This window comes from Myotis myotis, unplaced genomic scaffold (assembly GCF_014108235.1).
Source record: "Myotis myotis isolate mMyoMyo1 unplaced genomic scaffold, mMyoMyo1.p scaffold_m19_p_7, whole genome shotgun sequence".
Taxonomy (NCBI): Eukaryota; Metazoa; Chordata; class Mammalia; order Chiroptera; family Vespertilionidae; genus Myotis; species Myotis myotis.
The window spans coordinates 92195767-92339945 of record NW_023416379.1 but is presented as its reverse complement, the minus strand read 5'-3'; the positions used below and the strand labels follow the sequence as shown (position 1 = coordinate 92339945).

At 42.2% G+C, this 144179-nt stretch overlaps 3 protein-coding genes and 1 non-coding gene across 6 annotated transcripts in view; 2 read left to right on the top strand and 2 right to left on the bottom strand.

The window, feature by feature from the left end:
• The window catches only part of SLC26A8 (solute carrier family 26 member 8), an 81874-nt gene extending 19810 nt beyond the window's left edge, over nucleotides 1-62064 (bottom strand). Inside the window, exons 1-10 of the mRNA XM_036318436.1 lie at nucleotides 61998-62064; nucleotides 60499-60685; nucleotides 48212-48351; nucleotides 39003-39119; nucleotides 37085-37266; nucleotides 27584-27748; nucleotides 26083-26232; nucleotides 21688-21770; nucleotides 1301-1448; nucleotides 111-224 (exon numbers count right to left, since the gene is read on the bottom strand). Of these exons, the coding sequence (XP_036174329.1) occupies nucleotides 111-224; nucleotides 1301-1448; nucleotides 21688-21770; nucleotides 26083-26232; nucleotides 27584-27748; nucleotides 37085-37266; nucleotides 39003-39119; nucleotides 48212-48351; nucleotides 60499-60685; nucleotides 61998-62064 (1353 nt within the window). The remainder of the gene's footprint in view (nucleotides 1-110; nucleotides 225-1300; nucleotides 1449-21687; nucleotides 21771-26082; nucleotides 26233-27583; nucleotides 27749-37084; nucleotides 37267-39002; nucleotides 39120-48211; nucleotides 48352-60498; nucleotides 60686-61997) is intronic.
• LOC118660124 (60S ribosomal protein L34-like) lies at nucleotides 36212-36657 on the top strand. The gene has a single exon (XM_036317224.1). The coding sequence runs from the start codon at nucleotides 36212-36214 to the stop codon at nucleotides 36623-36625; it is 414 nt and encodes a 137-aa protein (XP_036173117.1). The 3' UTR covers nucleotides 36626-36657.
• Nucleotides 62065-73689: 11625 nt separating the features above from the next.
• On the top strand, nucleotides 73690-143954 carry MAPK14 (mitogen-activated protein kinase 14). Of its 3 annotated transcripts, none has more exons than XM_036317450.1 (12): nucleotides 73690-74212; nucleotides 99578-99707; nucleotides 107107-107165; nucleotides 115174-115285; nucleotides 116041-116070; nucleotides 116359-116406; nucleotides 117863-117977; nucleotides 118546-118617; nucleotides 133255-133334; nucleotides 136788-136866; nucleotides 140856-141029; nucleotides 141784-143954. In XM_036317450.1, exons 1-12 carry the CDS (start codon nucleotides 74097-74099, stop codon nucleotides 141849-141851), a joined length of 1083 nt encoding a protein of 360 aa, XP_036173343.1. In that variant the 5' UTR covers nucleotides 73690-74096; the 3' UTR covers nucleotides 141852-143954. The 3 variants fall into 3 exon arrangements, with proteins under 3 accessions (XP_036173343.1, XP_036173342.1, XP_036173344.1); XM_036317449.1 differs by lacking the exon at nucleotides 133255-133334 and adding an exon at nucleotides 129303-129382 and having other exon boundaries at nucleotides 73692-74212; XM_036317451.1 differs by lacking the exons at nucleotides 73690-74212; nucleotides 133255-133334 and adding exons at nucleotides 97479-97597; nucleotides 129303-129382.
• On the bottom strand, nucleotides 123484-123620 carry LOC118660874. The gene has a single exon (XR_004969068.1). It is a non-coding gene; the product is annotated as a small nucleolar RNA SNORA2/SNORA34 family (small nucleolar RNA).
• Nucleotides 143955-144179: the final 225 nt, after the last annotated feature.

Sequence of the window (144179 nt, the reverse complement as noted above, 5' to 3'; positions counted from 1 at the left end):
TAACATTAAAATAGCAATGTGATTAAACTAATGTAACCCCTTTCTATGAAAACATATGAATAGACATCAATATTTTTAAATGCTAGAGATCAAATTCTATTTCAGCATACCTGTTGTCTTCCTCCAGATTTATCCTGGATCATTGTCCTAATAATAGCACCAGTAAACACACAAGATCTGAAAAATGAGCTGACGACATTGCAAATGCCAATGACTATTAAATCCTATAAAGAAATAGCAAACAATTTAGGCCCACTATTTGTTGAAGAATGCTGATTTAAGTTTGAACTGAAGGTATACTGTCTGTTTCTGGTGCATGCGAATAGGCTGTTTATATCATTTCAAATAACACGGATGTGTTCTTAGAAGAACAAAAGGATGGCACATCTGATTTCTGGATTAGGTTGAAACTTCATTTTAGTTAGTGATCACAAGGAAAGCACTTTTTCAAAGTGAGGAAATGAGACTTTTGCCTTATTCTCTCTCTCATGATCACTAGGACTTAGAATGATGGAGAGAACATAGTCCTATTTTTCTCTCTTCCTTCTAAACTATCCTAAAAGTAAAAGTGGGACACTTCATGCATCCATATTTCCTTTTTGGGTACTAGGGAAAGTACTGAACTCAGAATAGTTGGAGCTATTAAAAAAAAAAAAAGACAGCCCTAACTGGTTTGGCTCAATGGATAGGGCATCGGCCTACGGACTGAGGGGTCCCAGGTTTGATTCAGAAGGTCAAGGGCATGTACCTTGGTTGCGGGCACATCCCCAGTGGGAGGTGTGCAGGAGGCAGCTGATCGATGTTCCTCTCTTATCGATGTTATTAACTCTCTATCCCTCTCCCTTCCTCTCTGTAAAAAACCAATAAAATATATTAAAAAAAAAAAGACAAAAACTATTTCTGGGAGATTGACTTAATTATATTAGTAGCCTGGTTTTGCTATTCCATATCATTTCTTATTGCACCGCAGAATGTGGTTGACTTCTAAAGACTTGGTGGAAAGGAAGATAAAATTAAAAGGAGAGGAATTCTACTAGCTCAACAACATGATGCCACACGCTATCGTCTTGCATCCCTGCACCGTATCTGTTCTAGGGAAATATCACTCGTGCTAATTCAGATGGGTTCAGAACTAAGTGTGCCACACTTCTCAAAAGTCTTTTGGTAGTTACAGTTCAAATTATATTCTAAAAGATTCTCTGGTTACAGAAGAATCCAGCCTTCATGTTAGCAGGAGGCTCAGATTAGAGTACAAAGACTTAAGGGTCAGAGAAAGTAATAGAAAGGCCTGTCTGCTCACCTGGTTGGAATTGACATTATAGTTATGGAAATTGGCAATCTTCTTGCCCAGAAATACAAGCAGTGAGGAGCTCACTATAGCTAAGGAAAAGGCATCTAAAACAATGTCCCGAAGATTATCCAAATTTGGCATTACAGGAAACAGGAATCTGGAAAAAAATGGCAGAATTATTCCTGGAGAGCAGGAGTCATTCACTGGTACCTCCCCCACTTCATCCTTATTATACAGAGCAGGCCTCATGCTTAAACACAAACAAACAAACAAACAAAACCAGTAAGATATAAAAATAATTGAGGTAAGAGCTTGCCAAAACTTCCAGCAAACTAAGCCAAACTACCAAAGCCAGTAGGAGAACATGCTTTGCTATGTTCTAGGTTCAAGGATTCTGCCATGTAGTAAAGAGAATAGAACAGGTAAAACCAAAACAGATGGACAAGAATTAGTTTATTTATACTATTGGAGATCATTAGTAAACAATAGGCAGATATCACGTCTAAGATGGTTTATAACTGAACAGCTCAGCGAATTCCCTTCTATTCACGTGCAAATCTTTTAGATTTGCAAATATTTTCTCCGATTCTATGGGTTACCTTTTTACTGTGTTTAAAAGTAAAAAGGTCTTTTGATGCACGCAAGTTTTTAATTTTCATGAAGTCTAATTTGTCTATTTTCTTTTGTTGCCTATGCCTTTGGTAACATATCCAAGAAAACACTGCCAAATCCGATGTCATGAAGCTTTTGTCCTGTTTTCTTCTAACAGTTTTATAGTTTAGGCCTTACATTCAGGTGTTTGATGGATTTTGAGGTAAGTTCTGTATATGGTATTAGGTAAGAATCCCACTTCATTCTTTTGCATGAATATCCAGTTTCCCCAGAACCGTTCATTGACAAGATTGTCCTCTCCCTATTGAATGGTCTTGGCATCCTTGTCATTTGACCACGTATGCAAGGGTTTATTTCTGAGCTCTCCATTTCATTCCATTGGTCTGAATATCTGTCTTTATGCTGGTACCACACTGGTTTTAATTATGGTAGCTTTGTGATAAATTTTGAAATTTGAGTTCTCCAACTTTTCAGGATTAATCATTTTCAGGATTGCTTTGGCTATTTGGGGCACCTTGTGATTCCATATGAATTTTAGGATTTATTAAAGTTTCTGCAATAAACCTCATTGGGATTTTGATAGGGATTAAATTGAATCTGCAGATAGCTTTGGGTAGCACTGACATCTTAATAACATCCTAACAACATCTGAACATGGGATGTATTTCCATTTATGTATGTATTCTTTGTTTCATCGATGTTTTGTAGCTTTCACTGTGTAAGACTTTCATCTCCTTGGCTAATTCCTAAGTATTTTATTAATTTTATTAGGAATTTATTGAGCTTCTTAGATGTTTATATTCATGTATTTCATCAAATTTCATTTTTTTCAGCTATTATTTCTTCAATATTCTCTCTACCCCATTCTCTTTCTCTTTTGCTTTTGAGACCATGATGTGCATGTTGGTTTCTTGATGGTCTCCCACAGGCCCCTTAGACTCTGTTCATTTCCCTCCCTGTTCCTCAGACTCAATAATTTCCATTGTCTTATCTTCAAGTTCATTGATTCTTTTGACTGCTCAAGTTTGCCTATCTCTACAACCATGTCTTGCTTAATGATGGGGATACATCTGAGAATGTGTCATTAGGTGATTTCATCATTGTGCAAACATCATAGAGTGCACTTACATAAATGTAGATGGTACACACCTGGGCTATACGGTGTAGCCTATTGCTCCCAGGCTACAAATCTGTACAGCATATTACTGTACTGAAGACTATAGGCAATTGAAATGGTATTTGTGTATCTAAATATATCTAAATATAGAAAAGGTACAGTAAGACTATGATATAAAAGATAAAATATGGTATACCGGTATAGGGCATTTACTATGAATTGAGCTTGCAGGACTGAAAGTTGCTCTAGGTGAGTCAGTGAGTGAGTGGTAAGTGAATACAAAGGCCTAGGACAGTGGTCGGCAAACTCATTAGTCAACAGAGCCAAATATCAACAGTACAACGATTGAAATTTCTTTTGAGAGCCAAATTTTTTAAACTTAAACTATATAGGTAGGTACATTGTTATTAACTTAATTAGGGTACTCCTAAGCTGGCCTTTGCTAAAATTGTCCTCAATCTGATTGAGGTACGTTCGCTGAGGTCGACCCCTTCCAACTCTCCCATCCACACTCGTCTTGTGTACTTGTTTCGTCGATCTCCTTTCGTTCATCCTCTCTATATGTCCAAACCATCTCAACATACCTTTCTCAGTCCTCGACACTACATCTTCTTTCACTCCACAACGTTCCCTGAAATTAACTTAATAAACTTTACTTAAAGTTTTAAGTCTTAAACTATAGGTATGTTGAATAAAACTTGATATCATACTTAATAACGATATTATTTATTGATAAAATTAAATTCCTTACAATTTACCTTACAATATCCATAAAATTAAATCATGACAATGACTGACAAACACTAATGTGAACAATGGCCTTGCATCTCCTTGGAAAGTTTGGGTAAGTCCGGTTTGTATGTTGTTGTTTTTAATTTTAGGCACAATTCCAGGTTCTCATCAATAAGACGACTTCTCAATTTACTCTTGATAAGGTTCATGCTTGAAAGTGATTGTTTGCATAAATATGTAGACCCGAATAAGGAAAGAACAGCAAACGCTAGTTTTTTCAGTTGATTATATGAGTCAGGAATACTATTCCAGGTGTTAAAAATCAACATATCTTCCTTCTCCAGGTCTTTCAAAGCAGACCACTTGTGCTGTGAACTAAGTTCACATTTGTTTTTCTCCAATATTTCTATATCAGCACAAAGACGTTCAAATTTCAAGCTCCACAGTTCTTTGTTTTTTAAATCCAGCAATTGCATTTCAAAGTTGCCAATGTCAATATTAAAGGGAGAAAATTTTAATTCTGTTACAGTAGCATTGAGAGATTTTTTAACAAAGGCTAACGTCGCTTTGCTGTTTCTGAATTCCTGAAACCTGTTGAGAAAAGCTTCCCTCATATTTAAAAGTGTTGTTTTGAAATAGCAAATGTCAATATCAGAATTATTTTCTTGGTGATGTTTCAACAGGCTTGGAAAGTGAACCAAAGTTTCTCTTTCAAAATCTTGAACAAAAAGAGATAATTTGTTTTCAAATGAAATAACTTCCTCTAACATCAAAAAAATTGTGTTTCCTTTCCCCTGTAGTTTACGATTAAGCTGATTTAGATGAGACGTAATGTCTACCATGAAATAAAATTTTTGGATCTACTGATCGTTCGTTAGTTCTGGAGAGTGAACACCCTTCTCAAGGAGAAATGCTTTAATTTCTGTTAATCAGGAAGCGAAACGTTTCAAAACATTTCCTCTTGATAACCAACGCACCTTGTTATGCAGCTGAAGATCTGCACACTCACTCTCCATTTCAACTAAAAATTCTCTAAAGTTTCAATCGCACTGTATGTGCGCGCCCACATGTGGTATTTTGTGGAAGAGCCACACTCAAGGGGCCAAAGAGCCGCATGTGGCTCGCGAGCCGCAGTTTGCCGACTACTGGCCTAGGACATTAGTGTACACTACCGTATACTTTATAAACCCTGTACACTTAGGTTACATTAAATTTATAAAAAAATCATTTTTCTTCAATAACAAATTAACCTTAACTTACTGTAACCTTTTTACTTAATAAACTTAACAATTTTTAACTTTTTTACTCTTTTGTAATAACACATCTTAAAATACAAACTCATTGTATAGCTATAAAAATATTTTCTTTCTTTATATTATTATTCTATAATGTTTCTGTAATTTTTTAAAATAGTCACCTGAGGAAATGTTTTATTGATTTTAGAGAGCGCGGATGGGGGAGAGAGAGGAGGAGGAAAGAGAAACATAGATGTGAGAAACACTGATCCGTCATCTCTCACAAGCACCCCAACTGGGGATCAAACCTGCAACTTTTTGGTGTATGGAACTATGCTCCAACCAACTGAGCCATCTGGCCAGGGCTATAACATTTTTATTTTTAGGTTTTTAAAATTTTTGTAAACGTTTTAGTGAAAAACTAAGACACAAACACACATTAGCCTAGGCCTACATAACGTAAGATCATCAATATCACTGTTTTCCACCTTTACATCTTGTTCCACTGGAAAGTCTTCAGGGCAATAAGGAGCATGGAGCTGTCCTCTCTTATGATGACAATGCCTTCTTCTGGAACACTTCCTGAAGGACCTGCCTGAGGCTCTTCTTAAGGAGGTATTACTCTCTTCAGAAATATGTCCATGGTGGTTCGCTTGGTTTATTTCTTTTTCATCATAGTTTGACTGTAAGCAGATAATGCACCATGGATATTTCTCTCTATTAATGAAAACCTTTTGGTGTTGAGTCTAGGTCAAGCATGTCAAACTCAAAGGCTAACATGGGCCAAATAAAAAAGGTTTAAGTTTATGTGGGCTGCAAAAAAAGAAAAGCTTCAATTTTCATAGAAACGTAGGTTTATTTTGATAGGGACATGCTGAATACAAAGGGCTGAAATAAATGAGTCATCGTTAACGTAAAATAATAGAACATTTTAATAAAAATTAATATTTTGTCTTGAACATTAACTTACCAGACACTGAATAACTGCACAAATTAATAAGCATAACACAAATAAGCCTATTTTTCTTGTTCTCTGAAAGTGAAATATTTCCTGTTGTGCACACCAAACAAGTCAGTCCAAGACTAATGACATGGCAATCAGCTGCTAAAATATTCGCTGCTAGTATTAGTGGAGAGAAATGGTGCACCAGCATGTAAAGTGTGTAAGGGAAATGAATGAAACACAATTATAGTAATCAGTTATTAGAGAACATAGTAGTTTGTTATAATCGACACTAATAAAAGACAGACATGCAAATTGACCATACCTTTGCTATGCCTTAAACCACTCCCACCAGTCAATTAGAGCGACTATGCAAATTAACCCAACCAAGATGGCGGCTGGCAGCCACGGAGCTGGAGCAAGCAGGAAGTTTGGTTGCCCCAATGATGGAGGAAGCCAAGCTTCCCGCCTGCCGGGGCCGGCTCTGAACTCCACTCAAGGCAACAAAGTTTCAATTATAAAAGATAAATAAACCCCAGATACCTGCTTTCAGCCAGCCATGGCCATGGAACTGGAGCAAGCAGGAGGCTTGGGTTGCCCCTGGTGATGGAGGAAGCCAAGCTTCCCTCCCGCCCACCCTGGCCGGCTCTGAGCTCCACTCAAGGCTACAAAGTTTCAATTATAGAAGGTAAATAAACCCCAGAATTAAAAAAAGCAAAAGAAAAGGAGAGGCTGGGAGCTTCCATTGCTGGGGGGGCTTGGCCAGCCTGAAAACGACCCTTAGCCCCTCACCCAGACTGGCCAGGTACCCCAGTGGTGACCCCCCACCCTAAAGGGGGTGTGGCCAGCCTGAAAACAGCCATCAGCCCCTCACCCAGGCTGGCCAAACCTCCATGGGGTGAGGGGCCCCACTATGGGGGGGGGGCCTTGACCAGCCTGCAAACAGCCATCAGCCCCTCACCCAGGCTGGCCAGGCATCCCAGTGGGGACCCCCACCCTGATCTGGGACACCCTTCAGGGCAAACCAGCTGGCCCCCACCCATGCACCAGGCCTCTATCCTATATAATAAAAGGGTAATATGCAAATTGACCCTAACAGCAGAACAACTGGGAATGACTGGTCACTATGACACACACTGAGCACTAGGGGCCAGACGTTCAATGCAGGAGCTGCCCCTTGGTGGTCAGTGCATTCCCACAGAGGGAGTTCTGCTCAGCCACAAGCCAGGCTGATGGCTGCCAGTACAGCAGTGGTGCTGGGAGCCTCTCCCGCCTCCTCAGCAGCGCTAAGGATGTCTGACTGCAGCTTAGGCCTGCTCCCCGCTGGCAAGTAGACATCCCCTGAGGGCTCCCGGGCTGCCAGAGGGATATCTGACTGCCATCTTGGGCCCAATCCCCTGGGGAGTAGACCTAAGCCAGCAGGTGGTCATCCCCTGAGGGGTCCCAGACTGGGAGAGGGCACAGGCCAGGCTGAGGGACCCCCCCCCCCAAGTGCACAAATTTTTGTGCACTGGGCCTCTAGTTATGTATAACAGGATATTGTAAAAATTAAGTTTTATTAAAATTTTTATTAAAACATTTCTTACATACCATTATATTGGCTGGGCCACAAAAATATTCGTTGTGGGCTGCGAGTTTGACATGCTTGGTCTAGGTTTTCAAACTTTTTAAGGATCTTGTTGAGGTCTGCAAAAGCTTCTTTTAAACTTTTCATTGTTAATTTTGTTGGGGGTCCTTCTTTTCTCCTGCAGTTTCTTTTACTCTTGCCTATTCTTCCTGTTTCAGTTCCACCAATTCCTCATTAGCCAATTCCTCAGGAATTGCTTCTGCAAGTTCCTCAATGTCACCCTCACCCACACCCAGGTTAAAATTGTTTGTCACCTCAACCACAGCCTTGTTGATTTTTACAACCTCCTTATCCTTGGCAAATACTTTGAAATCATGGAAAAAACTCTTCCCCCTGCCCCTATTACTTTATTTATTTTGTTTGTTTGTTTGATTTAAATTTGGAAAAAACTCTGGAGTGTCTTCTTCCAGATGCCATTCATACACTCCTCAGTGACATCACCCCATACCCACGCAAGGCTCTTGATGCAGTCATAGATGTTGTGATCTTTCCAGAATTGTATCAGTGTCTTCTCAGTATCTCTGTTAGTTGCAGCAATAGCCTGGGCCAAGGTCCTCCTCAGGTAGTAGGCCTTAAATGCTGCTATAACTCCTTGATCCATTGGAAGAAAGAGGTGATGTTTGGAGGGAGAGACACCACTCTGATATTGGGATGAGGATCATCAATAAAAGGAGAATATTTGGGAGCATTACCAGCAACAAGGAAACTCTTGAAAGGTACATTATTCTCCAAACAGTACTTCCTCATTGTGCTGGCAAAGCCATTCAAGTGGGCATCTTAGAAGAGGAGCTGGGCCATCCGTGGGGTATTGCTCCTGCAGTATACACAGTGTGTGCTTATGATATGCTTGAAGGCCCTGGGGTTCTCACTGTACCTGACCACAAAGGATTTTAACTTCTAGCCTTCAACATTGCCCCCAAGCAAGACTGTGATCCTGTCCTGAAAGGCCTTGAAACCCGGAACTGCTTTGCCTCCTTATGGATGGAAGTCCTTTCAGGAATCCATTTCCAGAATAGGGAGATTTCATCCACATTGAATATTTGTTCTCTCAAGTAATTTTCCTCCACTATCAGCTTATCTAGAATTTCTATAAGTTCATCAGTTGCCTTTACATCAGCACTCACAGATTCACTGCTTACTTTCACATTATGTAATGAATCCTGAATCATTTGAACCACACAGAGCTAGTAGTAAATGCAAAACTAGAGTTGGGCCCAGTCTTTTCTTTCAACATCACAAACGAACTTTTTGCTGTGGCTGTGATCGTCATGGTGCTGAGAGGGACACACTTCTGTGTCTGGTCTTCAATCCAGGTCATTAGAAGTTTCTCTATGTTGGATATAGCCCTTCTCGAGTTTTTGTTAGTCTTACTGCCTTCAGTGAAGTAGATCCTTTAACAGCTTCCATCATTTTGTTCTTGCTTTTCAAGATCATAGCTGTGGTGTAATGGGTCATGTCTGACTTGCGAGCAATAACCACTACTGATTTTCCACCTTCACAGTCCTTAATTCACTTTTAATTTTGTTTCCAGGTCAATCATTCAACATGGCCTCTTACTGACAACCTTAACAGTGGATTTTATATGCTTGGTGGCCACAATCAATGAAAACAACACAAGATTAAGTCAAGCACAGAAGAAAATTATGCAATTAGAGATGTGGTAAACACAAGATGTATAGCACAGCATTCTTTTTTACAGCAAATGTTTTTTATAAGTAGAAAGAGTATACTCTAAAATAACAATAAAACATATAGAATAGAAAATACGTAAATGAGAAACAGTCGTTTATAATCATTATCAAATTTTATGTACTGTACTTAATTGTATGTGCTATCCTATATAATAAAAGGCTAATATGCAAATCGACCGAATGGCAGAACCACAGGTTGCTATGATACACACTGATCACCAGGGGGCAGATGCTCAATGAAAGAGCTGCCCCCCGGTGATCATTACGCTCCCACAGGGGGAGCGCTGCTTAGCCAGAAGCTGGGCTCAAGGCTGGTGAGCACAGTGGTGGTGGTGGCGGGAGCCTCTCCAACCTCCACAGCAGTTGGACATCCCTCAAAGGCTCCCGGACTTGGAGAGGGCACAGGCTGGGCTGAGGGACCTCCCCCACCCTGAGTACATGAGTTTCGTGCATCGGGCCTCTAGTACTTTCATATGACTGGCAGTGCAGTAGGTTTGTTTATACCAGTGTCACCACAAACACATGAGTAATGCATTGCATTATGATGTTAGGATGGCTATGATGTCATTAGGTGATAGGAATTTTCAGCTCCATTAGAACCTTATGGGACCACTGCCATATATGCAGTCTGTTGTTAAAATGTCATTATGTGACATATGATTAGTGAATTTTTTATTTCAGTTATTGTGCTTCACAGCCCCAGAACTACCTCTTCTTTCTTTTTTTCTATCTCTATTTTGATATTTTCATTTTATTCATCATTTTCTTGACTTTCTCCACTTTTTCCTTTAGTTCTTTGAGGATCTTTAAGACAATTATTTTAAAGTCTTTGTCTGGTAGATCTGTCATTGGGTCTTTTTCAGAATAGTTTCTGTTGATTTACTTTTTCCACTGAATGGGGCATACTTCCTATTTCTTTGTATGCCTTGTGATTTTTGTTGAACACTGGATATTTGAATATAATAATGTGGCAACTGTGGAAATCAGATTCTCCCCTGTCCCATGGTTTGCTGTTTTTGTTATTGTTTTGTTGTTGTTGTTATTGTAGGCTGTTGCTGTGCCAAGGATTAGCTTGAGTTATAAATTTAAGGTCTTGCTTGGTCTTTTCTGAGTCATTTTCTGGGCATGTATAATTTTCTAATTTTTCCTGAATATGTGGGTTTGTGAGTGGGTTTTTTTATGTCCTAATTTTTCATGTCTGACTTCCAAAAGGGGGCACAAAAAGAGGAAAAGGAAAAGGAAAAAAGGGAGTTCTGGCCCTTTAGATCCCATGGAAGTCACTTCAGCCAGAGGGGGAGGGGCTTGCAACAATGCAATTTACCATCCAAGCCTTTTTCTGGAAATTGTAAGCCTTCAATAGGCTCTGGAGTTCCAAAATATAACTTAGGTGCTTCCTAAACACATAATTAATATTCAAAACCTCCCAAATGTCAGACAGATTCTGCCAGTGCAGTGGTTTAGGTGGAGGGATGGATTCCTGGTGCTTCCTACTTCATCTCCCAGAATCCTCTCTACCATTCTATTGTTTTGAAGTCACCAGAATTTTCAGACTAATTCATTTTGCGGGTAGTCCTAGTCACCTAATTCTACTAAGTCAATACATTGTTTCTATTAAGATCATATCATTAAAAAACATTGCCAAACACACATAACCATGAGATCAGAACTTTTCCCCAGGTATATCTCCTACCATATTGTTAACTAGAAAACTCTCCTTGAGACAACAAGCTTTCTTCTTTGCCAGTACTATCATCATATTACTGACTAGAGAATGAATGAACATCCTAATTTTTATAAGAACAGATGCTTGTCTGTTTGTGTACAGGCTTAGTAATGTTGCCCAGATCATCTGTTAAGTCAGCTTCTTTGTGGCAAATTTTGGGCTATGATTTCTTAGGGGGTCAGAGTCTATGTTTGGGTTCCTTTTATATGTAAGCAGTATAATACCACTCACAAATGTTTGATCTTTTATTTTAAAAGTGTAAAATTTTCAAACATTTTCAAAAGAAAGGATAGTATAATGAACCCTGGCATACCCATCACTCACTTTCAACACAACAATTTATAACCAATCTTATTTTATTTTGAAGCAAATCCCAGGTATTATATAGGTTTAATTGTAAATATTTCAACATATCTCTCTAAAAGATGTACCCCCAAAATTGTTACAAATTTCTTAATATTATCAAACATATAATTAATATTCAAAATTTCCCAAATGTCTCATAAATATCTATTTTACATGTTCAAATTAGAATCCAAATAAGGTCTATACACTAAAATTGGTTGCTAAGTCTCAAATCTCTTTAAGTTATAGATTCCTTCTTCATATCTTTATTTTTCTTCCCTGCAAATTTTTCGTTAAAGAAACCTAGATGAACAAAATAGGTCCAGAGATGGAAGCATGGAACACACTGACAGATCTCAGAGGAAAGGAGACGGGGATGGGGAAGAGATTAACCAAATAACTTATATGCATACTAGTGGTCCAGTGCATGAAATTCGTGCACATTAAAAGGGAATTAGAGGAAATATTTTAATATTGCTCTTTGCCCTTTCTCTATAATAGAAGTGTCAGAGATGAAAGAAAATTAGTAAAATGTATATGAAAATCTCCCTCCAGTCAGAGTCTGAGGTGCACCGCAGTACCCAGAGTCACGTCCCCGCCCACCTGCACACGCCTTGAGAGACCCAGACCCGGCTGGCCCCACCCCTGTCAAGCCCCATAGGGCGGGGGGCGCAGCCTCAGGTCCCCTGTCAAGCTGCACCGGGCAAGGGGTGCAGCCTCAGGTCCCCCGTCAAGCCCCGCTGGGTGGGGGATGCAGCCTCAGGTCCCCCGGCCCCAGCGCAAGGGCATGAGGGCATGATGACCATTTGCATATTAGCTCTTTATTATATAGGATATGCATAGCCCATAGTCATAGACAACATTACTGTGAAGGCCTGAGGTGAGGCAGGAGCCAGATAGAGGCGGGCAAAGTGGGGATATCTGTAATACTCTCAACAATAAAAAGAATTATATTTTAAAGAAAGAAACCTGGCCATTGGTCCTATTAGATTTCCCCACAATCTAGATTTTGCTGATTGTATTCTTGTGTTGTCATTTAACATATTCCTCTCTTCCTTATATTTCCTGTAAATTGGTAGTTAGCCCTTCAGGTTTGGTCAAATGTGGGATTTTTGGTGGGGGCAAAAATGCTTCACAGGAGAAACACAATGTCTACTTGTCATTTTAAAGATATTTGACATATAACATTTTATTAGTTTCAGGTGTACAACATAATGATTTGATATTTGTAAATATTGTGAAATGATCACAATAAATCTAGTTAACATCTGTCACCACACATAGTTACAGTTTTTTTCTTGGGATGAGAACTTTTAAAATGAACTCTCTTAGCAACTTTCAAATATATAATACAGTGTTATTAACTACTAGGGGCCCGGTGCATGAAGATTCGTGCACTGGGAGGGGGCGGGGTAGAGGGGGGGTGTCCCTCAGCCCAACCTGCACCCTCTTCAATCTGGAGCCCTCAGGGGAGCCCTCTCAAATCCAGGAGTTTCTGTCTGCTTTGCAATCATATGAGTGAATTGTCTGAGACCCCCAACCCAGTTTGGTTTGTTTCTCACAGAATAAGAGAGGCTTTTTTATTTTCTTTGCTCCATTGGTGGAGACTTGCTGGAAGTTTTAGGATATCTTCCCTTTAATTTTTCATAGACACTCTGACTTTACTTATGTCTCTCACCTTTGCTTTCCCTCCATCCCAACCACAACAGTAACTTGCTCCAGGCTCACTTTGCTCTAGGGCAGGGGTTCTCAACCTGTGGGTCATGGCCCCTTTGGGGGTCGAACGACCCTTTCACAGGGGTCGCCTAAATACATCCTGCATATCAGATATTTACATTACGATTCATAACAGTTGCAAAATTACAGTTATGAAGTAGCAATGAAAATAATTTTATGGTTGGGGGTCACCACAACATGAGGAACTGTATTAAAGGGTCGCAGCATTAGGAAGGTTGAGAACCACTGCTCTAGGGTCTAGACAGTGATGGCGAACCTTTTGAGCTCAGCGTGTCAGCATTTTGAAAAACCCTAACTTAACTCTGGTGCCGTGTCACATAGAGAAATTTTTTGATATTTGCAACCATAGTAAAACAAAGACTTATATTTTTGATATTTATTTTATATATTTCAATGCCATTTAACAAAGAAAAATCAACCAAAAAAATGAGTCCGCGTGTCACCTCTGACACACATGTCATAGGTTTGCCACCACTGGTCTAGGAGATCTGTTTGCCACCAGAACTACAATTCCCAGCATTCCTGGTGCTCCCTGCACTCTGGGCTTCTGCTCTGGGCTTCCGCTTCTGGTCCTGGGGCTGCCACCAAAACTACGATTCCCAGAATTCCTGGTGCTCCCCACGCTCTAGGTTTTCACCAATCTAAGGAGGCACGTCCCCCAGAGCTTCCAGCTCTCCTGCTCTCCTCTGTGTATGCAAATTACCTGCCATCTTTGTCAGGTTAATTTGCATACTCACTCCTCATTGGCTGGTGGGCGTGGCTTGTGAGCATAACGGAGGGACAGTTAATTTGCATGTTTCTATTTTATTACCTACTAGAGGCCCGGTGCACAAAAATTTGTGCACTCGGGGGGGAGGGGGGGGGGGTCCCTCAGCCCGGCCTGTGCCCTCTCGCAGTCTGGGACCCCTCGGGAGATAACGACCTGCTGCCTTAGGCCTGCTCCCAAGTGGCAGAGGGCAGGCCCAATCCCTAGGTGCAGCCCCTGGTCGGGCTCAGAGCAGGGCCGATGGGGGAGTTGGGGCGCCACCCCGTCATGCACAGAGCAGGGCAGATTGGGAGGTTGTGATGCCACCCTCAGTCACGCTCAGGGTAGGGCCAATTGGGGGGTTGGGGCACCGTCCCCTGTCACACTCAAGGCAGGGTTGATGGGGAGGTTGCGGCGCCACCCCCTGTCACGCACAGAGCAGGGTCAGTCAGGGGGTTGGGGCACCGCCCTCTATCACCCACAGAGCAGGGCCAATCAGGGGGTTGGGGCCCCGCCCCCTGTCACACACAGAACCACAGGGCGATCAGGGGGTTTGGGCGCTGCCCCCTGTCATGCTGATCCCGCTGCCGGGAGGCATATTACCCTTTTACTATATAGGGTAGAGGCCTGGTGCATGGGTGGGGCCGGCTGGTTTGCCCTGAAGGGTGTCCTGGATCAGGGTGGGGGTCCCTACTGGGGTGCCTGGCCAGTCTGGGTGAGGGGCTGAGGGCTGTTTTCAGGCTGGGAGTGACTGAAGTTCCCAACCGCTCCTTTTTTTCTTTTTTTTTTTTAATTCTGGGCCAGCTTTACCTTGAGGCTTGGCTCCAGCTCTTAGGCCTCCACTGCTGAAAGTAGGTTTCTGGCCTTTGCTTACAATGTTGTGAATCTGCTGGCTGAAGTCCGGCAGTATTTGTTACAATGTTTCTTAAACTGCCCGCTCAGAGGCCTGCAGCCGCAGGCGGGGAATGTTGGTTTCCTCCAACGATCCTCCGTCACTGAGGCAACCAAGCCTCATGTTAGTTTCAAGCTGCCTGGCTGCCGGCCGCCATCTTGGCTGACAGTTAATTTGCATATCTTGCTGATTAGCCAATGAAAAGGGTAGCGGTCGTACGCCAATTACCATGTTTCTCTTTTATTAGTGTAGACTAGAGGCCCGGTGCACAAAAATTTGTGCACTTAGGTGGGGGGGGGGGGTCCCTTAGCCCAGCCTGTGCCCTCTCACAGGCTGGGACCCCTTGGGGGATGTCCACCTGCTGGCTTAGGCCCGCTCCCCAGGGGATCGGGCCTAAGCTGGCAGTCAGACATCCTTCTGGCAGTCTGGGAGCCCTTGGGGGATGTCCACTTGCCAGCAGGGAGCAGGCCTAAGCTGCAGTCGGACATCCTTAGCACTGCTGAGGAGGCAAGAGAGGCTCCCACCACCACCGCTGTGCTGGAAGCCATCAGCCTGGCTTGTGGCTGAGCAGAGCTCCCTCTGTGGGAGCACACTGACCACCGGGGGCAGCTCCTGCATTGAGCATCTGCCCCCTGGTGGTCAGTGTGTGTCATAGTGACCAGACATTCCCAGTCTTCCTGCTGTTAGGGTCAATTTGCATATTACCCTTTTATTATATAGGATAGAGGCCTGGTGCATAGGTGTGGGGCTGGCTGGTTTGCCCTGAAGGGTGTCCTGGATCAGAGTGGGGGTCCCCCTGGGGTGCCTGGCCAGCCTGGGTGAGGGGCTGAGGGCCATTTTCAGGCTGCCCACAGCCCTTCAGGGTGGATGTCCCCGCTGGGGTGCCTGGCCAGCCTGGGTGAGGGGCTGATGACCGTTTTCAGGCTGGCCATGGCTACGGGCCAGAAGCAGGTATCTGGGATTTATTTATCTTCTATAATTGAAACTTTGTAGCTTTGAATGGAGCTCAGGGCCAGCAGGGTAGCCGGGAAGCTTGGCTTCCTCCATTGCTGGGGGCAACCCAAGCCTCCTGCTCACTCCAGCTCTGTGGCCGCCACCATCTTAGTTGGTTTAATTTGCATATTTGCTCCTGATTGGCTTGTGGGCGTGGCTTGTGGGTGCAGCAGAGGTATGGTCAATTTGCATGTTTCTCTTTTATTCTATTAGACATAATAAATATAGGATAATCACCATGCTGTATATCTCCAGGACTTATTTATTGTATAACAAGTTTGTACCTTTTGACTGCTTTCACCCATTTCACCACTCCTCACCCCTCACTACCAGCAACTACCAATCTGTTCTCTGTATCTGTGTGCTTAGTTGATTTTTTTTTTTTTAGATTCCACATATAAGTGAGATCATACAGTACAGTGGGGCCTTGACTTACGAGTGTCCTGACTAACGAGTTTTTCGAGATACGAGCTGTCTCTCGGCTGATTTTTTGCTTTGAGTTGCGAGCTAAAATTCGGGTTACAAGCCAGCTTCAGATACCCCACCGCTATTTGGCACAGCGAACGTCACAGTGAACACCACAACATCAGCCCAGCATCATGTGTCTCACTCGTTCACTTTAATGATTTGACATACGAGTAATTTGAGTTACAAGCTCCGTCACGGAACGAATTAAACTCATAAGTCAAGGCCCCACCGTATTTGTCTTTCTCAGACTTATTTCACTTAGCATAACGTTCTTAAGGTCTATCCATGTTGCAAATGGCAAGATTTCCTTCTTTTTATGGCTGAATAATATTCCATTATGTATATACTATAGGCCCAATGCATGAAATTCGTGCAAGAGTAGGCCTTCCTTCCCTGGCTGCTGGCACTGGCTTCCCTCTGGCACCCAGGACCCAGGCTTCCCTCACAGCCCAGCTTCGTCCAGAAGGTCGTCCGGAAGGATGTCCAGTCTAATTAGCATAGTACTCTTTTATCATTATAGACTAGAAGCCTGGTGCATGAAATTCGTGCATGGGAGGGTGGGTCCCTCAGCCTGGCCTGCACCCTCTTGCAATTCGGGACCACTGGCATCTAACCGCTAACCTACCTGCCTGCCTGATCACCCCTAACCACTCTGCCTGCCTGCCTGATGCCCCTAACTGCTCGCCTGCCTGCCTGATCACCCCAACCACTCTGCCTGCCTGCCTGATGCCCCTAACCACTCATCTGCCTGCCTCATTGCCCTTAACTGCTCGCCTGCCTGCCTGATCACCCCTAACTGCTCATCTGTGAGCATGATCACCCCTAACCACCTCTGCCTCAGCCCTCACTACCCTGGCTTCATCCAGAAGGACATCTGGAAGTCGTTTGGCTGTCTGGTCTAATGAGCATATCACACTTTTTTTATTATAAATACCACATTTTCTTTATCCATTCATCTATCAGTGGACACTTAGGTTGTTTCCATGTCTTGGCTATTGTAAATAATGCTGTAATGAACAGTGGTTTCATTTCGTTTGAATAAATACCCAGAGGTGGAATTTCATGATCATATAGTAATTCTATTTTTAATTTTTTTGAGAAACCTCCATTTCTACCATCAGTACAAAAGGGTTCCCTTTTCTCCACATCTTCACCAATACTTGTGATTTCTTATCTTTTTTATAATAGCCATTCTAACAGGCGTCAATGATATTTCATTGTGGTTTTGATTCTCATCTCCCTAATGATTAATGATATTGAGTACCCTTTCATGTATCTATTTGCCATCTGTATGTCTTCTTCTCCTTTTTTTTTTTTTTTGTACGTCTTCATAGGACAAATGTCTATTCAGATCCTCTGCCCACTTTTAAATAAAATTGATTTTTTTTTTTTTTTTTTTTTTTGCTATTGAGTTGCATGAGCTCTTTATATATTTAGGATATTAACCCCTTATCAGGTATATGACTTGCAAATATTTTTTCACATCTGATAGGCTGACTTTTTATTGTTTTGATGGCTTCATTTCCTGTGCAGAGGTTTTTAGTTTGATGTAACCCCACTTGTTTATTTTTTCTTCTTTTGCCTTTCTTTTAAGAGTCAGATCCAAAAACATCATCACCAAGATCAATGTCAAGGAGCTTATTGCTTATGTTTCCTTCCAGGAGTTTTATGGTGTTAAATCTTAAGTTTAAGTCTTGATTCCACTTTGAGTTAATAGTTGTGGTCCAGTTTCATTCTTTTGCAGGTGGTTGTCAAGTGTTTCCAATATTATTTATTGAAGAGGCTGTCATTTCCCCATTGTACATTCTTAGATCTCTGTTGTAAATTAGTTGCTCATATATGCATAAGTTTATTTCTGAGCTCATTCTATTGCTTTGATCTATGTCTGTTTTTATTCTGATACCATACTGTTTTGATTACTATAACTTTGCAATATAGTTTGAAAGCAGGATGTGTGATGCCTCCAGCTCCAGCTTTGTCTTCTTTCTCAAGATTGCTTTGGCTATTTGTGGGTCTTTTGAAATTCCATACAAATTTTAGGATTGTTTATTCTATTTCTGTGAAATATGGCATTGGAATTTTAATAAGGATTGCATTGAATCTGTAGATTGCTTTGGGTATATAGACATTTTAATAATATTAATTCTTCTAATCCATGAACATGGAATTTCTTTTCATTTATTTGTGTCTTCTTCAATTTTTTTTGTCAGTGTCTTATAGTAGTTGTCAGTGTACAAGTCTTTCACCTCTTTGGTTAAATTTATTCTTAGTTATTTTATTCTTTTTGATGCAATTATAAATGGGATTGTTTTCTTAATTTCTCTGATAGGTTGGTTTTTAATTGTCTCTTTTTGTGATGTTAACAGATGATATGCTAGTATCCTTTAATGATGTTATTCTAATTCTGTAATTCCTTCTTCCTTTATTGGATACTAGTAGCCCTGTGCACGAATCAGTGCACCAGTAGCCCTCTATGGGGCTTGGCCACTCCACATCTGCTGCCCAGAGGCTTTCTGTGGCCCAGGGGCCCATCTGCAGCCGGGTGCGGAATGCTTGCCTAGTCACCAGGGCAACGATGCAAGTGTTCCCCTTCCACCGGCCACTTTGTGCCTGCTGTCCAGACCCTCTGTGGTGGGGTGGAATGCTTGCCTCGTCACCACGGCGACAAAGCGAGCATTCTGCCAGGCCGCTCACACTGCCCACTCTCAGCAGCTGCCCCCCCGGGACTGGGGGATGCCGGTGGGGCTAAGAGGACTGGGCGCTGCCATCTTTGTGACTGAGTGATGGTTAGTTTGCATATTACCCTTTTATTAGATAGGATAATTCTTCTAAAAGTGAAATGTTGCCCAGCTGGTGTGGCTCAGTGTTTGAGCATCAACCTGTGAACCAGGAGGTCATGATTTGATTCCCGGTCAGGCACATGCCCAGGTTGCAGACTCAATCCCCAGTGTGGGGCATGCAGGAGGAAGCCAGTCAGTGATTCTCTCTTATCATTGATGTTTCTATCTCTCTCTCCCTCTCCCTTCCTCTCTGAAATCAATAAAAGTATATTTTAAATAAATTAATTAATTAAATAAAAGTGAAATGTCTTGTTATCAACTATTTGGACACCCAAAAGAGCAGTTCTTACAGGAAAAGCATGGTAAGTTTCCTTTATTTAACAATTTCAAAATAACAAGTTGGTTCCATAGCATTTTCAAATGGTGAAGCAAACAAGTTTATTCTTTTAGAATTTTTATGCATTTGTGAATTTAAGCATATTTTATGTATTTGGCCAGTTAAAGAGCATCAAAGCAATATGTAGATTCTATGCAATTCCTATCAAAATCCCAGTGACCAAACCAGGGAAGATTACAGCCCTACCATATCCATGAGCGACCCACTCAAGGGTCAGACTTGGTGAGCACCAAGGCCCCACTGATTTAAGGGTGTCTCATGCACAGCATCTCTTCCACTGTAGTCTCAGCTGGTCTGAACAGCCAATTAGCCTGGGGGTCAATTCTTTCTAGTGATGCCAAAAGGAATCAATACTCAACTGAAACAGGATAGTGCTCACAGCCCACCTAGAGTGCCCAGCTCAGGCCACTGGGCCATACAGGACATCTGCTACACAAGGCCACTCTACCAATTCCAGGAGACACAGCAGCTCTACCTAATACATACAAACAAACAGGGAAACAGCCAAACTGTGGAGATAAAGAAACATGTTGCAAATTAAAGAACAGAAGAAATCTCCAGAAAAGAGCTAAATGAAATGGAAGCAAACAAACTACTAGATACTAAGTTCAAAACAATGGTTACAAGGATGCTCAAGGAACTTTATGAGGACTTCAAGGAACTTAGTGAGAACATCAACAACATAAAAAAGGACCAGTCAGAAATGAAAGACACACTCTTGTTGTGCAGGAGGTTTTTAGTTTGATGTAGTCCCACTTGTTTATTTTTTCTAAGAATAATTTACAGGGAATCAAGAGTAGGGTAGAGGACACTGGGAATCAAATCAGCAATTTGGAATATGAGGAAGCAAAAAATACCCAATTAGAGGAGCAAAAAGAAAAGAGAATGAAAAATATGAAGACAGTGTAAAGAGTCTCTGGGACAATTTCAAGCATACCAACATTTATGTCATGGGGGTACTGGAAGGAGAAGAGAGGGAACAAGAAATTGAAAACTTGTTTGAAAAAATAATGACAGAAAACTTCCCCTACCTGGTGAAAGAAATAGACTTACAAGTCCAGGAAGCACAGAGTGTCCCAAACAAGAGGAACTCAAAGAGGCCCACATCAAGACACATCATAATTAAAATGCCAAAGGTTAAAGACAAAGAGAACCTTAAAAGTAGCAAGAGAAAAGCAACTAGTTACTTACACGGGAGCACCTATAAGACTGTCAGCTGATTTTTCAACAGAAACTTTGCAGGCCAGACGAAAGTGGCAAGAAATATTCAAAGTGATAAAAAGCAAGGACCTACAACCAAGATTACTCTACCCAGCAAAGCTCTCATTTAGGATTGAGGGTCAGATAAAGAGCATCACAAACTAGAAAAAGCCAAAGGAGTTCAACACCACCAAACCAGTATTTAATGAAATGTTGAAGGGTATTATTTAAGAAGAGGAATGAGAAGGAGGAGGAGGAGGAGGAGGAGGAGGAGGAGGAGGAGGAGGAGGAGGAGAAGAAGAAAAATATGAACAATAAAATGGCAGCAAATACATATTTATCAACAATTGAATCTGAAAATCAAAATAAACAAGAAATCTAATGAACAAAATAAACTGGCAAATAAAACAGAATCAGAGGCATGGAAGCATGGCACAGACTGAGGAATCTCAGAGGGAAGCGGGAGGGGGGCAGGAAGAGATTAACCAAAGATCTTACCTATGGACACAGACAATAGGGTGGTGAAGGCATGGGGTGGGGTGGGAACCAGGTAGAGTCGGGTGGGGGGGAAAAGGGGGACATCTGTAATACTCTCAACAATATAGTTTGTTTGTTTGTTTAAAGAAAAACTAAAATAAAAAAGATTGAAGAAATTATAATTTCCTAACAGAAGCAAGAGTGATACCCCATAGTCACTGGTAGGAATTATAATGCAAATTAATTGTGAGCCCATAAGAAACCTATCTGCCAGACTATTTGAGGAGAGCTTTCTACTCAGAGTAATACCATAAAGTTGCTCAAGGCACCGATTCAGTCCAAGTGGCTGAAGACAGAAGGAATGCTAATCAAGTGAGCACTGAGCCCCAGGAGGGAGGCAAGGAAAGTGGAGGCATCTCTTGTCTCCTCCTTGAGAGGCAATCAGATAGGTGTAGAGGTTGAGAGGGGTCATAATGCATTAGGGAAAAAATATGTGAGTCTCTAGTATTCTATGTATCCAACAATTTACTTGGGTATGGAGATCAGTTCAACTATGGGAAGAGAGTCGAATGTGGCTGTGGCTAGAGACTACTAGCGGAGAATATCAATCAATTGTATGGTCAGCAGTGAAGAGAAGGTAACAGAAAGGGCAGAATTAGTCTTGAAAAGTGGAATTACCAACCTGTAAGGAATCATATCCATGAATGTCTTGCCGGTATCTGTGGCAATGCTTATCTTGCTAGCAAGTGCACTGAAGCCAAGGACCTGTAGGGGTTAAAAAAGGGCAAACAATCATCTAAATATTATGTTATGTATTGCTTCCAGGAGTAGAGGTGCCCTTAGCCGCTGGCAGGACAGGGGGTGATATATGTTGGTCCTTGGAAGGTTGGATAGAGGGGTTCAGTGCAGCAAGGAAGGCAGAAGTCCGCCCTGACTTAGTTCCCGAAGCTGGTTTTAGCACTGGAGCCAGAATGAAAGCAACTCCAGCCTTGCTCTCTGCCACATAATGGGAACGAATGGATGCCCTGGGCTTGTTTTTCCTCACCACCTTTAAACACCCAGAGCAAATACAAACTTGTTTTCAGGGAATACCTGTATCAAGGCGTCAGTTTTACAAGATTTTAGATCTAGGTACGTTGTGCCAATATGAATAGATCTGTTGGGGGATTGTTGAGGTATATTGAGAATCATATTAATGACTAATCCTTAATAGTATGGAACAACAGTTGATAGCAGGTCTTCAGCAAGGCAATTACTTGCTGTTTCTCCTCCTCATTCATTGATTTCTAAAATGGCAAGTCTCCCTTGCATTTCAACTAGAAGGAAAACAGATAACCTAGCAATTGTTATACCTCATAAAGATCTCACAGCAAAGCAAATTAAACCAGAGACAATAAAACTTAATGCATAGGTTAAATTTTTTTTTAACATTGATTTGAAAGTGAGGGGGAGGGGGGGGAAGAGAGAGAGGGAGAGAGGGAGAGAGAGAGAGAGAGAGAGAGAGAGAGAGAGAGAGAGAGAGATCTGCTATTCCACTCATGTATGCACTCACTGGTTGACTGCTGTATGTGCCCTGACCCAGGATCGAACCCGCAATGGACTTTGTGCAGGCAAAGATAACTTTTATCTGTTAAGATCTCATGGCTTGTACGTTGCTACAGCATAACTAGCATATTATAGGTTTCAATAACCTTTGAGTATAAATTAAGTCACAACAAAGTTTACTACCTAAATTGCAATAATTCTAAGTCTTCAACTCCTTGTATTGCTGGACCTCAGATTCATCTGTCGCTGCACTTCATGGTGCATCCTACTTATTTGCAGCATTCCCCACAGGAATGTCTTAACTGTGGCCCACAAACCAATCTGTCAGCCATAGTCAACCCACAGAATTCTCTATGCTCTTACTTCCCTGTCTTAACACACTTCGTACCGCTCAGGAGTTTTCTCGTGTTTCGCGCGCCATCTGTTAGGACCTCTCACAAGTGTTCTCGTTTTTCACGCCCGTGGAAAAAGGAGCGAATCTAGATACTTATGTAAATTTTGTTTGGTCCCTCTTCATAGAGGAAAATGTTTTACGCAGTACCACACGTTAAAAATGTACTAGGAACTTTAATTGTTTAATTGTTTTTGTAAATAAAAATGATATAATTATTGAAAAACAACACCTAAAGTGCATTATGATGATTTAAATAATGTGCAGTTTGCCCAAAAACGTGCGGTCCCTGGCGTATGTCTTAGAGATTTCTATGTGGTACGCAATGTATTTTAATAACCCTGGTTAATGTTCACTGTCTTTGAGCTGCTTGAAGAAATAGCACTATGATTCCTGTTGCTGATGTCTCTTAAGAGAGGGTTGATTTGTGACAACATGGATGGGTTTTGAAGATATTACGATAAGTGAAATAAGCCAGACAGAGTAAAACAAATACTACATGATATCACTTACAGTATGGAACCTAAAAACAAAACCAGTCACATTCATAGAAACAAAGTGCAGAAAAGCAGTTGCCAGGAGCTGTGAGGTGGGGAAAATAGGAAAAAGTTGATAAAATGGTATAAACTTTCAGCTATAAGATGAATAAGGTCTGAGGAACTAATGTATAACATGGTGACTATAGTTGAGAACTCTGTTGTATAATTGAAATTTGATAAGAGAGCAGAATTTAAATTTTATAAGAATAGTGCTTAAAGTATTCTCATCTCCCACCCCCAAAAAGATAAACATGTGAGGTGATGGATGTGTTAATAACTAGATAGGAGAATCCTTTTGCAATGTACATATATGTCAAATCACAGTGATGCACACTTTAAATATCTTGCAATTTTATGTCAATTACACACTAATAAAGCTGAAATGAGAGAGGGGAGGGAGGGAGGGAGGGAGGGAGAGAGAGAGAGAGAGAGAGAGAGAGAGAGAGAGAGAGAGAGAGAGAGAATGTCTTTGTCACAGATGCCATCTGCTGGTGGCCCCAAAGCCTCGGTTTGCGAAGGTGCCAGAACAGGGCGGGATCCATGAAAAGGAGAGGTTGACCCTGACTCCACTCCTGGCGCCAGGGCACCGCTATTTGTGTACAGTGTTTTGGAAAGTCTTTTGTAAAAGCAGCCTTTCAGCTTCTGCCCTTTATAAATTAATAGCTTTTCAACTATTCCAAGGAAGAAAGCATATGCACCTCTGTAAGAGGTGGACAATAGTGATGAGAGTTTGAATTTCCAGCAGTTCCCATAGTCTTCCAATCATGAACACCATAGACCTGAATTAGAGCGTATAGGCTAGGTATGCTGTGGCAACCAACATACAAGCCATGAGACCTTAACACATAAAAGTTATTTTTGCCTGCACAAAGTCCACTGTCTCTCTAGGGCAGCTTCTTTGCAAAGGGTACCACAGGGATCCAAACTAATTCCATCTACTAACTCTATCATCTCAACAGACAACCCTATGATTATTACAGCAGGGGAAGCAAGTACATGGGGACTCAAACCTAGTCTCCTATGGTTTAGCTCCAAAGCCACATGGTCTTGCCTAACTACAGGGGTGTCTGGGAAATATAGGGGGACACATGGATATTTGGTGAGCTTTAAGTATCTCTGCAACAGAACACTTCTTAAAGGGAAAAGAGTTTTCAAAGACATCCAAGGATTCAGCAATCCCAATATGAGAAATGCTGACTTTCAAAAACCCGAAGCTGTATTTATGAGCACATCTTTATCATTATAAAAATGTTAGTTATAACTGCAAAAGATAAATTTTATCAGTGGATTTTGAAAAGAAACAAGAAGTGTTATTATTAGACAGTAGTGAGTCCAGCTCTACCACTTACTAGTGACATGGGTTAGGCCAGTGGTCAGCAAACTGCAGCTCGCGAGCCACATGCGGCTCTTTGGCCTCTTGAGTGTGGCTCTTCCACAAAATACCGACTTCTGCACATGGGCCACGAAGTTTCAATCGCACTGTACGTGCGCGCCCGCACGTGGTATTTTGTGGAAGAGCCACACTCGGGGCCAAAGAGCCGCATGTGGCTCACGAGCCGCAGTTTGCCGACCACTGGGTTAGGCAATGCATTTCACAACTCATCTCCCTCAGTGTCTTCACTGCAGCATAGTGAAAATGAAAGAGGCTGAATAACAGTATGAGTGCAACCATACTAAAGTAGAAACGACTTCTGCATAGAAGGTGGAAATTCACCAACACCGAGCATAGGTAGGCCTCTCAAGTATTTGCTTGGAAGAGAGAGGGAATAACTAACAATCTAAAAGTATCCACTGTAGTTGACTTTGGGTGGGTGCAACTATAGGAATTTCTTCTCTTCCTTTTATTTTTTCTTCTTTATGTTTTGCAAAATTGTTAGGCTGAGCCTGTATTACTTTCATAAGAGGGGAAAACTTTATTTTTAATGGAATTTATTGGGGTGAAATTGGTTAATAAAATTATACAGGTTTAATTCTATAATACATCATCTGTAATTATTTTTAAATAGAATGAAAAAGAGGCAATAGATGAAAATCCTTTGAGAATAAGTATGTTTTTGCTAAGTGAAATAAGTCAGTCAGATAAAGACAAGTATCACATGATCTCCTTCATATGTGGAATCTAATTAACAAAACAAACTGATGAACAGAGTGGATCCAGAAACATGGAAGCATGGAATAGACTGTGGAATTTCAGAGGGAAAATGGGGGCGGGTGGGTGGGTGGGAGGTAATCAATCAAAGACCTTGTGATCGTACATACATAGCCCATGGACACAGACAATAGGGTGGTGAAGGTCTGGGTGGGGAGGAGGGCAAGGGCAGGCTGGCGGAGGTCAATGGGGGAGGAAAGGGCGACATATGTAATGCTTTCAACAATACAGAGAAAAAACAATAAAGATTTATTTTAAAAAAGAAAAGTATGTTTTACAAATATAAGCTAGTACTTAAAACTAAATACATTTAAAGCTCTGTCACAATTCAACGTGTTTTTAAAAAATCATTGTTTTTACAGTGTTTTCTTTCCTAGTTGCTTATTTATATATTTTAAAAGATAGGTATTTTAAATGATCCGATTCATGAATTTGGGACATCAGAACACCTACCAGGAAAGCCTCCATGGGAAACTCAAGGGGGTATTGATTGAAGGAGATTCTGATACATTTGTTGGTTCTCAGAATGACAACAGCAGTTAGAAATAGCAGGATGCTGGTGGAATTAGCTTTTGGGAGAGATATACAGTAGTTAACTATGTTCTGAAAGAAAACAAAATTACAGAGGCTTAGAAAGGGATATATAATTGTCTAAGTCTAGAAAATGACACTCTTTCTAGATTAGTTCAAAAAGAAGTTCTTGGCCCTGGCCATTGTGGCTCAGTGATTAGAGCATCGGTCTGTGAACCAAAGGATGGGGGTTTGATTCCCAGTCAAGGGCAAGTATGTATCTAGATCCCTGGCCCCAGATGGGCCATGCAGGAGGAAACCAAATGATGTGTCTCTCTCACATCGATGTTTCTCTCTCTCTCTCTCTCTCTCTCTCTCTCTCTCTCTCTCTCTCTTTCTCCCTCTCTCCCTCCCTCCTTCCCTCTCTCCCTTCCTCCTTCCCTCTTTCCCTCCCTACCTCCCTCTCTCCCTCCCTCCTTCCCTCTCTCCCTCCCTCCCTCCCTCTCTTCCTTCCATTCTCTCTCTTTAAAAAAGAAAAACATCAATGGAAAAAATATCCTCCGCTGAGGATTAATAACAACAAAAAAAAGTCCCTAGCCCTGGCCAGTGTTTCTCAGTGGTTAGAGTGTTGGCCTGCACACCGAAGGGCCAGAGGTTCGATTCCTGGTGAAGGGCACTTACCTGGGTTATAGGTTTGACACAACCAATTGATGTGTGTCTCTCTCTCTTCCCTTCCCTCCCTCCCTTCTACTCTCTCTAAAAATCAATGAAAAAAATGTCCTCAGGTAAGGATTAACAAAACAAACAAAAAGAAAGAAAGAAAGAAAGAAAGAAAGAAAGAAAGAAAGAAAGAAAGAAAGAAAGGAAGGAAGAAAGAAAAAGGAAGTCCTTATGCAGTGTTGCTAGACACAAAGTCTTGACCAAGTGGGTAGATATGTATTTTTTAAGTTGAAATTGATAGTAATGTCCAATAAAGAAAGACCAGACTTCATACATTTCAGTATAACACAAAGGACCCAGGAGTTCTGTTTGTTAGCCTATTCTTTATTAATTTTCCTAGACCATATGTGTACTTTAGCTTGGCTCCTGTGCCATTTTTGCATTTGGGGACTACTTAGCAATTTACATTTTTTAGATGTCTTAGGGATACACGTCTGTTATGAGGCATGTGATGGGAAGAATTATGATAGATATTGTATCTTAAAGATCCAATTTTTTTGGTAAGTCATGTAAGTTTAAAAAGCAGGGCAACATGGTTAATGAAACAGAAAAATAGTCCACCTGGCACCTGCAATTAATTAAGACTAAATCTAGGGAGAGAAGATTATTTCCAGGGCCCTCCTGACCTGGCTGCCTGTGCAGGAGTCTCCCCGCTTGGGTCCGAGTCTGTTGGGGGACAGGGGGTGGGACATCGGTAATTTGGGTGAGAGTAGAAATTACTCACATAGAAGAAGGCGGTAGGACCAGCGTGGAAGCTAATCATAATCCCGAGGATGGAAGTCATCTGGGACACTATGATGTGTAGTGCCACGGCAGTCAGGTAGGCATTGATTGCCGCCTCCGGAAGGTAGGTTGCTATGAAGCCAAAACCTAACATGCCCATTAATAGCTGCAGGGGGTTCAGATGAAAAAGAAAAACAGAAGCAGAAAGTCATCAGACCAGCAATGGCACCGGTTAAGTTCTCTCCAAGGAGTTTCCAACAAGAAAGTTAGTTAGGCCCCTTTGATAACTGCAGTGTCTCTTTCCCTAATCAGCTGAAATTGGTCTTTGGTGTTCATTCATTCGGGGCTCCCTAGGGCACTAGACCACACTTCCCTTTTTAAAATATATTTTATTGATTTTAGAGAGAGAGAGAAACATCAATAATGACAATCATCCATCGGCTGCCTCCTGCATGCCCCCTACTGGGGATCGAGCCCGCAACCCAGGCACGTGCCCTGACTGGAATCAGAGTGTGACCGCTGGGCTCATAAGTGGACACTCAACCACTGAGCCACACCAGCCGGGTCTTCTTTCTTTCTTTGCAAGCACTTAAGCTTAATATCTTGCCCTAGAATCTACTGACCTTGTTGACTTAAGGTTAACAGTCACAGACTAATCAGAATAAGCCATTGCCTTTTTATTTATTTTTTCTTCCCAGGGCAGAAATGCCAGATGGCAGAATTTTATGATTTTATTAACAAAGTACAATGTGTACACAATCTGTCTATTCAGTTTCTTAGCTGCGCAGCCTGGCATTGGGACTGGTGACCTGATGGCAGGTGGGCTGCTCTTTCCACAATAGCTTGCGGTTCTTCGAGGAGACGCTGTGAGCAGTCTCAGCACGGTGAGATTTATTGCACATCAGCAGCACTTCAAGCTCCTTGATGTTAGGGACCAGAAGCTTCCGAAAGCCACTGGGCAGCATGTGCTTTGTTTTCTTGTTGCGCCCATAACCAATGCTGGGCATCAGGATCTGGCCCTGAATCTTCTACGCACCCTATTGTCAATGCCTCTGAGCTTCCGCCAGTTCCGCTTCATTTTGACATATGGGTCTGACTGGTGCCAGATGAACTTCTGGGTCCTCTTTTTGACAATCTTGGGTTTCACGAGGGGTCTGATGGCCGCCACCTCCGTAGGTAGCGCCGAGGAAGAGAGGGGCAAGCCATTGCCTTCTTAAAGAGGCCTTTCATTAGTCACTCTGAGAAGCCTTCCCTGTGAGGAAAGCAGCTTTTTACAAAGGAAAAGACAATTAAAAAAACCCAAGTTCCAGCTCACACTTGGCCTTTCACTCTTATCTTTACTAAGAATGATTCAAATGAATTTCTGTCTTCAGGATTCTATCTATATACTGCATATATGTATAAAACATTGCATTTTACATACACATATGTATATATAATATAGAGATACAAATTTTAAATGTTATGTAACATATTATAAAATAAATTATATATATGTATATTTCTAAATATGCAAAGGGTCTAAACTAGCGACATCTAAGTATTCACAGAAGTTACCTTTGGGGAATGGGATGAAAAGTTGGTGGCAACACTTTATCATTTATACTTGGTTATTGGAGCTTTTTGCAGTATACGTGTCCATCTTTTAGAATAAAAAACACAGCTGGAAAATTGATGGATAAAGCGTGGGCCCCAATGCCCTTGAGAGGGTAGGTTAAGAAAACTAGCACAGCCCAGTGAAGAGAAGGAAAAGGAAAACAAAAGTCTTGAAGCCCACTGTTGTCACCACCTCACCTTCCACTTGACTACAAGGGCTCAGAAAACAAACTTGGGAGAGTAAACCTTTTACCTTTAAAAGCTTTTTGTTTCAAAGCTTCCTGTCAGTTGGGGCTGTGTCTCCCCCTTAATCTCCTGTCATTACAACTCAATACTCTCCTCTACTCTAGTCAGGCCTATCTGCCTCTTGTCTTTTGTGTGAATGTCTGATTTCTACTTCTGTGCTTATGCACGAACCCCTCCTTTTTTCGCCATCTCTGCCAATCTGTCCATCACCTCTTTCAAGAGTGTAGTGAAACTCCCCTTCTTTAGGAGGTGTGATGAAAAGAGCAAGATTCCTAGAGATGGAGAATGTGACTTCAATCCTGTTCTGACACTCACTGGCTGTGTGAGTTTGGACAAGTTAACTAAATTCTCATGAGCTTCAGTTTCCTAGCCTGTAAATTGGGAATAGCACTCAGCACAGTGTTCTGTATGGATTACATTACACAACACATGGAAAACACTTGGCTCAAATCTGAAAATAGTGACAGATGCAAATATGTATCACTCATCTTCATGCCATCTTTCCTCCCACCTTGTAAATGGCAAGTATCTATACTTAACCATAGAGCTCTTTCATGCCCAGCTGCTATGTGGTATCAGAGTCTGTGTTAACATAGTTCTCTAGGCAATCAGAGTTGTCCTGTGACATTAAGACTATCTGCCATTCTTATAGAAAACAAGTACTAAATGTTCAGTGAATGAAAGAACGTCTCAATAAACGGTTATTTCCTTCCCAGACAACTCCACAATCCAACTAAAGATTATTTCTTCGTTTCATCTTCTTTTGATACTAAACCCTTCACTTTTATTATTAGTTTTCACTTTAATTATCTAGAGCGCAAATTCTTGAGGCAGAGCATTCTGAGTCTGAGTCCCAGTTTGGGATCTTACCAGCTATGTGACCTTGGGCAATTTATTCAATCCCATTATACCTTGTTTCCTTCAAATGAGTGATATCCACCCTCACAAAGGGGCTCTTATGAGAATCAAAAGACATAACACATGTAAAGCAGGGGTCCTCAAACTACGGCCTGTGGGCCACATGCAAATACAAATATTGTATTTGTTCCCGTTTTGTTTTTTTACTTCAAAATAAGAGATGTGCAGTGTGCATAGGAATTTGTTCATAGTTTTTTTTTAAACTATAGTCCGGCCCTCCAACGGTCTGAGGGACAGTGAACTGGCCCCCTGTTTAAAAAGTTTGAGGACCCTGATGTAAAGTGTTGAACAGTAACTAACACAGCAATAAATGTTAGTTTTATCATCTGGTTCAGAGTTCTTTAAATGTATACTTTTTATTTTTGATAATGTAGATTGATAGGTAATTGTCATAAACAAAGCAGAGAGATCTGATGTATTCTTTATCCCATTTCCCCCAATAGTAACATCTTGAAAAACTTTAGTACAAACCACAATGAGAATATTGATGTTGATGCAGCCGGGATACAACAGAATTCCATCACCACAAGGATCTCTCCTTTGACCTGTCATCATAGCCAACACCCACTTGCCTCTCACCTCCCATTCCTACTCCCAATCTCCATACTCTTACCTCCACTCTCATCCGTAACCCCTGCTCTCCATTTCTGTAATTTTGTCACTTCAGGCATTTTACATAGGAATCATGAGTATATAAGCTTTCCTATTTTCATTTTCATTCATTTTCTTCTTCCTTCTGCTTATTTTGGATCTAATTTGCACTTGTTTTTCTAGGTATTTGAGGTGGGAGTTTAGACTATTAATTTGAGACCCTTTCTTCCACTGTATGCATTTTAGTGCTATAAATTTCCCTCTCAGCACTGCTTTAGCTGTGTCCTGCAATTTTTGGTATGATTTCTTTTCATTTACCCTAATGTATTTATTTTATTTTATTTCTCTTGAGACTTACTCTTTGACCTATGGATTATTTAGAAGTGTGCTGTTTAGTAACGAACTATTTGGAGATTTTCCTATTAATTTTCTGTTATTGAGTTCTATTTTGATTCCACTGTGGCCAGAGAACATGTTATTTGATATTAATTCATTTAAATTTATGAAAGTTAGTTTTGTGGCTTAGGTTCTGGCTTATTTTGGTATATGTTTCATGAGTAATTGAAAAGAATTTCTGTTCTTCTGTTATTAGATGGCCTATTTTGTAAATATCTCTTAACTCCTGTTAGTCAATAGTGGTATTGAGTTTTATTATTTCCTTGCTGGTTTTCTGACTAGTTATTTTATCAATTATTGAGAGAGGAGTGTTGAAGTCTCCAACTGTAATAGTGTATTTGTCTATTTCTCCTTTCACTTTTATTAGTTTTGCTTCATATATTTTATAGCTCTGTTGTTTGGTGTACACATACTTATAATTGCTATGTCTTCTTGGTAGAGTGATTCTTTTATCATTATATAATGTCCCTCCCTACCTCTGGTAATTTTATTAACTCTGAAGTCTACTTTATCTGGTATTAATATAGTCAATTCTACTTTCCTTTATTCATATTTGCATGCTATATTTCTTCATTCTTTTATTTGCAACCTGTTTATATCATCATATTTGATATTTCTTGTAGACAGCATATTTTAAAATATATCAATCTCTATCTTTAGTGTAAATGTTGCACTGTTTGTTCTGACTGTTTTCATTTGTCTTTTTCCTTTTCCTGACTTCTGTGGGTTATGTGAACATTTCTAAAATTCCATTTTTATTTAGCTACTAGAGGCCCAGTGCACAACATTTGTGCACTGGTGGGTGGGGGTGGGGGTGGGTGGTGTCCCCAGCCTGGCCTGAGCCCTCTCACAGTCCAGGACCCCTAAACTGGCAGTCAGTCATCCCTCTCACAATCCAGGACTGCTGGCTCCTAATCGCTCACCTGCCTGCCTGCCTCATCACCTCTAACCCCTCTGCCTGCCTGCCTGATCACCTCTAACCACTCTGCCTGCCTGATCACCCCTAACCACTCTGCCTGTCTGATCACCCCTAACCACTCTGCCTACCTACCTGATCACCCCTAATCACTCACCTGCCTGCCTGCCTGATTGCCCCTAACCACTCTGCATGCCTGCCTGATCACCCCTAACAGTTCACCTGCCTCCTGATTGCCCCTAACTGCCTCTGCCTTGACCTGCCACCACAGCTTCATCCAGAAGGATGTCCAGAATGACGTCGGAAGGTCGTTTGGCTGTCTGGTGTAATTAGCATATTACACTCTTATTATTATAGAGGATATTGCTTTTTGAGTGTATCTCTTTGTATAGCTTATTTAGTGCTTGCCTTAGGACCTAGGTACTACATTATATATACATAACTTATTACAGTCTACTGATGTCAACACTTTACCAGTTCAAGCAAAGTATAGAAACCTTACTTGTTTATAAGACAATTGCTGTAAATATTTCTATATACATAATTTTTTTCTACATACATTTTTAACTACATCAGATAGTGTTATAATTTTGCTTCAACCATCAAACATAATTTAGAAATCCCAAGAGAACAAGAAAAATCTGTCATATTTATCCATATTTTTACTCTTTCCATTGTTCTTTTTTCTTGATGTTTCAAGACTCCTTATTTTACCATTTTCTTTCTTTTTATGAAATTTCCTTTAGTTATTTTTTTAGGGTATGCTTGTGACAAATTCTCTTATTTTTCCTTCATCTGAAAATGTCTTGGCTTCTCCTTCTTTCTTCTTTCTTTTCTTATATTTTCTTTTTCTCTCTTGCTCTGAATTCCAGAGAATAAGATGAATTCAGAGAACATTGTGTGTTATTTTTTAAAATATATTTTTATTGATTTCAGAGAGGAAGGGAGAGGGAGAGAGAGATAGAAACATGGAAGATGAAAAAGAATCATTGATCAGCTACCTCCTACATGCCCCTCAATAGGAATTGAACCTGCAACCCGGGCATGTGCCCTGACTCAGAATTGAACCACAACCTCCTGATTCATAGGTTGACACTCAACCACTGAGCCATGCTGGCTGTGTGTCCCTTCATTCCTGAATGGTATTGTCATTGAGTATATGATTTTGTATTGACAGTTCTTTTCTTTCGGTGAACAAGAAATATTGTGCCACTTCCTTCTGGTTTTGATAAGAAATCTGCTGTCATTTGAGTTGTTTACCCCTGTAGGTTAAGGGTTTCACTGCTTTCAAGATTTTTTTCACTGTTTTTTAGTTTTCAGAAGTTTGACTATGATTTGTGTTGGTGTGGATTTCTATGGATTTATTTTCTTGGGGATTTTCTCAGCTTCTTCAACCTATAGGATTACATATTTTGCCAAATTTGGGAAGTTTTAGGATGACTGCTTTGAAATCTTTCCAGTTCTAGAATCTCTGTCAACTCAGTGTTGGAATCTTTTTTTGTTTTTATTGTTTTTGTTAATCTTCACCTGAGGATATTGTTCACATTGATTTTTTAGAGAGAATGGGAGGGAGAGAGATGGGGAGAGAGAGAAAGAGAAACATCAATTGGTTGCCTTCCCACACGCCCCAGCCAGGCCAGGGATCAAGCCTGCAACTGAGGTACATGCCCTTGACCAGAATTGAACCTGGGACCATTCAGTCCCCAGGCTGATGCTCTTTTCACTGAGCCAAACCCGCTAGAGCTTTTTATTGTCTTTTAAAATTCAAGTTGAGACTTTCCTTGTTTTTGGTATGACAAGTGATTTTCAATTCAATCACACATTTGGGGTACTATGTTATAAGACTCTGGATCTTATTTAAACCTTCTGTTTTAGTTAGCTTATTTTGACCAAGTGCTGGCAGGGGAAGGAGAGGTGCCACCTTGTTATTGCCCGGTAGAGGTAGAAGTCCAGGTTCTCCTCCCAACCTCCACTAACACCTGTGGCACTAGGGACTCTCCAATTTTGCTGGGCAGGAGTGGGTGTTCTGGCTCCCCACTAGGCCTCCACTGATACTCTCCTGCTTGGGATAGACAGGGATGCCTTTCCTTCTCCCCACGTGGACATCACAGCAGAAGGGGTTCTCCTCATGGTGAAAGACCTGACTCTTCACTAGGCCTTCTCCGGCGTCTCCCCAGCATGGCGTGGGAAGGTTGTCTCATTACTTCCCAGTGGCTATGAAAGTTCTGACTCTCTATTTGGCCTTCTCTGACAACACCCCAGTTGGGACTGAGTGGGCACCTCGTTACAGCTAAGTGAGGGTGGAAATCTAGGCTCCCCGCTTTGCCTTTGCTGATATGAATGGTGGTGATATCATAATTCTGTTTGTTCTTGGTGTTTGTCTGGAGTAGATCAGTTATTGTATAAACGTTTTCAGTCTTTTTTTTTTTTTTTTTTTTTTTGTCCGCACCTGTTGGTACTGTGGGTTTTGGCCTCTTCGGCACCAAGATTAAAATACATGAGCTGGAAAGAAAACCCAGGGAACACACTTCTGTGTGGGTCCTATGTCCTGAGGTTCTGGGCCTGTTCGCCTTCTCTCTACCTTCCAGAGTCTTCTTACATTTGTTTTATATGTAATGTTCCAAGATATTCTGTTGTACTTAGCTGGGGGAATAGGGAAAAGTACATCTATTCCATCCTCCTGAAAATGAAATGTCTCCTCCTTTATTAAATGAAAAAAACTAAAGCTTTAAGGAGGGGACAGAACATGCCCAAGGCCACTTAGATAATTAACACGTTACTGACTTATTGCCTGTTATTTTGCCTTCTCCTACAACATTAATTTTGTTTTTTTTTACTACAGGAATTATATCTTCTTTTAAAGTTTTGGTTTCTGTTCAAGTACCAAATTTACTTCTTTGTATCCAGTAATTATAATTTAGTGATACTAAGTGACAGGCTCTGGGCTGAGTATTTTAACATGCATTTTCTCACTTAATCTTCATAAGAACTCCACAAAACAAATGTTATTATTCCCATTATATGCATGAGAAAACTAAGGCCCACAAAGGTAAGATAATGTATGTTCAGACAGCTGGCAAATATCAAGGCCTGGGTCAACCCACCGTAATAACTTGCTTTTGCAGGCTCCCAATATATCCTTACCTAATGAAAGATGGTTCCAGGGTAGATGAGTGAAAATTAGCTAGAGAGTGAGTAGTTGAGAAGAAAGAGAAATAAATCTGGACTATGTGATTTTAATTAGGTGGATTTAGCTTTAGATAGTAGACTCTCTGAGGGAAATGAAAGACATTGCCAAAAATAAATTCTGATATTTTAATGTCATTGATATTATTGTGCTTTAGCTGTGGTCCTGTCATTGCAGAAAAAGGATTTCAGGTTTGACTCTAATGCTTACTAACCCAAGATATAGCATTTGAGCCTATCAGGGCTATTCTTAAGAAATTTTTTAAAAATATGTTTTTATTGATTTCAGAGAGGAAGGGAGAGGGAGAGAGTGATAGAAACATCAGTGACCTGCTGCCTCCCGAAACCTAGCATATACCCTGACTGGGAATCAAACTGTGACCTCCTGGTCCATAGGTCAGCGCTCAGCCCCTGAGCCACGCCAGCTGGGCTAAGGGAATTTTTAAAACAGGAAATAATGACTAGAACTCTAGCCCATAGTTCCTAGGACCCCCCTTTTTTTATCATTTTGATTTCTTAGAGTTTTATTTTTTATTTTACTTTTTAATTGTTTTATTGCTTAAAGTATTACAAAGAGTATTACATATGTCTCTTCCCCCCCCCCGCCCTTGACAATCCCCTGGCCTCCCCTACCCCCCAGTGTCTTATGTCCATTGGTTATGCTTATATGCATGCATACAAGTCCTTCGGTTGATCTCTTACCCCCCCCCCCACTCCGGCCCCCCCACCCTCCCCGGCCATCCCTAGGACCCTTTTGTCTCAGAGAAGGGACTGGTGAGAATGTTTAGTGTCTCATCCAAAATCAGTGGTGGATGGCTTTTTCCTCTTCCGGGGACGGTGACTTCAGGCGCTCAGGATGTCCAGCATTTGTCATATCAGTGGAGGCTGTCCTACCATACAGCCTCTAACAAAACCAGGCTGTCCCAGGCCCCTGGTAATAGAACTGTTTCCCTTTACACCAAGAAGGTTGGAGAGGCGCCAAAATCTGCATGTGGCACGTGCCTAGGCCGACTTCGAACAGTTTGTGCTGTGAGACCTAAAGTTCTAGTGAGGTTATCTAAAATGAAAAAACATGTCAGCAGGGCCTGGCATGAATCCATGTGTGCTAAACGTGTGGCCATCGAGAGTGACAGTATCAGGAAAATTGTTGTGAAAGTATTGAAGGTACAAGCACAGAGTCAGAAAGCTAAATAAAAAAATAAAGCCGTTTTGCTGGCCGGAGTGCCTCAATGGTTGAGCAGTGACCTATGAACCAGGAGGTAACCAGTTGATTCCCAGTCAGGGCATGTATCCTCCAGGTTGCAGGCTCGATCCTCAGTGTGGGGTGTGCAGGAGGCAGCCGATCAATGATTCTCTCTCATCATTGATGTTTCTAGCTCTCTCTCCCTCTCCCTTTCTCTCTGAAATCAATAAAAATATATTTAAAAAATAAAGCTGTTTTGAATAATAAAAACAAAAGAAAAACCCCCCAAATCAATGGTTGATGATTTCTGATAAGGGAGTTTTGTCACAGTCTATCCACAGATCCCACAAGTTTTCCAGAAAGAAATCACTGGGGTATCTTAATGGATAGCGGGAGCAATGAAAGGAAGGGGTCTATTTGTGGCCCCTTTATTTAGTTCTTCTTCAGAGGTTTGGAGACTCGTATCCTACCTGAATAATCCCAGTCAAGAATGTTGTGGATGCCACCACACTCAGGGACTGGTTGTAGGCCGTGAAGAAGAGGGGGTTAGAGAAGTCCTCTTTGAGGAAAGTTCCCAGGATCAGGTGGCCATTGTTGAATGGGTACAGCGTCAGGACATTGATCGTCAGAGCGCTCACAAGAAAGAAGGCACCTATGAAGAAGATGTTTAGGCAGAAGGTGAGCGTTTAAGTCCAGGTAAACTGAAGCTATTGACAAAGTCAAGGCATGAGCTTATGTTGTGTTTGTCCTTTTCTTATTTGAAAGTGGCCATCGAGAGTAAGAAAGAGCAGGGAAGGAACTCTGGCCTCACAAACTGTGACCCAGTACAGAATTTAGATCTTGGTGGCCCAGGTATAAACCTCTATCATTATGGGCACACAGTGTGGGTCGCAGAGAGAAATTGACTGGAAATGTGTATCAGGTTCAGCTGCCGTGCCTGCTCTTAGAGTGATGAAAAGTGAGGTGGTGGTGAATATATCAGAAAACAAAGCTAACAGTAATAATAATAAGAAAAATAATACCTAACACTTAGGAAGGATTTATTTACTAGGTGCAAAATGACACTGAGCTAAACCTGTTTCAAACATAACTTCATTTAGTGTTCACATCAACCTACAACGGGAGCAAAGGCAAACCTTACTTTTAAATTACCTGATAGCCCTGGATGGTGTGCTCAATAGTTAGAGCGTTGGCCTGCACACTGAAGGGTTGTGGGTTTGATTCCCTGTCAAGGGCACATACCTAGGTTGCGGGTTCACTCCCTGCCTCTGGTAGGGTGCATGTGGGAGGCAATGAGTTGATGTGTCTCTCTCACATCAATATTTCTCTCTCTCTCTCTCTCTCTCTCTCTCTCTCTCTCTCTCCCTGTCCCCCCGCCCCCTTCCTTCTACTTTCTCTGAAAATGGAAAAAATATCCTCAGGTGAGGATTTTAAAAAAAAGAAAAAGAAAACAACACATTACCCGATAGACACAAAACCCTAATAGCTCTTATTACCAGTCTTTGGAAGTCATTGTAATGTGCCTTGGGGATGTGGGAATGAAATTGCTCTCTAATGTTTAAAAGTAAAATCGACACAATGAATTTTAGAAAAATATGTGCTATTGTCCTTTGAAAAGGCAGAGTAGCACTCCACAGCTAGAAGAATGGGATGGTCCCAGATTGAACAAACATCTGGAGAAAGTATGTCAGTCAGAATTATCAGCCTTGGTTGATAATTCGTGGGGAAGGCCAGGAAAAGGCGCTTCACTGGGTGAAGATTGACAATGCCCTTCCTAGACTGGTGGGGCATTTCGTAGTTTGATTTCTATGCAGGTTCACCTAGTAAATTTGCTGATTATCTGACCTTTAACTAGCTTGGTTCCTGTAACAGGTATTTCTGACTATAAAAGGGTAGATGGGTTTGACTCTGAGAAAGAAAGTGCTCCTCCTATGGATTTAAGTACTTTGATTACCATGGTGGCATTTTCTCATTGTAAATCAATACAGTGAGAAAATGATCATTATGAATTGGGCCCATGGCGTTTGGTTATCCTGGGCCCAATAGAAAGATGGATCCACACAAAGTATTGGCGGAATCGTTCCTGGACCTTTCTGGTGGAGGCATTCAGATCCCAGTGCCAGGTAATTTCACCAAGGAAAGTGCTTCTGTCCTTTAATTCCTTTGGGAAATAGCTTTCTGGCCTTTTTGCCTGGTGGCGACATTGATAATGACATACTAGAAGTGTTCCATTTCTAAAATCTAAACACTAATCCTGTGGCTAGAATGCCCATCCTCTGTCCCCTTTCTTCCTACCTTGCACATAGCTTTTACTTGGGTTCCTTAGCAATAGGTAAATAATTGAGGTGGGGACTTCACCACCTCCTGCGGTTCCAGAACTGAACTCACCAATAGACATTTGATGACATGATCCAAAAATTACATAAATTACTGAAGAAGTGAAAGCTGCATATGAGATATTGAGAGGAGGGATCAGTTGCCTTGACAGCAAACTAAACGTCAGGACTGAAAAGCAAGATAATTTAGGTAAGAAAAGGTAGCCTGGCTTTTAAAAGTCACGTTAAATAAAAACTGTAAAGAATGTTTAAAATGAAAATGATCTATGTATATGGCTGGCTGAGCATGGGGTTAGTATCCCTTGACATACAGCCTTTAATTAGTATCTTTCATTGTCTCCTTTGATTCCTAGCTTCTCTTCCTGTTGTACCACATGGTTTTATACCTCAATTCTAAATCATAGGCTTAAACACCTTTCCCTGTGAGGTCTTCATGCTAATCATGGAAAGCAAACATCACAGCAACTAGACCTCAACCTCCAACAGCTCAGAAGCAGCCCCCTGGCACCCCAGCCTCGTCCAGAGGCCCTGGTAATTCTCCAGGACGGAAGGCACAGCTGGAGAGCAAGGCAAGAATCCCACTGAACTGACTTGACTCCAAGTTGGTATGTGTTGTCTCTCTTCCATATGCTCATTACTCTCATCTCTTCTTTTAGCTCCTTCCTCAATACTTTCTTTTCTAAAAAGCACCATGAAAATCAGGAAATTTGAATCTGAGGCACTCAACTTAGATCATTCCAGTGAGCCCACTGAGCTGATTTATTGTCTTGGACAAGCAAGGCTCTTTTTTTTTTAATGGAAAAGTTAAAACATATACAAAAATAGAGTATAATGAAAACCATGTATCCACCAAACCTTCAACAATGGTCAATTCTTGGCCAATCTTGTTTTACCCATGCACCAACTCCCCTCCCACTCTATGTTATTTTGAAGCAAATCCAAAGACATGATCATTTCATCAGTAGATATTTCAGAATGTATCTTTAAAAGAAGACCCTATTTTAATGTAACTACAATATCATCATCATGCGTAAGAAATAATGGTTCTTTAACAGTATCAAATATCCAGCCAGTATTCACGTTTCCCTGCTTATCTCATGAACGGTTGTTGTGGTGGAGGGCCTCTCAGATGATCTGCAATGGCTAATTGGTTTTCATGCCCTTGTGTGATCCCCACCCCTTAAGTGTGGGATGGATCTTATAAGTTGCTTCTGATAAGTAGAATACAACAAAAAATGATAGGATATCACTTTTGATTTAGGTTGCAAGAAGACTGTGGCTTCTGTCTTGGTCTCTCTCTCTCTCTCTCTCTGTCTCTGTCTCTGTCTCTCTCATTCAGGTCACCAGCGATCAGAGTTGACTTCAAGGGTGTGACTGATGCAATCATATAGAGCCCTGGGCTTAGAAGCTTCCACACTTGGCTTCATGCCTTACTCTGACCATCTTGAAATTCTGAGTAATTTTTGAATGAGGGGCTCTGCATTTCATTTCACATTGGGTCCCATACAAGTAGTTGGTCCTGCCAGCTGTCATCTTGTGAGGACACTCAAGCAGCCACATGGCAAGAAAACCAGGCCTGTCAGCAAACACGTTGGTGGAAACTGACCCTCCAGCCTCAGTAGAGCCTTGAGGTGACTGACACCTTGACTGGAACCTCATGAGAGACCTTGAGCCAGAAGTACACTGGGTTTGGGGTTTGGGGGTGATCTTAAAGAAATCATTTGCTATTATATGTTGTGCTTTCTTTTACAATCTTTGTGTTTACATTGGGGCTCAAATACGAACTTCACATTGATTGATATATTTCTGAAGTCTCCTGTAATTTATAGGTTGCCCTTCCACATTTTTTTCTAAGCAAGGCTCTATTGATTGCAGAAACAGTAAACCTGCTCAGGTTAGCTTAAGCAAAACAGAAAATTTATTAAAAGAGTACAAAGGCAGCTGAGCCACATGAGAGACTGGAACCAGAACTAAAAAGCCACCAGGACTCAAGGAAGCTACTTTCCCCTTCTCCTTGTCTCCAGGTTTGCCTGGTCTCCTGCCTTGGTTTCCAGTTTGGGGCTATAGTGGACTATACTGCTATGAATATTTTTATACACAGGTCTCCTGGTACATAGATGTATAAGTTCCTTGAGAGAATATATCCTGCAGCATAACTGCAGGGGCATTTACCAGAAAATGCCAAACTGTTTTCTAAATGGTTGCACATTGCACTCCCACCAGCATTGAATGACAGTTCCCATTGTCTGCCTCTGTATTAGCACATGATACTGTCAGATTTTTAATTTTTAATGTGTATGAGCTAGTGTGTAATTTATTTTAATTTCAATGTTCACTTCATTGACTGCCAATAATGTTGATTAATTTCATTGTTCCTTACAGATTTGTAGGAGTATATATGTTACAGATTGTCATTTGTTGGGTATATTGTTACAAATCTCTCTCCCATTCTGTGGTTTGCTTTTCAATCTTCATGGTGTCTTGGAATGAACAGTTCTTAACTTTTACTTAATTCAACCTTTTATTTAACTCAGTTTGTCTTTTCCTTTTAGGCTAGTGAAAATTTGTTGTTGTGTTTACAAGACTGCTTTTATTCTTTTTTTTAATCCTCACCCAAGGATATTTTTCCATTGATTTTTAAGGAGAGTGTGAGATAGAGGGAAAGACAGAGAGAAACATCGATGTGAGAGAAACACATTGATTGGTTGCCTCCTGCATGAGCCCAGACCAGGGCCCATATCGGGGAGGAACCTGCAACCAAGGTATGTGCCCTTGACCAGAATAGAACCCGGGACACTTTGGCCAACACTCTATCCACTGAGCCAAACTGGCAGGGGCCAAAAAATGTTTATTGCTTTACCTTTAACAGTTAGACCTTTAATCTTCCAGGTATAGATTTTTGTGTATGGTGGAGGATAGAATTCTGTCTTTTCACACAAGAGTCCAATTGTTTCACACAATTTATGAAAAAGTCTGTTTCTATTGTGACACATATGATATAAACCATGCAACTTATATATGTGTAACTCTTTTCTGTTCCATTGGCCTAATTGTCTATCTCTGCAAAACCACACTGTCTTAATTACTTTTTTAGTAATTAATTTAGTAATAGTTTTGATAATTTAGTAATCCCCATTTTTATTGTCAAATATAATATACACATAGAAAGTGCATTAAAATAGGTGTTGAGCTTAATAAATATTTATAAAACAAACACCCATGTTACCACCATCCAGGTCTTTGATCACAACTCCATTTCTTCCCACACAGGTATTTGTTATTTTGCCTTTTGTGATAATAGTCTCTTAGCTTTCTTTATGGTTTTAGCACCAGTGTACATATTTCTTAACAATGTAGTTTAGTAAAATAGTGAATGCTTTCCTCCTAAGGTCAGGAACAAGGCAAGAATTCCTAGTCTCACCACTCCTATTCAACATAGTACTGGAAGTTTTAACCAGCACCATAAACAAGTAAAAAACAACAACACCCATTTGGAATAGAAAGAGAGAAACACAACTGTTCATATTCACAGACAACATGATTGTCAATGTAGTCAATTCTAGGAAATCTACAAAAGATTCTTAGAACTGTCCAGCTGGCGTGGCTCAGTTGTTGAGCATCAACATATGAACCAGGAGGTCACAGTTCGATTCTCTGTCAGGGCACATGCCTGATGTTATAGGCTCGATCCCCGGTGTGGGGTGTGCAGGAGGCAGCCAATCGATGATTCTCTCTCATCATTAATGTTTCTCTCTTTCCTTCTCCCTACCTCTCTGAAATCAATAAAAAGATATTTAAAAAAAGAGATTCTTAGAACTACTAAGTGAATTGCAGGATACAAGGTGAACACATAAATACCAACTACATTTCTATATACAAACAATGAACAATTGGAAACCAAAATTGTTTTTAATTATCATATACAATATTTCCTCAAAAATGAAATAGGTATAAATCTAACAAAATATGTATAAGATCTGTATGCTGAAAACTATAAATGCTAATGAAAGAAGTCAAAGAAGACCTAAATAAATGAAGAGACATACTGTGGTCATGGATTGGAAACTCACATAATTATCTGCAAAGTGATCTATGAATTTAATGCAACAGCTATCAAAATCTCTCAGTAGAATTTTTTGTGTGGATATAGACAAAATGTTTATATGGAAGAATAGCTAAAACAATTTTGAAAAAAGAACAAAGTTAGAGGAATCATTCTATCCAATTGTAAGACTAACTATAAAGACACAATAATTAAGATATGACATTGGCAAAGGATAGACACATAGATCAATAGAACAGAATAGAGAGTCCAGAAATATACCCACAAAAACATGGCTATTTGATCTTTGACAAAAGTGAAAAAACAATTCAATGGAGAATAGTCTTCTTTAAAAATAATGCTGAAAATGCAACAAAAAATAATCTTGACCTATGTTTCTCATGTTATACAAAGATCAACTAAAGATGGATCATAGATCTTAATGTAAAACATAAAACTATAAGACTTAGAAGAAAACATAGGAGAAACATTTTGTGACCTCGATTTAGGTGAACAGTTCCAATATATGATAGAAAAAGCACAATCTGTAAAAGAAAAAAATTGGACTTTATCAAAATTAAAACCTTTTGCTCTGTGAAATAAACTGTCAAGAATGAAAAGATAAGCTACAGACTGAAAGTATTTGCAAATCACATATCTAGAAAGAACTTGAATCCAGAATATATAAAGAATTCTCAAAAATTAACAATAAGAAAACCAAAATTCCAATTTTAAAAATGGGCAAAGGACTTGAACAGGTATTTCAACAAAGAGAATATGAGGGCAGCAAATAAGAACATAAAAAGATGTTTGACCTCATTAGCAATCAGGAAAATGCAAATTAAAACCACGATCATATACCACTACAAACCTCTTAGAATGGCTAAAATAAAAGACACTGAAAACTAGGATTCATCAAAATAAAAAATGTTTCTCTTTAAATATTTTGTTAAGACAGGCTACAGGTCTGACCAGGTGGCTCAGTCAGTCAGAGCTTCATCCCTACACCAAAGATTGTGGGTTTGATTCCCAGACAGGGCTCGATCCTGGGTCAGAGCATGCATGGAGGCAACTGATTGATGTTTCTCTCTTTCATTGAAGTTTCTCTCTCTCTTGCTCTCCCTTCCTCTCTCTCAAGTTAGTATAAACATATCCTCAGGTGAGAATTTAAACATACACTCACATACAAAAAAATGACAGGCTACAGGCTGGAAGAAAATATTTGCAAAACACATTGACAGAGAACTAGTATAAAAAAATCCTATCTAATAAAGAGGTAATATGCAAATTGACCATCACTCCAACACACAAGATGGCCACCCCCATGTGGACACAAGATGGCCAGCAGGGGAGGGCAGTTGGGGGAGATCAGGCCAGCAGAGGAGGGCAGTTGGGAGGGCCCAGGCCTGCAAAGGAGGGCAGTTGGGAAGGACCAGGCCTGCAGGGAGGGCAGTTCGGGGCAACCGGGCCAGCAGAGGAGGGCAGTTAGGGGAGACCAGGCTGGCAGGGGAGGGCAGTTAGGGGTGACCAGGTTGGCAGGGTAGGGCAGTTAGGCATCGATCAAGCTGGCAGGGGAGTGGTTAGGGCAGCGGTTCTCAACATGTGGGTTGCAACCCCTTTGGCGGTCAAACGACCCTTTCATAGGGGTCGCCTAAGACCATCCTGCATATCAGATATTTACATTACAATTCATAACAGTAGCAACATTACAGTTATGAAGTAGCAACGAAAATAATTTTATGGTTGGGTCACAACATGAGAACTGTATTTAAAGGGCCAGAAGGTTGAGAACCACTGGGTTAGGGGGTGTTCAGGCTGGCAGCCAGAAGCGGTTAGGGGCAATCAGGCAGGCAGGTAGGCAAGTGGTTGGGAGCCAGCAGTCCTGGATTGTGAGAGGGATTTCTGACTCCCAGTAGGATCTGTCTTAAACAAGCAGTCGGACATCCCTCGAGGGGTCCCAGATTGGAGAGGTTGTAGGATGGGTTGAGGGACACACAACCCCTGCACAAATTTCGTGCACCGGGCCTCTAGTATATAAATAATTCTCAAAAATCAATAGTGAAAATGCAAACAATCCCATTAGAACCTGAGCAAAATACAAGAAGAGCCATTTATTAAAATATATAGATGGAAAATTCCCATATGAAAAGTTGTTCAACATCCGTAGCCATTAGGGAAATGCAAACTGAAACCACAGTGAGATCTCACTACAAGCTATCAGAATGACTAAAGTAAAAAGCAGTGACAACACCAAATGCTGGTGAGGATGCAGAGCCACCAGATCCCTCACAGATTGCTGGCAGGAATATCAAATGACACAATCACTCTGGAGAACAGCTTGGCATGTCCTTAAAAAATTAAACATGCAACTACCCTACATTCCAATAATTACACTCCTGGATATTTATCCCAGAGAAATGAGGACTATGATCACTATCCTACACACAAACGTCCATAGCAGCTGTATTTGTAACGGCCAAGAGCTGCAAACAATTCCAATGTCCTACGAGGGTGAATGTTTAAAACAACTGTGGTACATCCATACCATGGAATACTACTTGGCAAGAAACAAAACAAAACGGGAATAAACTATGGATACACACAACTGCCTAGATCAGCGGTTCTCAACCTGTAGGTCGCAACCCCTTTGGAGGTCGAACGACCTTTTCACAGGGGTCGCCTAAGACCATCGGAAAACACATATATAATTACATATTGTTTTTGTGATTAATCACTATGCTTTAATTATGTTCAATTTGTAACAATGAAATTGGGGGTCACCACAACATGAGGAACTGTATTAAAAGGTCGTGGCATTAGGAAGGTTGAGAACCACTGGCCTAGATGAATCTCCAGAGACGAAAGATGTTGAAAAAGCTAATCCCAAAGGTTTGCATATGTATGACTAGTGTTTGCTAGAAGCTGAGGAGGGAATGGGGACAGGAGGCAATTCAGGGTGATCATTGAAGGGCAACAAGAGGGGTCCCTGTGGAGGTGGAAATGTTCTGTATTTTTATTGTATCAACACCAATAACCTGGTTGTAAGATTGAACTATAGTTTTGCAAGTTGTTACCATTGGGGAAAGCGGGTGAAGGATACAGGGATTGCTCTGTAATTTCTTACAAGTGCATTTAAATCTATAATTATCTCAAGTAGACAGTTTAATGAAGAAATACTAACAATATCAAGTGCTGACAAGAATGTGGAGGAACTAGAATTCTCATACATTGCTGGTGGAGATGTAAAATGGTAGGTACAGCCACTCTGGAAAAAACAGTATGGCAGTTTCCTATAATGTTAAATATACACTTTACCAGCCCTAGCCAGTTTGGCTCAGTGGATAGAGTGTCGGCCTGCAGACTGAAGAGTCCCAGGTTCAATTCTGGTCAAGGGCACATGCTCGGGTTGTGGGCTGAATCCCCTAGGGGGTGTGCAGGAGGCAGCCAACCAATGATTCTCTCTCATCATTGATGTTTCTCTCTCTCTCTCATACACACACACACACACACACACACATACACTTTACCATATGACCAACAATACCACTCCTGGGTATTTAATACCTGAGAGAAATGAAAACATGTTCACACAAAAATCTGTACATGACTGTTCATAGCAACTTTATGTGTGACGGCCAAAAACTGGAAACAAATTGTCCATCAACAAGTGAATGGATAAACCAACTGTGGTACAGCCATACAGTGAAATATTTCTCAGCAATGACAAGGGACAAAGTATTGATGCACATAACCATTTGCAATAATTTCAAAAACCTAATGCCGAACTAAAGAAGCCAGCCTTCAAAAGTGACATACTAGATGAGTCCATTTATATGATAGTCTCAAAAAGACAGGACCTGGTGACTGAGAACATGTCAGTGACTGCAGGGGTTGGAGGTAAGGGGAGGGTGTGACTGAAAAGGGGTGGCACAGCAGAGATTTGGGGCTGATGGGACTGTTATGCATCTTGATTGTGGTGGGGGTTACATACATCTACATATGTGTTTAAATTCACAGAACTTACACCAAAAGGAAAAAGCCAATGTTACTGTATGATGATTTTTTTTTAAAGGATCCCTTTCCTCAACTAACAGCTCTGTGTCAGAAAGCTACCCCTTGGCCCTTTGTTGGTCTCTTCTGTGCTAGGCACAGCCCGTACAGTTAGTCACAAGCGTCAATCCTGCCTGGTTGAAGAACAGAGAAACAGAGGTGTTTAAAGTCTGTGTAGGGATCTGTGAACCACCGTGAGTAAAAGATTAACAAAATCCTTTCCCTTTCTCTGTAGATAAATTTGATCTTGGGTTAACTTTCCATGTGTTGTTTTTTTTTTAAAACCTGATAACAGCGGAATGTCAGCTGTGTTACCAGCCAACATTGGTTATATAGTAAAAATGAACCTGATTCACCCTGGCCGGTGTTGCATAATGGTTAGAGTGTTGGCCTGGTCAAGGGCACATACCTGGGTTGCAGGTTTGATCCCTGGCCCAGGTTGGATGCATGTGGGAGGCAACCAATTGATGTGTCTCTCTCACATTGATCTGTGTGCGTCTCTCTCTCTCTCTCTCTCTCTCTCCCTCTCTCCCCCACCTCCTTACCCTCCCTTCCACTCTCTAAGAATCAGGGAGAAAAAAATATCCTCCAGTGAGGATTAACAACAACAACAAAAATAAAAATGTAAAATGAGGCTGATTAGTATACTCCGTCTGGACCAAGAGGACTGAACGAAAGAGAATAGCCAGTGGGGAGCCCTAGCTTCGGCTTCTCTGAGCACGGTGATCTTATAACTGGGCATGGCACCTGTGGGACCCTGGAAGCAAGAGTTAAAGAAAATGGCAAGAGAGGTTGGTTCCTATTTGGGAAATGAGGCTTCTAAGCCCAGCGAGCTCCCCATCCATCTGCATGATCTTATCTTCAAGCTGGACTGCCATTCAGAAGACCAAAGCGTCGCCCCGGACCATGTGCGTGACTCGGCGAAGAGGTGCTCACATGCTGTTTCATACCCTTCACCTTCCTAAGTGAAACCAATGCCATAAAGTCTATTGTAGTCATGCGAGTGTGAAATGACTAGTTAAGCAAAATATGGCCATGACTGGGCCTTGCAGAGACTCTAGGAAGTATTCAGGGTCCCAAACTACACTGGGTCTTTTGGAACCATCCTGAGTTACACATCTGGCAGGTAAGGTAAGTCTGTGGGTGAAAAGGCTTCGTATCTTCCTTACCTTGGGGAATTTGCACAAGGCCAACACTTATACCTGCAAGTAAGTCTCCAAGAAGCCATTCCTTGAATCGATACAAACACATCCACTCTAGGAAGGGAAAGACTGTAATCATGCAACTCAGGAACCTGTCCCATGAGCAGCTGTGAGAAAGAAGAACAGAGACTTGGTTAGTTCTCCAAAGAAAAAGCCCACATAGCCAAGAAAAGGCACGGTACATAATTCTTCCCCACAGCAGAGTTCCTTATTCGCACTGTCAACACTTTGATATACTGGACCGGATAATTCTTGGTCAGGCTGTCCTATGCATTATAGACGTTTAGCAACATCGCACTAGATGCCCCCTCTCCCAGGTGTGACACCCCAAAATGTCCCCAGACATTGCCAAATGTTCCCTGGGAGACAAAATCGCCTCCAGTTGAGAGCCATTATCATACATATAACAAAATCTAAGCCTTATAAGTCCAGAGTATAAATCAAGTCTGTGTTTCTTTTGGATGTTTAGAAAGATATAAACGTACCAAGTTTCCAGTGGAAAATGGACTGTTATTGATTTCTTTTGATAAGGACAGTTTTTTGATATGGTGGTGGGGGGGGCAATTAACACATTCACATCATTCCCATCTACTAAATTTTTACTGAACATTAACTCTATGTGACTTTGACCTCTAATATGTAGAAAGGTATAGAAAATATAGAATGTGAAGTTACCATACTCAGGGAGTTAGCCATGTAAATAAAAAGCAGTAAAATAAAGACTGTTATCCTTTAATCCAGGAGATATCAACCAGAAGTAATTCTGTTCCCCAGGGGGCATTTTGCCATGTCTGGACACATTTTTTATTATCATGATGGGCATCGAGTGGGTAGATGCAAGGGATGCTGCTAAACACCCTAAAATGTACAGAACAGCCCTTTATAAGAAACAATTGTCTGGTCCAAAATGTCAATGATACTGAAATTGAGAAAACCTATTTTAACCTTTAGATCATCTAAAACAGAAGAATGACCACCATCAATCAATTGCTCAGTAAAACTAGTTTGGTTTTACATGGCTTTCTGCTACTTACATTTTAGTATGGGCTGAAAGCAAAGAGTATGAAGATTTTTCATGTATGAGCTGTAGTTGGATAACTGGGATTTGACTGTGGCACGGCTAACACGTATGCTCAGAAGAGAAGTAATTTAACTAACGTATGTTTGACTCTCACAACTTCATGAGCATGACTATCCCTAAGGGCCAAACAGGTGTAAGTGACTTTCCCAAAGTCACAGTAGCAAGTGTGAGCAGCGCTGGGGCTAGAAACCAGGTCTCCTGATTCCTAGTTCAGTGTTCTGTCCACTCGGTTGCTGCCACATTTCCTATCGACAGCTGTCAAATTCTGCTCAGGAGCCAAGAGCAAGACCATTGGTTTGAAAGGAGCATCATATTGCTATTTATATGGGAGCCCCTGGGTGTTAGGCAGGTGCTCTGTCCTTCTATGGAGGTGCGTAAAGCATGGCACTGGGGCAATCTGTTTCTTCTCCAAGTCCAGTCTGCCCTCCTCTCCTCCTCTCCATGTGCCACTTGGCAAAAGACTAGCCACCGTCGGCAAATCATCAACGTTCTTTCGCATGGCAAAACAAAACGAAGAGGGAATAGTGAGGATCTAAAACTGAAGAAAATCAAGGAGGGTGTTACAGGAATAGACATTGAAATTGTAGCTTAAAAATGAGGAATGTAAGTCAATGTGACAGCAAATGGGAGATTTTGACAAGGAGGGGTGTGTTTGCAGTTGCTAACTAAGAGGGAGAAATGGGAAGAGAGATTAGATTTGCTGCAGAAAGGAAGAGATGGAGTTAAAAGATTGTGAGGTGTTGACTTTTTTGTTTTGTTTTGTTTAACTAAAAACCTCCACGTATACAGTTCTTTTTATTTGCATGGTGATGGAGAAAACTTTAGCCTCCTCATCAAGAAAACAAGAGAGAGGGGGAGAGCACAAATAAATAAAAACAGAAATGGAAAAAAGGGTTACAACCAACACCACAGAAATACAAAGGATGATAAGAGAATACTATGAACAATTATATGCCAACAAATTGGACGACCTAAAAGAAATGGATACATTTCTAGAAACATACAAGACTGAACCAGGAAGAAAGAGAAAATCTAAACAGACCAATTACTAGCAATGAAATTGAAGCAGTAATAATAAATAAAAAAACCTCCCAAGAAACAAAAGTGCAGGACCAGACAGCTTCACTGGTGAATTCTACCAAACATTTAAAGAAGAATAATACCTATTCTTCTCAAACTATTACCAAAAAAATGGAAGAGGAAGAAACACTTCCAAATTCATTCTACATGGCCAGCATTAACCTGTCACCAAAAAGAAGAAGAAGAAGAGGGAGGAGGAGGAGGGGGAGGAGGAGGAGGAGGAGGAGGAGGAGGAGGAGGAGGAGGAGGACGAGGAGGAGGACGAGGACGAGGAGGAGGAGGAGAAGAGAAAGAAAATTACCGGCCAATATCCCTGATAAGTAGACGTGAAAATTCTCAATAAAACACTAGCAAACTGAATTCAACAATACAGTAAAAAGATGATATACCATGATCAAGTGAGATTTAACCCAGGGATGCAAGGATGGCTCAATATCTATAAACAATTAATGGTATACATTACATCAACAAAAGCAAGGATGAAAATCATGTAATCATCTCAATAGATGCATAAAAAGCATTCAACAAAATTCAGCATCACTTATGACAAAAACTCTTAACAAAGTGGATATAGAGGAAACTTACCTTAACATAATAAAGGCCATATATGACATACCCACACCTAACATCGTATTAATGGTGAAAAGCTGAAAGCTTCTCCTCTAAGATCAGGAACAAGACAAGGATGCCTGCTCCCATCACTGTTATATAGTACTGGAAGTCCTAGTCACAGCAGACAAGAAAAAGATATAAAAGGCATCAAAATTGGAAAGGAAGAAGTAAAACTGTCACTATTTGCAGATGACATAATGCTATATAGAGAGGACCCTAAAGACTCTACCAAAAAAATAGAATTAATAAATAAATTCAGTAGAGTAACAGGATACAAAATTAATATCCAAAAATCTGTGGTATTTCTATACAGTAATAACAAATTACCAGAAGAAGAAATTAAGAAAACAATCCCATCTGTATTTGCATCAAAAAGGATAAAATTGAATAAATTTAACCAAGAAGGTGAAGACCCATACTCTAAAAACTATAAAACATTGAAGAGGACGCAAAAAAAATGGAAGGCTATATCATGTTCATGGATTAGAAGGATTAATATTTTAAAATGTCCTAAAATGATCTACAGATTTAGTGCAATCTCTATTAAAATATCAATACCATTCTTCTCAGAACTAGAACAAATAATCCTAAAATTTATATGGAACCATAAAATACCATGTATAATCAGAGTAATCTTGAGAAAGAAGAAAGTTTGTGGTATCATTCTTCCTGATTTGACCATAATAATCAAAACAGTATAGTACCGGTACAAAAACAGACACACAGATCAATGAAACAGAATAGAGAGCCCAGATATAAACCCTCACTTATATGGTCAATTAATCTATGAAAGGAGGCAAGAATATACAATGGAGAAATTATATAGGTACAGTAAAACCTTGGTATATAACAACTAGTTTGGGCAAAGGGATGTCTGTTAAAGCCAAAAGTCTGTTATGTAATAAAGTAGGTTTTCCAATTGTGTATGTTAGGGAATTGACAAATTATGCCTGACATACGAACCAGGAGGTCATGGTTTGATTCCCAGTCAGGGCACATGTCCAAGTTTCAAGCTCAGTCCCCAGTGGGGGGGGGGGGGGGAGCATGCAGGAGGCAGCTGATCAATGATTCTCTCTCATCATTGATGTTTCTATCTCTTTCTCCCTCTCCCTTCCTCTCTGAAATTAATAAAACATAAATCTAAGCAAATAAACAAAAATCTGCTGCAGAAAGTCACACCATGGAACAACAGAATCAATTACCACTCTGGAAGCAGTGTGATCACACGCTGACTAATCATTCACCAAACACTGCTTACAAGTGGTGACTCTTGAATTTAAATATGTAGATGATAGTTGCTGATATGTCATATTTATTTATGTCGGTGAAATTACTACAGTGTTTTTTCAACATATGGCCTATTTGCTAAAATTTGTTTAAAATAAAAGTGAATTAATAACAAAATATAGCCCTAGCCCGTTTGGCTCAGTGGATAGAGCACTGACCTGCAGACCAAAGGGTCCTGGGTTCAATTCCAGTCAAGGGCATGTACTTGGTTGTAGGCTCCTCCCCAGCCTGAACCCTGGTTGGGGCTCATGCAGGAGGCAACCAATCAATGTGTTTCTCTCACATCAATGTTTCCTTCTGTCTTTGCCTCTCTCTTCCACTCTCCCTAAAAATCAACAAAAAAATATCCTTGGGCGAGGTTTAAAAAAACAAAAACCTCTTAATAAGTATAAGCTAAACTAAATCACCAACTTACACCATACACAAAAACAAACTCAAAATGGCTAAAGGACTTAAATGTAAGACGGGAAACCATAAAAATCCTACAAGACTCCATAGGCAGCAAAATTGCAGACATATGTCATAGCAATATCTTTACAGACATAGATCCTAGGGCAATAGAGACAAAGGAGAAAATAAACAGATGGGACTACATCAAAATAAAAAGCTTCTGCACAGTGAAAGAAACTATCAACAAAGCAACAAGAAAGCCCACTGCATGCGAGAACAGATCTGCCAATGTTATCTCCGATAAGGGTTTAATCTCCAACAATTACAGGGAACTCATACAACTTAACAAAAGGAAGATAAACAATCCAATCAAAAAATGAGCAAAGGATCTAAATAGACACCTTTTAAAAGAGGACATTCAGAAAGCCAAGAGACATATGAAAACATGCTCAAAGTCACTAATCATCCGAGAGATGCAAATCAAAACAACAATGAGGTATCATCTCACACCTGTCAGAATGGCTATCATCAACAAATCAACAAATGACAAGTGCTTGAGAGGATGCGGAGAAAAAGGAACCCTCCTTCACTGCTGGTGGGAATGCAGACTGGTGCAGCCACTGTGGAAAACAGTATGGCATTTCCTCAAAAATTTAAAAATGGAACTGCCATTTGACCCAGTAATACCACTTCTAGGAATATATCCCAAGAAAACAGAAACACCAATCAGAAAGGATATATGCACCCCTATGTTCATAGCAGCACAATTTACAATAGCTAAGATTTGGAAACAGCCTAAATGTCCATCAGCAGATGAGTGGATTAGAAAACTATGGTACATCTACACAATGGAATACTATGCTGCTATTAAATAGAATGAATTCTTACCATTTGCAGCAGCATGAATGGAACTGGAGAGCATTATGCTAAGTGAAATAAGCCAGGTAGTGAAAGAAAAATACCACATGATCTCACTCATTTATAGATAATAAAGACCATTATAACCCGATAAACAAAAAGATAGTTACAGAGGCAGAGAAGCATCGAACAGACTGTCAAATTACAGTGGGAAGGCTGGGGAGTGTTGGAGGGAGGGGTAAGAGATCACCTGAAGGACTTGTATGTATGCATATAAGCATAACCAATGGACACAAGACATTGGAGGGGTGGGGTGAGGGCATGTGCCAGTGCGTAGGGGAGGTCAGGGGAAGGCCAATGGGGAAAAAAGGAGACATATGTACTACTATTTGTAATACTTTAAACAATAAAATACAATTAAAAAATTAAAAAATAAGTATAAGAAAATCTTGGTTAAAAGCATTTTTAAATTAATAGGGTGTTAATTTTCACATATGACATACAGACTGGAAATTTTATCTGTTAAATGGAGGTTCACAAAATTGAGGTTTTACTGTAATAAACCCTTTGACATCAGTCTTAGTAATATATGTTTTGATGTGTCCCCTTGGGCAAGTGCAACTAAAGAAAAAAATTAACAAATGGGACTACGTCAAACTAAAAAGCTTCTGTACCATGAAGGAAGCCATCAGCAAAATGAAGACAATCTACTGAATGAGAAAAGATACGAATTCCCAAATGATATAGCCAATAAGGGGTTAATATTCAAAATTTATGAAGAACTCATACAACTTAATAACAAAAAACCCCTACAATTGATAAAAAATGGACAGAGGAGCCCTAGTCAGTATGGCTCAATTGGTTGGAGCATCGTCCTGTGCACCAAAGGGTTGTGGATTTGATTCCTAGTCAGGGCATGTACATGGGTTGTAGGTTTGATCCCCAGTCTGGGCATGTAAGGGAGGCAGCTGATTAATGTTTCCATCAATGTTTCTCTGTCTCTCTCTCTTCTTCTTCCTCTCCCTTCGTCTCTCTCTCAAATCAATTAAAGCATATTGTTGGGTGATGATTTAAAAAAAAAATGAACAGAGGACATAAAAAGACATTTCTCCAAAGAAGACATACAGATGGCCAACAGACATATGAAAAGATGCTCGACATCACTAATCATCAGGGAAATGCAAGTCAAAACCACAGTGAGACACCACTTCATACAAGTTAGAACAGATATTATCAAAAAGTCAACAAATAACAAGTGTCGGTGGGATGTGGAGAAAAGGGAATCCTGTGCACGGTTAGTGGAACTATAAGTTGGTGCAGCCACGAAAAACAGTATCGAGGTTCCTCAAAAAACTAAAAATAGAAATACCATATGACCCAGCAATTCCACTTCTGGGTGTTTATCTAAAGAAAACAAACAAACAAAACATTCAAAAAGATATATGTAATCATATGTTCATTGCAGCATTATTTACAACTAGAGGCCCGGTGTATGAAATTCATGAATGGGTTGGGTCCCTAGGCCTGGCCGGTGATCAGGGCCAATCAGGTTCCCCACCTCCCCGCCTCTCCCCCTCCTTCCTCGCCACTTGTGTTCGCTGCCACCCACCCCTAGTTCTCTGTTTTAGCCTGGGGGCCCGGCCCTGATCAGGCGATCAGGGCCTGCCAGCTGGGGGGAGAGACCAGGAGGTTGGCCGGCAGGCTCCATCGGCAATCGGGGCCTGTGGGCTGGGGGCAGCTCCTGCGTTGAGTGTCTGCCCCCTGGTGGTCAGTGCGCATCAAAGTGACCGGTTGTTCTGGTTGTTTCATTCTAAGAGTTTCTTAGGCTTTTATATATATAGATAGCCACGATGGACACAACCTAGGTGTCCATTGATAGAGGAATGGATAAAGACATGATGTAATGGACTATTACTCAGATATATAAAAAAATGAAATCCTGCCATTTGTGACAATATGGATGGCAACATTGTATTATGCTAAGTGAAGTAAGTCAGACAGAGAAAGGCAAATACCACATGATTTCACCTGTATGTAGAATCTAAAAAAAACCCCACAGACACAAACAAACAAAACAAAACAAAAAAAGACTCACAGAAACAGAGGCAAACTGAGGGGAGGTGACTAGAGGGGTGGGTGAAAAAGGTGAAGGGGAATATCTATATATATAAAAGCCTAAGCGACGGTTCAACCATTTGACTGTTCAACTGTTCAACCAGTAGCTATGACGTGCAATGACCACCAGGGGGTAGATGCTCAACGCACAGGCATGGAAACATGGAACAGACTGATGAATCTCAGGAGGAAAGAGGGAGAGGGGAGGGTGGGAAGAGATTAACCAAAGATCTGATATGCATACTAGAAGCCCAGTGCACAATCATTCGTGCACTGGTGGGGTCCCTTGGCCTGGCCTTTGGGGATTGGGCAGAAACTGGCAGTCTGACATCCCCCAAGGGGTCCCGGATTGTGAGAGGGTGCAGGCCAGGCCGAGGGACTCCACTGGTGTACGAATCCTGGGGGCTCTAGTAGTCAATAATACTGTGGTAACGTGGCCTGGGGACTTAGTAAGGTATCTAAATGTCAAATCACTATGTTGTACACTGGAAACTAATATAATACTGTTTACCAACTATAATAAGAAAAATGAGTAAATCCTCACAATCACCTTATGAAGTAGGTGCTATTACCATCACCATTTACAGGTGAGGAAACTGAGGCACAGTTGGGTTGGATAGCTTACCTAAGGTCACACAGCTGGGAAGCAGCAGAACTGGGATTCAAAACCAGGCAATCCGGCTTCTCAGTCTTGCTCTTAACCACAGTGCCTTTCAGGTTAAAATTCAGAAGTGGATGTAACTGTGTGTTTAGAAGTAGGAACTAAGAACTGCTATAAAAGCCCATGTGAGGCAGAACTGGTCAGATTAAATGTCCAAGGCCTGGGCAGGGGGAGGAGAGTTAGAACCTGCTTAGGATGAGGGATAGTCAGGAAAGGACTATCCTTTTATAGAGACAAAGCCAAAGTGGCCCCCAAATGCCCCCTTTAACATATTCCGACCCATCATGGAGCAGAGAAAATGAGAGTAGTGGTGTAAGACTGGGAGGGGCATCCAAGACCGCAACTTGCAAAAGGCAGGATATGGATAAAGGAGAATGCCTCAGAGAGAAGGAAGTCTGCAAGAGGGCTGTGTGGAGGCCTTCCTCATTTGTCACCCAACACATGCCAATTGTGGGTGATAAATCCAGAGTGTGAGTAGGGCAGCTTGAGTAATTAGGGTTAATATCACGGTGTAGGTCACAAAAAAAGGGTTCCTAACCATCGGTCTATGGACCCTCTGAGACTCTAGATAAAATTCATGGGATGTGTGAATTGAGAAGAAAATATATTGTTATACTTACTAACGTCCTAATTGAAATTGAGCACTTCTTTCAAATTATGAATGTTAACAACAAACTAGAGTAGTATAGCAGAACTTGATTTTGTCACCAATAGAAATCACAAACATTTTCATATTACATTAAAATTGCTGCAGATATATTAAAATATCATTTATATTCATCACTACTTTGAAATTATGATAGCTACTAGGTCCACATTATTAAATAACATAATTTTGGGATTTTTCATATTTTGATAAACTATGTTTAGAAAAACTGGTTTCCTTTAAAATTTTACTAGAAGCCTGATGCATGAAATTCATGCAAGAGTAGACCTTCCTTCCCCTGGCTGCCAGCACCAGCTTCCCTCTGGCACCTAGGACCCGGGCTTTCCTCACAGCCATGGCTTTGTCCGGAAGGTCATCTGGAAGGATGTTTGGTCTAATTAGCATATTATGCTTTTATTATTATAAATGTATTTTATGCATTGAAAAAAATTTTGACCAAGACCATTCAATGGGAAAAGAATAGTATCTTCAATAAATGGTGCTGGGAAAATGGGATATCCACATAGCTAGGAATAAAGTTGGACCCTTACTTTACACCTTACAAAATTAACTCAAAATTATTGGATCAAGGGTCTAAATTTAAGAGCTGAAACTATAAAACTCCTAGAAGAACATAGAGGGGGAAATCTTCATGATCTTGGATTTTACAACAATTTCTTACATATGACACCAAAGTCACAGGTAACAAAAGAAAAAATAGATAAATTGAATTTCATTAAAATTAAAAACTGTTGTGCACCAAAGGACACAATCAACAGAGAAAAAAGACAACCTACAGAATGGAAGAAAATATTTGCAAATTACATATCTGATAAAGGTCTGACATTCAGAACATAGAAAGAACTCCTAAAACTCAACAACAGAAGAAAAACAACCTAACTTTTAAAAGGGCAAAGGAAGGAAGTAGACATTTCTCTAAAGAAGCACATGAAAAGATGTTCATCATATTTAGTTATGATGAAATGGTAAAAAAAACAAACAAGCAAAACCCACAGTGAGATACCACTTCACACCTACTAGGATGTCTATAATTTTTTAAATGATAGATAACAAATGTTGGAGAGGATATAGAGACACTGGAATATTTCTACTTTGCTGGTATGAACGTACAATGGTGAAGCTGCTGTAAAAATGTCTGGCAGTTCCTCAAAACATTAAACATAGAATTACCACATGATCCAACAATGCTACTCCTAGGTATATACCTAAAATAATTGAAAACAGGGACTCAACTGTAGCTGTTGGCTATAATTGTGCTGGGAGGGCCCTGCCCTCCAAGCTGGGACTTGCACGTGGCAATGAGAGGACTGTGCCCTTGCATCAGTCCAAGGCTTGAACCTGTCCAAAACACTGTAGCGGCTCCCCACAATAAAGTTTTAATTCTGTTTCTTTGTTACTGATGTTGTGGCTCCACCCCATAACAAAGAAACAATTTCCAGAGGATGAGGCCCAGGAATCAGGATTTTAAAAAGATTCCCAGGTGATTCTAATGTGCAGCCAAGGTTGAGAACCACTGCTATAGATAATATTAAAAATATATCTAAACATGCAATTCTTGGTCTAAAAAATGAGCATGTTCAAAAATTAAATGAAGAAAATTTGAATATACTCGATGGAGATTTTCACACATATATGAGTGATGATTCCATTGATTCCACAGATGATGCTGAAAAGGAAAATTTTCCCATCGAATTTCTTAATAGTATTACTCCTTCGGGAATGCCATGTCATAAATTAAAATTGAAAGTGGGTGCAATCATCATGCTATTGAGAAATCTCAATAGTAAATGGGGTCTTTGTACCAGATTTATTATCAAAAGATTATGACCTAACATTATCGAAGCTGAAGTATTAACAGGATCTGCAGAGGGAGAGGCTGTTCTGATTCCAAGAATTAATTTGTCCCCAACTGACACTTGCCTCCCATTTAAATTGATTTGACAATGGTTTCCCATGATGCCAGCATTTGTGATGACTATTAATAAATCACAAGGACAAACTCTAGACAAAGTACGCATATTCCTACCTGAACCCGTTTTTGCTTTCTCTCGAGTTTGAAGAGCATGTGATGTTACAGTTAAAGTTCTAAGTACTTCATCACAAGGGAAATTAGTCAAGCACTCTGAAAGTGTTTTCACTTTTAATGTGGTGTATAGGGAGATATTAGAATAAGTTTAATCACTTTATCAGTCATTGTTTGCATCACTGTTGTTTGTATATCATGTTTTTGTTGTTTTCATATCATGTTTTTGTTGTTTTCATATCATGTTTTTGTCATTTTTATATCATGCCTCTGTTGTTGTTATGTCCTTTTGTTACTATTTATTAATAAATTTATATGTTATTTTCATATACATTTTACTAATTTCCTTTCATCTCTCATACTTCTATTATAGAGAAAGGGCAAATAGCAATATTAAAATATCTCTGCTAATTAATTCCCTTTTTTAAAAAAATATATTTTATTGATTTTTTACAGAGAGGAAGGGAGAGGGATAGAGAGTTAGAAACATCGATGAGAGAGAAACATCGATCAGCTGCCTCCTGCATACTCCCCACTGGGGATGTGCCCGCAACCTAGGTACATGCCCTTGACCGGAATCGAACCCGGGACCCTTGAGTCCGCAGGCCGATGCTCTATCCACTGAGCCAAACCGGTTAGGGCAATTAATTCCCTTTAATGTGCATGAATTTCGTGCACCGGGCTACTAGTATGTTTTATATCACAATAAAAATAAAAAGAGTAAAAAGAAATTATGCAGAGGTTCATAAGCTTTACCAGATTGCTAAAAGTTTCACAGCACAGAAACAGGTGAGGTGCCTCTGAACTGCAGAGCCTGCATGGTCACAGTGGGTATCACAGGAGGTGGGTCCCATGTTGATGACCACAAGTACTGCGTGGGCACAGCTGGGTATGAGTTTAGAAGGATGTCATTCTCTGTCACTAATTAGTCCATCATGGCTGCTTTTGGTTGTTGTTGTTAAGAGACTGGTAATGGTGATCAATCAAACAATGGATTTACTAAATATCATCCTTAGATGCTGTGAGGGACATCCAAGAAGTTTACAATCAAGAAGGTGCTACAAGCCCTAGGTTTGGCTCAGTGGATAGAGCACCGGCCTGCAGACTGTAGGGTCCCAGGTTTGGTTTCAGTCAGGGACATATGCCTGGGTTGCAGGCTCAATCCTCACTAGAGTGCATGTGGGAGGCAGCCAATCAATGATTCTGTCATCATTGATGTTTCTCTCTCTCTCTCCCTCTCCCTTCCTCTCTGAAATAAATAAAAAAATATTTTAAAAAAAGAAGATGCTACAAGACAAAGCTCACACACACCAAAAAAACAAAACAAAACAAAACAAAACCTGAAGAGAAATCACCCTGTAAACTAAGGGTTCTGATGCCAGGGATTCAGAGGAGGTAGACAGAAATGGGCACCAAAAGGAGTCAAATAGGGGTATGGTGCTGTCAGCTTGGTGGCAGGTAAATGACCACACACACGCACCTGCACTGGATATGGTGTTTGAAGGTGGTGATGTCAATGTCCAAGTTCCCAGAGGAGGCAGACCTCCTTCTGTAATCCTGTTGAAAGGTCTCCTCATTGTACACATCTCGCTTGACATCATACGAGTAAGAAGTTTCCCTGTATCTAGAGTCAAAATCCTGATAGCTCCTTGGTGGCTGCATCATTCCTGGACAGGTGGAAACAGACCAAACAGAAAACAATTTTAAAAATATAGACCCCTTCAGTAAAATTTCCATATAATGATACCTTACATTTGCATAACGCATTGCAGTATTATAAAACTTCCTCATGTGTTTTATAATTTCATACTCACAACTAGCCTATAAAGAATGCAAAGTGAGAATCAGTCTCATTTTGGAGAAACCAAAGCCCAGAAGTTTAAACAGACTTGACTGTTAAATAATCAGAGTCAGGACTGGAACCCAGGTGTCCTGCTAGGAAGCCCAGTTTTCTTTATATTCGGTTATGTTGTAGAGAAATGAATATGAGGTAAAAGTCAGTATAACCACCAATTTTCACTAAACATGCTAAGGGTTAAGTGGTCAGTCAATACAGTGTCTTCTACCTCCTCGATGGGAATAGCGCACCTATCATTATCCCTTTACCTTTCCTGTTCTTCCTAGCAACTGCTTATCTATTTGACCATTGTCTGATTCCCATACTAAAATGTAAGTCTAAGAGGTGGGACTTTGACTGTTCATGGCTGTATTCTCAGAGCCCAGAAGAGTGCCTGACACTTAGTATGACCTTAACAAATATTTCTGAAATGACTACGTAGTATCCAGTTAGCGGCATCATGGTGTAGCAGAAGAAGCGTTGCACAGGTTCTCAGGAGAATGGGCTTCTGGCCCTGGCTGTTTTCCTAACTAGCTGTCTGATTGGGGGCAAGTTTCTTAAAAAATAAGTTTCAGTTTCCTTGTCCATAAAATGACATGGCTGGACCAAATGATATCTAAAGGCCACTTTAAGATTTAAAACTCTGGTTTTAAACTCTAGAGACAATGAGGAGGAGGAGGAGTTAATGATGGATATAAGTCCACTTCTGAAAGAAAATAGAACCATTCTTGATCATCTGTGTTTTTAAATAACAAAAAAGGCATAAACTCTAAAATTCTTCCACATAGTTCCACCAGTGTGGCTCAGTGGTTGAGGTCAAGCCATGAATCAAAAGGTCATGGTTCAATTCCCAGTTGGGACACATGCCCAGGTTTTGGCTCGATCCCCAGTGCAAAAGGCAGCTAATCAATGATTCTCTCTCATCATTGATGTTTCTATCTCTCTCTTCCTCTCCTTTCCTCTCTGATGTCAATAAATAAGTAAATAAATAAACAAAATTCTTCTACAGAAATGTAAAAAAGTATATATATATATATATATATATATATATATATATATGAGGTAAAAATCATATCTCTATATATAAAAGCCCAGTGACCATTACGGTGGAATGACTGGAACGACCAGCCACTATGACGCGCCAGCCGCAGGGGCCACCACCAGTGCCGCTGCCAAGGCTGAGGGCCCCAGGGCCAGTTGCGTGGCCATCGCCAAGGCACTGGTAAAGAACGTGTAGGTGGCTAGCGTGAGCGTGCAGCTTGAGATGAAGGCTCTATGGGACAAATTTAATCAGCTGGGCACCAAGATGATCATCACCAAGGCTGGCAGGTCAGGGTGTCCTTCTCCCTGCGGCGACCCTCCCCACATGGCACCAGTCTTGGGCAGCAGGCTTTGGCCCAATCCATGCGAGCGAGACTGAGAAGCGGGGGTGGGGGGACATGGCCTGGCCACCTGCGGGTCCCTCTCCGCATGGGCCAACTCCTTCACTCTCCGAGTCCCGGCTCTAGCGACAGCCGCCTGGCGTGCCAGGCTGGAGAGTACTGCTGGGGAGGCCAGGAAGGTGGCAGAGAGAAACCCTGTGGACTTGCCGCCCAACCAGCAGTCCAGGACCCGGCACCACCAGAAATGGACCAACTCAGGGCATACCAAAAGCTTGTGGGGAAGGCAGCTGCCTGTGAGGGGCCTTGCTACCAGCCAGCTCCCGGTGGATCCCACCTCAAAGGGAACTCAGTCTTTGGTTCCTTAGTTCAGTGTATCCTGGCTAAAGAGGAGCAGCTGGGCACATTTTAGGGGAGAATGAAGACTCTAAAGCAGTGTGTTCTGTTCCGTGGAGATTGCTACCCACTTGTCTTACGCCTAAATTCCGAGTGATTGTGGGGCCTAGCTCTGCCACTGGGGCCTGCGTCTTCCAATTGGCCTGTATTTGTTGTCAGGGCCCAGAGAGAAGAAGGGGAACACGTTTTTCCATGCAATGGGTTTGACCAACAGACAAAGGCGAGTGCCGAGCTGTGTCTAATGTACACACAGAGACACCAGCTCTGAGTCCGCCCGGCCAGAGGGAGCTCAGGGCCTGTTTGCAGAGCCTCCTGGTGGTTTCTGTTTCCTTGCTGAGGCCGTCCTCCCTGGGAAGCCTGGGGCCCATGCTCAGCTCCAACTCAATTGGTCTTCTCCAGGCCCCTCCCCTGGCCGGCCCTGCCCCTGAGTGCCCCCCCCCCCAATTAGGGGTGTGGCTGGCCTACCTCCCACATCCCCTCCCCCCCAGCGGCTTGACCCTGATTGGCCCCCTTTGGGGTGGGCTGGCTATACCTCACCCATGCACAAATTCATGCACTGGGCCTCTAAAATATATATATACTAGAGATTTGGTACATGAAAATTCATGCACTGGAGGAGGGTCCCTCAGCCCGGCCTGCCCCCTCTCACAGTCCGGGAGCCCTCAGGGACAGGAGGTGATCCAGCATTCAGGGGAACTACACCCCATCACACCTCTGCTGCTGCCACTGCTAGCAGCTCAAGCCTTGGCCGGCCCTGGTTACCTGAGCCTTGGACGGCTGTGGTGGCTGGGAAGCCACCATCCAAGGCTTGCCTGGGCCTTGGGCCAGCCCTGCGCGGCTAGGGGGCTGAGGGGACTGTGGGTCTCCGGAGGCAGGCATGTGGAGCAGCCTGCTGCCCTGGCGGGGCTGAGGGGATGGGGCACCGCCATCTTGTGGCTGTGGGTGCTGCCATCTTTGAGGGCAGAGCAGTCAATTGGCATATTCCCTTCTTATTGGCTGTGGGTGCTGCCATCTTTGAGGGTGGGGCAGTCAATTAGCATATTCCCTCTTTATTAGATAGGATATATATGAGGCCCGGTGCACAAAAATTTGTGCACTGGCGGGGGGGTCCCTCAGCCCGACCTGTGCCCTCTCACAGTCTGGGACCCCTCGGGAGATAACCACCTGCTGGCTTAGGCCCGCTCCCCGGGCTGCAGATGCAGGCCCAATCCCGCGGTGCCTGCCCCGCCTCCCGGGTCGCAGATGGCAGGCCCGGATGGTGGCGGGCTGGGCAGCGAACTGCGCTGCCCTGCCCCGCCACCCCAAGTCGCAGATGGCAGGCCTGGATGGCAGTGGGCCAGGCGGTGGCTCATGTTGCGCCGCCCTGCCTATAGTATGCAAATTTAACAGCCATCTTTGTTGGGTTAATTTGCACACTCTTCTGATTGGCTGATGGGAGTAGCGATTAGCATCTTTGTCTTTTATTAGTGTAGATATATATATATATATATATATATATATATATATATATATTAGAAGTCCAGCGCATGATTCAAAATCGTGTGGTGCTACCCACCCTCTGGTCCGGCCCTGCAGCAGCCACAGCCACTGCTGGTCCAGCCCTGCCTCCCTCTCCGGCCTTTGAAGCAGCTGCAGCCACAGGTGTACAGAGGCCCCTGCCACCCCACCCCCAATGCTGCACGCACAACCGCCTCCTGTCTGGTCGAACCATTACGGCATCCTAGTTAATTAGCATATTTCTCTATTATATATATCCACATATATATATATGATTGATACCTTGCATTTGCATAATACACTGCAGTTTTATAATAGCTATAAAATATATAGGTAAACACAAAGTATGTAGATTATATAAATAGTTCTTTTTTTTTTTAATCCTCACATGAGGGTATTTTTCCATTGATTTTTTTAGAGAGAGTGGAAGGGAGGGGGAGAGACAGACAGAGAAATACTGATGTGAAAGAGGCATATCGATTGGTTGCCTCCTGCAGGGTCTCTGATGGGGGCGGGGATCAAGCCTGCAACCAAGATATGTGCCTTTAACCAGAATCGAACCCATGACCCTTTGTTCCTCGTGCTGACGCTCTATTCACTGAGCCAAACCAGCTACGGCCAAATAATTCTTTAATAGTTGAGGCTGCAAACAAGTTTAATACATCATCAACTTTGCTTTCCTTCAGAATGATCGAGTATCATCATCATTATCATCGCCAACATTTATAGAGCACTCACTATATGACAAGCATTGCACTAAATTTTTTTCATGAGTTTTTTCATTTAATTCCCACAATAATCCAAGTATTACTGTTATCCCTATTTTATAGGTGATAAAACTGAGGTTTTAGAAAAATTAAATAATTGGGTTATAGTTACATATTGTATTTTTACCCTTAAAGGGCTGGGTATCACTGGTGTGCTATATAATACATATGAACTAAAAATCACAAATTCTATAAAGAAGTGAGAATGTTGTTGGGGAATATCAAAGATGGAAGAGGTATTTCACAATGTATCACTTAAGAGAATTAGGACTTCATGTCTTTTACAGAAAAACAAACAAACAAGTAGAACTGTACATTAATACATTTCCCCTCCCCCCCCTTATAGCAATATTGACCCAGTTTTGTTTCGTTTTACAATGTAACTTTACAGTAAAATTCCATTACTAGAATAAATCTCTTTCTGGCATCTAAAAAAGCCTAATTAACCTGCTAATAATATTGAGATTATAGTAACTGCCATCCTGGGTTGGATCCAGGGTCTAAAATCCAGCATTTTGTTTCCAAAAGTGGCACTAAGGCCAGGTTGGTGAAAAGCTGGCAATGTGTGAACATCAAGGACCGTGGGAACAGTGGGACTCAGGGGGCAGCGGCAGCCACTCAGCTCCAGCAATTGTTGTCATGGGTCATGTTGGGCCCAGCATGGCCAGATCTGACCTTTTCCAAGAGAAGCCATAATTCCAGAGTTTATGTGAAGTCTTCTGACTTTTAAATGCTGTCAATTACTTTACATATTTTTAAAACCATAGTACACATCTAATAAACACCTCTGCAGGCTGGATTTAGCCTGTGGACCTCCATGTGTGACTTCTGTATCGAGAGCCTTGTTACTGAAGACACACACACAAAAAAACCCTCATCTCCTCCCATCACAAATTAGTTTATCCTCCAAGAATTTCCCTCTCTTCCAAAGCTGAAGTATTTATATTTTCTGTTGTTGTACCCTTTGGAGGTATCATATCCCATGAGTTCATTTATGGAAAGTAGTATTTCATTACACTGTCCTCAATCTTCATCATTTCTATTCAAAAAATGGCTTTCAGACTAGACTAGACTAGGACTTAGTAAGTTTGCCTGCTTTTATTTTCACAATTTTATAAATTCCTCCCATATGTAATCTTGGTCTTCATTTGTTTCTGACTAAAGAATACTGTTTCACTTGTGGTCAATTAATTTAGTGTTCCACAAACACTTACTGAATGCTAGGTGCTCTGGGTATACAAAAACTCTACAGTTTACTAAAATAAAAATATGGTTCTCTGAGAGTTTAGAAGTAAGAAATACAGGAATTGCCCTAGCCGGTTTGGCTCAGTGGATAGAGCGTCGGCCTGCGGACTGAAGGGTCCCAGGTTCAATTCTGACGAAGGGCACATGCCTGAGTTGCGGGCTCAATCACAAGTAGGGGGTATGCAGGAGACAGATGATCAGTGATTCTATCCCATCATTGATGTTTCTATCTCTCTCTCCCTCTCCCTTCTTCTCTGAAATGAATAAAGAAATAAAAATAAATAAATAAATAAATAAATAAATAAATAAATAAATACGGAATTAACAGTTATTGCTGCCTGCCAGGTGCAAGGTTCTTCACACATCATCTCAAGAGATAGGTACTATTTTCCTGATAATGATTATATTCATTTTACTGATGAATTTAGTGATGTCCTCAGAGTCCTACAATTACTAGTAAATAGCAGAGCCAGGATCTGAACTTGTGGTCTTTCTGATTCCAAAATAGATACCACATCCTAATACCATTGTGATCTCCTACAGAGTGGAGTTAATAATCCCAACCCAGAGGGATGAGGAAGACCTCCTGGAAGAGATATGATTTGAGCTCTGCTCTGTCCAAACTGGGGGCAGGGATGAGAATAAGGTATTTTAGGAATAGGATAGGATAAATGTCAGAGATAATAAAATAATAAGGCAAAAAATTTTTTTAAAGATAATAAGGCAAGTAATTCAATAGATTTTAGTAAAGTCAATGATAAGCCCAAAAAAGTAGGTTGAGGCCTATTGTCAGAGGGTCTTGAATGCTTGGTTCAACCTGGACGTTTCAGCTGTTGAAAGTGTTTGAGCAGATGTAGTCATATGCACAGAGACATACTTTGGGAAAACAAGTATGTTAATGGTATGGTCTAGAGCAGCCGTGGGCAAACTACGGCCCGTGGGCCGGATCCTGCCCGTTTGAAATGAATAAAACTAAAAAAAAAAAAAAACCATACCCTTTTATGTAATGATGTTTACTTTGAATTTATATTAGTTCACACAAACACTCCATCCATGCTTTTGTTCCGGCCCTCCGGTCCAGTTTAAGAACCCATTGTGGCCCTCGAGTCAAAAAGTTTGCCCACCCCTGGTCTAGAGCTATGCTGTCTATGACAGTAGCCATTGGCTACTTGTGGCTATTTAAATTTAATTAAAATAAAAATTTCAATTCCTCGGCCACACTAGCTACATTTTCTTATTTTTAAAATATGTTTCTTATTGATTTTTTTTATTTTTTAGAATGAGAGGAAAGGAGAGGGATAGAGAAATAGAAACATTGATGAGAGAGAAACATCATTGATCAGCTGCCTCCTGCATGCCCCCTACTAAAGATTGAACCCGAAACCCGGGCATGTGCCCTGACCAGGAATCAAACCGGTGACCTCTTGGTTCCTGGGTCGATGCTCAACCACTTGGCCACACTGGCCAGGAACACTAACTACATTTCAAGTGCTCAACAGCCACACATGGCAAGGGTTACCATACTGGACATAAATCATTTTCATAATCACATTAAGTTCTACTGAACAGTACTTGGAGTTAGAAGAGACCAATCTAAAACGACCAGTTTGAGACCATTACTATTACCTCTAGGGGAGAGGTAACCAAACCATAACTCATGGGACCATAGTGAGGGTGTCTAGAAGGGGCAGATGGAAGGCCGTCTGTAAAGGGCTCATCCTATGACTAGCTAAAGGCAATAAAGAAAAACGCATGATTTCCTTATTGGGTTTCTTTTTTTTAGCAGTCTTCTCCGGACTTTCTCCAGTTCCATTAAGTCTTTCTTGATTGCATAGAAGCCCTCATGATTCATTTGCATGCACCAGCACGACCCTTTCCTTTCCCAACAAGGTACAATGACCAGAAGCTCCGCCTGACAAGTGACAGATGCACTTTGGTGTGGAGAAGGTGATGCATCACAGAAAAAGTCATCCAAACCACACTGATGGGAAAGAGACCTTTCAGCCAAGACACAGCACACGAGGGAGCAACACAACGACTCCCGAGCATTGTTAGTGCGATGGGCCTCTGCCCGCAGTGAGAGCGGCCACATGCTAAGCTCTGCCTGTAATCTTGAAGATCAATGTCTACTCAGAAAGCAATTCTCTGATGCTTCCTGCTGTCAGACAAAATATTTAAGTGGATGAACCGTGGGTCTGAACTACTTAAGGTTTCATTTTGTAATTTCATAAATGTGACATAATTTGGGGTACCTGGATTTACTACTAACGAATAGAAATTAGTTTGATCTCTGTCGTCCACACTCTGTCCCTACATAAACAGCATCACCGTCCCCTGGGAACTAGGTTAGAAATGTAGATTCCCAGGCCCTGATTAATCAGAAACTCTAAGGGTGGGCCAGCAATCTTGTTTAGGAAGGCCTCCGGGTGACTCTGCTACACAATAAAGTAAGCAAACCACTGCAAACATAGCCAATCACCTTTTTCAGTCTCTCCATGCTAAAATGGGGACACTGTTAAAATACAGGCACTTTTGACCTAGCTCCATTATCCTCTAAAGATGCCTACCTACCCAGCCACCCATTGATTCGTTTACAAAATGTGTTGACAATATTTTAAAAGCCAAGAATAACTATTTTAAATGCAACCCGATAAATGTGAAATCCTGAGCCTTAGTTTAGTTGCAAGAATCTTTCCCACAATATTGTCATCTTTCCTGTTCTCTTAATCATGGGAAGGTAAATTTCACTTCTAACATTTCAAAATAAGCACTTGGAATTTCATCAGAAACAGCCCCTCACCTATTTTTTTTTTTTTTTTTTTACCTTTTAAAATGGGGGATGTATGTGGAATATGGAAGAGGCACAAGCAAAGAGCTTTCAGTGTCCTTCAGTCACTGTCTGGTGGCTGGGGAAGAACAGTAAGACGACAGCCCCCATGGAGCTGACCAATGGGCACAGACACAATGATCTTGGGGGACAGGTAGGGTGTGCTGCAGAGAACTCATTATCGGGGTGGGGATGTTGGAGAAGGCTTCGGCGGGGAACACTGAAACATTGATTAGAAGAGAAAGGGGTTCAGGGGGTGGGGGTGGAAGTGGGGGCTCAGTTGGGGGAACAGAATGAACAACAGCAGTGACCTGTGAAAGCAGGAGGCACGCCGGCCGTGGGGTCTCAGGAGGAGATGGACGGGTGTGGGGTGAGGCCCGGGCAGCGGACTGGTCCTGGGGCTTTGACCAATCAGACCCACGAGTTTGAAAGGATGCAGCTTGCAAAACGCACGCATCTGCCACGGCCATCCCCCGCGGCCTTTCAGCAGCGGAGACAATGCCTCTGAGAGAAGCTGCCAGGAACCATCGTCATTCATTCCACACATTTGGACTGAGCGCCCGCGACGCGCCGGCCCTGCGGCCGACGGCGCCCCCGCCCGGGACGTGGACCTGCCACCGGGACGCGGGCGCCCCGGACCCGCTCCAACCCGCAGCCCCGGCGCCCGGCTCTCCCGCAGCGGCTCACCGGCTCCTCGGCGGGGGGCGCAGTGGGCGCCGGGTCCCAGCAGCTCCGGCCCGGCTGGCGGCGCTGCCCACGGTCGCCGGCGGTTCCCGAGCCGTTGCGGCCGAGCCCGCGGGCGTTCCGGCGGGCGGGCGACAGGCGTGGGGCGAGGTGGGGGAGCATGGGCAGCGGGGGTGGGGTCCTGGGCCGCCCTCCCTATACCTGGGCCGTGGAAGCCCCTCACCTTGCCACCCAGGTTTGACCACTGGTTTGACTACTCTTTTTTTTCAGAGAGGAAAGAAGAGGGAGAGAGATAGAAACATCCATGATGAGAGGGAACCATTGACCGGCTGCCTCCTGCACGCCCCACCCTGGGGATGGAGCCTGCAACCCCGGCGTGTGCCCTGACCGGGAATGGAACCGTGACCTCCTGGTCCATAGATGGACACTCAGCCACTGGGCCACGCCCCGGGGCTGACTACTGCTCTTGATGGAGGGCCCGCCTGATGCCAAGCCTCGCCCCGCCCCTCACAGACAGTAACTCACTTGTCTCCCCACAACCACATCAGGTCAGAAGAGGCCGAGGGAACGGGAGGCTAGAGGGCCCCACAAGCTGACTCCCCCCACTGGGGGACACTGCTGCCCAGGCCTCCCGCTCTGCTCTCTCCCTTGACCTGCCTTAACCTCCTCCTTCGAAGCTGTGGGCGCAAGGGGCCACATGCTAGCCTGACAAGCTCAGGGAAGGCCTGCTTGGCTGCCTTGCAAACTCAGAGACCTAAATTAGCCACAAAAGATGGTCTGAAATAAAAAGTTTTTAACGAAAAGCAATTTATGGTGAGCAGTCATGTTCTTCGGTCGCTATCTTCCCTGACAATCTTCACCTTAACTAAGCCTGTCTACTGTCTTCTGGCATCTATGATAACATATTAAAATGTCAAAGTAGCCTAGCTGGTTTGGCTCAGAAGATAGAGCCGTGAGTCTGCAGCCTGAAGGGGCCTGGGTTTGGTCAAGGGCGTATGCCTGGGTTGGGCGCATGCCCACTCCCCAGTAGGAGGTGTGCAGGAGGCAGCCAATCAATTACTATCTCTCATTGATGTTTCAATCTCTCCCTCTCCCTTCCTCTCTGAAATCAATAAAAAAAATATATGTTTTTAAATGTCAAAGTAATTTTCCTTTTTCTGGACCCCTCAAAGCACAGGCACTGCTCCGCAGAGACCACAGACCTCATTGCCACTGAGTTAATTGTTGACGGTTAACTGTCTTATCCTCACCCATGTAAAAGAAGTATGTGTCTATCATTTTACTTTTTATCCAGTCCCAGAGGTTTCCCTGCTTTGCCTTCTCCAGCCTCCCTAATCTATCACCAGTGGATTTCATGCAATCCACTTATGTCACCTCTTTTGATTGCAATGTATAAAATACTGTAAGACGCAAAGCTGCCATTCTCCAGAGCATTATCTCAATCCACTGAGATTCTGCTTCCCCGCATTGGTTGGCAGTTTGGCTCACATAAACTCACAAAAATTCTTCACAGGTTTGAATGTTTATTAGGTTAACAAAGCTCAGTCCCAGCCCCTGTTTCTCACTGCAGCCTTATATCTCTGATCAGCCATTGCAGTTTTACAATTGCTGGATTGCTGTATTCATGTCTAACATAGTATTCACTTTTCCCATTCCTTTTTGTAACTGTCTCTCCCCTATAAAGACAGGGATTTTTATCTTTCATTAACTACTGAATCATCAATGCCTAAAACAGTGTGGTAGATATAGTAAGTGCCCAAGAAATTTGTGTTGAATGATTGAATGACTGCCCTCAAGTTAATTGTAAGCTCCATGTTGGCACAACCAAATTTGCTTTTAGATCACCCTTTCATCAGAAATGCCTGGCACCTAGTAGGCATTTAATATATATTTGCTGAATGAGTGAGTGAATGTAACGCTCACTCTATCTTTACCCTTTTGGTCACTCTCACCTCATTATCCCAATTTGTTGGATAAATTTATGATTTTCTTAGGATTCCTACTTCCAAGTTTCCTCCCTCATCTCCTTGATTCTCCACTCCAAGCCCTCATTTTTTTTCACAGTCATATTTTTGCTCTCACTTCTTCCTTCAACCTTCATTACTTCTTTGAAAGCTCCCTAAACCTGCAGGTAGGTTGGCTTGGAACATTTTCAAGCACCATGTCTTTGTAGGCAAGAGAATCCAGGCTAAGCCACATTGAATAAAAAAAATAAAAAATAAAAATAAATTTTAAAAAAAGCTTTGCATGAATCAGGTTTTAGGTTTTCTAATTTTTTTCCTAGAGGAGAACTGAGGATCCTGTACTACCTGTAGTGCAGGTGCTCTGCTGCTGGTAGTGACTAACTGCAGTTCAATGGTCATAATTTGTTCAACAAGTATTTATGAAATATCTTTTATGTTCTAGGCACTGTGTTAGATGCAGGGACAAGATAGGCAAAATTTAAGCATTCCAAGGGATGCATAACACAAAAGAGAATAATCATGGGAAGTGATGAGAATTGGCTTGTACCTTGTTATTTCTTTTAGGGTCCAATTCTTTTGCTTATTTTAACAAGCTTGAGCATAGGAGTAGGTTGGTAACAGTGGGGGTAGGCATGGGATTATAATACCTTGCCCATTCATATTTAATATCTTGTTCAGCTTTACAAATGACCCTATTAGGTGGGGATGTAAGAAAGGAGTTCTCTTTTTGCATTAACTGGAATTAAGGTCTAAGAAAGATCAATTGACTTGCCTAATAAGACCACTCTCTGCCCTGGTCTTCTAACCCTGAGAGGCATGAATTAAATGCTTAACATCCTCTTCAGTGGAAGTTCTTCAGGGCAGGAGTCCATTTCAAACCCTCAGGGAAGTGTTTTTTGTTTTATTTTGTTTTGTTAAATATATTTTTATTGATTTCAGAGAGGAAAGAAGGAGAGACAGAAGCAAGAATGATGAGAGAGAATCAGGGATCAGCTGCCTCCTGCACGCCCCCTGCTGAGGATCGAGCCCACAACCCAGGCATGTGCCCCAACCAGAAAATGAACCGTGACCTTCCGGTTCATAGGTCCATGCTCAACCACTGAGCCACACCAGCCAGGTCCTCAGGGTAGTGGTTTAAAAAATACATCTCAAAGGGAGGTACCAGAGACTTTCCTTAATCAGAAGTGGCTGGGCGGTATTGTAAAAATGCACATTCTTGGTGCCCATCACGGACCTATCCAATCAGACTCCCTGTCTGGGGATCTGCATTTTTAAACTCCCAAGGTGATTCTTATGCACATAAAAGTGTGAAAACTGCCCTAACCGGTTTGGCTCAGTAGATAGAGCGTCCTCGGCCTGCAGACTGAAGGGTCCCAGGTTCGATTCTAGTCAAGGGCATGTACCTTTGTTGTGGGCACATCCCCAGGAGGGAGTGTGCAGGACGCAACTGATCGATGTTTTTAACTCTCTATCTCTCTCCCCTCCTCTCTGTAAAAATCAATAATATATATATATATATATATATATATATATATATATATATATATATTTTTTTTTTAAAGTTTGAAAACTCCTAGGAGAGTTAGGTTGCAAAGCGTCAGTCTATTAGGCAGGGCTGATAATTACTTTTGGGATAGATTTAATCAGAATTCCTAAGAGTAAGCCGTATGTCCTTGAGTAGATGGGAATGCAACAGCTTTCTGGACTGAACCTTTATCTCTCTTTTTTGAATGCAGTGATTTCTTGGCAACTGGGTGTTCCGCTGCGCAGGTGCTCTGCTGCTGGTGGTGACTAACCGCGGTTCAAAGATCTTTTGGCTCTTTTCCCGACACTCACTGTCAATTTCCACCAGGCATTTGCCCCGCCGGCCACGGTGGGGCGCACGCGGCATGTGTGGCCTGCTTACCTTCTCCTTCCCGGGTCGCCTTCCCGCCCGTAACCGACGCCAAGCTCCTGCCACTGGTGTCCAGCTGTTGCTCTCTTCTCGCGAGAACTGCTCCTCCCGTCCCGCCCCTTTCTCTCCCCCCTCCCTTGGGCAGGTTCCATATTGGGTAAAATCTCGGTTCGCGGAGCGTCTCGGGAGCTCATCTCGCGAGAGTACGGCGGGAGACTCCTGTTCTCTGGCTCGCGAACAGCGACCACTGGAAGCCCAGGCGGCGCAGCAGCTGGAGCCGTGGTCCCGTGGCGCAGCCGGAGGCGGCCTGACAGGGAAGAGGGTGCAGGGAGAGCTCGGCGGGCGCAGCCTTGAGCCCCGAAGTGCGTCCTGCCCGTCGCGGGGCTTGCTCCCACCGCTGAGGCGCGCCCAGCCTGCGGCTGACAGGGGCCGCGCGCGGGAGTCAGCGGGGTCGCGGCCACCGCACCTGCGCGGGCGACCAGTGCGGGTTCCCGCCCTACCGCGTGGGCAACGAGGGCCAGGGAGCGGGTGCGGGTGCAGGCGGGGCCCCGGAGGGCCACCTCCTCCCCCCGCGGCCGCCGCTGGAAGATGTCTCAGGAAAGGCCCAAGTTCTACCGGCAGGAGCTGAACAAGACCATCTGGGAGGTGCCCGAGCGCTACCAGAACCTGTCCCCGGTGGGCTCCGGCGCCTATGGCTCCGTGTGGTGAGTGTCACTGGGCCTGGGGCCGTGGCGGCTAGCTGGCCCCGCATGCCCCAGAGCCAGGCCTGCCCCCGCGGCTCGGCGATGCACCAAGTGGCAGGAATTTTCCTTGGGGGAGGGCATCGCCGCCCTTTCGACCCCTGTCCAGCGCTCCCTGTGCGCCTTGCACCCTCACCCTGCACACCTAGGTGGGGGTGGTCGGCTGTGTGCAGGATGCAGGTCCATGGGGGGCGGGCGGTGGTGGTGCTGGAGCTCGGCCCTGGCTGCACCCTGCGCATTCCCTCCTTGGGGGTTGCTGCTCTGGGGCCAGGCACGGGGTCGGGGGGTGGGGGGGAGCGGCACTTTCCGGGGGGTCTCCTGCCGGCGTCCAGCAGAAGGACCCTCCCCGAGGTGCGCCCACCCCGGCGCCTGCCCTCTGAGCACAGCAGCCCGGGGAGCTGCGGGGAGAAGCAGGAGGGCAAAGACCGACTCGGAGACTGCGGTCGCCTGAGCAAAACTGACGGCGGAGGGCGTCAGTCCGGACTTGGTTGCAAGCCTCTGTGTCCAAATCCCATTTTGAGAAGCGTTCTTTTTGAGTTGGCAGTTGAATTAGCAGCGGCCCATAGAGCTTAAAATACCGACTTTATCTCGGAGAGCCCTATGCCAGCTTGAGTGGTGCGTTTCCGATTCGGTTGAAAGCGCATTTCCTTTGGCAGCTGGGGGGTGGGTGAGATGCCGGCGAGAACCCTGCAGCCGGAGAAGCTGGCGGCCTCGCCGATTACTCACATTCCGCTGCTCATTTAAGTATTGTTTGACGAAACAGTGTTCTCACTTGGAGCAAATGAGATTCCGATCCGTTGGGCGCCCTCGAGATCAAACAGTTCTTCACAATGCTGGGAGATGTTGTAAATATTTTCCAGTGGCGGTCATTCTTGTGCACAGGACCGTGTTTTTAAAGTCCTCGAGAGTTTGCAGGGGGCTTATCTACATTTATCGCCTGAGGATCACGATGGTTTTGTGGGGTAGATAGCTTCAATTTACACTGTATGTTTTATTTATTTTTTATTTTTTTTCACACTGTATGTTTTAAATGAAATTAAATTAATACCATGAAATTTCCAGATCTGAAACATTCCACTTACCTTCGCTAACTTCCAAGGTTTTAGACACTACAGTTTAGATTTACTGTAATTCAAGAGCTCCTGATCCGAAGCTTATTCGTGTAATTCGTGCCCGTTGAACATTTGAAAAGGGGTCTATAAAATTATTTCTTGTTTTGGAACAAATTCCAGGCTTTTGAAGTGTATTCATCTTTAAATGTAATTCCTGTGTTTCTTAAAGTCACATCATGAATTTCCTGTTTGGTAGAATCTTCTGGGTAATTGAGATTGTGCAATTGTGTCCGGCAACAGATCATATTGCAATATCTAGTTCAGGCTGCTTTAATTATGTTGCTGATGGCACCATACTTGACATCTTTTCCACGTTTTCGTAGTACGATGGACTGCATTTTAAGGGAATTTGCAGCATTTTACTGTATGTACAGTTTACGTGTTATTGACTTGCTACTTTTCAAAGATGTATTTGGATCATTGCTCCTTTTATAGCTCATTAATCTGCTTTGTTTTTTATTCTTGAATTGACACATTAATTTTTGTAGTACCAAGTTTTTGTTACCAGTGATGTTTACTTTAATGCAAGGATACAGTAGAATGGTCCAGCTATGATGAGTTTAGTGAACTTGAACTGCTTGCAAGGTTTCCCTGCTGTTGGTGTGAATAGCTCTGCACTGGAACTGGAGGTTCAGATTCACAGCGAAGTGACGTTAAAATGAACTCCACAATTCTTTAGTGCTAGTATTCTTTTCTGGCTTGGGAGCCAGAAATATCCGACACTTGGAAGTAATTTTGTTAAGCAGGTTTTAAAAAATATGTAATGCATTCACATTGTACAACACTCAAAAGGTATACAAAGATGTCCAGTGAAAAGTCTTTTCTTTCTGTTCTCCAGCCATGCTGTTCCTTTCCTCAGAGATAGCCCCTGTTAAGTTTCTTCAGTGTCCTTCCAGGAAGGCAGAGTTTGTTTGTTTTGTTTTTTAAGTGGTATTTCTGGGAAGGCGATTTAAGGTGTAACCTTTAGCACATTAAGGGAGGAAAGTACAGCTGATATATGTAATAATTGACAAATATAACTGATTTTGGATTAAAATCTCAGAATTTAGATCTACAAGTAAGTGTGTATATCATTCAGAGTAGTTATTTGGAGCTCTTTCCATTAGCAACTTTTCAGGTATGGCAGAAAATACTCCATGAACTTCTCTTAGAATTCATTTTGAGCCTGTGTTATTTTTCACCATCTTCATCCTTTGAGCGTAGATTTTGGGAAATAACAAAATCAGATTGAATCCGAACAATTTAGAGAATTTGTACTAAAGTCTGGTGAAAAAGATTAAGCAGTCAGGTTAGTGATACTGTCTTATGTCTAATAGGAGTCTCAACTAAAAAGTAATGACACAGAGTTTCTTGTGTGACTTGTAGAACTGGATCTGAAGTCTGTTCCCAAAAAGAATTTCTGAAAGTATTTTAAGGAATGCAACATCAGTGGAATATGTGTCAGCTTCCTAATTTGATTGTTCTGAACTGTGATATGCTTTGATGTGTAACTTACATTTTTTTTTATGTCAAGGCTATTTTTCATTATTTTAATTTGTGCAAAGTATATAATAAAAATGCAAATAGAGCTGGTGTGATGACCAACCACAAATCAAAGAGCAAGGAATCAGACTAGAAATTTGAGAATTGATAAAGTTTTACAAATATGCCTTTCCTTTTTAAGGGATAAAGGGAACTAAACTAAACCTTGCAGTTTGAGGAACTTTGTACTTTGTCTGTGAGGGGAAATGAAGCAAAATTGTTTAAGAACAGTTGTTGCAAAGCATTGATTTTGTGGGTTTGGGACAGAAAGGGGGGAGGGAATCTTTGTGGTTAGTTTAAGGAAACATAAACAGGAACTTAAATGCCTTTTTCTGGGGTATGGTAACCATAAAATAGGTGAGAGTTGAGTATTACTCTTAAAACATATTCAATTACTTATTCAACGTATTTATTAAATACAAACTATGGACCTGATAGTGGACTGGGTTTCTTGGGATAGAGTGCTGAATGAGAGCAAGATAATACAGTCCCTCATAGAGCTTATAACCAAATGTGATTAGAAACCACATTTTATACATTGCTTACTATGTTCCCAGGCATTGTGCCGTGAGATTTATATTTATCATCAGTATATAGAGTATATAACAAAACTTTTAGTAAGAGTTTGGCAAAATTTCTTAAATCCAGTTCCCTGAATGCTTTGTGGAACAATTGTATATTAATAAATATAATAAATAAATTAAACTAATTTTTTTCAATATTAATGCCCATTCATCATTTAAAATCTCTCATTTTTATTTATTTACTTTGGATGAACCAGGACACAAATAAAAATATGCCATTGTTGAGTATATGAAGATGACTTTCTTGCCCTGACCAGTTTGGCTCAGTGGATAGAGCATTGGCCTGCGGACTGAAGGGTCCCGGGCTCAATTCCAGTCAAGGGCATGTACCTTGGTTGCGGGCATGTCCCCAGTAAGGAGTGTGCGGGAGGCAGCTGATCGATGTTTCTCTCTCATTGACGTTTCTAACTCTCTATCCCTCTCCCTTCCTCTCTGTAAAAAAATCAATAAAATATATTTTTTTAAAAAGATGACTTTCTTGATATACTCAATGAGACAGACTTGCCCTTTACTTTACTAGTGGTGACAATAAGCCCATGCTGACCTTTTTTCCCATTGTTTTTCTTGGTAACCAAAAGTAATGTGATTGGCTGCATATAATTAGTGCTAAACAATAAATATTTAAACACAATGGAAAATATTCGTACTGATATATACTTTTATTTTTTAATGTCTTTATTGATTTTATAGAGAGAGGAAGGAAGAGGGAGAGAGAGATAGAATCATTAATGTGAGGGAATCATCGATTGGCTGCCTCTTGCATGATGGAGCCCGCAACCCTGGCATGTGCCCAGGAATCGAACCGTTGACGTCTTGGTGCAAGGGACGACGCTCAACCCACTGAGCCACACTGGCCTGGCTATATATAAAGACTTTTAAGAAGTTCAGTCAAGTTGGCTATGAAGCCATTTTACTTGTCAAATCCCACTTTTCCACTGATAGTTTTCCATTGGTTCCCATTTTAAAATAAGGGTATTCTGGACCTCTAGCTTTTCAATTCTGCCAGTTTAATTTTCTGACACTGAGGAGTACTCTGCTTTTGATTTCACGCGGTGTTGTTTGCCTCCCCCTGCCCCTTCTTTTTGAAGAAAGGGGTTGCTGGGTCACTTGTCATAGAGCTGTGATTATATAAAGACAATCCCACCAATGCCATTGCCCATAATCTGAGGGATAATGACTTAACTTATTAAAGTCGCATCTCTTACTCAGAATTGATAAAACAAAAATGAACTTACTGTCCAGATTAAATTTTCTCCTCAAAGAATTATTAGGCAGTGCATGTAGTTAATTCCTGAATTTATGACTCTTGTTGATTTGAAATTCCTCAATGTGCATTTTGTAAAGTTGAGTCTTCTGTGTATGTTTGTGTTATGTAAGTATAGGACATAAATAGAAATAATTGTCTCTCTAGACCTTTGAAAATACATTGGATTTTTGCTCTTTACTGTGAAATTTGGTATTGATTTGTTCCTGTCCAAGAGGTATAATTACTGTAGTGCTTTAAAAAAAAATCCTCATTATAAAGTGGGTTCCCTAGATCAACTGAAGGACTTGTATGCATGCATATAAGCATAACCAATGGGCATAAGACACTGGGGGGTAGGGGAGGCCAGGGGATTGTCAAGGGCGGGGGAAAAAAAGGACACATATGTAATACCCTTTGTAATACTTTAAGCAATAAAACAATAAAAATAAAAATTAAAAAAAAATAAAGTGGGTTCCCTGACTTGGAATCTAGGGATTCCAAGATATCTTTAAACTTGAAATGTGTGTGTGTGTGTTTTTAAATAAAGCTTTCAGTATTAGAAGTAGTTTGTCTTTGCATAGTGCTTCCATAAATTAAGTATATATGTGTTAAGGATTTATAAAATTAACTGGCTTTTCAGCATTTCATTTTTTTACAGTTTTAGGGAAGAAGGAGATGGTGGTCTGTGAGTTCTGCATTTGAGAAATAGGTCCTGGCTTCAGACATGCTTGGTTCCCAGGCTGAATGTGGGGAGAAAGAGGCAGAGAAGAGAGGGGACTCTAGGGTGACCCCTGAGTTTTGGCTTAGGACAAATGGATAGATCTTAGTGCCATTATCTGAACTTTGGAGTATTACAGGGCATAGGATTTGGAGGCAAAGAGAGAGGAAGATGGGTTCGTGCTAATCTCTTTGAGGATAGGACTCTGAATATTATACTGATATTTTGAGCAACTACTATGTCTTTCTTCAGGTGCTGGAAATGGGATATGAGCAAAACAGGCAAGAATTTCTGCCCACAAGAAACTATATTCTAAGGGGGTGGAAGTAGAAGATAGTAAGTAAAAATTATAGTATGCCAGGTTATAAGTACTATGAGGAAAATGAAGCATGGAAAGGAGAGGGAATACTGGGATGGCGCTTTGAAGCAGAGTAGACAAAATGATATAGAACACCTGTTGGACATGAGTGGGGAGAGAACATTTCAGGCTGAAGGATCAGCAGGTGGGAAGGCCCTGAGGCAAAGGCCCCTTGCTCTCTAGGAATAGCTAGACCAGTATGGCTAGAGCTGAATGAACCAGGCCAAACAGTAGTAGGAGAAGGAAGTAGAGAGGCTGCAGATGGGCAGGGATCATGAAGGGTCTTTTTTAAAGCCTTTATAAGAACTGTGCCTTTCACTCTGAGAGTGGAGGCCATGGAGGGTTGTGATCAGAGAAGAGACAAGATTTTACTTCTGTTTTAAAACATCACTCTATGTGACAGCCCCGGTGAGGTTGCAACGGCCCTGGTGAGGTTGAGACAGCCCCTGTGAGGTTGAGACAGCCCCGGTGAGGCTGAGACGGCCCCTGTGAGACTGAGATGGCCCCTGTGAGACTGAGACGGCCCCTGGGAAGGCGAGAAAAATACCACATGAACTCACTCATTTATGGATAATAAGGACCATTATAGACTGATGAACAAAAATGGATACAGAGGCAGAGCAGCATTGAGCAGACTGTCAAACTATAGTGGGAAGCCTGGGGAGGGTTGGGGGGGTAGGAGATCAACTGAAGGACTTGTATGCATGCACATGAGAATAACCAATGGACACAAGACACTGGGGGGTGGGGGAGGCTGGGGGAATGTCAAGGGGGGGAAAAAGGAGACATGTGTAATACTCTTTGTAATACTCTAAGAAATAAAAAAATTAAAATAAAATAAAATAAAACATCACTCTACTCTGCATCCCTACTTTTTTCATTTCTGTTTTTTATCCATTTAGAGGTATTCATTGTAGATTAGGGTTGATTGGGAGAGTCAGATGAATTGGTGCACAGCCTGGACTAATGCTCACAGCTGTCATTCCAAAAGACTCAGTACCAGAGCCAGTACTTTTGGTGGGCCCTAGAAATTTGGGGTACTCAAGCTCTTTAAATAACATGGGCTTCCTTCACCTTTTCAGGTTTCTGAAACCAAAAAGAAGGGAGCAAAGAGATTATCGTTAGGCTTCTGTGACACAGGAAGATTAGCCTGCTGGCAGGTTTTCCAGCTTTCTTTGGGTTTCTAGGTGTGTGTGTTTTGTTTTGTTTTTATTGTCAGGTCATATTTTAAAAGTAATTTTTGCCTTCCTTCCACATTTAAGATTTCATTTAATTTCTGTTTTATTTGGTCCTGTATCAACTTTACATTCATCCGCCTTTTCCTCATTACAATAATTGTAGTCAAGATGGGATTGTTGTTACCAGTTACTGATGTTTTGGCTACGAGGTCCCCAGAACCTCTCTCTTAACTTGAATACATTTTATGGATTAAAAGATTCTACACATACATGACCCTCTAAAAGCTCATAAGAATGATTGTCTTCCCCACCTTTACCGATACAAATTTCTCTCCTCTTACAGGAAAGCTATGCCCCCTTTCGCTGCTCTGACATATAGTTGCAGAAAATGTGTTCCTAAACACTGATTCCCATGGCAACATAACAAAAGGTTATAGAAGAAATGTTTATTCTGTTTAGATCTGCTGTCAGAGTAACTTTAGACCCTGAACATGTCAGCTCCTGTTACTTGGAATGATGTTGTTAACAGATTTCCTTGTTTTCCTCAAAACCTTCACCCTTAGGCTGCGGTGGTATTGTCACTGCGCCTGTGATGTGAGGAAGGTATGTGAGTATGTGTGCCTTACTGTCATTCTACTCACATGTGTGCTTGGGTTGCTTTTCCAAGCCTATCATCCAGAGTGTAGGCATCACGTAACACATGACCATGCAAAACAAAAACAAAAACCCCACAAGCATACCAGGTGTCCCTTTTGTTTTCTTAAATCCGTTAATTCAGTATTGCCAGTGCTTATAAGGATTGAAAAACAGCAACAACAATGCAGGAAGGATCTCTGCTTTTGAAAGTATCATTCCACAAGGGGCATATTTATGTTGTTTCCTCACATTGCTTTGGAAATCCTCTTTTTTTCTCCATTTTTTAAAACTCAAATTGCCATCTCAAATCTACCTTTATATTTCTAATTGCTTCCTTGAAATCTTTTAGATTTTTCTGTGTCTCTTGAATCTGGTGACATCCTGGTCACTTTTTACATCTAGGGCAACTTCATGCAAGGCTATGGGTTGAAGTTCTGTGTCAGAGAAGCCTTTCCATCTGATGACTCACATCTAGAAAGTGGTGACATCAGCATGTGCCCACAAGAGGTCAGAACTTCTCCTTTTGATCTGCCAAGGGCTCAGGGAGGCTATGATTTAGGGGGAGGAAGGAACTGTGAGGGTAAAGGTCCTCTAAATCCTTAACCCAGCCCTATACCTGCACTTGAGCAGTGTCTCTGTGTGACAGTTTCTCACCTACAAATTAATCTGCCCCTAGTCATGCCCTTAGTCTGTCCTGTGACTCTAGCCTGAGGTGTCTGGTTTATGCAAATGTATATTTAACTTGTATATTTCCTCAGCCCTGTAGTAGATATAACTTTATTCCCAGAAATAGTTGCCTTATTCTGACTATCCCTAATAGCTATTTCTTTATATCCCCTTTGTCAAGTCCTTCATCGAAGGCTTTAGCTAACTTGAACCTTCTTGTACCCAGTCTTTTGAGTAATAGTTTCTATTTATGTTTTCTTCTCCAGGCTGCCAAATGCTGGTGAAAATCTTAGTTATCTTCCTATTTGGTATAATAAAAGATGACTCCCTAACACTCTCTTAGTATTAAATTTAAGTGAAATATTGATGTTGGTTTCTTTTTTTTTTTTTTCCCCAATATATTTTATTGATTTTTTACAGAGAGGAAGGGATAGAGATAGAGAGTTAGAAACATCGATGAGAGAGAAACATCGATCAGCTGCCTCCTGCACATCTCCTACTGGGGATGTGCCCGCAACCCAGGTACATGCCCTTGACCGGAATCGAACCTGAGACCTTTCAGTCTGCAGGCCGACACTCTATCCACTGAGCCAAACCGGTTTCGGCGGTTTCTTAAATTGATATATTTCTAATAATTTCCTCATCTGATATTATAAGTTTAGCTTGCTTCATTTTTCGATTCCTAGTTTGGTGTCCTAAGTGCCTTTATGCTTTGAATGATATGCTTTGAAATGAACAATCTCAATAAATTAAATGATAGAGATACTAAAAGGAGCTAAAGGGGAAAAATAGCAAATGAAGAGAGCAGTAAGTATTATGAGTATCTATCAAGCTGTGTTTCCATTTTCTAATATACAGTACATAGTATTACCTAAGATTATACAATCTATTGACATTTTGAGTGGGATAAATTTTTTTGTTGTGGGGGCTGTCTTGTGCATTATAGGATGTTTAGCAGCGTCCTTCTACCCTACCCACTAGATGCCAGTAGTAACCCTCAGTTGGTACAACCCAAAATATATCTAGACATTGACCCATGTCCCTAGGGGCAAAATTATCCTTGGTTGAGGACTACTTATATAACCTTGTATATTTAGATCGATTGGCCGTGAATAAAAATGAGATTGGATAACTTGAATCTTCCCCCTGCAACAAGGATAGAAGCTATATACTTTCTGTGCATATTTCTTTTGAACCCATTACTTGATACAGTCTCCATAGTGGCCTTGTTCATATACTGTGTGTCCAAGCTTGTACTTAACAAACTTAATCTTAAGAATTTCTCCCCCTTTGGATTTCAAGTCTATTGAACTGTAGTGTTTCTTGCTTTCCCTGATTACTTTCCTACACATTATCAAGGACAGAGCTCTCAGAGACATAGTACTAACCACCCCAGGAATAGATTCATGTTGTAAAATTGTATGGGTCAGCTTTAGATATGTGGAGCTGATATTTGAAGGAAGCTTATCATTAGATGAATGACAGTTGTCATGAAAATTACAACCAGGGAGTGAGCTAATTACCTGAAGATTTCTATTACTCTAGGTATTTAAAGCAACATAATTTTGAAAGTTTGAAATATGTGTGTATATATGTGTTTTTATGTTTGTGTTTTATACTTATGGTAAGAAAGGAAATCTGCTGGTCATCCATCATACAGTATTAAGGGCTCACTAGTGTATAAAAGAAATAGATATAAAATGTTAATGAACTGTATATAGGTATTGATGTGTATAGAGATATGGGGACATTCTGGGCTATAGTAGTTAGAATGGTTCCATGGAAGGAGAAGGATTTGAAGGCTGTTTCGAAAGATGGGCAGTATTTGGAAAGGAAACATTTTTAGATTAACAGGAGAAACCATAACTAAAAGAATTAGATATGAGATGGACTGGCCTGATGGAGGAATATCTCAGTAGGGTGAACCCAATTGTTTCTATGCTGGTTTGTGCTTCAGAATCACTTGTGGAACTTTTTAACATGCAGGTGCTTGGGTTCTACCCTCAGAAATTAAGAATTAGGTCTGGAATAGGGCTAAGGCAACTGCATTTTTCTAGGCAATAGAGAGCTGTTAGAGTTGAGTTGTAAAGTAACAAGGAAAAGTGTTATTAAATTGGAGGTACAGAATGGATTAGAGAAAGCAAATGTGTTGCTTTGTAAAACTCTTGAGTAATTTGTTTGTGTGTGTCTGTTCATTCTGACTCCGCAGCTAGATTTCTCAGTTCCTTGAGGTCAGGAACTGTCTGCTTAGATATGTATTAATCTTGCAGTAGTTTCAGGCACTGGGCTAGGTTCTGAGGATAAACTGTAGCTTCTGCTCTCCCTCACAGTCTAAGTTGGGAAACAAATATATAAAGGAATAGTTTTTTGCAATTTAATGTCATTAAGTATTAGTTACATTATATTGCTGTTTTTAGTAGTTCTTAGATCTTATCTGGTAGTCACTGAATAAGTATGCATATTAACTTGTAGAAACAATATTTTAGTTATCTGTAGGGTGAACAAATGATCGAGGATTTGGGCCCTCAATTACATTTAATAATCTGCCTTATTTTACTGTCATTTCAGAGATATGCTCAACCTCAAATTTGAGAATAAGAGATCTAAAAATAGATATTGAAAATTGATTATGTAATAAGCCCCATACTACTTCATTTCAACTTGGAACATTTAAAATTACCTGCCTTACCTAAAGGTTAATATGCAAAGTGTCCCCTTGGGTGTTCGACCGAGAGACCGGGAGTTCGATCGCTTACTATGATGTGTGCTGGCCACCAGGGGTTGGTGTGGAATGAAGGAAAGCCCCGGCCAGCAGCCAGCGAAGGAAGGCCCCGGCCAGCAGCCGGAAGGCCCCGATCAGCCCTGATCATCGGCCAGGCATGAATTTCATGCACTGGGCCTCTAGTATAATTTATAAAGTACTTTCACATAATTATCTTGAACCTCAAAACAGCATTTCAAGATAAGCAGAGCTGGTGATACTACCATTTTATTTTATTTATTTTATATTTATTTTATTTTTATGCATGGGTAGGGTCCCTAGGCCTGGCTGGCAATCAGGGACCATCAGGTTTCCCGCCTCCCTGCCTCCCCACCACCTCCTTCCCTCACCACCTGCGCACCACCACCACATGGTTCCCCGCCTCCTCCTTCCCTCGCTCCCTCAGCGCCCCACCGCTGGTCATCGACATGTTCTGTGCCGCCCCAAATTGGTTGCATTGCATGTGTGATCAGCACATGTCATAGCAAGCGATCAAACTCACAGTCGAACTCCTGAGGGGAAATTTTGCATATTAGCCTTTTGTATATATAATTAGAGGCCCGGTGCACGAAATTCGTTCACGGGTAGGGTTCCTAGACCTGGCCGGCTATCTATGGGGCGACTGGCAGGATGATGGCTGGGGGGCCCACTGGCACCCACCTTGGCCAGCCTGGCGACGCCTGTCCACTCGCCAGCCCTTCCCCCTACCCACCTTGGCCAGCCTGAGGCCGGCGGGCTGGGAGCAGCTCCTGCATGGAGCGTCTTCCCCCTGGTGATCAGTGCGCGTCATAGCAACTGGTCATTCCGCTGTTCGGTTGATTTGCATATTAGGCTTTTATTATATAGGCTATCGATTTTACTTTATTTTATTATTCTATTTTTGGTTAATCGTCACTTGAGGATATTCATCCATTGATCTTTAGTGAGAGCGGGAGGGAGATGGAGAGAGAAAGAGAAACATTGATGTGAAGAGAGACACATCAATCTATTGCCTCCCGCAGGTGCTTTGACCAGGGCCAGAGATCAGTCCTGCAACCCAGGTATGTGCCCTTGACCAGGAATTGAACCCGAGGCCCTTTGATCCGAGGCTAATGCTCTGACCACTGAATGACTTTGGTCAAGGCAACACCACCATTTTATTGATTTGGAAACAGGTTCATAGAAACTTTGGCCAAGATCACTTGCTGGGAAGCGCCAGAACTGAAACCAGAACACAAATCTTTTCACTCCTAGTTTACTTTTCTCTGTATCAGACTGCATGTGTTTGTGCTTAATAGAATTTTTTTAGGTCAGGTCCTCAAAATACTGCAAACAGAGACCTTTCTCTAGGGTGCAAAAGTAGCTTTGTTAAATGGAATATCAGTGATTTTTCTAGAGCACTAAAAAGATTTTATCTAGCATTCCCAAACGTAAATGAGCTATCTTGAAAATTCCAGTATTTTGATTTTAAAAAATCAAGTTGCTTTGGGGAGGTGAACACACAATACAATATACAGATGATGTATTATAGAATTGTACACCCGAAATATAATTTTATTAACCAATGTCACTCCAATATATTTAATTTAAAAAAGAAAAAAATCAAGTTGCTAAGTGTTATGATTTAAAAATATGGCCATAAATTACTTGATACTCCTCCCTTCAAGAAGTGGAGCTTAATTCTCCTCCCTTGAGTACTGACTGTACGTAGGAATCCACTTCTCTAATGTATAGAATGTGGCAGAAATGATGGGATGTGACTTCTGAGGGTAAGTTATAAAAGACATGTGGCCCCTACCTTGCGCTTTCTCTGAGATCAGTTGCTCTAAGGCAGTTTCTCAACCGCAGTACTATTGACATTTAGGCCAGGTAATTCTTTGTTGTGAAGGATGTTTAGTGATATCCCTGGCCTCTACCCACTAGTTGTCAGTAGCAGCCCCCCCCCACACACACCAGTTATGACAACTAAAAATGTCTGACATTGTTAGATGTCCCCTGGGTGCGGGGTACAGTTGGTCTCTGTTGAGAACCACTACTTGAGGGGAAGTTTTAGAAACTGAAAAGCTGGAAATTGGTTGCATTGCACATACTTGTATTAATACCGTTTTAAGTTCTTCCCATCGATAAGAAAGTGATACTGTAAGAGGCTAAATTCCATTTTAAAATACCACGTATAGTGCAAATAGTAAATAATTTTTTGATTTTTGAAAAATCTCAATGTAGACATTAAAACAAGATATTTGAAAACTAGTGGTGGTGATATTAAAAGAAAGCTCACAATGTTTTACATGTTATGAGTTTATAAAGTCAATTTTAAATCCCTTTCTACTCTGAAGAATATATGTTTTTCAAAATATGTTTTTATTGATTTCAGAGAGGAAGGGAGAGAGAGATAGAAACATCAATGATGACAGAGAATCATTGATTCGCTGCTTCCTTCACACCCCCAATGGGGGGTTGAGCCTGCAACCTGGACATGTGTCCTGACCAGGAATCAAACCGTGACTTCCTGGTTCATAGGTCAATGCCCAATCATAGAGCCACGCTGGCTGGGCTGAAAAATATTTTTTGAGGTTCCTAAATCAAAACTTGAGCTCTAGTTTTTGCATAAAGTTGCCTTTATTTTCATGTTATTTCTAGGAAGGGGCAGAGCATAAGCATCAAAACTACATGATACTTGCATCTCTGTCTGAATTTAGAAGAGAGAAAGTGGGTTTGTGTAGGGATATATGTACCGAAATGTATTTCCAGTATGGTATTTATTATAATTTATATCAAGTATTACTAGGTAAAGGGAAGGTATCAAGTCTGAATTACTTAGTTATTTAGGAGGCACATTTTGAAGGCAATTAGTAACTGGAATTCAGTTGGGAAAAAAGCCTCAAATTGTATAATCTGTGGAAGAGTAAATCTTTCCATTGATTTCCAAAAATAAAATTGTGTTTATCTTGTTAACCATTATTGAGGGCTCATTTTTCCTTATTAACACCACATGGGGATTAGAAAAGTCACCTATGACCATTGAAAGAAATTGTAAAATTACTTATGAACAAATTCTTCAGAGACTTGCCAGGTGATTGATTATTTTTCATTCTGTTGGGGAAAATCCAGATTGTTTTCTGAGGACAATCCTGGTGCACTCTTGGTCCTCTCATGCTTTGTGGACGTGGCATTTGTCCGGGTTAGGCAGCACATCACCTTTTTAAGAGGTTGTTTCCCTTCCTCTACCTACCAGCTCAGCTGACAAAGCATATTGCTCTGCCTTTATCCTGCAACACATCTGCAAGCCAGGTGCCGGTCATGGAACAAACACAAAGTCTCTATACCTATCAAAAGCTCAGTTGATGGGGATCATCATCTTTGGAAGATTGTCTAAGGAATATGGAGTTTATTAATCTCTTTTTCTAAACATACTGAAGATTTCCTCTCGGATTAAGTCTGTCGGAGCAGCATACCATACTATTTTATACTCTCCTTCCTCCTTTGCTAACAATGAGCTGCATTTTGGCTTTGTGAAGATGCTCTGAGGAAAGAACCACCTGAAACACACTATTAATTTGTGTAAAGCTGTTGATAGGACATCTTTGCCACATTATAAACATACACAGGAGTAGGAACTTCTCTAGTTTTATTACAGGAATAATTATGCCTCTCTTCAGTTCTCCTGAGTACCTGGTTTGTTTTTATTATATGGTTCTTGTGACACATGTCTTAACTGGTTGTTTTTTGTGTCATGGCTTTCGTGGACTCCGAGCCAAATTTGAGGCCTATCTCTAACCATATTTAGAAAGGTCCTCCTGAGAAACATTTATGCTAACCTCACCCATATTGAATTTCTTATTTGTCTTATTTTCTCTTAATCACAGTTGTGGGTATATATTTCCAGGCTGCTTTAAATTCATTGTGGAATAAAGCAGGGTGGGATATATAAATAAATTTAGAAGTTAAACAAAATTATATTAGTATGTAGTAAGCCTTTTTTATTTTCTGGGCAGTTGCGGGGGAGGCAAGTATGAATGTATAACAAAACATTCAATTTCCTTAATGACTATTATTGTGTACAAGGTACTGCATTTATGAGAAGCAGTAAATGAGTGACAGTGACATCCTAATGTTGTAATAACTGCTTTTAATGAGTTTTATATTTATTCCTTTATTTTGTTTAACTTCAGTGATTTTATAAAATGTGAATTAACTATAACTTTGGGAGAATTCATTTGAATTTATATTCAGGGGAAAACTTATTAAGCAATGTGTTCTGAATTTTAGTTTGGAGAATCTGATCATCATAAAGATAATTCCATTTTATTATATTGTTAATGAAAACAAAGTTTTATTTGTAGTTGTAGTTTTTAAAATGTGATTTGAGGAATCTTCTCAACTGCTAATACTAGTAAGTGAATCATATAATAAAGGCAAAGTCAAAAGCTGGTCCTAGGGTTGTCCTTATTCTGGCAGCTTGGCATCCTGGAAAAAGAGTGAGCATTGAAATTAGACAGATTTGGGTTTGAATCCCACTGCATACTACTTATATGACCTTGGGTGAGTTGTTAATACTAGTAGGCATTTCTGCTTTTGTTAATTACAATGTTCAGTTTAGGATGAGTTACATGATTTCTTCTCTCTCCAAATATTGCATTGATCAGTGGTAGAAACAGGAGGCAGGGTCAGAGCAATTAATTGCTTAAAGAGGTGGGGGTGGGAATGGATTGCATACTCCTTGCTTCAGCAGCTTTTGCTATAATGATAACTATTAAGCAGAGAGCAGTTTCTCGAAACAATTCTTACTTGTTCTCTTTTGTGAGTAAAGTGTGTTTTAAAAAGTGGGAGTGGACCTAGCTGGTTTGGCTCAGTGGATAGAGCATTGGCCTGCAGACTGAAGGGTCCTGGGTTTGATTCCAGTCAAGGGCACATGCCCAGGTTATAGGCTCAATTCCCAGTAGGGGATGTGTAGGAGTCAGCTGATCAATGATTCTTGATATTTCTATCATTGATATTTCTATCTCTCTCTCCCTCTCCCTTCCTCTCTGAAATCAATAAAAATATATATATTTTTTAAACATTGGGAATGTGTGTCCTTTGAAATAAAAATTAGTCGTCTGTTCTGAGGAAATCATGCAGTTATGGAAGAAACAGTGTAAATTATGCAGGCATGGGCAAAAGTAAGTTTACAGTTGTGAGTACATGAAACAGTTTATTCTTGTATTATTTATTTGTTTTACAACTGTAAGTCAACTTTTGCCCACCCCTATATATTAGGAGTATAGCTATATAAGTATCATTTGAAGGGAAAATAATTGTTAATAGCGGTTTTATTAAAGTTTGAGTGTCTCTTTTGTTTTAGGGTAATAGAACAACACATGACTTTTGCTTCTAACTTTACTAATGCTCTTATCCTATCTAATAAAAGAGAAACATGGTAATTGGCATACGACCTCTACCCTTCCCATTGGCTAATCAGGGCGATATGCAAATTAACTGTCAGCCAAGATGGCGGCCGGCAGCCAGGCAGCTTGAAACTAACATGAGGCTTGCTTGCTTCAGTGACGGAGGACTCCAACGTTCCCCGCCTGCCGCTGGAGGCCTCTGAGCTGGCAGTTTGAAACATAGTTTCAAAAATAGAAGCTAAACAAAACCCCAGAAACCAGCTTTCAGCTAGCCGGGATCTCAGACCTGGAGTTAATACAGAGTTTCGATTGTAGAACCTAAACAAACCAGATACCTGCTTTCAGGAGCGGAGGCCTAAGAGCTGGAGCCTCAGAGCTAAAGCTGGCTCAGAATAAAAAAAGAAAAAAAGGAGCAGTTGGGAGCTTCAGTCCCAGCCTGAAAACAGCCCTCAGCCCCTCACCCAGACTGGCCAGGCACCCTAGTGGGGAACCCCACCCTGAAGGGGGTGTGACCAGCTGCAAACAGCCATCATCCCCTCATCCAGGCTGGCCAGGCACCCCAGTGGGGACCCCCACCTTGATCCGGGACACCCTTCAGGGCAAACCAGCCAGCCCCCACCCATGCACCAGGCCTCTATTCTATATAGTAAAAGGGTAATATGCCTCCCAGCACCGGGATCAGCGGAGCCGCGAGGTCTCCCGGCACCAGGATCAGCATGACAGGGGGCAGTGCCCAAACCCCCTGATTGCCCTGCGGCTCTGTGTGTGACAGGGGGCGGGGCCACAACCTCCCTATCGGCCCTGCTCTGTTCCTGACAGGGGAAGGTGCCCCAACCCCCTGATCGGCCCTGCTCTGTGCCTGATAGGGGGGAGCTCCCCAACCTCCTGATCGCCCTGCGGCTCTGTGTGTGACAGGGTGTGGCGCCCCAACCTCCCCACCCCACAGGCCCTGCTCTGTGTGTGACGGGGTAGAGCCATAACCTCCCCATCGGCCCTGCCCTGAGTGTGAGAGTGGCAGCGCCCCAACCCCCTGATTGGCCCTGCTCTGTGGGTGATAGAGGGCGGTGCCCCAACCCCCCCCACCCCACGGGCCCTGCTCTGTGTGTGATGGGGTAGAGCCATAACCTCCCCATCGGCCCTGCCCTGAGTGTGACAGTGGCGGCGCCCCAACCCCCTGATGGGCCCTGCTCTGTGCGTGACAGGGGGGAGCTCCCCAGCCCCCTGATCGGCCCTGCTCTGTGTGTGACAGGGGTGAGCTCCCCAGCCCCCTGTGTGATAGAGGGTAGCGCCCCAGCCCCCTGATCGGCCCTGCTCTGTGCGTGACAGGGGGCAGCACTCCAACCCCCTGATTGGCCCTGCTCTGTGCGTGACAGGGGGTGGCGCCGCAACCTCCCCATCGACCCTGCCTTGAGTGTGATAGGGGTTGGTGCCCCAACCCCCCAGTCGGCCCTACCCTGAGCGTGACTGAGGGTGGCATCGCAACCTCCCAATCCGCCCTGCTCTGTGCATGACAGGGGGCAGCGCCCCAATTCCCCAATCGGCCCTGCTCTGAGCCTGACCAGGGGCAGCACCTAGGGATTAGGTCTGCCCTCTGCCATCCGGCAGCAGGCCTAAGCCAGCAGGTCGTTATCTCCCGAGGGGTCCCAGACTACGAGAGGGCATAGGCCGGGCTGAGGGACCCTCCCCTCCCCCCTGAGTGCACAAATTTTTGTGCACCGGGCCTCTAGTTAAAAGGTAAAGCTCACACTGGCCAGTTTGCACAGTGGTTAGAGTGTCTCCGTATGCACCAATGAGTCTCGAGTTTGATCCTGGCCCCAGTCAGGTTGCATTCTGGAGGCAACCAGTCACTGTGTCTCTCTCACATCGATGTTTCTTTCTCTCCCCCTGCCCCTCCTTCCTTCCACTCTCTTTGAAAAGCGATGGAAAAAATATCCTCAGGTGAGGAGTAACAAAAAACACACCACTTGGATTTGAATTGCAGCTCTCCCAATTTCTGTCTATTCCCTGAGTATATTACTTAACCTCTATGTGCCTCAGTTCTCTCATGTGTGAAATGTGAATAATAATAGTGCCTTCTCATAAAGTGGTGATCATTAAAGACGTTCATTCATGTAAAGATCCGAAAACAGTGACTGTCAATAAATGTAGTTTTTTAAAAAAATTTTTTATCCTCACTTGAGGATATTTTTTCCATTCTTTTTCAGAGTGGAAGGGTGGTGAGGAGCGGGGGAGAGACAGAGAAACATCGATATGAGAGAGACACATCAATTGGCTGCCTCCTACCTGTGCCTCAACAGGGGCCAGGGCTCGAACCTGCAACCCAGGTACATGCCCTTGACTGGGAATTGAACCCGAGATCCTTCAATGCTCAGGCCAATGCTTTAACCACCGAGCCACAGCGGGCAGGGCAATAAATGTAAGTTTTTAACGTTAGTATCAGTTTCTTATTAGATGCTATTGAATTTATCAAAATTGAGAACCAAATGAGCAGTTAAAAGTTTTTCTTTAATATTTCAGATAATTATTATTGTAAAATACTCTCTTATACTTTGTTAAGCATTTATTGAGATTGTAACATATGCCAGGCATTATTCTGAGTTTTACATAGTACAATAGTGAATAAAACAGATGACACTTTTTGCCCTCGAGATGTTTAGGATGAGTGGAGCAGGCGGACGTTAGTAATATCTAATGCTGGGCTTTATCACATTTAGTCCTAACAAACATTATCCTCCTTTTATATGTGAGGCTGAGAGAATTTAATTACTTTCTCAAGATTAGACAGCTACTCCAATCATCCAATACTAAAGCTGCAGCTCTCATTTAACCACTCTGCTGGGTTGTAAATAAACATATAGTAATAAACTGTAATTATTGGGGTCTGTAGGTACTGATTAATCCTAGCCTGCCTTTTAATTAACAGATACAGGAGTCAAATAGAGATTGAAATATGTATTCTATTACTGTGAAGCTGGCATAGAGAACGCCTTTTAATGCTTGGAGGAGCAGCTCAGGTGGGCTTCTTATTTTTCCCCACTGAATTTAACTCGCACACTGAGTCATAGGCAGGTCAGCTAGAAACCCGATGACAGTCTTGCTCCAAGAATCCCCGTCAGGCTTACAGTGGAGTAGAGGAGAAACAGAGAGTCGAAGGAAATGGGCCAGACAGGAGCAATGGCCATTGCTTTCAATCTCAACAGAGCCAGTGAGGGCTTTAGAGAGAGTGTAAATTTACTTGGTACTTCCAAAAAGAAGTTAATCTTTTATGGGTTTGTTGGAACAAGGGGAGTAGGAGAGAAGAGAACCAGGCCCTCCCTTTATGTGGGATAAGGTAGGAAGCAATGAGGGTGTTGTGACAGGGAATGGCTCCTTGGGACCCGTTAGAGACATCTCTGAAGGGATGGCTATTTAAGCCTATGCTTCAAGGATAGGATTCAGCCGTGGGGGGAGTGGAGGTGTAGAGATGCGGGGAGAAGAGCATTTCAGGGACCAGGAACTGCCTGCCTGAAGAGCTGAAGGAACTGACAGGAGCCAGCATGTTCAGAGCACAACATGTCTGAGGGGAAGGAGGACCAGCACAGGAGCAGCGTGGGATGGCCTCCGGTGGTCAGATCACCTGAACCTTGTAGGCTGATAGGATATTTGCTTTTTATTTTATATGCCAAGGAAATTCTTTGAAGGATTTGAAGCAGGGGAGTGGTGTCATCTAAGTTATATTTTTTAAAGATTGTATTGTATGCTTGTGGAGAGTATATTAGAAGGTAGCAAAATAAAGGAAGTGGGGAGACCAGTATAATGAGCAGTCTGGTGATGAGGATGACTTGGGCTGATGTGGAAGCAGTAAAATGAAGAGAAGTTGAATTAGCCCTGGCCAGTGTGCTCAGTGGTTAGTGTCGGCACAAGCACGAAAGGCTCTCAGGTTAGATTTCCGGTCCCATTCAGGGCACTTGTGGGAAGCAGCCAATTGATGTGTCCCTTTCACATCAATGCTTTTCTCTCTGTGCCTCTCTCCTCCCTCACTCTCTCCATCTCCTTCTCCCTGCTCCCTCCCTCCCTTCCATTCTCTCTAAAAATCAATGGAAAAAATATCCTCCAGTGGGGATTAAGAGAAAAAGAGAGAAGTTGAATAGAGATGTGTTTGGAGATGGAAACCATGAGATTTGCTGATAGATTTGCTGGGTTGGGGGCAGGAGACGAGGAAAGGGAGAAATCGGGGTCATTCAAATGTCTGGCTCGAACAACTGGATGAAAACCATTTGCTGAGATAAAGGAGACAGGGAGAAGTAGTTTTGGGTGTTTTGAACTTGCTAAATTTAGATGCTTATGTGTTTTTATATGGAGATGTCAGGTAGGCAGTCAAGCGCAGAGGAGATTTCAGTGAGAGATGTAGATTTGGGAGTTTTCAATGTATAGATGACATTTAATTTAAAGTCATGGGTAGAGATGAGATCGAGAATGAGAGAGAGAGAAGAGAAGAGGGCCCAGTACCGTGCCCCAAAGAACTCCAACGTGCAGAGCTTGACTAGTGGAGACAAACGGTGCTGCCGCAGAGGACATAGAAAACCAGTCGAATGTGCTGATATGGACTCCAGGGTGGACGGTGTTTAGAGAAAGGGAAAGTGGTAACCGTGTCCATTGCTGATCCAGAAAAGTGGCCATTGGATTTGGTAACAAGAGGTCATCGAGGACACCGAGAAGAGCAGTGTAGTAGCTTGAGGAAAGATGGGAGCTGAGGAAATGTCGTGTAGATATCTGTGCTTCTCAAACCTTAGATGCAGATAATCACCTGGAAATCTTGTCAAAATGTAGATTATTTTCCAGGGCCTGAGATTCTGCATTCTAAGAGCATCCAGATAATTCAGTGCTGCTGGTCCATGGATTAGTGGTTCTCAAATTCCAGTGTGTGTTAAAGTCACATAGAGGGCCCTGGCTGGTGTGACTTGTTAGTTGGGCGTCGTCCCATGCACTGAAAGGTTGCTGGTTCCATTCCTGGTCAGGGCACATGCTGGGGTTTTAGACTCAATCCCCTGCAGGAGACAGCTGATCAGTGTTCTGCTCTCACATGGACGTTTCTCTCTCTCTCCCTCTCATTTCCTCTCTCTAAAAATCAATAAAAAATCTTCTAGAAAATTATGTGGAGGGCTTGATAAAGTACAGATTATTGGACCACTTCAGACTTTCTGATACAGTGGGTCTGGGCTGGTACCTGAAAATTTACATTTCTTTTAAGTTCCTACGTGGTACCAAATCTGCTGGTCTAGGAACCACACTTTGAGAACCACTGGAGATGTTTTAACTGTGATGCGGAGCTGTCAAGAGAGATTTTTCATTTGTTTGTTGAGGGTGGCAAATAAGTAGAGCATTTTTATGCTGATGAGAATGATCCCTTAGGGAGAAACTGATGATATAAGAGAGAAAGGGAACAAAGGAGACAGCCCTTGAAAAGATGAGGGAAGATGGGCTCTGAAGCATGCTTTGAGGTCTTGGGTTTTTATAATAAAGAGCATGTGCCCTTCACTGTGGCAAGAGAGAATGCAGAGGAGATGGGTCCATGGGTATGTAGATTTAATGATAGGCAGATGCAGTTCCCCTTTGATGGTTTCTGTTTCCTCAATGAAGACTTGGGCTACTCCTGAGGAAGGGGGGTGACGTTGTCAAAGGCTGACTTTGAGTAGGAAAATCAACTTTAAGCAAAAAAATGGCAGTATTGAGAGGCTTATTTGAGGTTAAGGTAAGAAATTAAGAGTGAAACCGATCTGTATGGTTGTGATTTCCTTTTGTTCTTTTTTTTTTTTTTCTTTAACCACAGTTAGTTTTCAACCACAGTCAGACATGGAGAATTAAGTAGTTGAGATCTCCCAGAGTTAAAGTTTATCTAGGTCAGTGGTTCTCAACCTTCTGGCCCTTTAAATACAGATCCTCATGCTGTGACCCAACCCTAAAATTATTTTCTTTGCTACTTCATAACTGTAATGTTGCTACTGTTATGAATCAGAATGTAAATATCTGATATGCAGGATGGTCTTAGGCGACTGCTGTGAAAGGGTCGTTTGACCCCCAAAGGGGTCGCAACCCACAGGTTGAGAACCGCTGATCTAGGTGAATATGAGAGAGAGAGAGAGAGAGAGAGAGAGAGAGAGAGAGAGAGAGAGAGAGAGAGATGCAGGGAGGGAAGAAAGGAGGGGAGAGAGAGATTAGAGAAGTGGTACAAGGGAACCTAGACTACAGTCTAAGCCTGGCAAGAAAGGAAATGAAGACATGAGAGGGTGCAGGATAGAAATAAGCAATGATGAAGAGGTCAATGAATTATCATAGTCAGGTACAAGTAAACTAAAACTAAAAGGCACAGGTTTGTGATGGAAAATCAGTGCTATCATTCAAAATTTGGTAGACAGGGCAGCTCTTGGTGGTGATAGAGGTCTAGAGTGTGGCACCAAGATGGCTGAATGAGGTGGAATTTCCTGGAGAGGTCAGGAAACAGACCAGGATGTTGAATGTGCCCTCCTGGATATTGAAGTTGCCAAGAATGATGACAGAAGTTGGGAGTGGAGAGAGACTTTGAGATAGGAACTAACTTTTCAATGAATGATGGAAAATCCCAGGTCAGTGGATAACAGCAGCAGAGAGGGTTGTGAACGGGGACTTTTATAAAACAAAGGGAGAGTTCAGGTTGGAAGTGGTAATGCTTGGCAAGGCGAACATCTACCCCACCTGCTAGCCTTGAGAAACCTGGGATATAAGGGAGAGATGCCCTCTAGCTGCCAGGCTGTGAGGGAAGTAGTATCTTCAAGGGACAGCTTAGTTTTAGTTAAAGCAGATGGAGGGAAGGTTCAGAAAAGGGGTTGAAGATGTACATGAGTTGATCACAAATAGGGAGTTGAGGAGCAAGGACATGGTGTAAGGATTTGGGAGTGAAGGTAGGGAACTTCTGGAGTAAGTCCAGAGTCATATGGGAAAGAGAGTTTGGTGATAATAAATGATCTGAAAGTCTTGGATGCCCATTAGAGACTGACATAAACAGGAGGATGAGGCATGATGGAATTACCAAGTCTCTAAAAGTACTTAACATACATGGTAAGTTTGTTGCTGCAGATGTTCTATGTCAGTGGTCGGCAAACTCATTAGTCAACAGAGCCAAATATCAACAGTACAACGATTGAAATTTCTTTTGAGAGCCAAGTTTTTTAAACTTAAATTATATAGGTAGGTACAGTCAACTTTAAATTCAACTCTAAATTCACGGTTTTCGTCTTCCGGTTTTCTTTGCTTCTTTGTAGCCATCTCAAACAGGGCACCTAAAAAAAATGTTTCATTTTTATAATAATAAAGCCACCAACACAAAAGAATTACAATTCTTAAATTGATGACAAAAATCCCTGTAGGATTTGCAGCTGGTTGGAAAAATACAGGTAACTTTATGCTTCGAGCAGGTACTTTTGTCACCCGCGCGCGATTTACGGACACGACTAGCACTAACCACTGCACATGAGACTGCTGACTGACTGGCTCACTCAACTGGTGCATGAATCGCGCGCGCTGCGTCTCCTGTCGCCCAACTGACCAACACCCCCACTTCTTCTAACGCCACTTCTTCAAAATAGACTCGCCCAGGCGGAAAACCGACTTCTGCGCATGGGCCACGAAGTTTCAATCGCACTGTACGTGCGCGCCCCCACGTGGTATTTTGTGGAAGAGCCACACTCAAGGGGCCAAAGAGCCACATGTGGCTCGCAAGCCGTGGTTTGCCAACCACTGTTCTATGCGATTGTCCTCTGCCTACACCTCTGACCTCATTCTCTTCAGCTTCGCTTGCTCCCTGTGCTTGCACGCCATCTTTCTCTCGCCCCTTCAGCATGCTGTAGTTTTTCTACTTGTTTCCTTTCCCCTTGGTTTGCACCTGCTTTTCTGAGAGGCAGCATAGCAAAGTGGCTAATAGCATGAGCTCTGGTTCCAGACTTCTTTCTGCCACTTTTTAGCTTTGTGAAGGCTATGCAACCTCTCTGGGCTTCAGTTTCCACGTTTGTAAAAGTGATAGTAGTATTTACTACAGAGGGATGTTGGGAACTAAAAGAGTTAATTTTTAAAATGTCAGATGCTTTCAGTGGTTCCTGGTATTCAGTGAAGATTCAATAAGTATTAATTTTCTTTAATGCTTGAAGCTCTTTTTTCCTATTTCTTTACATGGTTGCTACTTACATTCAGTTGTGTCAGCTTCCCCAGACATCCTAGCTAAAGTAGCATGACTCCATTTGTTTTCTTAACCCTGTATACCATTATCCTGTTTTATTTAGTCATAGCATTCATCACTATATTTTTAATGTTTCATGGGGTTTTTTTAGAGAGAGGAGAGGGATAGAGAGATAGAAACCTTGATCAGCTGTTTCCTGCATGCTCCCTACTTGGGATCGAGCCCACAACCTGGGCATGTGCCGGGAAGGGGATTAAACTGGTGACCTCTTGATTCATGGGTTGACACCCAACCACTGAGTCACACTGGCTGAGTCATCACTACTTGAAGTTATTTTCTCTTCCCCTCTCCCCCCTTCCTCTGAGGGTAGGGGTTTGTTGACTTGTTCCCTACTATATCTCAGCTTCTAAAAAGTGTCAAATACTTTAAAGGTGCCCAAAAAATTTTTGTACCAACTTGTCCTGAAAACATGGTGATTTCCAAGGCCTCTACTCTGAGCAGCCAGCATATTGTGGCAAAGGGACAGTGAGACACAGGCGGAGAGGACAGACGGATCTTGCTCTTTGTGTATCAATCTGTTGGCTTCTCTAGATCAGGTGGCCTTTTTTTTGAGCTACTGGGACATAGCCACATCCATTTTTTAGATTTATTATCTGGCTGCTTTTCAGCTACAACCACAGAGTTGAGTAGTTGTGACAGAGACTCTAAGCCTCACAGAGTCTAAAATACTTACTGTCCAGCCCTTCACAGAGAAGTTTGCTGAGCCCTGATTTAGATGTATAGAAAAAAAAGGCTAATAGGAAACACCAAAAATAATAACAAGTTTTATTTGGGTAATGGAATTACAGGTTATTTTAGTTTTTATCTTTATACTTTTTTGGTATTTTGTTATAGACCCATTTAATTTGAAAATGAAAGAGCCTTGTAAATGCTAAATTTTGAAGTATTTAGAGCACATTTAATGATGGGTTTTTTGTGTGTGTTTTTTCCCTTAGTGCTGCTTTTGACACAAAAACTGGGTTACGTGTGGCCGTGAAGAAGCTCTCCAGACCGTTTCAGTCCATCATTCATGCCAAGAGGACCTACCGAGAGCTGCGGCTGCTCAAGCATATGAAGCATGAAAACGTAAGTTCTTCACTCAAGGGAGAACAAAGTCTGCTCTGAATGGACTAGAAAAAATTATTTTAATTACTGCCGATGGAAATACATTCGAGGGCATCAGACTTTGGACCATGCTTCTTACACTGGGTGTTAGTGGCCACTGCATTATGTCAAAGCCTTGGGATGCAATTGGTGCATCTTCTTGGAGTTTGGGTTTTACTCAAAGATTTTTAGAGGGAAAACATTAAAATAATTTTTTAATAAAAAAAGATATATTATGAGTTATAGCAATTCATAGCGAGTTTTAAGAGAAAATATTTTAAAAAATGTGTTCTTTACCTGGTTTACTTAAGGCCACCTTATCACAATATGGGGATCCATGGCTATTTTGTATTATGGGTTATTTCAGTGGAGAAGTTTGAGGAAGGAGTACCTTAGGCTCACTCAAAGTCCTATCAGAGATGGCTCTTATTTTATGTACAAATTAACATTATAATTTTTCTTTTCGGCCTGCAAAAGCAACTTTACCAGATTTGGGTATTTTAATAAATATGACAAAGACATTATTTAAATTAAAAAACTTTTTATTTTCTATCAATTTGGAAATTTGAGAGCAATGCCATCCTGCAAAGGAGTGCTTAAAAGTTCTAACTCTAATATATAAAGAGCCAGGGTCTATCATGACCTAAACGTCCGACGGACAACTGAACACCAGGCTAGGGTCCCAGCTGGTACAGCAGAAGTCAGTCCTGGGTCCCAGCCACCTCCGGCGCAGCTGCGGGAGGGAGCTGTGGGAACGGAGCCATGCTGCCATCGGACTGGCCTCTGGGCCCCTCCCCCCCACCCCCTTGTAGGCTCCAGGGAACCAGAGCCATGATGCCATCGGACTAGCCTCTGGGTGCCTCCCCCCAGCCCTCAGGCCTGGGGAACTAGAGCCATGCTGCGATGGGACTGGACCCTACCCAGGGGGTCCCAGATTGTCAGAGCGTGCAGGCTGGGCTGAGAGAGACCACCACCCCCCCCACCCCCCCCGCCAAGTGCACGAAATTTCATGCACCGGGCCTCTAGTATGGTAAATAACTGGATGCAGTTGGAATATTATCTGAAAGTGAAAAAACAATTGACTGAGGACACTTATTTTCCTGTGTTTTGAAATCAAGTTAAAAAGAATTTATGTGATTGCTATGTGAAAGGAACTGTAAATTTTGTAGCATTGTAGAAACAATGACCATAGAGATTTTAGAGTCATTTGACACTATTGATTGTTACTGTGTAGGGGAAAAATTCAAAGCCTAAATTTATTACTTGGCTATTCAGACTTTTTCTGTTTTAATAATTGAACTTTTGTCCATAGTAAGAAAAAGAAACCCCACAATAAGTGATACATTATTAACCCTTTGCGGTCCAATTTAATTTTGGAATTCAAACAGTCTGGTCCAAATTAATTGACGGGATTGAATGTTGAACCGGTTTGTGGTGTTGACCTCAGCCTTGACGTTGGACCTGCTCCTAGCGCCTGATCTGTCGAGTCAGCCTTGACGTTGGACCGAAAAGGGTTAATATATACTTGTTTCACAAAGTCTACATTGAGACATAAATTCAGAATTGGATTATGGGTGCTGTTTTAATTTTTCCTAGGTACAATAATTATAAATTTATAATTATAATTTATAATTATTCTCAGGTATAATTTTATAGGAGCATCAATGTGCAAACCTAAGTTTTTAAAAATTTCAGTGCAGAGCTGCAGCTTTCCTAATCAGTGACATGTTTACAAGAAGTTGAGATAGTGGATAAAGCTGGCAAGAGAAGCTTGAATCCAAGGTCTGCATAAAATAAAGGTGGCCTGGCAGCTTAATTGATATGTTTACATTGAGTTTTTAACACAGTTGAGTGTGTATGCTGTTTTCATTACATATTAATATGACAGAGACATTGTCATAGCTTTTTAAATATAAAGAATACTTAGAAAATGGAATGCAAGCAAACATAGATAGAACCCTAAAATACCCCCAGGAGGCCCCAGGATCCCACACTAATTTAAGAACATCTGGTTTACCAGTGCTATATACTTCATTGTTTTTGCTTTTCTTTGTAGACAAATTAAGCCAGTATTTAGGGCACAATTTATTTTGGGTTATCTGAATCCATGCCTTGACTTTCCTCAGTGATCATAAGCAACAACCTTACTTAGATTTTTTATGCTTTAATTTTCTGTAATGAGATAATTTGAAATGTGTCATGACATTGGGCTGGTTACATTTGGGCCATTTTGTATTTGTAGAAATGAGGACACCAGAGTGATGGATACAGTTTTTCTCATTTAGGAGAGGTTAAGACTCCTTTTAAAAGGAGAGCTGAGCCTGGCTAGGGTCATTCAGGGGTTGAATGTCTACCCATGCACCAGGAGGTCTCAGTTTGATTCCCTGTCAAGGACACATGCCTGGGTTTCAGAGTCCATCCCCGGTACAGGGTGTGCAGGAGGCAGCTGATCAGTATTGATGTCGATGTTTCTCCTCCTCTCTCTCTCTCCCTCTCTCCCCCTCTCCCCCTCCCTCTTCCCCTCTCTTCCCCTCTCTCTAAAATCAAATGGGGCCAAAAAAAAAAACATTAAACAAAAGAAAGAGGGCTGACTGTATTAGAAAAACAGGGTTTTAATGTACATAAATTATAAGCAACTTGCTTAATAGCAGTTCATCATTTTTATATTAAGACTAGAGGCCCTGCCGAAACCGGTTTGGCTCAGTGGATAGAGCGTCGGCCTGCGGACTGAGAGGTCCCAGGTTCATTCCGGTCAGGGGCATGTACCTGGGTTGCGGGCATATCCCCAGTAGGAGATGTGCAGGAGGCAGCTGATCAATGATTCTCTCTCATTGATGTTTCTAACTATCTCTCTCCCTTCCTCTGTAAAAAATCAATAAAATATATTTAAAAAAAAAAAAAAAAGACTAGAGGCCCAGTGCACAAATTCATACGTGGGTGGAGTTCAGCTGGCCTGGCCCCAATCCGGGGAGATTGGGGCCGGGCTGGCTGGGGGGAGGGGCCGTGGGCAATTGGCCAGCAGGCCCTGCCCCCGATTGGGGTTGGAGTGTGATTGGGGGTGAAGCCAGCCATGGGGAGGGTCTATGGGTGGTGGAGCTGGCTTGGGGGAGGGGCCACAGGATGATCAAGGTGGTGCCAGCTGTGGGGAGGGACTGTGGGTGGTGGGCTGGCCAGCCCCGCCCCTGAATGGGGTAAGGGGGCCAATCAGGGGCCAGTGGCCTGGAGGTGGGGCCGTGGGTGGTTGGCCAGTTGGCCCTGCCACTTATTGGAGTGGGGGGGCCAATCAGGGGTGGAGCTGGCTGTGGGGAAGGGTGGAGGGGGCCCATGAGGATGGGGCAGGCCAGGGGGAGGGGCCTCAGGCAGTTGGCTGACTGGCCCTGTCCCTGATGGGGTGGGTGGGCGATCTGGGACGGGGCTGGGCAGAGGAAGGGGATGCAGGAGGTTGGCCGGCTGGCCCTGGCCCCTATTGGGGGGTGGGCAATCAGGAGTGGGGCAGGCCGGGGGGAGGGGCTGTGGGCCATTGGGGTGGTGGGGGCTTATCAGGGGGTGCTGGCTGGGGGATGGGCCACAGGAGGTTGGCCAGTCGGCCCCACCCCCCCTGAATGGGCCGGTTTGCTGGCCGCAGTGGGCATCATAGCAACCAGTCTTTCTGGTTGTTATGGTGCTCTGGTCGCTGGCTTTTATATATATAGATAGATGCTTAGATTTTAGCAGTAACAGTGTAGAGGGCCACCTATGCTTAGATATTGGTGATTTGTTGTTTGAACAAAAGAAGGCACATGGCTGAATGTTTCATAGTTCTCTGTTGTTTTGGCAAATATTTGAAGGGGGAATGAGACCAAAAGACTGACTCAATGTAGAAAAATTCCTGAGTTTCAGTCTTGTCTACAAACAATTGTTAGGTGCTTACAATGTAAAAGTAGTTTTACCGAGTAAAGAACCAAGACTTCAAGTAAACTTAAGCAAGAATTTTTTGTTATTGTTAATCCTCACCTGAGGCTATTTTTTCCATTGCTTTTCAGAGAGAGTGGAAAGTGGGGGCAGGGGGGTGGGGGGGAGGAACATCAGTGTGAGAAAGACACATTGACTGGTTGCTTCCTGCATGCACCCTGGGGAATGAACCCAAAACCCAGATACATGACCTTGACCAGGAATTGAACCTGCAACCCTTTGGCACACCGGCCAATGCTCTAACCACTGAGCAACCAGTTAGGACAAGCAAGGATTTTAAAAGGAATTCCTCTCCATTGTCCTCTTCTTCCTCTTTCTTCTTTTCTTAAATGACTGTTTTGGGCCACCGTCTAATTTTTAGGTAGCCACCAGGCACCAAAGACAACAGCAATAGCAACAGCTTAAAACTCTTTAAACCAGTGGTTCTCAACCTTGGCTGCACATTAGAATCACCTGGGAATCTTTTTAAAATCCTCCGGGATGAGGCCCAGAAATCAGGATTTTAAAAAGATTCCCAGGTGATTCTAATGTGCAGCCAAGGTTGAGAACCACTGCTTTAAAAGTTTAAGTAAATATTGGTAACAAAAATAAGGTGCTGAATGCCCATGTGATCTTTACACAAAAATGTCTCTGACCCACAATCCATGCATAGTTCATTTTAAGTTATTTATTTCACTGGTGATAATGAATGACAGGCATACATTTATCAGGTGGGTAACAAGAACTAGGGGATGTTTTCTGTGACTGTAAGTTACTCTGAACAAAGTTAGCTTGCTCATTCTTGATTGAACTTGTGACCTTGGCCTCATTAACACCTGCTCTAAGGAAAGATTAAAGGGGAGCAGCTTGGCAGCTGTATCCTTTTGCTGTCGGGGTAATTACTACAAAGACTGCCCTGTTAAAGGACCTGGAGATCTGTAAGTTTTGAAATTTAAAAATGATTAAGGGAATCCTTTCATAAATTTTATTCGGGAACCTTAGATTCAATCTTACCATGGTAGACCAAGTGGTGGTTTTGTGGCTTGTGTTAAATACAGTAAATATTGTCTTCAATTGATTACTAAGTTACAGTGTTTATTTTTTGAGTGTTTGCTAATTTAATAAAAATGTATTACCCTGTTAGCTTTTGGACAATTGTAGGGCAATTAGAGATATTTGCTGATTATTTGTATTGTAAATGTTTTTTTCTAAAAATTTGAATCCTGGCCTTTTAAGTGTCATATAGTGGCACAAAGAGTAAGAAAATAGGCCAAAATATGATGAATTAAAAGGAAATTTCCATTAAAGAAATGAGAAATTATTAGATTATGTAATATTCCTAATATGTTAGCCTGATCTATTTTAATGCTGAGAAACGTTTTTTACAGTGTTTTCCTTATGATTAACACTCAAAAATATGATTAATAGAGAAGGGGTATTTTGTAAAAGCTTACAAAACATTAAAAATACTTTGATGTTGCCCTAACCTGTTTGACTCAGTGGATAGAGAGAGCATCAGCCTGCAGACTCAAGGGTCCCAGGTTTGATTCCGGTCAAGGGCATGTACCTTGGTTGCGGTCACATCCCCAATAGGGAGTGTGCAGGAGGCAGCTGATCAATGTTTCTCTCTCATCGATGTTTCTAACTCTCTATCCCTCTCCCTTCCTCTCTGTAAAAAAACCAAAATATATAAAAAAATACTTTGATGTAAAAAAAACAACATAGTTTTAATCTCATAAAACTTGTCTCATTTAAGGAAATTAAAATTTGATAGGGCATTTACTAATATGATTTGCCCTACTTTTTCTAAATTAGTTAATTGTACTTTTTTAAAATATATTTTTATTGGTTTCAGAGAGGAAGGGAGAGGAAGAGAGAGATAGAAACATCAATGATGAGAATCATTGTTCAGCTGCCTCCTGCACGCCCCCTACTGGGTATCAAGCCCACAACTTGGGCCTGTGCCTTTGACCAGAATCCAACCCAGGACCCTTCAGTGAGCAGGCAGACGCTCTATCCCAGGGGTGCGCAAACTTTTTGACTCGAGGGCCACAATGGGTTCTTAAACTGGACCGGAGGGCCGGAACAAAAGCGTGGATGGAGTGTTTGTGTGAACTAATATATATTCAAAGTAAACATCATTACATAAAAGGGTACGGTCTTTTTTTTTTTTTTAGTTTTATTCATTTCAAACGTCCGGATCCGGCCCGTGGGCCGTAGTTTGCCCACGGCTGCTCTATCCACTGAGCCAAACCAGCTAGGGCAGGGGATGATGTTCTTGATCATTGCTAGTCTGGATCCCCCAAAGCCACAGCCGGGCACTGGCGCTCAGAGGAAGCCGGACCGTGTATGTTCACCTGCCCTTTAAGAGGACCTGCTGGGTCTCCAGCAGCCTCCGTGTCCTCAGCCACAATCCCCACTGGTTTTTATAAGCCAAAGTCTGTGGCTTCTCTTCCCAGCTCTGGAATCCTGGGCTGGGGGTCTGGTGTGGGGCTGGGACCCCTTGCTTCTCACAGGAGGCCTCTGCAGCCGAGATATCCCTCCCAATTGAAAACAATGCCTCGTGTCGGTGTTGGGCCAGCCCGTTCCTCGTGCACCTCTCCTACCATTCTCCATGTGCTGCTTCTTGACTTCTCTAGTTGCAGGACTTCCATTCAGCTAGATTTCAGGCGGTTCTTAATGATGGTTGTTCTGTATTTTGGTTGTTTTAAACTTTTCTTGTATTGAGGAGATGGGGCATCTCATAAAGGGAACCAGTGATTAGAAATGTTGGAATGGGTGGATAATATTGGCTTCTAGCTCTCAGTTCCCTAAAATACAAGTGGGTACAGGGGAGAGAGTAATCAAAAGACCAGAGATTTTAAGGCAGGAGTATATCAAACTCAAGGAGAACAATTGTGATTTAGATGGAGAAGGAAAAAGAAAATGATTCCACTTAAATGTAAAGCACTGTTGAGAGCCGTGGATACATACTGGTAAGATCATGGATACACTGTTGCTGAGAATGTAAGTTGGCCTCACTTATGGAGGACAATTGGATAAGACTAAAATCCTTAAATATATTGGTGTCTTTTTCATGGAATAATAATACATTTTTAAAAGAAAAATGATGCTGTAATAACAATTGTAGAAGTGTGGCTTGTTTCTGTATCTTAGACTATTAGTCAAGAGCCCTAAACCTTTTTGCTTCCTGATAAACTAGTAGCTATATATGACTAAATCCTAGGGAGTTGAATATTTTTAATAGTAAACTAGATTTTTATGAGAGGTAATATTAATAAGTAAAAACAAAAGCATAATTTTGGTAGAAAATGTGTTATACAGTGTATATATAATATTGTGATGTTATTGAACTCAACGGGATTTAGAATCAGTTCGTAGTCATAGACCTGATGGGTGCTATGCTAAGTTCAGTATTTATTGACTGTTTGATTTTTATGTTTCCTCACAGGTGATTGGTCTGTTGGATGTTTTTACACCGGCACGGTCTCTGGAGGAATTCAATGATGTGTGAGTGAAGCTTGTGCGTTTGTCTTCCTCTGCTGGAAGATGAAAACTAGCAGCCCGTGTCTATTCCTGAGCCATTTAGCAGGATACAGACTTCAAAAGAGTCTTTAATCCTATCGTCCAGTTCCCCTGGGGGGTGGGATAGATACAGAAGATGTGTATTATGGGTGGTGAATGTATTTTCATCATTTCAGTCAGATTGTACTCTACTTGGAGAGTCGGTGGTGAGTCCTTGCAAATGTTCAATGGAAAAGAGTATAGGGAGTTTGGACTATGATTTTTGTTCTGAACTTGTCTGCCCCAGCTTTTAAAGGGACACTTTACATGATTACATTTACATAAAGATAAGTAATGGCCCCTTGGTTCCACATAGGTTCTTCCTTCTCTTTTATCCCACCCGTGTGTGGGAACTGGTACTAGGACTGCATGCTGACCCTGAAGCATTGGATTTTCTGCACTGGGACAAGGGGTGGGCCTCACATATTGAGAAAGCTGATGAATAGTTCTGATTCTCCCAGTTTTGTGACCATCTTTATTATTTTAGTGGTGGGGGCTAGGGAAAATGAGACAGGGAAAGAGAGAAAGCTGCTACAAGGATATGTTATTAAGTTGCTCACCATTGTGGGCTGGTGGGCTAAACAGGGCTGCCAGGATCTTCTAGGAAGCTATACAGAGGGCACCTGAGATGGAGAGCATTTACCCACTGGCAAGGTTACTCCATGGGGCATTTGTGCCCTCATGTGCCCAGGTTATATATGTGTGAATGCATGACACATGAGTGCACAGGTGTGAGTGCAAGATAGATTCCAGCAGGTATTTTTGTAACGTACAAGCACTCCATTGCAGGTTTCCCACTGCGGAATTAGCACACCCCTCCCAGAGTGGTGTGTTTGTTTTTTTTACCAAGGCTGAACCTACATTGACACATCATAATCACCCAAAGTCCATAGTTTACCTCAGGGTTCACTCTTGGTATTGTACATTCCATGGATTTGTACAAACATATAACAACATATTATTTTGATGTACACTGTATTTTCATTGTCCTCAGAATGATGGTTTTGATATTCTGCCTATATGTGGAAGAAATGCTGAAGTAATGTGTTTGTGAATTACTTTGGAAAACATTCGAATCAGGTCTGAGCTATATCCCAAAATTTTAGGTACAATGAAGATGGATTTATTTAACAGAGAAATTAATGATTTGCTGACCTAGGCAAATGCTGTATTTTGGCTTAATCAGGCATTATGGAATTGGATTATTCCTATGTGAAAAGACCTTATTTAAGGCTAGTGTCTATTTGAAAGGTTAAGTTTTATCCATTGTAGTGCCTTTGGCTCCTTTATCCTTTTGAAAGCCTACCAACTTAAGCATACCCACTGAACCAAAGTTGTACTTATTTCTTCTTTGAAGGAGTAGAGGAATTAGACTCATGGGTGTCTGGTGGGAGAGCATCCCAGGCAGAAGGCACCGCCAGGGAAAGGCTCTGTGGCGGAGGCTGCGTGATGTGTTGGAACCGCAGCAGGGGCCTGTGTGGCTGGAGTAAGGCGGGCTGGTGTGGAGCTGAGTGAGAGCAAGGGAGAGAAGTAGGTGATGAAGTGAGAGTGATCCCTGGGACGGCCTACTGGATTATGTAGGGCTTTATGTGCAGTTGAAGGGATTTTTGCCTTTTGATGAGAGGAGGGACATGATGTGATTTTTATTTTTAAAGAATTATTGTCTGCTGTGTTGAGAACAGACTGTAATAAGTCCCAAGGATCATTGAACGTATTTCAGAGGCTTGCGGCTGTCAGTCCCTGTGATTATTTTAAATAGTTTCTTTAAATATGGAAGTGTTTTTTGCCTTTTCATAATTGTGCTTTATCAATTAGGGCTGGCAGTAGGAAAGATGCCAATCTGTAGATGTAAAAGTTTTTTCCTACATAGGTTCTTTCTATTATGCTTTAAAAATAAAGGTGGTAGGGTAGGAATCTTGACAATTGGGTGTTACCCAAAAGTGCCTAATAACTGAAGTTCTAGAATAGGGCTGTCTACGGTACTGAAAATCACTTATTGTAGACATTTGCCGGTACAGTACATTTTAGTATGAGTCACTTTAAGAAATGGTGGTTTATACTGTTTATAGTTTGATTAAATTTAAAGGAGACCATTTTCACAAGAAAAGTGAAAAACACAATTTGTATCAGCCCATGAAATAACCTTTTCTGCCGTTAGCCTAATAAAGCCCTACGCATTTACCTCCTTTTTAAAGATGGGAGAACTAGGTATAGTGCTGTCCAGTTGTTCTCAAGTCAGACCTTTAATTTATTCGAGATGTTATGAACACTGTTATGAGCACAGCCTTTAAAAAGATGTAATTACATTTGCTTTCCAGAGACAAATGCTATAGAAGCTGGGCTACCTAGTAATGCTCCTTTTGGAATTGACTTGTTTAAAATGTGTTCATCTACCATTTCCTCCCACTCCCTGGCTCACTACTTTTAAAAGTTGGCATGATGCTTGCTTTTGGCTACTGTTGAGAGATTCATTTTGGAAACCTTTCTATATGTAATGAGTTGGAACTGGACAATTGGTTGTCATGAATTAGTCTTTGAGCTTCATGGAAACAACATACAGTGATTTTGTTAATTCTTGCAAGACACTTCTGCCAGGAATAATGCTTTTCAGTTGATTTAGTTGCAGCCTAGCAGCAGTGCTTGGTAGTTGTTACTGTATAGACTGGTCTTATATACTTACGTAGTGTATACGGTCTTACCCTCCATCTGGAAATTTTCGTGATAAAATGGATGTGGTCTCTGATGGGGAGGAGGCTTGAAGGAAATTACATGCTGGTGGAATATTCTAACTAAAAATATGATCTCTCTCTCTCAAGCTGTGCAGTCAGGGGTCTCCTGGCTGTATAGAATTCCTTGTCTCTGGTAATCATTAAAACACAATAGTTATGCTTGAAATTACTGTGGTTGCATTGGTAATACTACTGCTTAACACTTTTGTGAACTAGCAGACATGTTAGAAGGTTAAGACTTTTAGGTTTTATTTCAAGACAAATTAAGGCAGATTCTAGGTAGAATCATCCAAAACATTGTTTAACTTTTGTCCTTAAAATTGTTTTTAAATGGTGAGAGAATAATCCTCTTTCTACTTGGTGTCATAAAATAGAATTATTTGCAAAGCAGTCTTATAAGACAGAAATAGAACCTCTCTTCCTCAACCTGAGCCTTGCAATTTGTCATAATTGGTGTTACGGATATTGCAGCCATCTGCCCAGGTTTTCGGGGAGAAGTTCTGATTACAAAATATTAACCAGTTATTCACAGTATTATCATATTTGTCAGATTATGTGTCAATTTTGGGTTTAAAAAAAATACAGTGACTGATTAGGATAGAATATTGCCGAAACCGGTTTGGCTCAGTGGATAGAGCATCGGCCTGCGGACTGGGGGGTCCCGGGTTCGATTCCGGTCAAGGGCATGTACCTGGGTTGCGGGCACATCCCCAGTGAGAGATGTGCAGGAGGCAGCTGATCGATGTTTCTCTCTCATCGATGTTTCTAACTCTCTCTCTCTCTCTCCCTTCCTCTCTGTAAAAAATCAATAAAATATATTTTTTTTTAAAAAAAAAATATTCATTGCTGCTTTGCCAGCTTTCTTTTTCATTAAAGATTAACTTTGATAATAAATATTGAGAATTGATAAGAAAATTATCAGGAGATACTAGTTCCCTGGTTATTGTGACATTTATAAAATATTTTAAAAAGATCATTCTCTCAACTTAAATTTTTTGTCAGCAGGGAGAATTCAGAGGCAGTGTGTGCTGTGGTTAAGATCACAGTCTCTGCGGTCAAACAGTTTTGAATGCAACCCCTGACATTTCCACTCTTTTAACCTCGGGCAAGTGGTATTTTCTTGTTCTGTCTCTGTTTCCTCATCTATGAAATGGGAATACTAATGGGACTTACTTCTCAGAGTAGTAGAAAGAGAGCATGAGACATGGGTGTAATAAATTGTGCCTGGTGCAGAGTAAGCACTGCCTGCCTTTAGCTATGCTATGCTGGGCTTGGAACATCTCTTAAATAAGAACTATCTTTATGAAAAAATTTCAAAAAGCCTAATTTTTGTGGTTTGTTTGTTTTGTTAATCCTCACTCAAGGATATTTTTACATTGATTTTTAGAGAGAGTGGAAGAGAGAGGGAAAGACGAGAGAAACATTGATATGAGAGAAACACATCGATTGGTTGCCTCCTGTACTAACCCCACCAGGGCCCAGGCCAGGAAGGAGCCTGCAACCCAGGTACGTGCCCTTGACCGGAATCAAACCCACAACCCTTTGGTCCACAGGCTGATGCTCCATCCACCGAGCCAAACCAGCTAGGGCACAAAAAGCCTAATTTATACTTCATATTACATTTAGAGTGCAACCTTTCCTCAAAGGCAATATAAATGTGCAACTTTTAAAAATATGAAATGCTAAAAATCTTACCTTAGGTCACATACATCTAGGCTAATTCCTTTTGATCTTGGTGCAATTGGGAACTGACCATAGCAGCCCAATAGGGAAATTAGGAAACAAAAAATTTCCATTCCTCTTTGAGGAAAGAAATTAATAAATATAGTGGTGTGTGTGTGTGTGTGTGTGTGTGTGTGTGTGTGTAAAGAGAGGTCATACACATATTTATTCATATAATGCATTATAGTAGACTTAAATTTACTGGTCTGGTTTCTTTCCCTCCAAGTTTATTTTTTAAAAAGAAAGAAATGAAATGCAATCAGCATTCTTTAAAGCTGAACTAATCTACATTATTATTCAGCCTCAGGAATAGATTATGTTCATACACAGTAGATAAAACCTATTTTTTAAAAATTCAGCCTCTTTAGTATTTTTTTTTTAATTAAATCTTTATTGTTCAGATTATTACATTTGTTCCTCTTTTTTTTTCCCCCCCATAACTCCCCTCCTCCCAGTTCCCGCCCCACCCTCCGCCCTCACTCCCCACCCACTGTCCTCATCCATAGGTGCACGATTTTTGTCCAGTCTCTTCCCGAATCTCCCACACCCCTTTCCCCCCCAGGAATAGTCAGTCCATTCCCTTTCTATGTCCCTGATTCTATTATAATCAACAGTTCATTCTGTTCATCAGATTATTTATTCACTTGATTCTTAGATTCACTTGTTGATAGATGCATATTTGTTGTTCATAATTTGTATCTTTACCTTTTTCTTCCTCTTCCTCTTCTTAAAGGATACCTTTCAGCATTTCATATAATCCTGGTTTGGTGGTGATGAACTCCTTTAGCTTTTCCTTATCTGTGAAGCTCTTTATCTGACCTTCAATTCTGAATGATAGCTTTGCTGGATAAAGTAATCTTGGTTGTAGGTTCTTGGTATTCATCACTTTGAATATTTCTTGCCACTCCCTTCTGGCCTGCAAAGTTTCTGTTGAGAAATCAGCTGACAGTCGTATGGGTATTCCCTTGTAGGTAACTGAGTTTCTTTCTCTTGCTGTTTTTAAGATTCTCTCTTTGTCTTTTGCTCTTGGCATTTTAATTATGATGTGTCTTGGTGTGGTCCTCTTTGGATTCCTTTTGTTTGGGGTTCTCCGCGCTTCTTGGACCTGTAAGTCCATTTCTTTCACCAGGTGGGGGAAGTTTTCTGTCATTATTTCTTCAAATAGGTTTTCAATATCTTGCTCTCTCTCATCTTCTGGCACCCCTATAATTCTGATGTTGGTACGCTTGAAGCTGTCCCAGAGGTTCCTTACACTATCCTCGCATTTTTGGATTCTTTTTTCATTTTGCTTTTCCGGTTGGGTGTTTTTTGCTTCCTCGCATTTCAAATCATTGACTTGATTCTTGCGCTCCTCTGGTCTGCTGTCGGGAGTCTGTATAATATTCGTTATTTCAGTCCGTGTATGCTTAATTTCTAGTTGGTTCCCCAATATAAGATCGAGGGTCTTATTAGTTTTCTTGTAGATCTCATTAAGTTTATCGGCGGCTTCTAAACAGTTCTTGAGAGACCTTAAAAGTGTGGTTCTGAACTCTATATCTTCCATTGACAATTTTGTCCTGTTTCTTTGTCTCCGCATTTTGTTATGCTTCCTTGGTGCACCCCCTAGTGGTCTTTGTTCGCAGTCTTATAGTTAAATCTTGATTGTTGTAGCTAATTCCAGGGAGGGTTTGACCTCCAGGCCAAGTGGCTATGAGAATCAGCTGTGTCAGCAGTGAGAGAACTTCTGTCCTCTAGGGAGGTGCTAATCTAGCCTTTGCCTGAGGCTATCCAGCAAATGCCTGTGTGCAGGGCTTGGGCGGGGCGGGTCGCACAGGATCAACAGGGTGGGCCGGAGAGAGCAGTTATGGCGGCTCTCAGTCCTGTCCCCAGGGGCTCTGCCTCTCTGAGTCCCAGCACCCGCTGCAAAGCTCAGAGAGAAAGCTGCACTCGCTCTGACCGAAGCCAGACAGTCCCGCTTCTCCCGTTTGAGTCTGGGTCCCTAAAGACTCGCCCGGATCTGGAGCTCAGAGTCTGCGACTCCCTCCTGATTGAAAACGCCAACCGCGCCCTCCGCCACCAGCCCGCTCCGCGCACTCCGCACCTCAGAATTTGACTTCAGCACTGCGCCTCCTCTGAGTGTCCGTATGCGTTTCTCTTTCCTCCTAGTTGTAGGACTTCCACTCAGCCAGCGTTCCTATGGTTCTGGGTGATGTCCCTTCCGTTTTTTGGTTTCACTTTTGAAGTAGTTGTTCAAAGCAGCAAACTCCGGCGTTAACCTATGCCGCCATCTTGGTTCTCCCAAAATTCAGCCTCTTTAGTATTGATGTGGTTTTTATGTTCCCCTCGCCTTGTAATACAATAATGAGTAGGTAAGGCATTGCATCTAAAATATCTGTGGCAGACCTGTTGGACTTGAATGTAATCATTCCCTAATCTTACTGTGTAATAATAGGATTAATTACAAGCACCACACCTGTGAGGAGTCGTTCTGGAATGCCTCATCTTGCTTACAGATAAAATGTGTTCCTCCTTTCTTCAAAGTAAATGCAGGAATACTATGAGTGAACAATATTCTTATACCAGTCATTTCTGAAAAATGTTGTTATAATTTGAAAATTTAAAGATACTCCTATTTTTTTAGAACCTACAACTTGGAGTGAGGTGAAAATGCAATGATGGATTTATTTTTTTTATTTTTAATTTTTTTATATTTTTATTGATTTCAGAGAGGAAGGGAGAGGGAGAGATAGAAACATCAATGATGAGAGAAAACCACTGCACGCCCCCCCAAAGGGGATCGAGTCCACAACCTAAATGTGCCCTTGACCGGAATTGAACCTGGGGCCCTTCAGTCTGCAGGCCAACACTCTATCCACTGAGCCAAACCAGCTAGAGCTATAATGGTGGATTTAAAATACAAGATACTGGCCGAAACCAGTTTGGCTCAGTGGATGGAGCGTCGGCTTGCGGACTGAGGGGTCCCGGGTTCGATTCCGGTCAAGGGCATGTACCTGGGTTGCGGGCACATCCCCAGTAGGAGGTGTGCAGGAGGCAGCTGATTGATGTTTCTCTCTCATCGATGTTTCTAACTCTCTGTCTCTCTCCCTTCCTCTCTGTAAAAAAATCAATAAAATATATTTTAAAAAATAAATAAATAAAATAAAATACAAGATACTTATTATGGCCAGGCGTTTAGTTATACTAGTATTGTGCATTTCTCATGCAATAATAACATTTTTAACATTTTTAAAGAAAAGTGATGCAAACAGATATCATTCTAATATCCATTTTTATTCTTTAGAGAACCTAGGAAAAGATATGTCAATTAGGAATGAGTATAAAGTTTTTAGAAAAATAGATGGCAGGAGATAAAGTTAAAATAGTAGTATTAAAAATGAGTCCCTGTGAGAAGTTACTAAGCTGTTAGGTATCACTGTGGTACTTCCGTGGGAGGCTTTTTCTTAAAAAGATAAGAACTTCCTTAAGGTTTCTGGATTATTGTGTAACTCTCCATTAATTTCTAGGTATCTGGTGACCCATCTCATGGGGGCAGATCTGAACAACATTGTGAAATGTCAGAAGCTTACGGATGACCATGTTCAGTTCCTTATCTACCAGATTCTCCGAGGTCTCAAGGTACAGACAGCACTAGTAATACTTTTGAGACATGAAATTCTCTCCCTTCTTCTCTCTCTTCTATTTAGGACTTAAGGGGTTAGGGGGGGAGAGACAAAAAAAACTTGTCTTGTGAAACATTTAGAACACTCCCAAATCACTAGTACAATCATAGAATTATGAAGCCCTGTGTTACTCAATGACCACAATTACCGGCATATGGCCAATCTTGTTTCTCTTGTAGTCCCCAAGCCCTGGATTATTGTAAGGCAAGTCTAGACATCATCTCATTTCACCCATAGATACTTCAGAATGCATGTCTGAGAGTGGAGGACTCCTCATTATTACACCTAAACAGTAATAATAATTTCTTGATATAATCTAATATCTGGTCAGAGTCATGTTGAAAGTTTAAAAAGATCCTTAAGGAGGCTAATTTATTTGTGAGAGGGGCAGATAAACAGTATTTAAAATTAAATCACTTTTGATATTTAGCTGCTTCGAATCTTCATTGAGCTATAGAGAACCAACTGGAAAATAGATTGCAAGAATTGTTTCACTCATTACTTCAGCTTTGAGTCGAGTTCATGGTGTGGAAATCATAGTTATGATAAATGCATAGACTACTAATAATTACTTGTTCTGATTTCTAATCCCATGGTTTATACTAGCAGTTCTTACTGTTTCCTGAAAATGTACTTCAAATAAGTCATATAAGGTGGCAGTGGGAGGTTGGCAATGACTTCTTATTTAACTGACTCTTTTCTATTTCACAGTATATACATTCAGCTGACATAATTCACAGGGTATGTCTTGTGTTTTTTATTAAATTATTTTGGGGAACTGGTGGCAGGGGGGGCTGGAGGGAGACTGTCATTTAGCCAGGATCATTAACTGTAACTTTAAGTTTAAATTGATTTTTAAAAGATGTATAGTTTTTTACCAATTTAAGGCTAATTAGGACTAGATAGTGACTACAGAATGGAAATTGTCTGTTTATGGCTGGGTGAAGTCTTAATTTTATGTTAGGATTTAAGCAGAGAATTCACCGTGCACCATAAAGCTGTTCCTGTCGTCTCTGTCCTTCCTCCTAGGACCTGAAGCCTAGTAATCTAGCTGTGAATGAGGACTGTGAGCTGAAGGTAAGGCGAAGAGACGGTGGGAAATAGTTGTTTCACTTTGTAATTACGGGTTTGATAAACCAGGCACATTTATACAGGGAATGGTTGGTTATATAAGCCATAACTTTTTATCTGGAAAGTCATTTTGTCCTCAAGAATATCAAACTTTGATATTTAAACCATTGATTTAGTAAGCTTTCGTTTTTGTGTGTGTTTTTTTTAATATATTTTTATTGATTTTAGAGAGGGAGAAAGATAGAAACATCAATGATGAGAATCATTGATTGGCTGCCTCCTGCATGCCCCACACCAGGGATTGAGCTAGCAACCCAGTATGTGCCTTGATTGGAAATCGAACCGCGACCTCCTGGTAAATAAGTCAATGCTCAACCACAGAGCCACACCAGCCTGGCAGCTTTAGTTTTAAATGACATTGAAGGTGGCGTCGGGTATCTTGTTTTCATTCTAAAAGTTAAATTTGAAATTTAGTATATTAGTTATAATAAAGGAAAATTATAGTCTGAATATCAAGTAAGCAGTCCTGAAGAGATAATTATTAGATTAAATTGAAAAAATGGCAGAAGCCTTTTCATTCAAAATAGTTCAAATAAGATAAATAAATTATCTATAAAGAACAAGCAGCTCTGGAATTTTTTTGTTTCATTTCTTTTTTTAATATATATTTTTTAATTTTTCAATTAAAGTTGAATACAGTATTATATTAGTTTCAGGTTTCATTTCATCTTTTACTCAAATTTTTAAAACATAATTTACATACAGTAAAATGCATCGTTTTAAGTGTACATTTGACAAATTTATATATCCATGTAACCACCAACTCAGTTATGATAAAGAACATTTCTATCACCTCAGAAAGTTCTCTGTGCCCCTTCCTAGCTGATCCTCACCCCTCTGCTCCTAATCCTGGCCACAGACAATGGCCGACCTGCTTTCTGGCACTACAGGAAGATTTATCTTTTCTGGAGCTTAATGCAAATAGAATCATACAGGATTTGTGTGTGTATGTCTGATTTTTGCTTAGTATAATATTTTTGAGATTAATTTGTAGTGCGTGTTTCAATAGTTCATTCCTTTTTTTTTTATCACTGAGTAGTATCCATTTTATGAATATACCACAATTTGTTTATCCATCCATCCATCCGTCAGTGGACATTTGTTTCAGTTCTAGTTTGGGGCTATGTAAAGCTGCTATGAACATTCATGTGTTAGCTTTTGTGTGAACGTTTCTTTTCATTGCTCTTGGGTAAATACCTAGCAGTGGTATTCTCATTTTGCTTTTTGTAATTTCATTTTTCAAAGTACTTGCTGTGTTTCTCATGCATTCTAAATATAGACCGGGATATATGTTTATGAAAGTACTATTTTGTTCTCCCTTTTTATAGGATTTTTTTCATCTTGCTTTACAAGTCTTAGGAGGTTGACTCTTTCAGCACCTGATTTCTCTTCTTTCCCTTAGATCTTGGATTTCGGCCTGGCTCGACACACAGATGATGAAATGACAGGCTATGTGGCCACCAGGTGGTACAGGGCTCCTGAGATCATGCTAAACTGGATGCATTACAACCAGACAGGTATTGCTTACATTGGTTATTTAAGGCCTATTAATGCCATCTTGGGTTTATTTGGGATTCTCAGAAGTAGAGATAGTGGGAATAGGAGGAAACATCTTTTCTTCCCTCAGTGATCCTTTTAAAGTCCACAAATAGGAAATATTTCAGTAGCTCAGATAAAGTGGGATTTTTAATACACAGTTTTCAAATCTTGTGATTTAACAATTGAGTTTTTATTTATTTAGATTTTCAGCTTATTCTCTGAGTATTTCTACCTGAAGACAATGGTTAGTAATCTTAGCCTCTCAATATTGGGAGAATCTACGATTTCTACCAAGAAGAAACTTTTGCTCCTTTGTACACAGCTTATTTCTCTTGCCGTAATTATGTCTGGCCTTATCCTACCTATGAAGCCCTTTACTGGGGTGCAGGTCTTAATAAACTTACTTATTTCTGTAAAAAGGAGTATGATTGTTTAAACCAGATGCCTTAAATATTCGTGTGTTTCGCCCTTAGTTACAGTTTCATTGGGAGCCAAGTATGATAATAGTGACATTGTATACACTGTTACTTCTCTTTAACTTTCCAGTTGACATTTGGTCGGTGGGATGCATAATGGCCGAGCTGCTGACTGGAAGAACATTGTTTCCTGGTACAGACCGTATCCTTTGAAAGTTTGGGTTCTTGTTTTTTAATTGTATCCCAGTGTCTGTGGTAGTATATGGCTTTTACCTGTCTCTAGGGAAGGTTCTCAGATACTTGCTTTTATAGTCCAGATATGCACATGAGATCTGCCCCTTGGCAAGAAGAGGCTTCCGTTTACTTTTGTGAGTTGGAAAAATTCCTCATCAGCTGGAAAACCCTTTAAAGCTTTCATATGTCATCATTTTGCAGTGAGTTTAAGATTATATTCGTATTCAGCGACCTGAGGGTAATAGTCTGCTTGTACAAACACAAATACCCAATTTATAAATTAGGGGTGTCTCTTTATGTTTGGTTTACATATTAAAAAGGCTTTCCCCCTTTTTTTTGGTCTCTGTAATGATATACCTACTTGTTATGTTTGTTTAACAACAAATAATAAAAGAAGAAGTAGTAAGGTCACCCTGTTGTGGGCCTTTTTTTTTTTTCAACACAACTTAATTTTTATCCCAGATAGGCGTCAAACCTTAATTCACTTCCAGGCTTACTGTCTAGTTTGTGATTTATCATGGCCTCTTTATTTTAGCCCTTTCCTGTCTGCTTCACGGTTTAGTATTAGCATCAAAATGTGCTTTGTTGGAACTCCCATTGGTTCCACGGGGTGAAGATGTTTGTGAGAAAGAATGTTGAAATAATATTTTTAGAAATTAGGGTGGAAGATGTTTGTAAACTTCATGGGACTAGCCTTCAGGGCGATAGGTGGCCTCCAGAGGCGTGCATTCACCAGCTTCGGTCACCTGTGACCTGGAAGCAGTTTGTCCCCTCACCTATGCCAGCTGTGGTTTATAAACCAGAGTGTCAGTTTACTTGCGTAGAGTTTGGGATATGCTTCTATGGTGACCGATGTTCATGTTATCTGTCCACATGTTCTAACTGTCTCCTTCCAGAGGAAATATACTTTCCTGGTGACCCTCGGGGAAGCTGTATTTTCCTGGGTCTCACTGGATCGATAGGGCTCAGCCTCCTTCACTTTAGTTCACTTACGGCTCCTCATCTCCAGATTTGAAGTTAGTTTAATACCTGTGTTTCTCCTTTGTCTGTGCTTCATTCACCTTGTATCTGTTTCTTAGAAATTTGGGGTCAACATTATAGCCCGAGCTAATTGGGGAACATTTGTATTTCTCCTTTTCCTCAGGTGCACAGCTCAGAGTCCCGCCCTGAAGTCTGTCCTCCAAGCACAGTGCTCTAATGCTGTCCTCTGCTCACCTCTCCCCTTCCTCCCCTCTCTCTGTCTCTCCATCTACCTTCAGGAGACACTGACACCTGCACGCACACCGGCAGGGGAGAGAGAGCACTGTTCTGGAGTCAGACTTCTGGGTTTCCCTGGGAGCTCTTTGACTCCAGCTGGGTGACTTTGGGCCGTTGCCCTTTTTCTGTCTCTCGGGTTCCTGAACTATAAAATGCTGGTAATAGTACATACCAGTACCTCACACGGTGCTAACTGCTTAGCACAGAGCCTGCCAGGAAACATTAGCCGTCTTCTTCATTAATGATCATTGGGAAACAGTTTCTCCCTTTATCTTTGCACTCTGTTGTCTACCTATGAATCACTAAAGCAAGACTTTTTGCTTTATTTAAATTTATGGCAGGTAGTAAAGGATGGATCCGCTTGGCAGGCTGCTAATAGAAAGGTTTCTAAGCAGTTGTGGCCTGTGGCTCACCTTGGAGACGCTGCCTACTCCCTGATGCTCGGCCCTTTAGAATGCTGACTTGCAGCTTCTCAGACTTCTAAGACTCCTTCCCTTGTGTGCATACTTCTTCCCTCCTCTGAACTTTAGACAGAAAACCTAGCATTCAAACTCTTTACTAGGTGAGTCTTTTTTTAATACATGTGAATTTATTTCACAATTCTTATGTTAGTAATGCACTGTTTTCTACTTGGCTCTTTTTGAGGCAGATCAAATTCAGAAGATTTGTATTTGTAACATACATCACTCCCTTCTTGTCAGTTGCGTCTCTGGATGTAGCTTTGGTTGCCTGACAAGGAGAGAGGGAAGTGTTTTCTGTTATTTTTTTCTTGCATGAAGTGTACAGTCGCTTCTGTTCTAGCACAGTGGTTCTTAGCGCCCCTTGTGAATACTTTGGGGAGCTTTACAAACCTCCCGAGGCCTGGGCACCCTGCAGACTCCACTTCGTTGGTGTGGTGAGTGCCCAGGCCTTGCAAGAGTGAAGTCCCGCTTGATTCTTGTGTGCAGCTAGTGTTGAGTACGTCTTGCATTTGGAACTGGTGGTTTTAGCTTTAGATAAGAACTAAGTATTACTGTGGTGTTGCAAATGTTTTGTATCTTCCTTTCCAGTGTGGTGATTGGTAGCCATCAGCCACATCTGGCTAGTGAGCGCTTAAAACGTGACTAGTGTGACTGAGGACCTAAATTAAAAATATATTTGTAGTAAAATGTATTAACATAAAAATTTACCAATTACACTTTTTTTGTGGTAAAAATAAGCATAACATAAAATTTACTATCATGACCATTTTTTAGTATACAATGCAGTGGTGCTAATTATACTCACAAAGTTATGTAAGTATCACCACTCTCTAATTCCAGAACACATCATCACACCAAACAGAAACTCTGTACCCATTTCTCCCTCTCGAAGCCTTTGGTTACCTCACTTCTAGTTTCCATCTTTATGAATTTGCTTATTCTAGGTATTTCATATAAGTGGAATCCACACTGTATCTGTCCTTTTGTGTTTGGATTATTTCACTTGGCATGTTTTCAAGTTTCATCCAGTTCTAGACTATATAGAAATTTGTTCCATTTTATGGCTAAATACTAGTCCATTATATGTATACTAGAGGCTCAGTGCACAGATTCGTGCACCGGTGGGGTCCCTTGACCTGGCTTGCAGGGATCGGGCCGAAACCGGCCCTCTGACATCCCCCAAGGGGTCCCGGATTCTGAGAGGGTGCAGGCCAGGCTGTGGGACCCCACCAGTGCACAATCGGGGCCGGGGAGGGATTGAGGGAGGGTTCTAGGGTGTGTCTGGCCCTTCTCGCCCAGTCCTCATCAGGGCCAGCCAGCTGGGGAGGGACCATGGGAGGTTGGCCAGCCAGGGAGGGACCGCAGAAGGGTTCCCGGGTGTGTCCAGCCCGTCTCAATCCCAAATCCCAATCAGTCCGACCCCAGCAGCAAGCTAACCTACCGGTTGGAGCGTCTGCCCCCTGGTGGTCAGTGACGTCATAGCAACTGGTCGAACGAATGATTGGACACTTAGAATATGAGGCTTTTATTATATAGGAGATCACATTTTGTTTAATCCATTCATCTGTTCATAGGCACAGGTGGTTTCTACCCTTTCGGCTATTGTGAATGGTACTGCAATGAACATTGGCGTGCAAGTACCTGTTTGAGTCCCCACTTTTACTTCTTTTGGGTATATACCTAGGAATGGACTTGTTGGGTCATATGGTAATTCTGTGTTTAGTTTTTTTAGGAACTGCCAAACTGTTTTCCACAGCAGCTGCACTATTTTATAGCCCACCAGTGATGTATGAACAATTTCTCCACATCTTATCTTCACCAATACTCAATTATATCTTTTTCCTTCTCTCTCTCTCTCTCTCTCTCTCTCTCTCTCTCTCTCTCTCTCTCTTTCTCCCTCCCTTCCTTACTAGTATAGTCATCCCAGTAGGTATGAAGTGTTATCTCTATGTGGTTTTGATTTGCATTTCCCTAATGACTAATAATGTTGAGTAGTTTCTCCTGTGTTTACTGTCCATTTGTGTGTATATATATCTTTTTTGAGAAATATACTAGTATATCCAATCCTTTACCCATTTTTTAATTGGGTTGTCTTTTTGATGTTGAATTTTAGGAGTTCTTTATATATTCTGAATAGTAAACCGTCATTAGATATATGATTTGCTAATATTTTCTCCCATTCTGTGGACTGTCCAGTTTATTTATTTTTAATCCTCACCTGAGGATCTGTTTGTTGATTTTGAGAGAGAGAGAGACAGAGAGACAGAAACATCGTATCTATTAGTTGCCTCCCATATTCACCCCAACCGACCAGGGATCAAACCCGCAACCTTTTGGTGCATGGGGATGACGCTGCAGCCAACTGAGCCACGCCAGCCAGGGCTATTCACTTTCTCAATATTGTCCTTTGATGCAGAGAAGTTTTCATTTTGATAAAGCCACAATTTATCTATTTTTTTCTTTTGTTGCTCATGTTTTTAGTGCCATTTTTTTATGACCAGATTTAAGGTCATGAAGATTTACTATTTTCTTCTAAGAGTTTTAGGGGTTTATCTGTTATACTTGGGTCTTGGGTCCATGTTGAGTTAATTTTCTATATGACGTGAGGTTAGGGGTCCAATTTTATCTTTTGCAAGTGGAAATTCAGTTGTTCCCAGCACCATTTGTTGAAGAGACTATCCTTTCCCCCATTGAATGGGCTTGGCATGCCTGTCAATGATCAATTTTATGCTATTGGTCTGTATATTATCTTTATAGCAGTACCATACTGTTTTGATTACTGTAGTTTTACAGTAAGCTTTAAAATCAGGAAGTGTAAGCCATTCAACCTTGTTCTGATTTTTAAGACTTTTCTTTTCTTTTTTTTTTTTTGGCTCTTTGGGCTTCCTTATAATTCTATATGAATGTGAGGGTGTGTTTTTCCATTTCTGCAAAAAAAGCTGTTGCAATTTTTATAGAGATTGCATTGAATTTTTAGATCACTTTGGGTAATATTGACATCTTAACAATATTAAGTATTCTTTTCCAGGAACAGGTGAGGTCTTTCCATTTATGTAGATCTTTAATTTCTTTCAGTGATTTTTATAATTTCCCCCCCTTTTTTTTTTCTCTCTCTCAGATGTTTCTTTCTAATGAACTGACCATTACATTTCCTAAGTTCTGAAATGGCCAGCAGACCATAGAAAGACATTTCTTTAGGCTCCTGCTTGAAACCAGCAGCTTCAGCAAACTGCTGGCCTTGACTCAGGGCCAATGTGTTTTATAATTTTAGTGGACAAATCTTCCACCTCCTTGGTTAAATTTAATCTTAGGTATTTTATTCTTTTAGATGCTATTGCACATGAATGCTTTATTTCCTTTTCACGTTCGTCATTGTTGGTATATAGAAACACAACGGATTTTTGTTTGTTGCTCTTGTAACTTGCCGTTTTGCTGTTTGTTTATTAGCTCTAGTAGCGTTCTTGTGGATGCTTCAGTATCTTCCGTGTCATCTGTGAAGAGATAGTTTTACTTTCTTCAATTCCATTTTACATGCCTTTTCCCCCTCTTATCAACTGGCTCTGGCTAGAACTTCCAAATATAGTATTGAATAGCAGTGGTGAAAGTGGGCATCCTTGTCCTCTTCTTATCTTAGCGGGAAAACTTTTAGTCTTTCACCACTGAGTATGATTTTAGCTGTGCATTTTTCAGGAATGCTTTTCTTCATGTCAAGGAAGCGTCTATTCATAGTTTTTTATTTGTGGTGTTTTGTTTTGTTTTTTTGTAATCCTCACCCTAGGAAATGTTTTACTGATTTTAGAGAGAGGGGAAAGAGGAGAGAGAGAAACATCGACGTGTGATCGCTTGCCTCCTGTGCGCATCCTCCCACCCCCTTACCCTTTCACCTCCACCGGGGATTGAACTAGAAACCTAGGTATGTGCCCTGACTGGGAATCGAACCAGTGGCCTTTTGGTGTTGGGGACAATGCTCCAACGAACCGAGCCACACTGGCCAGGGCTATTTATAATTTTATGAGTGTTTTTATCTGATCTGAATTTTAAATTTCATTAGACTTTATTTAGATCACATTTAAGTTTAACCACATGATATTACTGGTATTGTATTGTATTGTGCAGTTTTAGATCTCTGCAAATCTTTCCATTTCACCTTTTCATTTTTTTGTGATCAGTCTTTTTCTTGAGAGATTCCTTTGGTACTGGTTGTTGAAATAATCTCTGGAGTTCTCTTTAAGATAAAAGAATTATTAATTTTTGTCTTAAAGCTCATTGCATATTGCTAGGTCAGAAATTATTCTCATTTGTGACTTTGCAGAACCCTTCCAACTAACTCAAAATAGAATTATAATTTTCTTTAAAGAATGAAGCCCTTCCTTATTCGTCTAGTTGACTGGGTACATCAAGTGGACACAGCTGACAGTACTTTACTCTAGAAGAAAGTGAGGATCCAGAATGTCTCTTCAAGTATAGTATAGTTAGAAAATGTTGTTACTGACCCTTGAGTCTGCAGCCTGAGGAAGGAGAAAATGAGATTCATAGCCCTGTTACACATCACATACTGCGTTCTCTTCCAGGGGCACAGCCTAGGTTTACTGCTGTTTTCCTTCCCTAGGTGAATTTCCCATGTGTGAAACTTTATTCTCCTTTTTGTATTTAATAGAAATGGTTCCCTTATGACACTAACTGGAGGGTAATGGGCCGTTGAGTTACTGCACTTGCCATCAGCTTGCCCTGCTCCATGTGATTTTCCCTAGTGTATTAAATTTACTCCTTACTCTGTTCATTCATCTCTTGTTTCAGACACTTTATGAAATACTTCAGACATAAAAAAGACAATGAATAAATAGCCCAGCCAGCATGGCTCAGTGGTTAAGCGTCAACCTATGAACCAAAAGGTCATTGGTTCGATTCCCAGTCAGGGCACATGCCTGGGTTGTGGGCTCGATCCCTGGGGGCATGCATGAGGCTTGATCCATGATTCTCTCTCATCATTGATGTTTCTATCTCTCTTTCCCTCTCCCTTCCTCTCTGAAATCAATAAAAATAGATATTATTAAATAAAGGAATTTTCTTTGTATAACAGTGAAACAACTATTTTGTTGACCAAGAAGAGAATGAATCAAGTTGCCTAGGGCTCATTTTGGCCCATCCTGTCTGTCACCATGAGCATTTCCCACTCTCCAAAGACCAATGTTCTAACTTTGCCCCATACAGACTGTTTTTTTTTATTGAAAACTGCTGCTCACAAGCAGTAGTGGTTGCAGGTAGGCCCTGCAACTAGTTCTGTTATTCATCTTCAACTCTTCAATCTGTGGAGGTTTCTAGAAAATGCCTAGCACACTTAGAACTGACTAAACATCCTTCTTACTTTCCCTCTAGTTCCCCCATTAGCCTTAGGTTTTTCCCTCACCTAGTCCTTCTAGTTTCCTTTCACTTTTGTTACAAAGGACCTAAAGAGTAATCATAGGCTGAAGTCATATTTGTATCTCTTTATGTTTTAGGAAGTATCAGGAAATTTATGGCTTAAATTTTGACAAATGTGGTCATTATAATTAAAATATATTTTTAACTAACAGTAAAAATAACACCGGTTGGGGGAGGGGGGATTAAACCTATTAAGAAGGATGGCTTGCTATGGAAATAACTGTCATATGTGGTAAATCTTGCTTTGCTTTGCTTATATAGCTACTTGAAGCTCCTTCTGGCCTTAACTGCCTGGACACATTGTAGTGGCCTTACAGTGGCTGGTACTGCTGAAGACTGACCTGTGTTTCAGTGGACTTGCCAGCCCTTGGAGAACCTATGGTGATGTCCTTTGAGGTTTGCATGCTTTGACTTCCTTCACGCAAGTGCTTTTAGCTGCTAAGTAGATTGTTTTGGCATTGTGTGTCTACTAATCTCCTAAGTATTGACTGTCATGCTCCACCAGCTCTCTCTGTCCATAGCCCTCACGCACTCATGCGCAGTGTTTGTATCTCTTTATGGTGAACACTTCAGATGGAACGTTTGAGAACTTGTTAGGCCCCACGTTAGGTGATGCGATTTTTCTTGATTATTTTTCTGTGTTTAGACTTTATACAGAGTCTGGTTCTTCTAGATTTTGAGGGCAAGGCAGAGGGGTGGCACTGCGTTGAAAGGTGTAGTATAGGAAATGTTTTCCAGTCTGCCCATATTTACTGGCCTGCTTTGTGGAAGGTGCTGGGATAAGATGGTACCTGTCCCCCAAACCGGATGGTCAGACCCAGTAGAAGGTGAGTTACAGGCATTATTTGAACAAATTTTCACTCTCTGATTATAAAACAAGACAGAGTGACTTTAAAAATACTATATTAGAGATATTACTAAGTTAACGAGAAGAAGCAGGGATTCATTTGAAGTCCAGATAACCAGGAAGACTTCGTGGCAGAGTTATTTGAGCAGGGCTTTGAAGAGTAAGAGAAAAAAGGCTTGGTAGGAGGGGAGAATGGAGGGTAGTCCTGTTTGTGACTTGGGTAAATAGGAAGTTGAAAGCTTAGACGTGCCTGGAACATTTGTTGTGAATTGAAGCATTGGGTGCATTAAGGAATAGTAGTTTGAGGCAGAGTCAGAAGAGAAGCCTCATGCCAAGTCAGGGAGGCCATGAATGTGAGGCGAGGAACTGGGAGAAGGACACGGCCCCGCCTCGTTGCTGCAGTGAGCCTCCAGTGTGTGGAGTGAAGTGAGGGCGTTGAGAAACCCACACCCAGGAGTCTTCTGTCTCCTCGGGAGCTTGAAGCTGCCTCGTTCTCACTAGTCAGAAGTCTCCGAAACAAGACACCCAATCTCAGCGTTACTTCCAGAGGTTAGTTTTGATGAATTTATCATAAAACTACCTGTTTGAGAGCTGAGGGAGTCTAGTGGGTTTTTTTCATATGCAATATATTTTATCTTTTGGGATAGCGGCCTAAGTTAAATTTACTTCTGACGAGTTTGAGCAAACTAAATGAATGCAAACTGAATCATTTTCCATGAGCAGAAAAGATTCTGTATTCTATTGTTACATAATTTGATTACTTTAGAGCAAGATGGTATGCATTCTTTTTTCTGCTCTGTCTTCATCAATGTATGCTTTAAAAATTTTCCCATAAACTAAGCAATAAGTACTGAACATTTAACCTCCAGAACACATTAACTTCTGCCATTTGCAGATGACAGAATTCTCTATTCTTAATTCAGAAGTAACTTGTGTAAGTGGATTTGTTTATAATTTCTAGAAATAAGTTTTTTGGGTCTAGGATGGGGTTCTGCAAACCTTTTCTTAAAGGGCCAGGTAGTAAATATTTTAGACTTTGGGGACCATATGGCTTCTGTTGTGTCCAGTGAAAGCAGTCATAGACAGTACATAAATGGACAGGCAAGGCTCTGTTCCAATAAAATGTCATTTTCAAATCAGGCAGCAGGTTGGGGTTTGCTGACCCCTGTCTAGAATTTACTTCCACGTTAAGCCAATTTCATGTCTGGGGAAGAGAAAAAACCCACAAAAAACAGGGCAAAATGCCAGTGATATTATTGCATAAGTAATTCCTGTAACTTAGGCAACAACTATGACTTGCAGAAGCCATTATTTTTAAGTTACATTGTATTGCCTTTTTACCATAACCATAAGAAGGAGTATTTCCTTCCTCCTTCTCTCCATCCTGTTATACCTTCTCTGCAAATATTTTGAGTGCCCAGAGGCAGCAGATGTTAGGCTGAGCACTGGAGATAAGTGGTGGGCAGGCGGAGTGGCCCCTTCCCCCAGAAAGCTGCAGATCAGTAGAGGTGGCAGGCAGTGAGCAAATAGTGGTTAAAGATTGTGGTGAGCACTATGGTGTTTTCAAGCATCATGCTGACACAGATAATGGAAGTGGGGGCTTCTTTATAGAGTATTGGGGAGGCCTCTCTGGGGAGGGGAAGTTTAAGCTGAGACTGAAGTTGAGAAGGACCTAATCAAGCAAAACCTGCAGGGATCAGAGGTAGTCATCCTCCCGTCCTGTCCCCTCGAATGTCAGTTAGACATGGGTAAACTCAAATTTTCAGAGATTATTAAAAGCTGTTTTATAAGATTCTATCCCCCTCCTTTTAACTTTCTTTTCAGGCAAGGCTGAAAGCAGTAAGAACAAATGGGAGTTTTTGTCTTCTCATTAATATGTGCACATACATTCTGAGGGCACTTGAAGACTTGGCTACCAGAACAGAGGTTTGGCACTGTGGCCTATTATTTAGAACTTTGGGGATATGTGAGGTTTTTTCATGTTTTTATAAGGTTAAAACCTCATCGGTCCTGCTTCGTTACGGCACTCCTGGAGGTCATCCAGGTGCAGTGTGGGAGTGAGGCCTTCTGCTGGCTGTCACCTGTCACCTGTCTGCCTGCTGTGGCCAGGCAGAGGCATTCCAGAGGGAAGTTCAGTGGTTAGGCTCTGGGATCTGCACAGGCCCTGCCACATTACAAGCTCCTAGGTCAGGCCTCGGGGGGATAGTTACAGGGGGGCTGCTCTACCCTGGCTCCTGAGCTCTGCTGCTTTGTTCTGTAGCACTCTGCTTACCACTGCTCTTGGCTTAACTGGCTACTGATGTTTTGATGGAAGGTGAAGAGGTAGGTGTGGACTGAGCATCTGGACGGAGGAAGCTCTCGTGTTTTGCCTGCTGTCTCTGAGCTCAGTACCCGGCTTCAGTCGCTTCGCTTTACTAATGGATGTGGACGATGCACAAGGTGAATGTCCGTGGGGTGTGGTAGCATTTTGAATCCTTGTACAGGAGGGCATGTCCTACTTGAAGTGACCGTCCTGCAGAAGCCTTACTAGACGATTCACCATTTGGGCTTGGTTTTTCATTTTTGTCATTGGGGTATTTTGTTTGTTTTTGTTTTGTTTTGTTTTATTTGTTGTTTGTTTTTCATTTTTATTTTGTCCCAACATTTTCCTTTATAGTCCACCTTTAGATATTGATCAGTTGAAGCTCATTTTAAGACTCGTTGGAACCCCAGGGGCTGAGCTTTTGAAGAAAATCTCCTCAGAGTCTGTGAGTTGATGCTTTGATTGTAATTATCTGCCCTGTTGGGAGTCTGCAACTTGCCTTCCATCTGTACCTTGACTCGGGTGTGTTTCTAAGCATGTGTGCCTTTGTGTGCCGACTTCTGGATGAGGGTGTGTGTGTGTGTGTGTGTGTGTGTGTGTGTGTGTACACTTGCACACATACACACACACCCTCCTGGTCACATGCATGAGTGTGCTTTTTTTTCTATCTGGGTATGCATTAGATCACAGGGCCTGTATTGGGCAGTGGTATCCTAGTGGTAGTAAATGAGATTTGAAATTCTAATTCATTCCCAGACGGTAGTGGAAAATTTATGTCTCTGTTTCAGCCCTGACTTTCTCGTTCTCAGAGGTTTCACATGTAGTCAAGGGCTCTTTTCACTTTTGGGTTGGTGTTTGTTCTCAGATCATGTGGTTCACCATGGATGAGTCTACCATCAGCACTAGAAGAAGAAAATGTACATTGCACGTTATTGCCCTTTTCCAGAAGCTCCTTGCTTTCTATTGGTTTAGAATAGACCACCTGCACACCTGTGTAAAGCACCAGTTCCTCTCTACCCAGTCCCCAGACCAGCAGAGGTTGCACCCCACTACTGATGCCTCAGAGCCACAGGAGTAGGCGTGTAAATCCTTCCTCCCACAGCCTGACATTGTAATTACAAATTTTAATGACCCGATAAGAAGCTTTGGGCAGTGATTTCCTGCTGTTGGGCAGGAGATTTGAGCGAAATAGTGAAAGCCCAGCCTGTCTCCCTCTTCCCTCTGTCTGCTGCCTGGCAGTGGATAGAAGGGGAAAGGCTGCAGTGGTGCCTTCCTGGGTTCTCCTCCTAGCATTTCTGACTGAAGTGGTCCCTTCGCCCAGTTGGGAAGATGGCTGGGTAGCTTGCACAGGTGAGTTCAAACGGTTCGTCATCCCTCTGTCAAAATACAGACTGTTGTCATCTGGCATGTGTTTGGTACATTCCTTAAAAGGACCACAAAGCCCAGGGTATTTGTGAATTTCCACTCTGACCATATGTAAGCGAATGTACCGGCCCTATCTTATTTTGTTTTATTTACTTATTTGGTGCGATGAAGCAAAAGCACAGAAAGACTATGACTTGCTTGAGTCATGCACTAGGTCACTTGGCAGAGCTGAGCGTAGATCCCAGATGCTCTGAGAACGTGAGCTGAACCTGAATCTCACGTGACTGCACATTGTGTGAAAGTCACTGTCAGAGTCGCTGACCACACTGTCAGCCCAGGGGAGTGTTTTCTTCTGCTTTATGAGATGCAGAAGCTGTATTGGAGCCAATCAGAAAACATACAAGGAGATGTTTAGAGAGGACACGTGCTTTTTTGTTTTAAATGCGTTTGCTTAGAAAGATTGGCTGGTAGAGAGGACATGAGGGAGGGGAGTGGGGTTGAGAAGAAGTTGGGTTTATTAATGAGCAGAGCTAATGAGACTAAGATAGCAGATTCATGCCACCTGGGGTGGCTACCACAGCTCCTGCTCAGTCCCCTCCCACTCCTACCCATCCGCCCAGAGATATGTGCCATTAGTCACAAGATTTTCTAAAACAAAAGGTATGGGTAAAATAGTATTTCCTATTATTAAGCCACCATTTATTCAAGTGCCTGACCTAATATTGAAATGTCTTTATTTTTGGTGAAATAAAACACATAATATATTACAAAGCTCTGAAGTTGGGCATAATAAAATTGGGTACCAGCATACAGAATTTACTCAAATAATATTGTACTTAGTTTAGGAATAAGGTGGTTTGGTTTTTTTCTCTACATAATTATGGTGAGTGGATAAAAGTAGTTTAAACATTCAGAAGGGTAGGCAAGATTAATTTGATGTTTAGTGATATTGCCCAAGTGCCAATTTATTTTAAAAGCACGTGATGTGTGGAACACGTTATATGAAAATAACAAAGCCAGGTGAGTAAAATTAAAGATTTTAAAAGTTAATAATTCATTATTGAAGGAATATCGTAAACAGAAAGGCAGTAGCTATTTTCGTTACTCCTGAAAAGTAGGGAAATAGTGTAGAAATTGAGTCAGTAAAGAAGAGGACATTCTTAGTAAGAGAACGCAGTAACAGGGCTGGTTGAGAACAAGTCAGGATGTGCCCTGAGAGAAGGGATAAATTGGCCCTGATGGATGGCTAAGGAGATAAGCTTCTTTTGGTTGGTGACCCAGTACATATAGCAATTAGTGAAACAACGAAAATCCTATTTAAAAAAAAGCCAAAAGAGCCGTTTCACTGACTCATTCTCACACCTGTCCCTAGAAATTTATTTTTTCTAACTCCTGACAAGAAGCAGGTATAATAGCCTTTTTGGCTAAAGAAGGCAAACCAGAAAATGTACAGGACAAGTACATGGTGGGGCAAATGTAGGTGCACAGTGTGAGTACATGAAACACAGTTTACTCTTGTTTATTAATCATTGTATTGTTCTCCATACGGACAACTGTACACCTGTGTTTGCCCCTCCCTGAATTATTCATAGGAAAGAAGAGAGAGGTGGCAGGATTTTAACATTTTAAAACCCAACTGGCATTCTATTGCTGGTTTACTTACTGACCCCCTTTTGTTATTTCTCTTGGCATGCAGTGTACTGCTTGTTATGTCATTTCTTTAGAGGTAAATCTAAACTTTGTGTGAGAATGTTAAGAGACCTTCATCCCACCTTTAGAATATGCTGGCACATAAAAGGCAGGGTAGAACCAGCTCTTTTCTGATGGCCAGCCTTACAGGTGTTTGTGGTAGTCTGACCACTAGGGAAATGGAGTTCAGGGAGTGAGCTAAAGCAGAAAAATTACTGAGAGAAGCCACAAAGAAGTGAAATCGCTTGACCAGGGTGCTTATGAAGATGATGCTACAGCCGAAGGAGGGCGTGAATAGTTAACAAGAAAGGGAGTATGACAAGGTTTTTATTGAATTGTGTTGAGGATTTTAAAAATCCCATCACTTCTGTTTAACAGGAACACATGGTAAATAAACAGTCCTCCTAATATTTTCGAAGAGGGGAATTGTGTTAAAATTGATGGCACAGCTAAGAGGAGTACAGCCTATGTATGTGCTTGTTTATAGTTCTGCCTTTGTCGAGTAATTGCAGTGTTCTGCAAACATCGTCCCAGCTGTGTGTTAGCTGAGGTCAGTCTGGTCACCGGTTAAAACGACTGGGAGAAATCACTGTTGTGCAGGCTGGGACTTCTGTGACGGACAGCAGCCTGGAACTTCTCTTTTGTCTTTACCATTAGCTTCTAACTTACCCATGTTCCCTTTCTTCACTTACCTGTGTGTTTGTGGCATGTATTTTAAATGTACCACTGCTAATGTCTCTGAAACTTGGCATTGCTTATCAACCCGACACCCGCCCATGTCTCATATTGGAGGGGTGGAGATCACCAGAGCCTGTGCCTCAAAATTTAACCTCTTCCTTAAATGGGCACACTGGGTATATTCTTCTGAACTGAATTGAGTCAACATTTTTTAATCATCTCCATTGACCCACAAGTAAACGGGTTTTAGCCATCAGTACTTGGAGTAGTTCTCTGGCTGGCATCCTGGATCAAAGGGCATCTCTTTCCAGGAATCTTGAAATATATAATGTTAAAGATGATGCTAAAACCACAGAAATTTGTCCTTATCTGCACGGCCAGCCACTGGCTACATGCCTGATAAGTCTCGTGCCGTTCACGGAATCATGCTTCAATATGCAGCCTTGGGCTCTGGCTTGGGGTGGGTGGGATTGGTGGGGAGTAGGTTTTCTATTTATTTGGGGGTGGCTATTGACCTTTAAAACTTGAGTTGAAAGTTATTCTTTGCACTATATGTTTGACAATGCCCTTGACTAGGCATCTAAGATATTAACCAGCTTCAGCAGATTATGCGTCTGACGGGGACACCCCCTGCTTATCTCATTAACAGGATGCCAAGCCATGAGGTGAGAACAATAGCCTGCACAGGGAATGCCCCTATTTGATTGCCACTGTATAACCAGCACACTTGTACTGTCACTGAATGCTTGCATGTGCCTTGCGGCCACTGAGGTACCAGTGCCTGTGTGCTGCTGCAGGATGTTGATAGTTGGGATAAATTCTCATCCAATCCTGTGGACTGAGAATACAAGTTATAGACTTACATGTAGAAATGATGTTACTTTTCTACTTGGGTTTTGTGAATTTAGTGCTCAAGAGGCTGTTTTGTCTTCCGGGTTCTGTGCTGTGGTGAGGGCATGCTGCCATCTGATGACTTTCAGCTGCAGCTATGGTTACTGAAGGCATTAGCATACTTCCCTAGTCATCAGTTTTTTAATGACCAAAGAGGGTTCTTCATTTAAAAAACACTAATACCCAACCACTAATAAGTACTACGTTCAAAAGAATACACAAGTAATCCTATCTAATAATAGACAAGCATGGTAATTGACCACACCTTCGCTACACCTCCCATTGGCTAGTCAGAGCGATATGCAAATTAACCACCAACAGAGATGGCGGCTACTTTGGATACTGCAGGCAGGGTGGGACAGCGCCATCCCGCCTGCCCCTCCACCATCCGGGCCTGCTATATGCGACCCGGGGTGGCAGGCATCCCGTGTGCAACCCAACCCGGGGCGGCCGGGCGGTGCAGCAGCGATCGACTGCCCCGCCTGGCCACCATCCGGGCATCCCGTGTGCAACCCCACCCGGGGCGGCCAGGCGGGGCAGCAGTGATCGGCTGGCCCGCCCGGGCGTCCCCTGTTCGACCTGACCCGGGCGGCTGGGCAGGGCAGCAAAGGCTTGAAGGCGGCTCCGGCCGGAGTGAAGGCCTGGGTCCTGGGTGCCAGAGGAAAACCGGTGCCGGCAGCCAGGGGAAGGGAAAGCCTGTTGCACGAATCTTTTCGTGCAACAGTCCTCTAGTATAGAATAAATGTGAATACCTACGTAGGGTGAGGTGCCTTTTTTACAATTCTTAACTATTTAGTCTAACTGTAGTCCTGTCATCAGAGATGGTTGGGGCACTTTTTTCTAAGGTGCCCTCACTTTCTGGGAGCCGGCTTGGCATCACAGAGGCCCTCCTCTTCAGCTACACGCAGCTCATCTTTGTCTGCATTTGTCTTGTTAGAGGGATGACTGTTCTCTACAGGAGACAGGCCTCTCTGCCCTCTGGTCCCTTCAGCCTCTTTCTGTGTGCTCAGGAGGAAGGGACTACAGCAGGGTTCCTCAAACTTTTTAAACAGGGGGCCAGTTCACTGTCCCTTAGACTGTTGGAGGGCCGGACTATAGTTTAAAAAAAAAACTATGAACAAATTCCTATGCACACTGCACATATCTTATTTTGAAGTAAAAAAACAAAACGGGAACAAATACAATATTTGTATTTGCATGTGGCCCACAGGCTGTAGTTTGAGGACCCCTGGACTACAGCCATGCAGGTATTCAGTCCCTAGAACTTGCTTTTCGAATCAGAAAGACCCTCAGCTGCTTTTCAAAGCAGGTCTTGCCAGCTCACTGCACATGTATTGAGAAGGTAAAGTTGCCCTAGCAGCCAGAACTTTTTCTAACCTTGTGTGTACACGTGTGTGTGTGCGGCGTGCACCCACATACATGAGTACCTTTATGTTGAGAAATTGTGAGGAGGTGGTTAAAATCGATTCAAAGAAGTTTTATCTCAACTGCGCAGATTGTGGGATTTATTCATTGAAACAGGGAAGGTAATTGATGTAGTTTAACACCTAATATCTGATGCCCGAATTTATAAGTTACATTTGCATTTTATGTGGTTATTCTCAAGACCAGTTTTTGGTTTTGCCTTGATTAGAGCTGTCAGTCCTTGAAAGAATTTGGCACCTTACATTCCCTAGAATGTAGCTCAGCAGTTGGGCAGTTGGCACATCCTTAGGACATGAGAGCAGACTTCCCTCCTAAAGGCAGCCATGGTACAGCCAGTGTCGCTGAGCTCCCACTCGGAACCCAGTGCTGTGCTGAGGAGGCGCTGGTTCGCATCACCCGCCTCGCTCCCGCACTAGGAGGTAGGCACTGGGACTGATCCCTTTTTGATAGCTGAAGAACTCAAGACTTAAAGATAATAAGTAACTTGCTCAACAGGTTCAAGTCAAGATTCAAATTCAAGCCTGTTCCAGCCCAGGGACCAAATATAGAACAACCTATTGGTAATATAAATGCTGTTTGTGTCAGAAATATAGTTTGAAGCTCTTTTATGAGTTTTCTCTTGCTTGAGTAGCATAATAACCATATGATGTAGACAAGCCACAAACAAGCACCGAATATTAATATTTTGCAGATGAGACTTGAGACATGCCCAAGGAGATGTAGCTTATAAGTGGCAGGGGGAGGATTTCTTGCCTGGGCCCTGTAATTTATAATCTGCTATTCTTTATTGCTCTCATTGGTTTAGTATTTTTAACATGTGTTCGAGCCTCTTTGGATATACTAAACTTACGTTTACTTGTTACCAAGATTGCTCGGTCACAAGGTTTAATATTTATGCTCTGGGTGTGCTAAGAGCATCCACTGAGACCAGCACCATCGGAAGACTGCCAGTCCTGGACTTCCATTAGGATGCCAGTTCCTACGCCAGTTTTAGCTTTTAGGGAGGCTGTCTCAGAAAGGGCTGCTTCTTAGATATCTTGGCCTCACTTTTTAAAAAAATATATATTTTATTGATTTTTTACAGAGAGTAAGGGAGAGGGATAGAGAGTTAGAAACATTGATGAGAGCCGAAACCGGTTTGGCTCAGTGGATAGAGCGTCGGCCTGCGGACTGAAAGGTCCCAGGTTTGATTCCCGTCAAGGGCATGTACCTGGGTTGCGGGCACATCCCCAGTGGGAGATGTGCAGGAGGCAGCTGATCGATGTTTCTAACTCTCTGTTCCTCTCCCTTTCTCTCTGTAAAAAATCAATAAAATATATTTTTTAAAAAAAGAAAGAAAGAAACATTGATGAGAGAAAAGCATCAATCAACTGCCTCCTGCACATCCCCTACTGGGGATGTGCCCACAACCAAGGTACATGCCCTTGACCAGAATCGAACCTGGGACCCTTGAGTCCGCAGGCCGATGCTGTATCCACTGAGCCAAACCGGCTAGGGCTTGGCCTCATTTTTTTTTACTTCTGATCAGAAAGCTAATGAAAGGGAACTTGATTAGTTAGCATTATCGTCCACTTGAAATATAACTGAGATATAGCAGGGATATAAGTAAGGTAGTGAACATAAATAAAGAAGTTTAGGACAGCACTAAGAGAGAAGTCGCTAATAACTACCCAAGACAGTCATGAACATTGGAGCTAGCGGACTTTGTCAGCTAACGCTTCTTCCTGGTCAGGCCCGAGACTCTCTGAGGGCAGTAACATCATTGAACAAAAAGCCATTTTGAAAACCCTTTGTTTTTGCAGGCAAGAAACTACATTCAGTCTTTGACCCAGATGCCGAAGATGAACTTTGCAAATGTGTTTATTGGTGCCAACCCCTTGGGTAAGTTGACTGTATCCTCATGTCATGGATATGAAATTGGCTATGACAAAGTTAGGGATTTGAAGTCTGTGACTTGCTCACAGGTGCTGTCGTTTCTTACCCAGGCTGAGGGGAAGAGCAGCTGGCACAGACAGTGTTGTGGGCCCCAGCGCTCCCCGCTGTGTGCCCTGCTCACTTGTACCCTCAGGTGCTGCAGGTCTGTCATCCTCCCGTATTTCCCTTCCCCTCTTCTGCTCCTCAGAGACAGCCATTCTCACTGGAGCTAATTTGCTGCCTCGGGCTTTAAGGAATGGCCCCATATTCCTGCCACCACCACTTCCAGGACCATTAGCAAAGGGACATGACTAGCAGCTGCGGGATGTATACTGCCCTGGCTAAAGAAGGAGCTGCCTTAGTCCCCAAAGCTGGGGCCGATGTGTGCTTCAGTGGCCCCTGAAGGTGGCCTCATCTGAGGCTCTAGCACCCTGACTCGGGGTGCAGTAGACAGTGGCGAACGCAGAGAGCTCAGACCAGAGGGGAGCAGGGAGAGCCTATGATGGTGGTGTAATCAACCTTCTCACTTTTCTCAAGAGTGTATGGTGGGTCAGCCTGCTCAACAGTCCCAGCAGCTGTGCCTCAGGGTCGCGAGGACTCTTCAGAGGTTGGAGTGAGACTGAGAGGTTTTACCTTTTAAATATCCCATCATCACAGTTGACTGCAGTCTTAATGTCACTGTGGTCATTCTCAAAGTCGCACAGGTACTCTCACTCTGAAGTGTTGGGCGATCGCTGGTGAGTTCATGTCCATCCTGGAGGTGGAGGGTTCCTCAGGTCTCAGCTGGTCACACTTGCTTCCAGGAACAAATCCACAGACTCTTCGGGGGGTGTGCAAAATTCTTGGGCTGGTTTAGGTTGGCATCTGCCCTGCTGTGCTCTCATTGGCTGTGTCTGACATATTTGAGCTGTATTGTCTAGTTCAGGGATCTGTGAGACGCTCTCTGAGTTGTAAGTACTCCAAGAATTTGGGAGATGATGTTGTATGCTGGTAGCTTTCTTGTCTGTCATTCTGTTCTGGGTGTTTTTTCATCACATCGGCTCATGTTTCAGACGTGGCAGTGCTTACTTTGACTTCCTGTTTGCTGACTCCCATGTGTTTATTCATTTTTCTGGGGGACAAGGGGGTAGGTGTGTGACCAGCAGCTTATTTAGGTCACCTACATCTGATAGGTGTCCCCTTCTCTGGAATCAAAACGTGTAAAGGACTAGATACCGCGTAGCACTGCAGACTGCAGGCGAGGTGCGTGGGGGCGTTAGGCCATCTGTGCTCGCACTGCCGTTCTGGGAACCTCAGCCCGATGCCCTGCCAGGCGCTGATGCCATACAGTCTCTTCTTGCAAACGTCTGAGAACATGGTGTTACTGACCAGGAATCTGTGCCCAGCTGTTGGCTGAGCAGGAATGTAAATATTGACACCTGTTATGTCAGTCACTGACTTCCTGTTTCACGTTACCCTCCAAACACAAAACTGAAACTGCCCTTAGATGTAGTGTGTGTGTTTGTATCTGCCCAGAACTAAGAGGACCCTCTTTCTTACCCCGATTGTGTTCCTTGTCAGGGGCTTGTTTGCAGGACATGGTACCCTTTACCCTCGGGGTGGCAAAGACCATATGCTTCAAACAACAGCTGATGCCGTTTATTTTTTCTAAGAAGAGAAGGACATATATCCAGGCATTTCTCCCAAGGCTTTAAGTGTAAACTGAGCCTGAATCAACACTTAAGTATTCACCTTGTTTTCTGTCTCTTGAAACCAAATTCTTTGGTTTCTCTGGAAGGCTACAGAATGGGGTCTTTTACCCCCTGGGTGTACCCAGCAGTAACCTCTTCAGGAACCTGTTCTCTCCCCACCCCTTCGCAGTGAAGGGACTGTCAGTAATTTGCAAAGCCTCGGAAGCCTGGTTTCACAGGTGGTGTCTGTGCTCATGCAGTGTTTGTCCTGCATCCTCTGAAACTCAGCACACCCTCATTTGACAGAGTTAGAAAATCACCTTTTTGTGACCCTACTGAAGTAACTGCTGTGAAGAAAAATCAGGGGATGCTGGAAGCCTTAAGTGAAAGGGCCTAAGGCTGTTCATGTGGTTTCAAAGTACCCGCAGATCACTTGCTTAGGGCAAAAAAGAAACAACCCAATTGACCAAATTTAGCATCATTCATAACGGACAAATGGCCTTACTGCTCCTTCAAGTCCACATTCTTACCAAAAATGCTTAACCCACTTCTTACCTAATTGTTAGATCTAACATGGTTTTCAGGGGAATCACAGGGGGTAGGAGAAAACAAGGGTGTAGATTCATGATGAACATTCGCAGGACAACCGGGCTGTCTGAATAGGAAAAGGGAAAATTAGTTTCTCTAACTAGATCTAAGATAATAGGTAAGATATTTTGAGAAACTAAAGAAACCCAATCAAATGCAGTGTGTGGCCCTTAATTGGTCCTGGTTTGAACAAGGTGGGTGTAAAAGACAATGATGGGATAATCAGAGAAATTCTAACTTGAACTGGATGTTAGATATTTGGGAATTACATATTTGTCAGATGTGATAGTTTTATGATGATATAGGAAGATGTCTTTTTAAAAAAATATATTTTATTGGTTTTTTACAGAGAGGAAGGGAGAAGGATAGAAAGTGAGAAACATCGATCAGCTGCCTCCTGCACACCCCCCACTGGGGATGTGCCCGCAACCCAGGTACATGCCCTTGACCGGAATCGAACCTGGAACCTTTCAGTCCGCAGGCCGACGCTCTCTATCCACTGAACCAAACCGGTTAGGGCAGGAAGATGTCTTTATGTGGAAATATTTAGCTGTAAAGTATCATGTGTATAATTTTATTTTAAAATGGGGGAGCAATGCCCTGACCGGTTTGGCTCAGTGGTAAAGCGTCGGCCTGCGGACTAAAGGGTCCTAGGTTCGATTCTGGCCAAGGGCATGTACCTTAGTTGCAGGCACATCCCCAGTAAGGGGTGTGCAGGAGGCAGCTGATTGATGTTTCTCTCTCATCGATGTTTCTAACTCTCTATTCCTCTCCCTTCCTCTCTGTAAAAAAATCAATAAAATATATATTTAAAAAAATAAAAATAAATTTTTGTGGCAGCAAAAAATAGAAAGAAAGAAATACAAAATGTTAATTGTTGGATGTGGGTGGTCAACATGAATATTCATTGTATTGTATATTGAAAATTTTCACATGAAAATTTTTTTTTTTTATATATATTTTATTGATTTTTTACAGAGAGGAAGGGAGAGAGAGATAGAGAGTCAGAAACATCGATGAGAGAGAAACATCGATCAGCTGCCTCCCGCACATCTCCCACTGGGGATATGCCCGCAACCCAGGTACATGCCCTTGACCGGAATCGAACCTGGGACCTTTCAGTCCGCAAGCCGACGCTCTATCCACTGAGCCAAACCAGTTTCGGCAACATGAAAATTTTAAAAATAAAATAAAATATCACTTTATCCAAATGCCCTGCCTCTGATCCACACACCCATGCAAAGGAAGCCCTCATTCTGTCCATTGTTTGAAGACCCGTTTGATGAATAGTCATTTGCCTTATGTTAGTAAATAAACAGTGAGGGGGACAAAAAAGTTGAAAAATTAAAAACCAGTCCTACTTACCTCTTCTAGGTCACTTTAGTTTTAGGCTTTCGTTTTGACACAGTTGGACTACAGTGGTAACAGTTTGGCCGGACATTCCACAGAATGTCTGCTTGTTCACATGGAATCTGTTATTTATTTATTTATTTTTTTTAATTCTTCAGTAACATATTCTTTAAAAATAATACAAAATGCACACAAGAGAGAACAGTGAAAGTATGTCCTGGAGCCGACGCTGTGGAGGAGAATTCTTCGTGTAGGCTTGAAGGGTGGAAGCTGTGTGTTTGCTTAGTAAGGCAGAATTTTTGCTAACATGTTAAAAATTAAAACCTTCCCTTTTTTGTGGACTAACAGCTGTCGACTTGCTGGAGAAGATGCTTGTACTGGACTCGGACAAGAGGATCACGGCAGCCCAAGCGCTCGCGCACGACTACTTCGCTCAGTACCACGATCCTGACGACGAGCCCGTGGCTGACCCTTACGACCAGTCCTTCGAGAGCCGGGACCTGCTTATCGATGAATGGAAAAGTAAGGCACGAAGGCAGCACTGACACCTGCCTGAGAGCTTGGTCTGACAATCCTTCCTCGGTGAGCCGCTCGCCATAAGCTGTGCACAGGAGAATAAAATGCCTGGCTGGCAGCAGCTCGCCAAAACTGTGGTCAGGGCCTCGCCCAGAGTGAGCGCCTCTGTCGAAAGCGTGAAGGGGTGACACTCTCCAAGCCAGGAGACCCTCACGTCTGCTCTGATTTTGCGCGCAGCCCCTCACACCTGCCTCGTCTCTGAGGTTCTCAGAATCTTTTCCTTTACAGCATCTCTCTGAGATGAGTAAAGGAAGGGGATTTTTACAGTTTTATACTTGATACAATTGGGACAAAATATCTTGCCTATTACCTTAGACCTAGTTAGGGACACTACCGGAAATGGGATGCAGGCCTGATCTCATAGTCTTTCCATAAAACACAAATCCGGAGCTCCGGGCAACTGCCCAAAGCCAGGCTTTCCTGCTGCTGGAGCATGTCGGCGGGCTGCTCCGTTATTGAGCTCTAGGAGGAGGCACTGAGCGATAAAAGAAACAAGGAAGATGGGTTTAGATATGTGTCCTTGAACTTCTGGGCAGTCACATGATCCAGTGGGATCACACACAGCAGTGAATGGTTACTGGGAGCGTCCCTCTCAGCATCAGCTGGGAGAGGCAGGGCAGGTCTGCGCTCAGAAAGAAGCACAGTGCTTGCCAGCAAAGAGCAGCCTGACCTCACCTGGGCTTTCCTTCCCAACCCCTAGGCCTGACCTACGATGAAGTCGTCAGCTTTGTGCCTCCGCCCCTTGACCAAGAAGAGATGGAATCCTGAGCACCTGGTTTCTGTTCTGCTGATCCCACTTCACTGTGAGGGGAAGGCCTTTTCACGGGAACTCTCCAAATCTCATTCAAGTGCCTCCTGTTGCGAAGATCTCCTCCATGGTGGAAGAGGGGTGTGTGCGTGCACGCATGTGTGTTAGTGTGTGTGTCTGTCTTTGTGGGAGGGTAAGAGACTGAGCAGCAAACTGCGATCACAGAGACTCCGTGGCGTCCAGACACCCGTGGCCGCCTCTGCTCCCGCTTCTTCGTGAGTCGGCTCTTAGGGTTGTTCAGTGCAAAGTAACAAATATTCAGCGTCCTACATCCAGGCATGCTTTTACTCTTTTGGCCTCTCCTGTGGGCCCACCTTGACCACAGTGGCACAGAGAAGGCTCGCCCCTTCTGGCTGCTTCAGCTCTGGAGCCGTCCTCGGGAAGCGTACAGCCAAAAGGACCAACTGGCTCTGTGCGCCTGTCTGAGAGCTCGCTCTGTCCCATTCTCAGAACTCAGCAGGTGTATCTGGGACTCTACGTATGTTTGTGCCTTAAAAGGGAGAAGAGAGTGCGGAGATGAAGTTCTGAGCCAGGCGAGTAGTCAGCTGGGTGGACGACCTTGTGAAACAGCCTTCAGAGGCTCCGTGTGCATGTGTGGGCATGCGTGTATGTGCTGCTCTCTCGATCCCGGGTGTTGTGCCATTTCTCTGCTTGCCCCCCTTCAGTGCAGAGGTTTCTGGAGAATTGGACCCAGTCGCCAGAGGCCGGCTCTTGCTGTCTGTGGGCGTCCTGTGTGCTCTTTCTTCCTAGCAGAGTGATGATGTCTTGCACGCCTAGCTGTTTGAGCATGCACAGCTGCTTGCCCTGTTTTTCAGGAGGCCCTGGTGCCAGGCAAGTGTGCCAGTGAGGACTTCTTGGGAGTTCAGAACTCGTGTCACCTTGGCTGATGCTACGGGCAGGTGACATCTTCTCTTCAGCCCCCAGTGCTATTTTGTGTTGTACACAATTGATACTCCAGGTGCTTTTGATGTGAAAATTATGAAGAAATGGAACAGATGGATATATAGCATTTTCTTTCCTGCCATCTGGTTTTCAAGAAACTATTTTTGGGGAGCCATCATGGGAAAGATGGGGCTTTTCCCAGGAAACCTCAGCCTTTGGAAACAAGTCATTCTCTCCCCTCCCAATAACCAATGCTAAGAAACGCCGAAATCAAAGTGAAAAATAAACGCTCATGAGGCCAGAACTCCTTTCTCTATTTTTGTCTAAATATGGTTATTTTTCTAAAAAAGTAATGAGGTGTCTTTTCCACCTTCTTTAGGGTCTTCTTGGCAGCATAACGTTGGCTTCTTGGTCTCGGTTTAGGGAGAAATGAATTTTGTATTTTGCAGGAATCCTTTGAGAATGTGATTCCTTTGATGGGGAGAAAGGGCAAATTATTGTAATATTTTGTATTTTCAACTTTATAAAGATGAAATATCCTCAGGGGTGGAGAAGAGTCGTTTTCATAATTTTCTGAATTTCAGGCATCTTGTGCTACGTAAGGGCCCAGGTATTTAAACCTTTTGTGAAATGAGAAAGTGTAAGGCCACTTGCAGGGTCGGCCATGTGACAAAATCTCTCACTGGCGCAAGGCGTTTCCATTTCTGTCACAGTGCAGTGACTGTGCACTCCAGGAGGACAGCGTAGGGCCGAGTCAGCCGGAGCGAGGGCACGAGGCAGCTCATGGCAGTCATGCCACACCCGGGATTGTCCCCTCTTTAAGGAAAATGAATGCAAAGGCCTCATCTCCTTGTGTGCAGTTCAGATCCTCACAGCCCACGGCAGGGTGAATTTTGTCAGCGTGTGGGGTTGTACGTGCTAGTGTGATTTCCTCCGACGTGCTGCTCTGCATACCTTCCCGTCCAGGTCTCTGCAGGTGTTAGGAGCTGAGCAGACTGGGGAAGGGCTCCTGTGTCTGAGAATCATGCTCCCATCTCCTGACTTCTCTGAGCGGAACTCAGAAGAGAGAATGAGGGAAACTTCTATTTTATTTGTACTTGTGAACTTGGCTGTAATCAGTTATCCCATATAGGATGTCACACAATACCACTGGTCAAAATAAAGCCTATTTTTCAAATTTAGTGAGTATCTCAATTTTATTTCATTTTTCTCTTCATCATTTTTATTTAATGCTCAACATGGCTTTATATCAATGTTCTTTCAGCTATGGCCTGGCATATGTTTCTGACAGATCTTAATATTACTCCTAAAATTCAAAAAAACATGGATAGAGCTCCTGGGTTGTACATTTATGGTGAAGCAGATCTGAGTCTTTGAAGCGAATGGGTAAAGCAAAGGGCAGATAA

What these genes read in the sequence shown, in the direction of transcription:
- MAPK14 (XM_036317450.1), top strand. Translation starts at nt 74,097, where the DNA reads ATGTCTCAGGAAAGGCCCAAGTTCTACCGGCAGGAGCTGAACAAGACC. An exon ending in CTGGAGGAATTCAATGATGT is followed by an intron (nt 107,166 to 115,173) that starts GTGAGTGAAGCT and finishes ATTAATTTCTAG; the next exon opens with GTATCTGGTGACCCATCTCA. An exon ending in GCTTATCGATGAATGGAAAA is followed by an intron (nt 141,030 to 141,783) that starts GTAAGGCACGAA and finishes CCCAACCCCTAG; the next exon opens with GCCTGACCTACGATGAAGTC.
- LOC118660124 (XM_036317224.1), top strand. Translation starts at nt 36,212, where the DNA reads ATGTTTAGTGTCTCATCCAAAATCAGTGGTGGATGGCTTTTTCCTCTT.